This window comes from Thermobia domestica, chromosome 2, assembly GCF_964235325.1.
Source record: "Thermobia domestica chromosome 2, izTheDome1.hap1.1, whole genome shotgun sequence".
NCBI classification, from domain to species: domain Eukaryota; kingdom Metazoa; phylum Arthropoda; class Insecta; order Zygentoma; family Lepismatidae; genus Thermobia; species Thermobia domestica.
Window position 1 is genome coordinate 58,016,313 of NC_137455.1, and position 124,134 is coordinate 58,140,446.

Consider the following 124,134-nt stretch of genomic DNA (forward strand, 5'->3'; position numbering starts at 1 on the left):
TGGAAAAGGAAGAGAAATGTATTCCCGACTCAGAAGTTTTTTTTTTTTTTTTTTTTTTTGCTATCCTATTTGCTGTCTAGAAGTTTATTTCTTGATCTTAAAATATGAAATAAAAGGAATGGAAAGGAGAGGAGAGAAGAGGAGAGGAAAGGAAAGGAAAGAAAATGAAATGAAAGAAAAGAAAAGAAAAGGAAACGAAACGAAAGGAAAAAAGAAAAGGAAAGGAAAGGAAAGGAAAGGAAAGGAAAGGAAAGGAAAGGAAAGGAAAGGAAAGGAAAGAAAAGGAAAAGAAAGAAAGAAGTTGCCATAATGCGTTAATATAATTAAGGAATAGAAAATTAAAATATAAAAAAAGAGAAATGGCAGAAATAAAGAGATGTATTGGGTACAAAGACCTGAAATATTTTGATTAAGAAGAGTATATTGACGTAAATCAATAGGAAAATTGAAATAAAGATTCCTTTACAAATAGAGAGCCAGTTAAATCACAGTGAAAAATTAAAATATGAATATCAAAATAGTTTACCTCGTCGGCCGTCATTCATACTTCTGAGACAATTTTAGCTTCCTGGGTAACCAAAGGTTATCCTTTATTGTTGCATATCTTCTTCAATGTTGACATTAACGTCTGATTCTTTTTCCTTTTTGACAATATTTTTTAATGACTCCTAAAAATCTCACACTCCATATTTGTTACAGATAAAGTGAAAATAAATTTAATGAGTGGCATAATCACCCAAATTAGACCTGCAAGGCTCATCCACGGGGATTTATTGGGTCTGTACTCCCCCCAAAACTTCCTAATCAACATACATTTGTCCACTTTCTCAATAAAACTACATAATTGTTTAAGAGGGAAATGATTGATGTAGCATGAAAATTCGATTTTACACTTCATCTGTACTCCTTCTCTTATAAAAACAATCTAGTTCTATCATTTTCCCTCAAAATATAGTTGGAAGTATTTTAAATTAATTTATGTTTATGCATTTTTTAAATATTCTTTTTAATTTTCTTATATTTTAATATAAAATAAAATAATAATAATAATAATAATAATAATAATAATAATAATAATAATAATAATAATAATAATAATAATAATAATAATAATAATAATATGTTTTAAATAATCTTCCCTGTACTTGACACATTTATAAAAGAATGAAAAGATTAGATTATATAATGAAATTGTCCATAAGGAAATCATGTTTAAGAATGTGATCAACATTTAATTTAAAACATAAAAAAGACTTCTTTAAACTTTTGTATGAAATGTAGTATTACATTTAATAATTTCAGCACAGTAGTAGTTCAGCCAAAGAAATCAGAAAACTGAATTCTTATGTTTTTCCGACGAATTTTATTGCAGACGCAAGCCCGTCGATCGGGTTCGTTTTTCAATAGATTGAAAGAGAAAATTATTAATCGCTTTGGAGATTCTTATATATCATTGTGCTATAGAATGACAATTATTGATTAAATATAATTATTGTTCTATGTCAGAGGGGTTCTTTGAAGTCAAATAAGTTTCTATGGTCACGTAAGTTACTGAGACATTCGGTAACGATGTGACATTTTGTATCTTTTAAAGAAAAACTTATCAGATTACTAACTTTGAATACAATCTATTTTAATACTTTAGAAACGATAAATCAGCGCTGCAGAATATACTAAGTATATTTTTTTTAGCAACATAAACAGTCCTGAAACATTGCTAACTTACGTGATACATATTAAACCTACTTATGCATTCATCTACATGTTTTCTTCCTCAAGATCAAAAACGTATTACGACCATCGGCGCTACTGATTACATTGAAGCATGAAATATTCAGAGAACAAAACTAACCATATTAGTTGTATTTCGAATCATGCCATGTGTTGGAAATTAAAAGAACCAGAAAGTAACTTAAGTGACAGACAATTACAGGACAGGAGTTTCTATTTCTTAAAATTAACAAAAATACTGAAAAAGAAAGTTTATATTTTTTCATTTCTATGTAACCTTCTGATTACAATCGCAATGATTTTATTTTGCATCTCATACTTGTCAGTGTAGAATAACTACTTCAAACTGTGAAAATGCTATTGGGACAGGTAACTTATTAGACAAAATTAGTAATTTTTGTTATTATTTTCAAATAACTCTGAGATATATTTCCCTGCTAATTCTGTTCCAAGGATTAGCAGCAGCTATCCTATCTCACTTTAAAATAGAAACTGAATAAATTAAATTTTGAACATCCTATGCAGTTGGGCATAGCGTGCCGGAGTTGAGTGAGAATGACCCATATATAATTTATTAGATTTGAGTTTATCGTCTCTTTCAGCAACAAAGCTATATGGGACAGGGACCTATAGGTTAATGTAGGATCCAAACTACATGAGCTCCAACAGGAAATTGTATTTTTTTTTTTGTTGTTGTTGTTTTGTTTTGTTTTATGTGTTGCAATTTTATTCTTAATGAGACTTCCCCAATTTTCAATTATAATTTTTCTATGTTGTTATATGCAACAATATAATATTATCTATTTGTTATGTGTAACTACTAAATACAACTTATTTTCTTTTCCCCTCTGAAAAGCTTAAAATCATTCTTTCTTCCACTGAAAAATCTGGCAATTCCGATCCTCCATCTACTCAAAAGTGACTTTTCTCCATCCATTAAAATGTTTAATACATTTTGATACTGCGCAGTATATGTAAAAGAAAAAAATCATAGTCATTAAAGTATAAAATCTGTGAAATACTTGCTTGAAAATTATTTTTGAAATTCCTCATAAGAAAGTTTAATCTAAAGAAGAAAGCTGTTTCATTTGATTTACTTCTACTGGAATTTATTATTAGCTTATCTGAGTCAGGTAGCAAGAATGAAATGTTAAGGCACAGCTTCTGTTAAGGGAATTCATTTATTGGTATCCGTAAAAGTTATTAATAATAATTTTGGCGTTTTGAGTGTTTTTATGTCGTATTATTTTGATGTAACAAAGGGGGAAAAAGTATGCAGTAACGATTTTCACAAGGAGGGGGGGGAGTATAAAATGTTTGAAACTGGTCATTTATTAGCTTTGAATGGTTTAGACTCGAAGAGTTCGTTTTCACTTCCAATTCAGTGGAATGAATAGATAATATCAAGGTCTAGCTATAAACTAACGGGATATGTGACAGCCTACCTGGCAATTTTTTTACGTAGTGTTGCCAATATTAGCAGTTTCTCACTAAATGTGTCGGTTTCACTAACGCACCTGGCGGTGAAAATTGCTCCTTCCTTACTGCGTTAATGGGAATATGAGCTCCAGTTTTGAAACCAAGTAACTACGAAAAAATAGTGTGAAATAGATGGAAATCATGCAAAAATTATTTTCAGTTAAAGCAAATAACGTTATTCGACTGGAAAAGGAATGATAATTTGTATAATTTTTAAGCGAAACTCAAAATATAAGAGGAGTCGCTGTGGCTCAGTGGTAGAGCCTTCACCTCCGGTGCTTGGGGTGCGGGTTCGATCCCAGCCCCCGCCAAGTGAACTTTGTGGTGGACAAACGCCGTGTTCGTGGGTTTCCTCGGGGTTCTCCCGTTTCCTCCCACTTTCTTCATTCCACCATTTCTTTCATTTCTCATAATCACCGTCTCCTTTAGCTTAACCGGCATAACCGTGGGACGTAAAACTCAAAGATTTCATTTCATTTTTTCAAAATATGGCTTTTTTGCCAATTTTATTTTGGCTAGCTTATGTCCAGAGAGATGACGTGGGTCAATAAAAACTTGACTCATGACCCACTACCCACAATGACCCACTCTGACCCACCGCCCACCATGACCCTCTTCGCCTCACCACCTACCAAAACCCATCGTCATTAATTGATCCATAATCCACGCCCTTGTCTCCACTGACTAAAGAGTTTACACTTGTAATAAAACAAGAATGTGAAATTATCACTAATCGAAGTTTGAGTTTCTACTGTCAATCGCTCAAGCACCACTCTGCCACAACACCGGTGGATCTGACCATTACAATATAAAACTAAATTGTTTGTCATGGGCTGTATTACAATGAATTTCAATTTAATAATCATATATAGTTATTTCCTTGTTGAATTAAAGATACTTTTCAGTGGAAAATAAGATAAAATTTGAAAGTCTCAAATCAAGATGAAGTAGGTCAACGTAAAAAAAAAAAAAAAAAAAAAAAAAGTAAAATTCGACTGTCTCTCGAAAGCCAAGTAGTAATACCTATTGCTATTACGGAAATTGCAAAGTGTTTGAAGTTCTTTTTTCACTTAGATATACTCATCATATCAGGTAAGTAAATAGAAACAAATGAAAAAGGAAATGAAATCTTTGAGTTTTACGTCCCACGATTATACCGGTTAGACTAAAGGAGACGGTGATAATGAGAAATGAATGAAATGGTGGAATGAAGAAAGTGGTAGGAAACGGGAGAACCCCGAGAAAACCCACGAGCAAGGTGTTTGTCCACCACAAAGTCCACACAGATCGAACCAAGAACCCCAAGCACCGGAGGTGAACGCTCTACCAGTGAGTTACCGCGCCCCCAAATGAGAAAGGAAGAAAAGCGGAGACCTTGAAAGTAAAACGTAGCCAAATTCACGTCCTGTTAACCAGAGGTGGTGGGTAATAGTGGGTCACGTCCTGTTGACCCACGACCTACCCACAAATCTTGATCCACAACGCACTGACCCACTCCATCTCTGCCTATATCCACTCCATACTACAAAATATTTTTAGTGTGATAAGAGAAACCCACATTTGACAAGAATTACATATTTTTAAAAATTCTACAGCCCAAGGCCAATTTATAAGTATCATCTTGATGTTGATCTGGCGAAACTAAGGGACAACTGGATAAACAATGGAAGCAGTGTTGAATTCACACTTTCATACAAGGGGGGTAATAAACATTTAAGAGGTACATTTTAAAAAAAACGCTTCGGGATTTGGTCCGGCAAGGCCATTCAAACTATTTTTTTTTTTTCAAATAATTTCCTTAGTCCCACCAGGCGAATGCCAGAATCCATAAAAAGTACAAAACACAGAAACCTTTCTTTAAAAACCAGCGTGGAGAACCCTCATATTACACCCCCATGTGAGAGACTCTCTTTGTCGACTTTTTATCGTCTTTCCTTGCTCCTAACAGTACAAGAAAACTTCTAAACAGCACGTCTCGAAATCTACGCAATACATAGCAATGTGAAGAATGAGGACACTGAAGGCTAATTTGAACCTTGTTCGGGGCTGTTTTATTTTATTTACGAAGTCTTTACTATACAGGGTGGCCCAAAAGTAGGTATACAGTCACGTGCTCATTGCATTTTATATCATTTACTTATTGTTATCCATATAGGTATTGACTTAGTTTCTTCCTTATTTGTTCTTAATAAGGAAGAAACTAATTTGTTCTTCATTTCACTTATACCTGAAGCTTCGAACAAACCGAAGCAAATAAATGCATCATCTTAATAAATTAAAATGTCATATTTGATCGATGCTGGTCTGTATACTACTTTTGGGCCACTCTATAGTGCTTCACCTTCCAACCTTTTTATATCTGGTCGGTTGCAGTGACCAACATATTGCCATTTTACCCTAACTAACGTTGTAAAACGTTTGTGTGCGTCTGTATCTAATTTCCAAGTTTTTAAGTTTGACTTTATACGAGAACGCGGTTTGTTAATTAAAACAAATAGGTTGGACAAAAGAAGAAACTAATTTTCTTTTTTAAAAATCTTTGCTTTTAAGAGTATTATTTCCGAAACAATTAAACAGAAAAAAGCAAATATTTCAATGCATGTGTATAGATATTCTAGGGGAAGAGGGCATACATATTCTAAAGGGGGCTCAGCCCGCCCTTGAACATGCCTAAATCCAATACTGAATGGCCGACCAATGTGTTTGAATCCTGAACCTCTCAATTGCGAAACAGAGTAGTCTATATCCTCTGCATTAGTCTACCATATTGATTAATGGAATATAATTTTTACTTTTTATCGTATGTAAAACAAAACAATGTAGGCCTAATTACAAAGTAGTAGTCATTAATGAAAAACTTGATTGATGTATACTTGTATCCAGGGGTAAAAGTGGATCTAAAAAGGTAAGGGGATGTATGACGTCATGCCGTCCACCTTGCCTATCTTTGCCTATTGTAACTTTTTAAAGAAAATGGCGGGACTCCACAGATATTTTCTGGAAGTGGAGAGACGCAGTCATCCCGCGTTCCCCTTCACTTTTACCCCTACTTGTATCAGTTTCATCTTCATAAGAGGCGTGATTATTATGCACAATCATGTTTTTAAGATTACAAACAAATTAATTTATCTCGTAAACTACGCATGAGTATTTATGTTCAGCCTTATTACTTTGTTCAGCTTTATAAAATCTATCAATTGGTAGGTAGACATATGTCTATCGATTGAATTCTTTCTTAAATTCTAACAATATTTTTAATGTTATTGAGCAAAGCTTCATTATCTACATGGAATAAAACATATTTCTGCCACTTTACTTAAACTGCTTGATGAGACTTGACTAGTAACCTAACTCTCCGCAAAATATGTTAAAAGAGCTCCCACTTTCCATGTTCATGAAGGCACGTATAAAGTTTATGGAGAAAATGTCATTGACCTTGGATGTTCCATCTAGTCAGCCTCTACTTCATCATATTATGAAAAAGGGGAGCGCGGTGGCTCAGTGGTAGAGCGTTCACCTCCGGTGCTTGGGGTCCCTGGTTCGATCCCAGCTCGCGCCATGTGAATAAAATTATAACAAAAAGATAAATTTTCCTTTCAGAAGGCGTGAAGGGATCGCCTTTAGCCTAACCGGCATAACCGTGGGACGTTAAACAAAGATTTCATTTCATTTCATATTATGAAAAAAAAAAGCAAATAATATAATAATAGTAATTATTATTTGAAGCAGTTACATGGAACTGAAAAAGTTTCTTAAAAGAAATATCTTCCTAAACAAATTAACATATAAAATGTTTGCAACTAAAATACGAAAACTCACCAAAATTTCTGCTCACAACTTGCCAAAAGCGGTGAATCGTTTGGAAGAGGAATTCGTTGTCTACTTTGTCAGTATCAGAACAGGCTGGTTTTCTTGGCTTTCAATGCTCAACATTGAGAAAAGCTCGTTCATCTATGACATTATGCTACGAATATATAGTGACCAGCCAGAGCATTATGACTACCTACTAAATAGCTGGTATGTCCGTCCACCTTTGGCTTGCAGGACAAGAATAATCCGGTTTGGTATGGAAATAATGATACTTTGGTAGGTGGCTGAAACGTGACGCAATATATCTGCACACACAAGTCATTAAGGTACAGTAAATTCCGCGAAGAGGGTCAATCAGCTCGGATCTTACGTTCAATGACATCCCAAAGATGTTCAATTGGGTTAAGATCTGGTGAGTTTGGAGGCCATTGCAGCAATTGAATTTCATCACAGAGCTCCTCGAACCACTGCACAACGACGACTTTGTGACAATTGGCGATGTCCTGCTGAAGTATTCCATTCCTGACTTGAATCAGTGTACGTGATCAGCAATGGCCTGTCGATAGCTAGAAACCGTCATGGTGGCCTCTACACGCAGTACTGAGCCCATGAGTGACTATGTGGAGGTTCCTTGAATCATAAATGAGCCACCACCAGCCTGTCGTCACTCTGCTCTATATGTCTCGAGCAGCTGTTAACCGGGAAGACGACGGATTCTGGCACGGTCATCAATGTGAAGAAAGTAGTATTGTGATTCATAGGATCATGCAATGTTACGTGCTATTGCTCTGTAGTCCAATGACGATTGGCACGTTCCCATTGCAGTCATTATCGATTATGCCGTGCACGTTGAGAAGGGACATCAGGTGCAGAGGCCCATATCTAACACCATACAGTGAACTTCGTGCTCAAACACATTCGTTCTTTGTCCACTGCTACAGTCTCTTGAACTCTGCTATTAATTTTCCCACAGATTTTGTACCAACCTCGAAAGTCTATGACATCCGAGATTTTTAATAAGGTATTGCCTCCACTTCTTGCGGTTTGGTTATGTGCTTATCTCACCGTCCTTTTACCAACCTTGAAAGATAATAGGCACGGCAGATCGCGAACACCAGACAAGTCTCGCTGTTTCCGAAACACCATCCACAGCCATTTGCCTACCATATCAAACTCTGATATACCGCCGTCTTTCCCCATTCAATGTGCAAGCATTACACTGATTAACAGAGTGAGAACCCCTGCCACCGTCTGGCGAGAAGTTCTGCTGTGGTTCGCAGCTCTTTCAGGGTAGCCACAAAATCCCGTTACCCCTTTATGAGTGATAATGTAAGGTTTCCCATTGTTTCAGATTGTGTGAACGATGGCTGATACTTCCAGTTACAGCATTGAAGAAAGTGTTATTGCAAGTTATTGGCTGCATGAGAGAAACTACACAGGTAACACACTGGCAGAAGTGCATGCAGACTTTCGGACAAGGTTTCAACTAGATCCTCCCATGAAACAAACACTTTTTACGATGGGAACAGAAACTATTCGTCAGAGGAAGTGTGAAGGATAAGAAAGAAGTGGCAGACCGTCCACACAAGCAGAAACACGTCGTTTGGTCGTGGCGTTCGTGCAAAGATCGCCGCAGAAGTCGACGTGTAAGCGATCTGTGGAACTGGGTATACTCCGGTTGACTATACAAAAACACATGAAACAATCCTTAGGCCTGCACCCATAACGATCTATCCCCGTGAAAGAATTTATCAGACGCAGACATGGATCGGAGAGGGGAGGCATGTGCGGCACTTCTTCAGACGTTCGATACAATACCAAAACGTGGTAAAGTGATGAGTGTGCAATTTATAGGAATTCTCGCGCACGCACTGTGGTCTTTTGGTCTAAGGACAATCCACACTTTTATGAAGGGTTGGAACAGAATTTCCCACCTGTGATGATATGGACAGGCGTGGACAGAAGATGCATGTTTGGGCCGTCTCTTTTCGATGGTGTTGTGAATCACCAGCGATACCTGGACATGTTGCAGAACTGTTTTTTTCTCTCTCTTGGAGGAGTACGTAATCAAAGAAACATGTTGGTTTCAGCATGATGGGGCACCTGCTCATTATGCCTTCGTCGTACCGGAATATCTTACGCAAGTCTTTTCTGCGCGTTGGATTGGTCGTGGTAGTCCGGATTAGAGATGGGCACGAGAAAATTCGAGCGAGTTTTCATTGAAACTCGACTCGAGTCGAAACAGACATCTTTGAGCTTCACTCGAGAACTCGACTCGAAAAATTTCCTGAACTCGACTCGAATTTGACTCGAGTTTTGAGTCTAGTCGAGCCAAATCGAGCCAAATGCTGTGTGTAGTTTGAAGTACTTCCTTTAAGTTTCCTACATAAACAATATAACTATTATCAATTATACTTACTACTATTATAACTTTTATTATTATTATTATTATTATTATTATTATTATTATTATTATTATTATTATTATTATTATTACACCAATATAAATATGAATGATAGACGGTTTGTATCTAAATTCTAAAAACTAATTGACTGCTGACCTCCGTAGTTGTGAAGTCTAGGAGGCAAGGACATCGTTCACGAGGTTCTGGGTTTGAGTTCCGGAGGAGCAACTACCGGGCTCGAACCAAAGTCGTTAAAAGTTAGAGGGCGCCGGCCAAACATGTTCAAACCTGCTTGGTTCGCGTTGATGATTCTCAACTGCTCTAGCGGCTCAGGTCACAGCTCATTCACTATCGACCCGAACCAATAGCTCACCCAACCAAGCCGGCTCGAGCCGAAACAAACCGAGCTGATGGCTCACCACAACCAAGCCGGCTCAGCTGAGACGAGTCGGTGCCTCATCTCAACCAAACCAGACCGAGTTGCTTGCTCAGTTGAACCGAACTAAGCCAGTTACCATCACTACCCGGGTTGGGCTTCTGCTTCGGCTGAAAAGTTCGACCGTGCGAGTCTCAGCCTTGGTTGTAAGAACTACAGTATATTTCAGGCTGTCTCGTTATAAAAATCCACTGTCGTCTTGTTAATTAAGACGAGACGAGATGCAAGCAGTGTCCCATCTCGTAACACTAAAAATGTTCCATATTACTGCTTATATTTCTCATAGCTTTCGCTTTCCAGTCTAATCAGGTAATGATTTCAAAACGAGCTAAACGAGCGAGCTGTTTATCAAACTCGACTCTACTCGAAACAGTGACTCGGCTCGGAACTCGACTCGAGAAAATTACCTTTGACTCGACTCGAATTCGTTTCGAATTTCGAGTCGTGTCGACTTTTAGCTCGACTCATACCCATTCCTAGTCCAGATTTGCCCGCACCACTTCCCTGACCACCATGAGGCCCAGACCTGTGATAATGCCTATGGGGATTCATTGAGGGCATTGTTGCACAAAACTGTTACGCTACCATTGCCCAACTGACAGAAGCTGTGAAACAGGCTTTCACTCAACTTCCGCTTGCATCCTTTGTCATGAGATTAACGCTCGACAGACTGATCCTTTGGACACTTAATGTTTTCTATCTCAATAAAACTTGTCAAAAACATTGTTGTTTATGTCATTCATTTCTTTCTATGTAGTTATTTACGTACGTGTAGTGGTTTATGTTACCTATTTTCAGGGGTAACGTGACTTCGTAGCCATCCAGCCCAACGATTTCGTTTAAAATGTAGCAGGTGATAATAATACGTATATTGGCTGGCCAATGTATGTTTTGTTGGCTTTTTAGTTTACTGAATAATCACTTAGATCTTGCCGTCATTACACGCAAAAATGAGATACCGTATAATAGGAACCCCTCATTTCTAACACTACTTAATTTTAACATCCTAATATAAAGTTAACCTTCGAAACTTAAATGGGCCCCCTTTTGCTCTGGGCCTTTCTGCAATGCAGGTACGTTAGTTACACCACTTAGCTTGACCATATTTTACATGTTGATCAAGACCATTATTGACAAGGTTTATATAATAATAGTAATAATATTGGCCGCATTGCTTCGTCTCTGATGCATGAGGTCCCTGTTTTCGATCCCAGCTTGTGTTAAGTGCATTATGTGGTGAACAAATACCATGTGAGTGGATTTTCTTTTATAGACACTCTTTAAAAAGAAAGTTAGTCCCACTTTGATTTTTTGAACACCTTCTCTTTCTTAGCAATTGGCATTTTACTCTTGTCAAGTACTTGGTATATCGTTCACAAGTGTGCCCAACTTCTATAATCCCGTTGGTAACACTGTATCACGCCGTGGGCGCAGTATTGCCAGGTCTCCTGATATTCCAGGAGATTTCCTGGTTTTTCAAGTTATCTCCTGGTTTACTGATTTTTCTTTAAAAAATATTAAAAACTCCTGGTTTTGCGTGTCATCCAAAACCTCTTAGAAAAGTAGACTTCAGAAACCAAAACGAGTTCGTATCTAAAATGAAATGTACTTTGCAGCAAAAGTTTCTCTATCCATGGCACCAAGAAATCTTCCAAATTATGGACTGCAAGATTTTAAACTCAGGTGTCTTGAATTATTCATTGTAGCAGTACATCAAATTCAAGAGAGATATGAACTCCTCCGTGGTTAAGCGTTAGCGTACATGATCTTGGCGTGGAAGGACTGGGTTCAATTTCCAGTGGGACCTTATGTGGTTCGGATTCCACGTTAATCAGTAGGTTCACGTCTCATATAGCCTCGCTGTTGATCGGGACGTTAAACTCAACTCAACTCAACTCAAGAGAGAGAGATACGCTTCATGATCCCGTCATGAAACATTTAGAGATGATTAGCTTATCAAATGAGATAAAGAAATCGGCACAATCAATTGCTCCTCTCGTAGCTGACTTTCCTAATGATATAGAATAAAGTAAATTGCAACAAGTAGACACAGAATGGAGGTTATTGCGAAACACAGATTTGTAAACTGAAAATGATGTTTCTGTTCAAGATTTTTAGATGCTTGTCAGGAGCGTCATTTCAGATTTTGCTTAGGGGGATTAGACCCTTTGATATAAGTAAAATTTCGCACATTTCATTGATTCACTACTATTCTATTGATAAAATCAATATAAATCTCCAACTCAGGGAGGGTAATTGCCCCTAGCCGCCCTCCCTAAATGACGCCTCTGATGCTTGTTCGTAAAAAACGAAGTAGATAGTAGATAGTTTTTCCGAAGTTATCCACATTTGTTATGTCTCAAGTATCACTGTAGATAAAGTGTTTTCAATCGTAAATTTGATGAAGGCGAAACAGACAGACTTGATACCCAAACTTTGCAAGGATTGCTGCACACAAGAAGGCTCACTTTTAACAACTCATGCTAAAATCCCTCTCAATCGCTCTCTGACCAGCAGAGTCAATGTTGACATGTACGCAGATAAAGATGATTAGCCTTTTATTGGTAAGTATAATCATTGATGGGTTCACTGTTTGCCTTGTAAAAAAAATCATCCTAATTGATGATTCTAACATCTTTAGATATTAAGTTGTATCTCCTGGACTTTTCCTGGATTTTGGATAAGAATTTTCCTGATTTTTTGAAAAATTGGTTGGCAACACTGGTGGGCGTATAAAAAGAGATTGGGAAGCGAGAGGGTCGTTGGCAAAAGCAACTTCGGTAAGCATAGCAGCTGAAGGTAAGTATAATATACAATGTAAATTTTAACGGTCACAAAGCATTGAAAGTATTTGTAGTAATATAGTTATATGACAAGCTGATTTAAAGAAAAAAATACTTTAGTACAAATATCAAAATCGGGAAATTCCCTGTCCGCTGCGTTTAACCAATAGAAACAATTTTAATTTTATTATTTTATAGGTATTCAAGGTATTGTCATAAATTGAGAAATTAATTATATATTCAATGAAATAAGTTGTGATGTAATCTATGGTGTGGTATTATTTATAAACATTATAATGCTGAGATTTTTAGATGTATACGAGTTACGATCATTAAACAGGAGAAAAAGCGATGCTGGGTAAGTTTTACCACACCATATTTTTAAAAATTTACAGGTATCGTAATTTCTGCATGAAAAATTATAAGAAACAAATTTGTGTGGCATTACTCTAGCAAGCGGTTCTATCAAATTTTGACAATTCTTTGACACATGAAAGATAACTGAATATATACTGTGCCCCCCTGCTGCGCACCTCTTATGACTCGGTTTGATAGCAGGGGGCCTAGGTGGCTTAGTGGTAGAGCGTTCACCTCTGGTGCTTGGGGTCTCGGGTTCGATCCCAGCCCCCGCCAAGTGAACTTTGTGGTGGACAAACACCGTGTGCGTGGGTTTTTTCGGGGTTCTCCCTTTTCCTCCCACTTTCTTCATTCCACCATTTCATTCATTATTCATCATCACCATCTCCTTTAGCCTAATCGGCATAAACGTGGGACGTAAAACTCAAAGATTTCATTTTTTTTCGGTTTGATAGCATTCGTGCTTAGAGGCAACCTCGCACAAGTTGGTTCGAGTTTTATGCACTATAATTGTTATGCCATATATCTCCATTGTATTTATACTCATCACAATTACAAATATCGAACCGTAATCACTACTAAGTGATTTGGGGAAGAAACTAACTAATGCCCGAAAGTGATCGCCGTAAAGAGCAGACGCGTTAGAGATGATGGGTATACGCATGAACAAGGTCGTTTACAACTGCTCGGCAGCCTCGATAAATTTGGGAGAGATACTAAATGCCATCCCTATTTTTCCACCGACGGTGTATTTCTGGACAGTGTGCAGAAACTGTATTTTTTGTTTATAAGTGAAATGAAAATGAAATGAAGAGTTTTACTTCTCATGTTTGTGCCGCCTTGGCTAAGGTAGACTGTGATTATGAGCAAGGAACATAATGGTGAAGCTAAGAAAGTGGGAGGAAACGGGAGAACCCCGAGGAAACCCACGCATACAATGTTTGTCCAGCACAAAGTTTACTCTGCGGGAGCAAGATTCGAACCCGGGACCCCATGCACTAGAACTAAACGCACTACCACGGAGCCACCTTATATTTATAAGTAGAGGGTTACTAGTGTCAAACCATGACAAATGATACTGAAATTCGCAACATTGCCAAAGCCTATGCGTTTTCGCAACCTTTGCTTACGCGTATACTCATCGTCGCTCACACACCCGCTCCCTTCAGACGCGCTATGTGCCCATCCTGCCGTGAGCATTTGTGCTTTTTAGTGGCCACGTAGCTCAAGTTAGAATTTCTGCACTTCGGTTTTCTTACTTTAACTGAAGAAGGAATGTGTACATATTACGAATATGTGGGTGGCGAACATTTACTCATACATGGTATAGATATAGCATTAGACCATTTGTTTCATTACCGTCCATTTTTTCATTACCATGTCGTATGCAGACAAGCCATTGAGTGAACAAGTTTTGTTTACACGCGTACTCATTGGCGCTGACTCTTCTAATGATGCCGTGTGGAACTAAGTTTCACCCTATACTAAACCGGAATCGATTCATATCTACATTGTAATTACCACCTAGCACAAGCTGTTGTGTGTTTGTACGACCAATAGTTTCTATAGCATAACACTTTGCAAGTATGTTGTACATCGGTACGTAATTTGTGGACCTGAGCTATAAAGATAAGATTTTAGAAAGCATTAAGATGTATATACCAAGAAAAGCGATAAAAGGTGGTTTGTTAACGGGCCCCATATTGCAAATTTGCACGACTGTACAAATTGACAGATGGGAGTTACAAAGGTTAAACAATTATTTACAATCAATCACACCCTCCAAACATTGATTATTTAGTATATTCATAAAGTCTCAGTTTAAAGAGAAAATGTCCAGATTAAGAATATGGAATCATTTATTGTAACAGGTGTTTACGATAAGAAGTGTTAATGGACAAAGAGTAGTATTTAATGATTTTCTTTATAGGCAGTAGACATATAAATCATTTGTGAGCTCGGCTTTTCTTCCTTACTTTATGGCGCTGCTGGTTCAGTAATATGGAAATATAATGTAAATCTAGCTTGCAGTGACCATCTAGCACAAAGCGGTGCGTGTTTTTGCCATCTTCATTTGCACACTTGCCACCGTCGCTAGCGCGCGTGCTTACGGACACACTGTTACTTGGACCTTCCAGCTACTCCCAGTCCTAAAGCGGAATAGATTCAATGCTAGTATGTAGCACAGGTTGGTACGTGTTTTTTTCTCGAGTAATCGTTGGTGGACAGGCGCCAATAATATAAATGTCTAATAGACTCTAGAAAGTAATTAGCAAAGTCAGATTCTTTAACGGTTAGAAACCAGAGTACGGTAGTAAAAAGGGCAGGGTTTGAAAAGAAAAATCTGCCCAGCTGGTTTTATTAAATTTTGTAATTATATTTATATTGCTACTTAAATTACCATTTAATCATTCGTGTTCTAATGTACAAAAGAAACTAGAATTTCTTTATTAGGCCGCGGTGGCTCAACCCTGGTGCGGGCTCCTGGTTAGATTCCCAGTTTCAACTAAGTGGGCTTTGTGGTGATCAAACACCGTATGCATAGGTTTTCTCAAGGTTCTTCCGTTTCCTCTAAGTTGTGTCGTGTCACGATTATCATCCATATCATCATCGTCTCTCTGAGCCTTGGTGCATAATTGTGAGACATTGAACTAAATTTTAAAGTAACAACAACAATAGTAAAAGAATGAAAGAAAATGTCGCACAATCAATCCGCTTTTCGCGGGATCCATTAACACTTCACTTTCCACTATTGACACCTCAGTTAAATTTTGAGTTTTAGAAGGAGGAAAGTTACAGATAATTCTAGGATATACAATAGAATATTATATAGAATAGGAATACAATCCTTTATAACACTCAGGGTTCAAATCTGTAAGCCATCTCACCTGAGTGAAGAGTCCTTTAAGTGTCCCTCAAAACACTCCAGGCAAATACTGGAATAGTACCTTAAGTTCTGAAGCCAGGGCTAAATAACAATCGGATGTTAAACGAATGTTTTTTAGTTTTTAAGAACTGAAGTGTTCGATATGGATTTTTTTTTTAATTCTCATTTCCAGTTGCCAATTTCTTTTCTTACAATAAATTTTACAATTAAAGTCTCTGTGTAACATACGATAATTGTGCTATATATTACATACTCCATTAGATAACTAAAGAATAATTCAGGAGTTTCATGATTCTCGTTGAGAAGATGACGTTAGCTTTGAGAAGATAGAGATATATCTTTAGTAATTTCCTTTATTAAGTGAAGCGTTTTTTTTTTTTTTTTTTTTCGATTTGTAATTGACATGTGGATAAAGACATTTTCTTGTTTGTTTGTATTAATACTCGAGTAAGTACTACAAAAACAAAGGGAATGTAGTCATATTGCTTTTTATCCTAGAGTAGCTAAAATGCGCGTTCTTTGCACGGGGAGAATTAAGTTTATCGAAAATATTTTATACTCTTTTTCTCCTTAGGATACGCCTATCAGTGAAAGGGTAATAATAAAAGCTCCACAAGACATTTTATTTTTGGCGTAAATTTTGAACTTGCTCCTCCCTTATGATACGCCCTTTGAGCAAAGTTACATGATAAAATCTCAGGTTGAGGTAGGTATTGCATGAGTTCAAGAACTCATTTCAAACTGTTCAACCGTTTCCCCGTGACACGAGCCAATATTATTTTAAATAGGGAAAGAAATGAAAGAAAGTGCTCTCGTTCCCTCCTCAAAAAAGAAATTTTCAAATAGGGGATAGGAGTGTCCCTTTATGAATGGGGAATTTTTATATTGAGTTTTGTCTTCCTAATTTGAAGTACTCAAAATACTACATTTTCTCCCTGGTATTGTGAATCCTCTCTATTTTCATTAAAATATGCAGTAGTCAAAGTAACAAAGTAAAATCCCAACTCAAGGTAGGTACATACTAAGTTTCAAAATTCTTTTCAAATTATTGAAGCGTTTCCTCGTGATGCGATCACAAATAACACGACCATTGCTTCCAACATGAAGAATGGGATTATAGAAACTCTCTCTTTCCTTAGAACGAAAATTTTCAAAAACTCTGGAATACATGTCACTGATATTTAATGAGGCGTTTATACACCGAATTTCATATTCTTAACTTGGCAATCTCATAACATACTATTTTTTTGTTTTTCATGATTTTTAACTCTACCTACCTTCCTAGGACGCGCCCTTGCATCAAAGTAATGTGATAAAAAAAAAGTCCACCTCAAGGTATGTCCTATGTTCAGAAATTAATTTCTAACTGTTGAACCGGTTCTCCGTGATGCGATCAAAACAACAGGCATCTCTTTCAGTGTGAAGAAAGAGATTTTAAAAAATGTCCCCTCCTTCCTTAAAACCAAAATTGTCAAAAAAAAAAAAAAAAAAAAAAAAAAAAGTGACCGCTTACTTTTAATGAGGAGTTTAAATACCAAGTTTCATCACCTAACTTGACAGGATCGTGAGATATTCAATTTTTCGCATTGATTTTGATCCTCCGTTTTCCCTCCTCGCCTCCTTTTCTTTCCCGTAGAATACTCATTTGGATCAAAGTAACATGGTAAAGGTAGGCGTGTACTAAGAAACACGAGTGAACGAACTAATTACAGTCACATTAAGATATTATTTCGATCCAAGTTTTGAAGTAAATTTTTGGAGGTTTTTTTTTTTTTTTTTTAATTTATTGTGGTTATCTTGTGTAAGCTTTACCTTCCCCCACTCCCCAAAAAATGGGGAAATTCGAACAGTCCTGACAGATGTTTGAGTAATGTAAAGTGCATATAACGTGATTTAAAAAAAAACACAGATAGTGTTGCCAAACTAACTACAGACACGTAATCCATGTTGATCCTGAACACACGAAGCACACTGGTAAGAACAGGAAGAAAGAAATACAGAAGAGAGGGTATAGCCCTATTCGTTATTAGGACGGAAGGGTTAAAGAGAAAATCATAAGTTACATGTATTTCTTATCAGTTATTTCCCTGAAACTTCTATATTTGGATTGAAATTAAGATTTTTTCAGATAATTAGTCCGTTTTGAGTGTATTTAAATTAGAGGCGGTACACTAACTTACTTTATATATAGACATGATAATACCTAGTTATAACTCACATATTGTTAATATACGTATGCAAACTGAGGCCCGAATACGAGCCGGCCCGGCCTGGTTGGATATGTATTTTGTGCCCTGCTCGACTTAAGCCGAATCTCGAGCCGGACGGAGAACGGGCCGGGCGTAACCGGCCTGAGAACAACCAAGTCTGATAAGTCGAGTCAATCCTTCAATATGTAATGGAAAATGAGAAATGTGTCGTCATAACCTTGCAATGTCTATTTGTTCTTCTCGAATGGGAAAATCGTGTCAAAAGTTCCCTAAGGTTTGCTTTCTATATCCTTATTCTTTCTGTCTATTTGTTATCTGTGCTTGCTCTGTCCAGCTATGTTTATTATATAATACAGCTCATGAACCTAAAAGCCTTATACTACACTCATTAGTGCGTTACGAGTAACAGAGAAGGTATGTAAAACTGCTATACCGTATGTAATACTAATACTACAACTACTACTGCTAATACTACTATTACTATTACGATTACGAATACAAGTACTAGTGCTAATTCCACTATTGCTGTCACTGCTACTACTCATTACTATACTAATACGACAGCGAATACCACTACTTCTATTACTAGTAATACGAACACAAAAAAAAAATGAAAATGAAATCTTTGAGTTTTACGTCCCACAGTTATGCTGGCTAAGCTAAAGGAGACGGTGATGATGAGAGATAAATGACATGGTGGAATGAATAATGTGGGAGGAAACAGGACAACCCCGAGGAAACCCATGCACACGGTGTTTGTCCACCACAAAGTTCACTTGGCGCGAGCTGCGATCGAATCAGGAACCCCATGCACCAGAGGTGAACGCTCTACCAGTGAGCCACGTTCCAGGAACACCTCATTGACCCTAGCGTCTTGGTGATTTATTTGATCATTATATTTTGTTATCGTATTTGTAGCATCATACTATAAACAATACAGGAACATATAACACCATTTGGTAATATCTGCCTTGCTAATTGAACATTACTACAAATTGCGCTGCTCTTATGAACACGCCAGTTCACGGTTTCGTCCTCCTTGTCTAATGGTAGCATTCCAGATTCTACTTAGTAGGTCAAGAACTTGACTTTATCATACGTTCTTTAGGTAACTACGACTCAGGCCGTATTGATGATCATGGGATGAATTGGTGGAATAAAAACTTGGAGGAAATAGATCACCTCGAAAACTCCCACACACACGGTGTTTGTCCAACACAGAGTTCATATAGCGCGAGAAGGGATCGATCCGACGACCTCTAGCACAAGATGTGAGTGCTTTACCTACTGAGCCACCGTTGTCTCCCGTAGATCAAGTATCGGTTCACAGTCTACGCAGACCGGCCATAGTGACTAGCATTTCTCCGTTTTCTTCTGTACTTAGAAGATAAATTCTGTACCACAAGATATGTCAACTCTGATGTGAAATCGTAGCAGTTACAGTAGTATTAGCAGTGGTCGTAGTTGTAATAGTAGTGGTAGTACACAGTACTTTACAGTCTTGAATAAAGAGTCTGTTTCCCCAAACCGATTACGATTAATACAGGCTGACAACATTAGTTTCCGATCCGTCTTTCACAGTGTCCGGGTCGAGCCGGGCCGGCTTGGCCCGGAAATGCACGTGCCCGGTTCGATCCTATAGCTTTTTTTGTGTCCGACCCGAAATGTGCCCGGCACGGTTAGAGCCCGGTCCAGTTTGATATACTTGAAACGGGCAGGACCGGGTAGTCCGCCGGGCCAAACGGGCGCACGCGGCCCGTGCAGGGTTCTGATGCAAACTTCATTCGAAACTAGATAACACTATAAGGGAGATTAATGCTTTTGACCAGAAAACTGCGAAAACTATAACAGTAAAACTGTATACCCTTCGATAATGCCTAATTGATCAAACTACTTAACAGTTCTGTGTCATAGCAGGGAAACATCTGATAAGAGAAGGGAAAATTAAAACAAATCTTTCAGCAAGCAATTCAAGACAGCATGACAGAAAGAAAACTTAGTTTAGTGCTAAATACCGTACACAGGACTTTTGGAATTGATGTCACATCATCAACGTACAGCTTTTGTTAATGTGGAAATTAACCCAACTTGTACAGTTTAACGCTAGTTGTTATACCGATAAATGAGAAACTTTTACATTCATATGACAGAAAATTACGTTGCAATAGTTAGATTTTGCGTGTACAGCTATATAGTGGTAGTTACTATCCACATAGTGTTACAAAAATAATATGTAATTCTTGCAGGAGCAACTTCAGACCAAACAATGAAATGGTACTTCGTGCTTCTTATTCACCAGTATTTACAAAAGAAGAATGGTATGTTCCGAAGAAAATGTGTTGTATGATTACATCGGTATTTGTGATGATTTTGAGACTAAATCCTTACATTTCTAATTAAAGACGTATTGCGATGAAAATTACTCGAGATATACTAATACATAAACTTTTAAAAGCTCTCGATATAAGTGAAGGACACGCCTCTGTAAAAAGAAAGAAAAAAAATAATGTTAGTTCGCGAAACCGTTTCACATTGACATTTTAATAAAAACTTTTTTTTTTCTCAGAGGCATGTGTTATTTCGGTTTTTAATTATTCAAGCAAACCAACAATTAAGTTATAATTTGGTCATCGACTAATATATTGCTGAATAATTATCCTATCAAATTAAATAATTCAACACACACGAAAAGCAAAGGGGATTGAAACCTATGCTAATACACGAGTAACGTAAGTGTTAAAGGAAAGTATCCTAAATCATATAATATTTCAATATCATTTATATCCCTCATTACTCATTACTCTCAACATCAGATCATTACTCAAACAAGTGAAAGACGACCTTCGAAAAACAAGTGTAACTGTATACCATGAGAATGTGGCAGAGCATACATAGGACAGACTGGACATACAATAGAACAATGATGCAAAGAACACAACAGCTACACAAGACTTCAGCAACCCGAAAAGTCAGGAATAGCAGAATATAGCTTTAGAGCTTGGACACAGAATTGATTTTACAAATACCACCACAGTAGCCAAGTGCAGCAACTTTTGGGTCAGAACGATGAAGTAAGCCATAGCTATCTCATGGGAAAGAAGCAGTTTAAATAGAGACAATGGGTTTCAACTCATCCCTATTTGGTCGGCCCTTCTCAGGAACAAAACAGACATTCATCATAGCCATTTCTCGTAGCTATGACAACAGCCGATCACGAGCCCCAATTCATGGATCTGCCCATACGTAGTTTATATATAGGATTGGCAAAAACCATGGTTTATATTAAAAAAAAAACAAACAAACAACAAAAAACCCGTTTTTTTTTGTTTAAACCCGGGTTTTTGCTTTAAATAATTTGTTACATGTATTTATATCACATATGGACAGAATTAAGTTTTTTTCACCTTGGTATTATTGTGCAAAACCAGGTTATGCTGGAACGAGTTACATAAGCTTAAAGCTTACATCCGAGAGAAATTGTCCTCCATTATAACTCGAAACTGGGACTAATTAGCCACAAATGCGATATGTCTGCCGACTCACTCACGAAGGACTCCTGATAAAAATTCGTTGTACTAACCTTCACATATTTGTTATTATAATTGCCAACAGTAGTTTTAGAAGGACAAAAAAAAAATAGTTGCACAAGTGAAACTATTATGCAGAATTACATATTGTCAATTACAAAATACTGTGCAATAAATTTTGTTAGAATAATCTTAATTAGATACAGTTTGGAGTATGTTTTGTGGCTTCTTGATCTAAAGGGCAATATGGATTCGCCCTCCTTACAGATTAAGTACTTTTTTTTTTTTATGGTAATATGCTTTAAATAAATTTCAAAATTTTCTCATTTTATTACATGCTTGAAAAAAAGATGGTAGAAAACCCATTTATTTTTATTTCTTGATTGATTTATTTTCAGCAAGCCTTCACAATAGTAGTTCTGAATAATGTGTACTTAAATCCCAGGTAAAAATGACAAGTTCATATCATATAGAGGGAACAGGAAAGCGGGAAAGAGGCTATCATCTACGTAAAACTGGACTCTGGAGTGATTGTGAAGTTCACGTAGGATCAAAATCCAATGTAAAGGTAAATTTTTAAAATCTATCTTTAACTGTGTCTTGATGTATAATAAATGACTGCAGCTCATGCTAAAAACAGAAATATGAGTCCCCCAGTTTCAGTGAATGTCTCTTGTTCACTTCTTTGGAATGTGTTTTCTTCGTTGTTTATAATTTGTTAATACTAAACTTTAGCTAATTTATCTCATATGTACTAATGAAAGGGGGGAAACAACTTTTTTTTTTCACACACACCAGAATTCTCTATAGGTGCGTGATATATAAAACACAAACAGTAAAAAAGTGATTGGCTGAACATTCTGAGGGGTTGGAGTCCCGGTCCAGTCAATCACTTATTTACTTTTCGTGTATTATCTCATTTAATGTGTTCAAGTATTTATTTTACATTTTACATAATTTATTTTTCTTAGTTTCAAATGTAAAAATTGAGTGAGATATTAAAAAAAGAAATCCCAAAAGTTTCGTGAAATGGACAAGAGACGTTTTGGAATTGAGTAACTCATATGTATATTCAAGTTACTTTAAAAAAAAATAAATAAATAAAAAGTATAGAGCACATGTCTTGCTTTTAAAAGCTTTCCATACATATTTAATGGCATTGAGAATAACCTCATAGCGTATTGTTAAAATTCCCAAGAATGAAAGTTTGAATCCACTGCCCCCCTTCACTTAATACCAAAAATATGTTCCACGATCATGTTCATTTTAATAAAAAATGCTCGATTTTGGCGACATATGTCGTACATTTTCTTTGAGGCTTCCCTAGCATCCCTTCTGCAGGGGTTAAAATCAGTAGAGAATAAACTATAAGATGTACCCTTCTAGCACACTGCATTCACATATCATTACAGTTTGTCATGGCTTCCTCGTGTAGTGTTGCGTGCATATGCATTACGTATTTCCCCCTACGCATGTCATAAATAAGATCCCCATGTATTTTTATTACATATATATATATTTATATATATTACTCTTTTTAAATCATGATAAATGTTTTACAAATGTACGGTCTCAGATTCTTTACCTGCAGCTAGGTTTTTATAGAACATTTCGTGTGTGTGTTTTGTCCGACATTAGAGGCCTACTTCTGTAGTTTAAGGTTGAAAGTAGTGACTCGCTTCAACACTGCACACCTTTACTAGTATATTTTGATAAATATATTTGCAATTAAGATTTGACTGGTAGAAAAAATTACATTGAGATTATTTTTAATACAAAATTCGGTCTAAAAGCAACGCACTATAAGTAATGGTAACCACTAAAGTAGTGAAATTTTGTAGGTAGGTCCTTTAGAAATATCAGTCAATATATAGTCCATGTGCTTCACCGCACTGCAGCTATCTTTGTTTCCATGACACAAATGCACGCTCGAGCTCCTCCGTGGCTAAGCGGTTAGCGTACGCGCCTTTGGCGTGGGAGACCCGGGTTCGATTCCCGGCGGGAGCTCATGTGGTTCGGATTCCACGTTAATCAGTAGGTCCACGTCTCATATAGCCTCGCTGCTGAACGGGACGTTAAACCCAAAATCAACTCAACAAATGCACGCTCGTAAAACCCTTGAGGTAAATCATTACTCCATGTTACGTTACATGCAATGATTTCGTTGTCATCTTGAAACTGTTTTCCACACAAATGAGCCTCCAGTCGTCCAAATAGAAATCGAAATGACAGCCTGATTTCATCACACGTGATGGCTCCATGAAAGCATTCTGGATAATTGATAGAGAAACTTTGCAGAAGATTGTAATACACATTCTTCCTGATTTGCATCATCCTCCTTGTGAAGATTGCAACCTAGCGACCTTTGTGTGAGTGTGTGTGTCTGTTTATCTTTTGTGTCTCAATCACTGGGTTAACGTTAACACTGTGTGCCCTTTTGCCATATCTGTGTGCTTCATGGTCTGTCTCATGGTGATGCGTCTGCTTTTTACAAGTTCCTCAACAGTTAATGGGTTTTCGTTGTTTGTGGCAGTTGACGGTCTACCTGATAGTAGTTGATCCTGGATGCTGCAATGATCACTACTCGAAACTTCGGAAGCCGTCGACACGCATTGCTTCGATACATTGTTTTGTCCTCATAGTCAGACAACAGCTTATTGTAAATCGATGTTGCTGAGCTATTACCGCATTCGTAGGCAAATTCGATCACTGCGCATTGGCATATTAGTGTGTCACGTTGATCATCTATGTTTGCTTACATGCAACGACAGGAAATAAACTTTAAATATAGGTTAGGTAATAACGAACCAATGTTTCTACCTACAAAATTTCAGTTCTCTAATGTTTACTATAGCCAAGCTACGGTTGACTGCATTACTTTTTGACCAACCTTTGTATACCCCCTACTTAAGCTTTTAAGAAAGAGGTAGGTATTCTTGTATTAAGCACTACCTGGTATTTTACATTGTTAGTTCCAGTTTCTTGTAAGTACAGTAGCAATTTGCTGGAGAAAGACAGTAAAAGAGCATAATTCGACAATGTTCAACATAGTTCATGGCAATGAACATCTGCTAACCTATGTGTTCACTATTCCATTTAAAATTTAAAAATTTGGTTGCTTGCGCTGCAATCTTGTGTACAGCAAGCATAAGAACTAGAATTAAAGAACTTATTAGAGATTCTAAGAAAGAAATTTCAACCATATATGGTTTGTCCAAACATTGATTTTTGCAAAATCACAATATAAATTATACACATGTTTAACATAAGTCAGTGTAACACATTGAATAAAACATATTCAAATTGATCTTTATGCACATTAAAGATCCAGATATTAACACAAATAAATAGAATTAAACAGCTTTATTAACAAAAAATAACATTTTTAAGTTAATGTATCGAGTTGATGTTTCTTATTACTAACAGAGCTACATACAATTTGATAGTCTGCATCCTATTGTGTGACAGCACTGATAAAAATTGAGTTAAGACTATGTAATGGCGGAGGACAGAGATATATTTTAATTTTTAGGAAGATTGATAATTATAAGGTAGGGGCTATTATAAGGTAGATTTTTTTTTTTTTTTTTTTTTTTTTTTAAGGAGTTTGGACCGTCGAAACCATTTCACATATTTACATTGTCTGTTCGTGTTTGTGTGTCCATCCATTCGGGAGACCCCCCTCCCAAAAAGAAAATATATATATATATATATTTGATCGGCACCATCAATTCTAATTGGAAGTTGTAGTAAACAACCACTTCCGGTTTTAACATCGATCAGTTTGGAGCAAAAACGGTAATAGACAACAAGAAGTATTTTCCTGCAATCGATTAAACCTCCCAGAAATACCTTTTATCTTCATCTGTAACTCTCTATGAAAATCGGAATTAACAGAAATCCACTGCAGCACCCAGTTGGTTTCAATGTTGATCTATATTAGAGCAAGGAAAAGAGGTAATGGGATTATGTTATTTTAAAATTGATTTATCGGTCTAAGAATAGATGCCATATTTTTTTAATGCTTTATTCGAACCGGAAGTGGTAGCAATCAACCATTTCCGGTTTTAAAGTTGATTGCTATAGAGTAAAAACGGTTTAATTGCTAGTGAGAAGCGGTTTTCTGCAATCATTTAAGTGTCCGAAGAATAAACTCAGTCTCCACTCTAATTTGTCTACTAAAATCGAAAGTTGTAGAAATGACTTCAACTTCCGCTTTGTTATCATGCCATACGAACCAAACTCCTTACGTGGTGTGCCCATGGCTCTGCTACTTGTCATTTGTAGTATCTAAAATCTCCAACTCATCCTTAAATACTCCATAGAAGACTGCAGCGAAGGAAATTGGAATTCTAATATTATAGATATTCATTATGAATAATATGTGGCCTTCCTTGCTGGTCTAGTAGCTAGCGCGCATGCCTTTCGTACACGATGAGAGAGCATCGAACACACTACAGATCCAGATTCCACTATGGATTGTAGGTTTGGCAGCTGACAGAAGAACGTAAAGAAAAATCAATTAATCAATAATGTATGTTCTTTTCGTGCGATTAGTAGTATTTACTAGCTTAATTTTTTGGGGGGACGTGTTCTCTTTTACATTAAAGAACAAGAATGTTTGCCGTGTAATGTAGGTGTTGGGTGATAAAGAGCATTCTTTCTTTGCAGTGGTGAAGTTTCGAGTTTGAACTCAGTGATTAGATCTTCTGATTTGGAATTTTCGTTCTTTCTGTCAGCCAATTGGCGGGATGCAAATATAGGCTTAAGGTGACTTGCTCCCGTTTTTTTTTTTTTTTTTTTTCTTTCTTTCTTTCTTTTTCTTTCTTTCTTTCTTCTTGTCGCTTGTTAATGAGACCATTGGTCTCGGAGACTGCGTCTGAAAGTTTTGAGACAACCAAACCAAAGATGATACCGTGCTAAACAAACTGATATGGGTCCGTGTAAAAGCTCGTGCATATTTTCGGGAAAGTAGAGAAACAAGAATTTCTTTGTAAAACGTAAAAATCAATGCTGTAAAAAAAATCATGTCAGCATTAAACTAATACTGAAATATGCCTTCATTGAGATCTTCATGATGACACTAACAAGATGACAATACAAAATTCCCTCGTGACTAAGCGGTTAGCATTTGGCCTGGGAGACCCTGGTTCGATTGCCGGTGGGACCTTATGTGGTTCAGATCCCACGTTAAGCTGTAGGTACACGTCTCATATAGCCTCGGGTGCTAGCCTCGACGCTAAACTCAAAATCAAAATCAAACAAGATGAGAGTACATAAATAAAATAGACACTAGATAATTAATTTTCGGCCTCATGAATATGTTTTTTCCGATGACTATTCACACATCTAGTAATTTAGGTAATTCAGCTGCTTTCACCATACGAGGATTGTCACTAAATATGTGAGAAAAACAAAATTTATCACAATCATATTATTTTTATGCAAAATTTCTGCGAATATCCGCACCTTCCTTGCGCATTTTCCCAAGAATTTTACCATGAGTCTTTCAATTCACTTGCAACATGTCAAAATAATCTAGAACAGCTTTTACATTAATTACCCTTGATAGGGACGTTCTAGAGCCTTAGGCACTAAAGAGAACTATTAAAAAAGGAAATTGCAATATTGGAAGTAATGTGTTGAAATGGGACACGCTTTGCGTTATTTATAAGTAATGTGTAGGTATGGCACCATTAGAAAAAATACAGCAATTAATACCATTTGCTATTTAACATTGTATTTTACATAAGAAAAATGTTCCAGTAGAATAATAACAATGAATTATTACTGTTGTTATGATTGCCATTTATTTCATCATTTCGATATAAATTTAGTTCAGGTCTAGAAACATTCTTTGTTCTACTCGTCCTCCTCGGTTTTTGCATGCCAGAGACGCCCATGGTAAACAGCACTTTCTTTATACGTGTTTACGACGAATCTTAGGTTTTTGTAAGAATTCAACGTAAAGAACCCTGGAATAATCTTCTTATCGAGGAGGTTTGCCTTTGATCAACACACAAAATAAATATAATTAAAAAAAGAAAATTGGAACAATTGTTGAACCGAATTCAGAAGCTCCCAGCGTGCAAACTAAGCTACTTGCCCACCAAATTTGGTTTACATCCGGTCAGTAGTTTCCGACAAATAAAGTACCACAAATAAAGCAAGCAGACCTTGTCCCTGGTGGCCGAGCTCGGCCACCAAATATTCTGGACCTGGTGTGTGGTCTGGGCCTGCTACTTGCCCATCAAATTTAGTTTAGATCCAGCCAGTAGTTAATGAGAAATACAGTACCACATACATACATACACATACGCATATTTGAAATGAAATTATAAGTCCCCGTATGCTTACGACAGAATCTAAAAAAGACTACGTATTTACATAATTATCGGGACCTAAATATCAATACAAGGACTATTACAAGTTTTTAAATGATACAATTGTGTGGCTCTCACAAATTTTTATAGGCGTTCAACGTCGTCTGCCCCTTCCCAACACTTCAGAATTCCTTTTGTAGTCTTTGAAAATTTTACTTCTGAAACACCCATTCCAATATACTGGAGACGCTCAATTTTTGCACTAATAGTTTGTAACTCCTCTTTGTCACTATTAAACTTGAGCCCTGAATCCTGTATATTTTTTTGGAAAGCTACATGATGCTAAATCTGGTGAACTGTTGGAATGGTTGCCCTCTGTTCTTCAGTCAAGAAGTCAATATTCTGACAAGCCACGTGTGATCTAGCATTGTTCTAGCGAAACAAGAATCCTGAAACTACCATATTTGTTCAGTTACAAGAAAACTTAAATAAAGCAAACTATTGTGTACCAAACTTCAATCACTGTCATTTATATTGAAGCAGAACTCACTTTCACCGGAACCCACAGCTACATGATGCCAAATCTGGTGAACTGTTGGAATGGTTGCCCTGTGTTTTTCAGTCAAGAAGTCAATATTCTGACAAGCCACGTGTGAGCTAGCATTGTTCTAGCGAAACAAGAATCCTGAAACTACCATATTTGTTCAGTTACAAGAAAACTTAAATAAGGTAAACTATTGTGTACCAAACTTCAATCACTGTCATTTATATTGAAGCAGAACTCACTTTCACCAGAACTGAACTTAAACACACACACAAAAGAAAAAGAAAGAAATTAAAAAAAGAACTCCGTGGATATGGAACTTTTAGGGGTTTTGGATCCAGGATGTCGATTGGCGCTTTGTTTTCAAGACCAAGTAATACTCATATATCGTCTTTTCCGTAACTATTCAGATAACAATTTTGATTTTCCTCCGTCAAATTTGTCCATCATCAATCTTGCTAGTTTTGCATCATTGTCAACATCTAACAAGCAGGATTTGTATTTAAAAAAAAAAAAAAAAAAAAAAAAAAAAGTCCATGTTGATGCAGTGTTGTGTTCAATACTATCGATTCAACTTTCTGTTATTCCCCTTAATTATTGCTATCCTGGACTATTCCTTATTATTACTTCCATGATAGCATTGTCTTCAGGAGTCAGTGCTCTTGCAGGCCTTCCATATCTGGAATTATCAATCAGACGTTACTATTGTGGAATTGTCGAAGCCAGTTATTAATAGTTTCTTTCGAAATTGCAGCTTCATTTTCCAAATGTCTGTCGCGAATATTCAGAACATCCATTGACTTCTAGAAATAAACCATAATTAAAAATTTGTATTATTTTACGATATATATAAACTTTGGAATTATCCGTGCAATGACATAAATATATGCGAAACAGTAGTGTGTATATTATTGAATAGTGTAAAACATGTATTATAAAAATGCTAATTAAGCGGTGTACTAATCACTAAACACTGAAAATGCCGCCTTCGACCCGATGGAAGCAAAAACTTTTCACACTGCCATGCATGGCACCACTGTCAGTAGTAACTTAAAAAAAATTAACGCTAAACACGTGTGTATGGAGGCTGAGACAGACGGTGATGACAAAATGGATTATAATGGTGGAATGACAAAAATGGAATTAAACAGAAATTCTTGAGAAAAGCCAGGCGCTGGTGTTTGTCCATCACAGAGCTTACTTGGCGGGAGCTGGAATCAAACTATGGACCCTGCGCACCAGAGGTAAGCGCTCTATCAGAGCCACCGCGGTCCCAGTAACCGTAAATGGTCCAGTTCTGTCGCATGTTGTTATTACTGCCGTTAATAAACTTAAACCTAGAGTTACAGTTCACGTTTTATTTCAATAGAAGTGCTGTTCTATAGCCTACTTACGATGGATAATCATGTTCGTAGTGATTATTTGAAACACAATTTACTCAAAAGTTTTATTCTATAATTAACTTATAAGCATGGATGTATATGGATAGGTATACACTTTTGATGTTGACTACAAACTTAAAGTAAATATAAAATATTCTGTGTATGGTAATTTCAGAAAAGTGCAAGATCTTTAATACAGTTTTCTCAGTATTAGTTTCTTCTGAACGAGTTAATGTGATAGAGTACTATACTCTTAACCTTAAGGGGGCAGGTGGCTCAGGGGAGCGGTGGGTGGGATCCCTGGTTCGATCCCCGGTCAGGTAAGTTTGTAGTGGACAACATTGTGTCTGTGGGTTTCCTCGTTAACCTGGAAGATTTCTTTTCCATTTTCTTACCTTAAAAGTACATGTTCTCTTCCGTTACGAGCGTTTATAAGTTCACCACCTACTTTTCCAAATAAATCGTGTCGAAATAGACGTAAACTACTATATTAAACTTTCTTCCAGAGATCTTTAATACTTTTTACAGAATATCATTTTTGTACCTCACAACATTAAACTTCATTTCTACCAAAAAGACAAAACTACAGTATAACGTAAAGCGTCATAACGATTTCTGTCCAAATTATGACATCTCTATGGTTTCATCTCTTAACAATTTCCTTCCGCTATCTTTTGAAAGGAAACTCACTTCTCTGAAATGGTATTTGGTTGTCCCTATAGTCAGATCATTAATTCCAAGTTACTTATTCGCCGATCTCCTCGGTCATCGTCCTCCTGATGCGATCTCTCATCCGGGGATCGCGGTAGCTCAGTGGTAGAGCGTTCACCTCTGGTGCATTGAGTCCTTGGTTCGATCCCAGCTCGCGTCAAGTGAGCTTTAAGGTGGATCGTGTGCGTGGGTTTTCTTGGGATTCTCCCGTTTCCTCCCAATTTTTTATTCCACCATTTCATTCTATTTCTCATCATCACAGTCTCCTTTATCCTAGTCGGCATAACCGTGGGACGTAAAACTTAGATTTCATTTCATTTCATTTTCGATCTCTTACCCCTGTCCGCTGGTCTCTAGGGTCTAGCACACGCCTTTGGTTCACGTAGTCCCGGGTTCAATTCCCGACGGGAGAATATTGAACACAGTACTGTGATTCGGATTCCACCTTAAACTATACATCCATATCTTATATACTGTAGTTTAGGCGCTAAAAAGGACGCTAAATTTCAACAATCAATCAATCGATCGTGCTATCTTGGCCACTCGCTACCTCCCTATCGAGCTCTTTGGCCAGTGGCCACTATCGTCTTCTTCTCTGACACGCTTTAGACTCGACTCCTAAACCACCTATACTGACTTTTGTGCTGACTATTTCGTTTTTTAGGACCTTATAGACTTTGGACCTCATCGACCCCCCACCCCCTTGTCCTTTCCGGAGACGTCGACTACCTGTCAGTCTCTCTGCCCTCCTACATTCGAGCGTCTGCAAGCGGTGATACATTTTAGTGTCTCTGTGTCATTGGTAAGTAATTCTTTGAGATGCAAAATTAGTTGTTATTGTAACGAGAGTGCATTATTTATGACTGAAAAAAGTATTTGCATATTGGAAACAAAATAAAGGTATTGATAACTATTACTATTGTCGACCTTATTTAAAGTGTTATAAATTCGTTTGAGGTGATTCATGTTATCTGCCAGTTATTTCATTTAGTCTCCTAATTAAAAATGTGACAACATACAATATTGAAATGTATTTGAAATATTTAATGTAAACGAGAACGACTTTATCTTTCAGGTGTTTAAAGTCCACAAGTTGTTCCTAACATGGGCTAGTCCTGTATTTGGTCTAAGGTTATTAGGGGCTGATCAGAAAGGGCAAGTGTTCCTACATGACGTTGATCCCGAGATTTTTGAACTAGTATTACAGTAAGTACACTACCTTATGTATTCAATTTTGTAATGGATTACGAGCAGGGATGCAAATAACCACCCGCCGACTCACCCGGGGCGAGTGGTTCATCGATGCGGGCGAGTATTTAATATAATACCGAAGATAACTACATGATTTCTATTGTGGGATAAGGGCTAGTAAAATTTTGTTGCTTATTTGCATCCCTGGATTAGGAGTGTTAAATTGAAAATTATTTAGGTTAATTGGCGCATGATACCAGATGTGATTTGCCAGTTACGACATTACTTAGATACCATGAAACATTTGGGGAGCTATTTGTATTAAAAATTGGTGAATATCGGTATAAAATACCAGGAATCATGTAATTGGAAGGTTGATGAACTTATCACTCATCATCTTACTGAATATGCTTTTTCTTCTTTCTTTCTACCTAATCACTTAAAAATATTTCTCCATTCGAGGGAGTTAAAAGAGCTGTAAATAAACAAAGCAGCAAGAAAATTGATGGTTTATTTAAATTTTACAGTATGCCCATTCCAACGGATAAACGGACTCAAAGGGTGCAACATTTTTACATATAGAAGTTCTTGAATATTGTTGTTCAACGAAACACAGATATACAAAACATTTTTAGCAATGAAATGTAGATTACCGTCGTGTATCTGTTATTTTTCACCTAGAGACTTCTTTCTTTTCCTCAGTCTGGAAAACGAGTAGTCCAATGTCGAAAATTTTGCATACTTCTGATAACTTGTCATCATATCAGGATTTCTACAAACTGGAAAGTAAGAGAAAATCTGAGAAATTAAAAATTGTCAGGGCAACTGGTTGAAAGTCAGGAAGAGTTAAAAATGTAGTTTCTTCGGATGTTTTTGTTTTGATAATAGGAGAACAATTTAAAATGACAGAAATATCTCTAACGTAAATTTATGCGTCTGCTGGGTGGAAAATGTTATTTATTTTGAGAGGGCATTGAAAATTTGAAAGTATGTAATGAAATTTCTACACGAAGCCAAGCTGCCAAACACAAGACCTATAGAAACCCTAAAGAAGGTAGCAAGCGATTCAATTGTCAAGTGCAAATTGTCTTTCTGCAAGATGGTAGTCATTTAATGCCAATGTTTCTTGTGTAGTTTTCATACTTCAAAACCAATGCTTCATTCGTCTTCGATGCTTTACAAGATCTCATGATCCGTTAACAACACTATCCATGGCTTTGGATTGAATATTGTAACATAAGAAACACTGACCAAAGCTTAAGCACACACTGTATTTTAAACTATAATGTGTTACGGTTTCCGATATCTAACATATTCTTCATCAGACACATATAGATATCGGAAACTGTAACACATTATAGTTTAAAATACAGTGTGTGCTTAAGCTTTGGTCAGTGTTTCTTATGTTACTCATGATTCGATGTGTGAAACCAGAAATGCTGAAATACATATACAGGGGTATTAAGTGTTAAGGCGACGGAAACATAAAATTTTATTGTGATCAAAAGTGTCGACATTGGATTTTCTGCCTGACGTTTTCTCGCAAAAATACCGTAGAGATAGAGACCAGGGAAAAACTGAAACAGAAATTTTTACGACTGCAGTTGGATCTTCTGTGATCACCAAATTTCAACAGTTTTTTTTTTTTTTTTTCTCAAGTATAAAGCAATTAAGGATCTGTCTTCGTTAAATTCAAAAGTAATTCAACATTCATTCCATATCTAATATCGTAGATGATGTGCTTGCTGAAAACTCTGGGAAAGAAGTCATCTCTTCCTGCAGTCTTAACTGAACAGAACTTCAAGAAATTTTCTAGAGTTGTGATGAATTAGTTAGGACTTGACGCTGATTGCAGCAAAAGGTAGTAAAGATTGGGTTGTCGTTCTCGCTTGGAAATGCAACAGTGAAAGAGATTCCTGTCAATTAGTCACTTTTAATGAAAATATTCATGAAAATACTGTTGTAGCAAAGAGGTATACTCCATAACCAGTTATAATTGGCAAGAGGTATTAAACAGGTGAAAATAACCAGATGCTGCTGCTTTACGTGAAAGGCTCCAGAGACGCTACAAAGAGTAATTGCACCACGAGAAAGAAGAGATAAATGAGCAAAACAGAAAGTAATCTGTTGAATGCACAACTGAGAGACTTGAAACAGAGAATACGTCTGAAACGGAAATGTAATAAAAAGGAACTAGCTATTGATACCAAACTGAACGAGATCAAGAAGAAAAGGCCTTCCTTGACATACATTTCAATAACTTTCTGGCGCGAGGCTGATGTTTGGTCGTGAATTTGTGTTAATCTTGCTTTTAATTATAGTTTAATAGTTTTAATTAAAATAAACTGCTATTTTCCTTTCTATATTTGAAGGTTTTGGTTATATTCGTACGTATTTTATGTACATATATATAATCTTGTTTGTAGACAGTTGTGGAATCTTTTAGAAAACGAGAAAATAATTATAATACAAATGAAAATAAAACAAAGTCAGTCAGTCAGTAGTAGTAGTAGTTGTTGTTGTAGTAGTAGTAGTAGTAGTAGTAGTAGTAGTAGTAGTAGTAGTAATAATAATAATAATAATAATAATAATAATAATAATAATAATAATAATAATAATAATAATAATAATAATAATAATAAAGCGAAATTATCAAATTGGTGCAGTCTATGTAAATAGAAACGCGATCTTTTAGGCAACATACCCTCACTGTATTTCAACATTTAGATAGCTGGTATGTCGAGTTAAAATCGTAATAAAAACATTTCGCCTCTGCTTTTTTTTTTTCACTTCGAACACTACTGCAAATTATTCCATATAAAAAAAATTATGCCTTATGTACGAATATGCTTTATTTGTAGATTTGTATGACTTATAGGCAGTATAGGTTAACAATTTCAACTATATAATCTACACAAGAATCCTCTAGGTATTGTAGAAACCAGTGAATTGAAAACTGCTGATAAGGAAATTGAATCCTAGTCATTTAATAAATATTCAAATCTAGAGGAACGATTTTTCAGAAAAATTTAATTCAACTAGTTCGTCGTTTCGGATGTACCAGTTGCTGTTGCTGCTTCGTCACTAATATCCTCCTTAGGACGTCCAGACCATGGCCATTTATGGCTGTTTCAGTATTGGAAATATAATAGGGACATCGATAAAATTGCTGATATAAAAATTTATCAGAACATAAATGAAGATAGTTAAAGAAAATAAAAACGACTTCCATTTGAAATATAGAAATGCCGTAGACATAGTGCAGTTAATTATGAAAAAGGCACGAAATTTTCTCTAATCATTATCTTTGAATATTTTTGGCACTGTTAATATGGCGCTAATTAGCATCCAGCAGTTGAAACTTTTTGTATACTTTTCTTCTTGTTGTGTTACATAGAATGATGTTATAATGCAATGACTTATAAGAAAAGATGCGTTTTGCTATAATCACCCCTTTTGAAAACTTGAGGTGCCGCCCTCTGTTTTAGTAGACTAATTAATATATAGGTTCCTCAAGATAGTAACTATACCACGTAGATTCTTTGCTTACCTTGTATAGAATAGAAGTTATAATGCAATAAATCATGACAAAATGGAATTTTCTCTAGTCTCTTATTTTAAGTTTTCTGAGGATGTCTTTCTTTCGATGCACATTCTGACTTCTAAGAGCACTCACTCCTTTTATATAGCTAAGCAATTAGATACTAATTTCGTTGTTTTTCTTATGCACAGAACAGACATTATGAGAGGTCAAGGAAACAAGAAATAAAGATCCATGTGAAACACGTGTACACTTCGGTTATGCACACACAATGCTTTAATTTGGGGAGGTGGAGTGTCTAGAAAGATTGATATCCCCTAAAATATATATATATTATCTGGTTTCGAAAATAGGCAAATTGATATAGCTACAATTATATTAATGATGCGTTCCTGAAATGTTTTTGTAGACTTTTTGGGGGATACTTGAAGCAGATATGTTATACGTCAGACATTTATCTGCGTAAATAAATCAGTCATTTACCGCGTTCAATGCGATGTTATTCCTCATATATAGGCCAAACGAAACGCAATATTAACACTTGAATTAAGGAACATGTTAGACAATCAAAAAAGTCACAAGAAGAGGGCATGTCGGGTTTGGCGCTTCATTTAAAACAACATACACATGATATAAAATATAAAACAGGTTCAGGAAAAAAAAGAGAGAGAGAGATTAAAGAATCATTCTTTATTCATAAATACAAACCTGCATTGAACCTTGGTACTGGCAACATTGATATAACTTGGGTAACTACCTTTGATGCCTACTTTGAATCTGGCAATATTGACGTAACATAGACACCGCGCTTTCTTTAGTTCAGGCCACTCTTTTTGAATTTCGCTTTGCTCGTTCATCTCAGGATCGACTCTTTACATTACATTTATTTATTTAGTGGTATGTATCCCTTGTTTTACACCTTTTATCTCCTATTCGTTTTAATTCCTTTCACCTTGCCACTGAGGAAGAAACCAGCTGTAAGTTGCGAAACGTCTAAAAAGTTCTTAGGTTTTCCAAGGGAGGATTCATTGGTAAGTAGCCATTATTTTGTTAATCTGAAAGGATTAGTTCATTTATACATAAACGTGTCAGAAGGCGCGGGAGAACCCCGAGAAAACCCACCACAAGCTTACATGGACTTGCCAAACCAGAAACCTCTCGTACCAAATATGAGCGTTTTACTACTGAGGAAGATTTAATAAGCATCTCTTTTCATTTACAGGCACGTTTACGAGGGCACAGTTAACATTCCATCTTTCGAACTAGGAGTGAACTTAATTAAACTTGCACGGAAGTTCATGATGCCAGAGCTTATACAAGAGTCTATTGCGTATCTGAGTGAAAATATTAGTGTTGAGAGAGCGTGGCCTTTGCTCCAGTTGTCACTGCAGTTGAGATTAGCACTTCTGCAACAGGCTGTCCTCAAGGTACGTAGCTTAAAAATGTATATTTATAACATTGGAACTGGAAGGTTATTGAAAACTATTTTAACATCCATTCTCCGTACCGGGGAAATAGGTCTATGGGAAATAACTAAAAGGTGTATATCAATTCTCATACCTTGTAGGATGTGCTTTTTAGTTTCGCTGATGTCCTGTTTCTTTTCCTTTGCGTGCCCAATCTTGAATTACACTCCTCTGCAGTTTCTTCTCGCGTGATCGTTATCGTTCTTGTTTCTTTTTGTCTGTTTTTGTGTGATTTCCTCTTCCTATTCTGATGTAAGTCTGTTCTTGTACATGTTGTCAAATTTATGTTGAAATTCCGTGTTAGAAACACTATATGTATCAATGAAAAGTGAATAATATTTAAATGTAATGAATAATAATCCATTGTTGTGGCGTGAATTTTTGAATGCTTGCTACCCCGATTTAAATGAAAATAACATGATAAAATCTCAATTCGAGGTATTATGTGTAAAAATCGATGTCAATCCGTTCAATCATTTGGTCGTGACGCGATCACAAACGAGACTATATTCAATTTTAGTAATATAAACATAAGAAATGCACTAATCAGCCAAAAAAACAGATGAGGCAACGTCTCCACTACACTTCCACCGCATTTTCAGAATTAACTAAGTAACTGAACGCGAGTAAACAATATATATATATATATATATATATAATAGAAAGTATAAGTTGTTTCCTAAAACCCTTGTCTTACATCATACCAAGAAGATAGCCGAACCAGGGGCGCCGATTCCGGAGGCACTCCGGTGCTCGAATACTCCACAGAATTTTTGTGGGGTACTCAGCACTAATGTAAAATATTCGGAAATTTGAATCGCCTGAAAAAAAAAAGTTTTATCTGAATATAATTTCTTCGAATATACGATGCTCTTAATGAACTTTAAAATTTAATATTTCCTGCTTCAGATTTCACAACAATGATGAATGCAATGCTAATAATGGAAATAAATTAAGAATGAATGCCTCTTGATTTAACTTTTAGATCTGTAAGAGTAAATTTAATGACTCTCACTGATTACTAAATTTCCGCGATTTCATTGATTTCTAATAAAAGCAGAACCTTAAAATTGTGAAGAAATAATTTCCGTGAATCCAGATTGCATATAAGATGGGAATATGTAAGATTCGACTCTTAAAAGGGGAAGAAAAAGGGGCTTAATAATTTTCCTGGCATTCTCCAAATCTCCGAAACTATTAAAAGCAAAACTTTGAAGCAATAAGAAATAACATCCTTGTATCATAGGTTGCAGAGACGGGATTTTACGAGATGAAACTTCTAGAGGGAAAAACAGAGTCTTTATAGTTTTGTTGCTGTATTTCTAAAAAAGACGTACTTAAGCACTAAACTTCAAATAATTAAGCCCTCAGTTAATGAATGTGGGACTGAGAGTGAATTCCGTCATTGGTAATAGTAAGTGTAGGTATACAACTATATACATCAAGAAGAGCAGGTAAGTATACCAATTTGTTACTCAAATTTAATTTTGCAAGAACAGTATAACAAAGAAGTGCTAGAAAATTTAAAAACATATCTTTCTTGCATTATTTTCCATTTTCTCCTGGCCTTGAAAAAAAAATGTAAGAAACCTGTTTCTTCCTAAAATTTCCTGTTTTTTCTACCTTTTAAAACACAACTTAGCACCCATACAAAACAAGAAAAATATTAGAGAGAGAGAGAGAGAGAGAGAGAGAGAAAGAAAGAAAAAAGTTAAAACAGATAAAATCTAATCTTTCGTTGTTTCTTAAATGATAGCAGAGCCTGATTTTTTGGAGCGGAGAGAGAAGGGAGTATACAGATAAGCATTTCATGTCAATTCGCTGCATTATATACATTATCATTATAATAAAATATTCTTTTAAATTTTGTTCTATTTAATTACATTCTCCTTTTTTCTTTCTTTTAAAACCTAAATCCAAAGGGTAGCATTCAGAATGATATGTTGAATTCTAAGGATGGGCCAAACCGATTTTTAGGGAAAAAAAACTTCGGTTTCCTTTCAAAAACCGGTTTGATAGAAAAAACCGGTAACCGGTGTGAAAAACCAAAACCGAATTTTGATAGAGAACGAAACTGGTTTGAAAGCTGAAACCGGTTATGATATGAAACTGAATCAGATTTTGAAAGTTTTCAAAAACTGGTTTCGATTTTTCTAAAAATCGGAAAGTCGATTTTTGTGTCCACCATTAGTTCTACAATAAGGGACTAGAACCCTAGAAGCTCCGTGGTTACGCTGTCATACTCTCATTCAAGAATATTTTCCACTGTGAGAGAAAAGTTCAATTTTCATTCAAAAATGCCTAAAACTGCATTTTCAGGAAAGTTAACTTTCAAAATTATTCCGGGAGAAAAGCTCTTTCTAACTCTGTGCACCCTTCGCTAATTTTCGAAGCTCTGCTCTCCTGAGCCCAACCATTGTTAGAACAGTGATTGCTGGATGTTGCCACATCGTCAATTACATTAGGTAAGAGTGAAAAAAGTAAATGGAACACACAAATTACTTCTGCAAAGAAGAGGACATTTGGCAATCGTCTTTTTACCTGTCAGTTTAGGGCTGCCCCTTGTTTTCTCATATTTAAATAGTGATGAATGGAAATACAACAGATGGTATATTCCTGTATTTGCTAGAGTTTAATGTTTCCTCTCCTGAAATCGTCTACAAGCAAAACATTATCAAATAAACTAATAATTGTTTTCAGGATACAAATCTGTATGCGCAGATTATGGCGTCATCATTGCTGGGAATTCGTAAGTTCTACAAAATATAAAAGGTCTTGAAATTTAAAATAGTAATTGACGTATTTTTAATCTAATTGTTACAGGGATAACATTATTAGTGTATGCAGAAGAGTAATTAAATCTACGGCTCTTCCATACAGAAATCACTAGAAGGAATAACATCTACATTAAAGTATCCAGTTATGAAGAGCTCTTTTTCAATTTTAGATCTTTTACACCAAAAATGCAAACTGTGTTTATAAAATGATTCGGTCTTCATATGAGTGACTCAACCTGATGAACAATGTCACAGAATAATTGAATGAAATTGTATAGGAAACTTCTTACCCAAACAATCGACGATGGAAGCGTTCCACTGATCTCTTAGTTTCTTTAATAGCATTTTGTAAGAGTTAAATTATCTACGTTCTAAAGTTGTCAAGTTATTAAGTTAATTACCAAAAACAATCCTGTATCGATCCATTAGTACTGAGATAATGATAACCGGACTTGCGTTTTGATATCACATCCGAAGTACTTATATTTCCTTTTATGATAATTTGAAGATGTTAGTTCTCAATTTTGACTTTCGTTGAGGATTTTCCTGACTTACTTCTTCGTTTGAACAATAAAATTATATATCTGCTACTACTACAGGGTGGTCCGGAAGTGGGCGTACTCCTCCTCCCCCCCCTCCCTTTAGTTTCAACAGTACAGTCTTAGTTATGGTAGAATGTCTGTACACATTTACCTTGAAGTCTTAAAAAGAGTCATAAACATCGGTATGATCACCATCCATGTCGTAACACAGCTGAGTTCTGCGCCAAGTTCTCGCAGATGTTTTGCGGAGATACTCCGGAGTCACGAGGGTGAAGGCGTGTTCCACAGCTGCTCGTAATTCCTGCGTTGTGTGATATTGAGTGTTTCTTACTTGTTGCTTTATAGAACTCCAGACAGCATTGTCTGGTGTCGTCAGATCGGGACTTCTTGGAGACCAGGCAAAGGGAACTGTTGAATGTGCACAACCTCTTCCAATCCAGCGGCCAGGAAATGTCTGATTCAGGTAATTGCGCACGTGAATCGCGAAGTGCGCTGGTGCTCTATCCTGCTGTATCACAATAGTGTCTTTGGTACCATTTTCAATGTTACCAAATAAATGTGGGTAAAACCTAAAATCGTCAGAAAACATCAATTAGGGGTACGCGCACTTCCGGGCCACCCTGTACTGCTTTCAAATGCTGGCGAAAGTTAGAATGTTCCACGGTTTGAGATATGAAATTACTGTAAATGGGGGGCCGCGGTGGCTCAGTGATAGAGCGTTCACCTCTGGTGCTTGGGGTCCCGGGTTCGATCCCAGCCCCCGCCAAGTGAACTTTGTGGTGGACAAACACCGTGCTCGTGGGTTTTCTCGGGGTTCTCCCGTTCCCTCCCACTTTCTTCATTCCACCATTTCACTCATCTCTCATCATCACCGTCTCCTTTAGCCTAACCGGCATAACCGTGGGACGTAAAACTCAAAGATTTCATTTTTCTCCTCTTTTTCACAGAAAAATGGGCTTAGTCGCACTGCACAGTATCTTAGCTACGATCGTAATTACTTAAATGTCTTGGCTATATAATATTTTCATGGTTTAGGTTTTATGTTTTTGATTTTTGGAGCCGAATTCAAAATTAAAATAAACAATGTCATCTTATTCCTATAAGCAAGCTACACCAATGCGTAATTTATTTAATTTAGATATTAAGAAGTTCTCTAGTTACATTTCCAATACTTTGATATACATGAACAATTTTGGTTTTTACTGTTAATTTCTTGTTTATGATACTTTATTTCTCGTGGGGACACGGTGGCTCAGTGGTAGTGCGCTTTCCTCTGGTGCATGGGGACCCTGGTTCGATCCCCGGCCAAGTAAGTTTGTGGTGGACAACGTCGTGCTCGTGGTTTTTCTCAGTGTCCCCACTTCCTCATTCTTTCAATTTTTCCATCATCATTCATTTGCTTTAATCACCATCTCCGTTAGCCTAATAGGCATAGGACGTTAAACTCAAAGATTTCATTTCATTTGTTCACCATTATGCATACGGGTAGTTGACTTCCCATTTTAGATCTAAACACGAAAAGTACCTGCTAATTTACTACTTTCATACTGTTGAAAGATATATATTTTAATGTTAACTCGATTAAGACACTTGCCCCGTAAATATGGTGATATAATATTTTAATTGCTGTGCATATTTAGTGAAATGAAAGAATATATATATATATACTGATTTCGTTAATAGGGACAGACTATGGTAGGGTATCGATGATTATCTATGTGGGTTAGTAGATAAAATCATAGTTCAGTAGTAATGAGTACGTACGGGGTTTGATTCGTGGTTGTGCATGTGTAGATATAATTTAGCCATGTAAATATCACAACATATTGATCTAGTGTATGCGCAAATATTAATTTAATTTGTGAATGAATTGCATGGCCGAATGTCAGCTAATATATACAAATGTCAGCATTTCTTTTATGTGATCAGCAAGAAATGTTACGAACATCGAAGCAAAGATCTGAAAATGTGTCTGAAATATTGATATAATAAAATGAAAATACGTATTTTAGTTGAATGTTATTGACTAACAAGCTAAAGTAAACCGCACAAGCTCCTAGTATGTAAAGCTGTGGAACACAGCCCCTTTGTTCTCAGGCTTCTTGTGCACCAAATTTCGTTCAGATCCGGCCAATAGTTACCAAGAAATAAAGTACCATATGTACTGTCCCTGACCGAGCTCGGCCATCAAATATAGCGGTCTTTCTTTAGCATAGTACTTGTTCGTTAAATTTGGTTTAGATCCGGCCAGTAGTTACCGAAAAATAAAGTACCACATATACCTGGAATGAAATTATAAGCTTCCATATGCTTACGCTGGGAACTAATAATTAGTAGGAATTATAATATTTCCTAAAACTCAAGTATTTTAATAGATTAGTTAAGTATTTTACTTCATTTTGTGATTAATTGATGAAGGGTACGTGAAATTAAATAAAAATAACAATAATAAAAGGGAATCTCTGCGATTTTAGGAGCAAATCTATAATCTCATAATAATTGGTATTATTATTATTATTATTATTATATGAAATAATTAAAAATGTTATTAATATAAGTCGTTCCCAATGGCAATTTATATAACATATGTTTGTGGGCAGTTGAACTTGGAGGCAGTCGGATAAGCAATTATACTTTCAGCAAATGTAGCAGCTATTCTTTTTATTACATGAAGTGTCTCAACAATCAAGGATTTTCTGGTTGGTGAAGTATATTTGGAGTAAATGTTAAAAGAAGTGTGTTTTGTCCGCACATGAAAAAGTAGTTGATTGGACTCAAGAAATGCAAAAATCGTGGTATTGAGAATCGATGCCACGACTTATATTATTAAAGAATTTGAACATTTCGCTATTAATAATAGTTACTCGATTTCGATTCGACCTCCCTAATTTCTAAAGGCAGCGAAAAAGAAACGGAAGTTGGAGAATATATAATAATCCATTTTGAAATGAACTATTAACTGTTTAAAAGAAGAATGTGTTATCTGTTTGGCAAGTATTTGTCCACGTGTCCAAAATATAACTATTCGTCATTATTATTATTATTATTATTATTATTATTATTATTATTATTATTATTATTATTATTATTATTATTATTATTTGAATCTGTTATCAATAATAACTCTGTATACAACCAGTTATCACATAAGAAATCCGAAAATATTTAAACCCATTCAGTTTCTCAATGATGTTCCTTTGTATAAAATTTTATCAGTAGCCAATGATTTTGCCAGTGTTATTGACATTTTTGATCATAATTTTAGTAATATACAAAGGCAGTTATATAATCATTTCATTATCAGCTGAGAGTATTATATTCTTTTATATAACAGCATGTTTATTTTATGCACGATTTTTTCCCTTTTCTGTGCATGTATAATTTGTATTTTATAATGTATTATGTTTATTTTTGTTATTTACATGTTATTTGTATGAAAATTGTAAGTGGGCAGTTATGTCTGTAATTTCCAGTATGCAATAAAAATATTATTATTATTATTATTATTATTATTATTATTATTATTATTATTATTATTATTATTATTATTATTATTATTATTAAATTTTTATTGAATCAAGAATTTGACCATAAGTAGAAAAATTGAAACTTGACCAACATTTTGCACTTCAGAGTTCGCAGTTATTACTTTCTTTCACTTTCAAGTTTCTCGTATTCTTACATGTTTTAATGTTTATGAAAACGTGTTCTAATATTTAAAAAAAAAAAAAAAGTTTCAGACAAATTAAAATTTACTTTAACAAGAAAAGGAACAATAAAGAAATAAAGTATTTATTGAAGCTTTCCTGGCGACGTATTGTGAACAGGTCTTCTCGGGCTAGTAACCAGGTAAATACTGTTATATCTTGCGACGTTTCGAGGGCTGACATCGTCCTCATCTTCAGGCGAATATGATGGTGCAATGGAGTGTATGGAATATATATATATATTCCATATATATATATATATTCCATACACTCCATTGCACCATCATATTCGCCTGAAGATGGAGTGTATGGAATATATATATATATTCCATATATATATATATATTCCATACACTCCATTGCACCATCATATTCGCCTGAAGATGAGGACGATGGCAGCCCTCGAAACGTCGCATGATATAACAGTATTTACCTGGCTGCTAGCCCGAGAAGACTTGTTCACAATAAAGAAATAATTTGATCACTAGAACTTCATAGGACATAGTTACAGAATATGTTTTAATAGTTGAAATTTATATCAGTGCTTCATTACATGATCTTACATAAATATCACTTTGAGAACTGCACAAAATCTCTAACCTGGCGTGCCGCAATTAGAGCCTATGTATGTTATGACATCGAATCAAGCAAGCGTTTGAATGCGTTCCTGATGAATGGCCGACCACGACAGTTATATGCGAGTCCACAAAACATTGACACACTACTGGAAAATCTTGATGAAAAAGGTATTATATTTCTATCGAATGTTTGATGAGCGACGTCAGACTACCGTGAACATTAGTCTCCTGGCCTACGCGTTGAAGCCGCAACATGCGGAATATTAGATACTTGAAAGTGTGAACGTAAATTATCTTTTATCTAAATTGAGTAGGATGTAACTCTTAAAGATTCATATGTAACCCAGATTCTACCTGTTAGTATCTGAAACTAACAGTACCGTTTGACGCACCTATGATGTGCAAGCGAGAGGAATTGATGATTTGGGGATGTCCACCACTGTTTAACGGCCAAACAGAACAATGATAAAAATGAAAACAAGTCATTGAATTTGTAAATGTTTGTTCATAATAGATTTGAATTTAGTGTGTATCGTGTTGTTGTGTAGCTTGTCTGAAAGATATTAATTTGGATGTGTGTGTCAGTCTTAAGCTGATGTAGAGAGGTTTATAGTTGATAGGTACATACCTTCACGCTGTGTAGGGTCACCTGGTGATGAAAACAAGGTATTCAGGTTGAGTTTCTTCCAGAGAATTAATCTCACTCTTTAACACATTGATTCTACTAGTCAGTAAATGAAGTTCTCTGGTTGTATTACTGATGCGATCTCTGATCTTCTTTTTCTCACTACCAATGTCACTCTCTCTTCAGAAAACAATTCCGAGACTTTTGTACTACTGGAAACTGCTGACTTGCTGTAATTCAGCTTCCATAATCTGATTGAAATCTCACACATGCTTCCAAGATTCTTCGATGAAATCTTGATCAATCAAAAATCTCCCTGACATCATCCATTTTGACATCACACCAAAATGAAATGCTGTCCGGCGGTTGTGTAGTTGTTTACAAACAGACTACAATTTATTTATAATAACGTAACAGACATGTTTCTACATTGACATACATTACCAGATATACTCTTGTGACACACAAATACATAACAGAAAAGAGATTAAAACATTGTAAAATGTAGCTACACTTTGTTTCCCAAACTTCTGAAAATGATTAAATTTGAAGACTAGGATCTAGGCTTCACAATAGATTAGGACTTTTCTCATTTTTATTTTGCTGTGAAATTACGTTATGTCCAAAATTATTATTTTCTTTTTCATTCTTTGTTAGGCTGAAATAAAATATAGTATACACTTTTTCTTTCAGTTTATGATCCGGAATAGTACACAAGTTTTAAGTGCAAAAGAGCTTCGTGAAGTGGATAAAGCAACTTTAGAGGTAGTTTTGAGAGAAGATGGCTTGAAACTTGAGTCAGAATTAGAAATATTTGAAGCTGCACATCAGTGGGCAATAAAAGAATGTGAAAGACAAGGGTTGGAAGTTAGTGGAACAAATATGCGAGCAGTTCTTGGAGATCTTATGAAATATATAAGGTTTCTGACACTCATGCCTGAAGAATTCTCGAAAACACCTGTTCTGTCAGGCATCCTAACGCACGAAGAAATACGGTCTATGTATATGTGGTTCAATAGTGGCGGAGCTTTTCCACCACCAAGCACATTGTGTAATATTTATGATCACCGCTTGAAGTCCGGACAGACACTACAAATAGCATCCATTCTTTTGCCTCGTAGCTATTATGGAACAGTAAAAGTTCAACGCGTTTCTGATATATTTGCGTCTGTTCTTGTACGCGGTTACAGTGAAGTAGAAGAAATATTTGAGTGCCTAAATTCCATGTGTTTGATTGGTGTTGTATTGGGTGCCCAGGAAAGGAAGGAAAGTGCAGAGTGTGGTGCTTCTGTGTGCGAGAATGATGAATCTTCTGATGAAATGAAAATTCATTTAATAAGAAATTATGGCGTTGTGGAAGCATCTGCGACGTACAGCAACGTTATGCATGCTTCATACACAAGTAGTCAAAAGTGGGGCTGTGAAATCCATGTTAATTTTGATAAACAAGTCTATTTAGAATCAGGAGATAAGTTCAGTCTTGTAATTGAAACCAATAACGAAAGTTGGTATCCAAGATTTTGCGATTCATTGAATGCAGGACCCATTCAGTCAGAGAGACCAGAAAATTCAGGTTTAGTCGTAGGATTTCTTTATACAGAGTGACTAACACGGTCATAAATACTAGGAAACACATCTTAAAATGTAATGTAATATCCATGTTATACTCAATTTTATATCATGGACTGTCAGTTGTGATATATTTTTTTTCTAATCATAAATGTATATGAAGAAAGATTATGTTCGATTAGAAATCGTTTGTTAAAAAAGATTAAAAGTGAACAATTCTGTAAATGAGTGGGTTCTGATGCTTGATTTGTGAAGACACTTCGCTGGGTATTGATATAATGTCGATATGAGTTGGCCTGAAGTGTTCGTTAGATAAACATTCCTAGATAGGAAATATATAAAAGAAAAAGTGATAAATAGTTGTTGAGTAATGACTATATATTTTGGAAAAAGGTATTGTAGATTGTGTAAATATTAAATTAAAAAGTGAACTAGAAAAAATATATACTTAAAGTCAGCTAGTTCATTTACAACGAAGATATACAGAATAGATCGGTAATGTTTTATATCGTAATTAATGATGTGTTATTGGATTTAAGTATTATTTACACAAAACCCACGAAGTCCTACTGACTGAGCCATTCTTTTATATTTTAAACCGTATATATAGGTACATATGTCGTTAGAGTGTCTTACGCAAGGAGTACCCTTTTCCTAAGCAATGGTTATTCCAATGACGGATTAGCGATACACTAATAGAACGATATAGTATGTGGGGTATATAATGGGTAATGTCGTAACACATGACCCTCGTTACTAGTATAAATCAACTATATTCGTAGTAAACCTTTCTTTAATTATGTACTACCAATATATAGTAAACTACCTTATGCAGAACCTTCCTTACTATCTAACGACCACTGAATATTGTACAATTAGTACCAGAATGCCGCAAAAACTTGTTACCATTTAGGTAAACCATTACTACATAAATCTACTATGACCTGTCAACAACTCACAAAATCAATACAAGACAACTCTTTCTCAAATGATATATACTTCCACAAAACACTTTAACCTTCATGATATATTATCTTTTATATACAACCCTATGTTCGATTATTATCTAACTTCAGTTCAAACACTCTCCTCTCTCAACAAATGCAAAAGATTTGGCATGTACTGTACATTCATCCACGGTATTGATATTCATCTGTATAATGTATTCTAATCATTCTTTTAATTTCTCGCCTTTCTTTTTCTTTTTTCTTGTAGATTCTGTACTCGTTTGCTGTTATAAAATGCATAAAGAACGTACTTAAACATATTGTAAAACCGGAAAACTTCACAATGTTTTGCTCATTTCCATTAACCTTCATCAAGGGGACTAAAAAATAAATATTACGGTAAAATAGATTTATGTAGATAGTAACGTCTCTCTTTGGAAAATTAAAATTAAAATTATTTGTGCTTTCTCTGCAAGACCAATTAAATTCTTATGTTTATCTCCTTTCCTGTATTCTTAAAACAATCTCAGTGTAGGCTTACCTTCAGAATATATAGCTAACAGAATAAAAATGCAAAATAGAAAAGTCAAATTGTTTGGCAGACAAATGAGTAGCTCTCGTCTTTGACATGGGTTCGATTTGCGGTTGGGATACATATAGTTCAGATCGCCTGTCCATATCATGGTATTATTATTATTATTTAATGAGTGGAAATTTGACATTCTTATTTCATTAAAATGGTGGTGATTTATTTTTAAGTTTAGAGATTATTTTGTTGATATGTAACAGTTGCATTTATGAATGAGATTTTTGAGTTCCTTTTTATAGTAGTTAGAGTGTAGAGTTAATCTCTGAATATGAAATATGAAATAAACAAGCCATCCCGTATGAGCATATTGGGATTATAAGGCTTTCTATTATCATATTATTTACAGCTTTAGACAAAGATCTGTTACAATGTTTTGTATTTTTGTATTATTTTCTAAAGAAGTACAGTTTTATTTCTCAACCAGTACACATGTATTTTTAAGTTTTCTGATTATTTTAATGAAATATTGAAAGACAGTAGTTTTTAAGATCTGATCTTATAGTAGATCTGAAAATCCATCTTTAGATGTCTTAGCAGAGCACGACTGGTTATCTCCCATGCCATCAAATATCGTATTCAAATTCGTTAAGTTGACCATATTGAACAAATCTTCCTACTTTTGTTGTGCAGAATTATCTCTCTTCTCGTGCGTCTGTCCGTCTTGTACGACCAGTTCCTGTATTTTATTCTTCTGGGACTGGAAAGTTTCATAGCGGCATACTAAGGCAAAATGATTCAATCTGCCACACTTTAACATTGTTTTCCCCAGGCTGGACAAACTCCTTTCCTGTGATGTAAGTTACAGTAAAGACAACGAATGGGTGATGTAGATAGTGTTTGTGAAGGACATGAACTTCAACTTGCACTTGAAGCCTTCCTTTCTTTACCTGTAGAGAATTTGTTTCCTAGCCTGATGCACTGTGCTTACTACATTATATTGACCATGCTTGTATAATCTTAATTGATGTTCTGTTGATTCTATGTTGACTGCAATATCTGTTGCTTTTTTTGGTACTGCAAACTAAAGAGGTTTCTGGAACTAGTTTCAGATTCTCTTTCTGATACAAAAGCTTTCAGTGGAGATTCTTGTTCTTTTATGACATCATCAGCGCTGCTTACCCTTATTTCAGGAATCTATCTCTCTTTGCTTTATTTTGAGGCGTAAGTGACGGTACTTCTACAGTAGTCAACATATCTTGGAAATTCTACGGTAGTCGACTCCACAAGAAATTTAAACGAAGCAATTGCTGAGCTGGTACTAGCTATCGGAAGAGTAATTTCCAGTGGTAATACACCTCGAGGAGACCGGAAAGTTTCTGATTTAGGGAGTGTAACACTTTCTGCAGTCTCACTTCTTGGGCCAGAACGAACCTCAGGTTCATTGCGACTTTCAATTTCGTTGGTTGATCTGTCCCTTTATGGCTCTTTCGTTTGAGCTGAACTATTTTTCAATGATGTGGATCTAACGCAATTCACGTTTGATTCCTTCTTTGGATTATGAGTGAACTTCCACAAAACACTGTAGTGCATAATACCGCATTTAAACTGAGGCTTTTGCTGTATAATAATTTTGCATTTCCTCCTTATTCTGCGCATATGACTTTTCTGCGAGCGAGATCGGCCAACAGATGTTATCTAGTTGTCTATACGCTTCTGCCCCATAGCTGTAAATAATGTAGATATCTTCCTTTCGGGTTAAGTTCCAAAGCTGGGCGTCCGTTTCCAGCTTTTTTTTTTTTTTTTTTTTTTTTTTTTTTAATTTACAGGAAATATATGGATAATTTGATCGTTTGTGTGCTTGATAATATATATAAGTTTCTTGAAAAATCTGTTTATTTGTTATATATAAGAGGTTATAAACATGGGACTATACGACGAGCGGAGGGAACTACTTGGCGCAAGGTAACCGAACAGTTGCATTGTGGGGAAGAAACAAGCATTTATGTTATCAACATGGCGAATGTACAAGGGCAACGAACTAACAGTTTTAACATTTGTGAAGCAATACGTTGATAACGAGCAAAATCTTTTAAAAATTTGTGAAGAGCACGGATTAATGAACCTAATAACAAATTGCAGAAAGTGTGGAAAGGAGATAACAGCGAAAAACCGTGGCTAAAGCGGACGTCCAACATCGGAATAAATGCCTTCCTTTCGTCTGGAATTTGGGACGCTATGCTCAAATGTTCGAACCGGTTCAAATACGATTGTAGCCGATCTGTTTTCTGCATTAAATGGAGGGAAATTCGGAATCGTAGACATTATGAAAGCATAAAAAAGCAGACTGCGTCGAAATATTTTAGCTTTTTCTAAAGGATACTAAAATCAAAGGTAACCCAGTATTTCTTACAGCAGAAAACATGGATCTTATTTGGCTATTTTATTCTTAATCTGCACTGGTACAGTTGACTTCTCTCCTTAAAATATAACATCTGTTAATCGTTGCTTATTAAATCACAATAAAATGTCAATCTCTGTATCTGTAACTCATATCTAGATCACTCTAATACAAATCCCATTCATCTATCAACAACTAAATCTTACCTTCCATATTATTTGCATATATCATCACCCCCCTCCCCCCAAAAAAATCAAGAATATAGTGCCATATAATGACATTAATTAACGCAAGAAAATGCAATTAGCTCATAAATGCTCAGTGTCCGTATATTTGTAATATCCCTAACCTCGGTTCTAAATCCCTTTACTCCTGGTCCCGGGTTTTCAACATATTCTTTTGAGGGAGTAATTAAAACTTCTGACCAGAGTATATATACTTAACTATTAAAACTAAAATACAGTGTAACGCTTTCGACTTTTATATATATATATATATAGATAGATAGATATACTTTTATATTTCTATGCTCTGAAGATACCTCTTTCAGTTAGTGTCTGTTGAAGATAACGTTAAGTTTCGAAACCGTTACACTGTATTTCAGGTTTAAGAAATAAGTGTATATACCCTGGTCAGAAGTGCTAATTATTCCGTTAGTGAATTATTTTGAACTACATAGAAAAAGAATTGTCAGTCCTAGCTCTGTTCAGATGGTTTAATTAATCCGCTTAGCTGTTAAGTAAACAGACTATATTGTGCCTATAGCAAAACACTTTGTTAAGACAAAACATATTATATTAATAGTCAAGTGTAATTAATTATTATTTCGTGTTGCTAGTTTGGCTCTGAGGTTGCATGAGCTTCAGAAGTTTAGCGTATAATAAATACTGAATTTGTGATTCCCAAAGACTGAACACAGCCAAGGAAGTGAAAGATTTAAATACTAGAAACATTTAGAAAATAATCGAATGTGTTATTTGTAACTGATAGGACTAAAGTTAAAGGGAGGGGAGGATGTCCAAATATGGGACATATTACAATCGATAGTGCATAATATGGGTAATGAGATATAGCTGAAAATTATCATTGATTTTAATATCTGTTTAACTAAAGTAACGTTCAAAGTTAATACATATATGAGAATATAGATGACATCTCGAAAATTTCCGTGCATAGGTTTCGAGAAAACTTGTCTTTATGGCGCTAAAAGAGATGTCGCTCGTTGTCGTTGGGAGTTTTCATTTTGCTAGAAAACACTGTTCATTTGGTCATATGCACGGCTTTCGAGAAGCGCACAAACAAGGAGCTGTGTGTGTTCGTGGTATAACATATATACCACAAGCACTCAAAATCCATTGCGGTGATGTCACATTATATCAGACTGTTCTCGGCACTAGCTCTTTTTTTTTCTTCTTTCTTACAATAGGTTCATCCACTACTCTTAAAACATTATACTACATTATCACCCATGTACAGACTCTCGTTAAATTGCAAATAGAACGTAAATCGGAGATAAAAATTTAGTTCGTTTAAGGAAAGAGAATAAAACGGAAATAACACTAATATATTTGCCAAAGGGTGTTCCGTGTGTGTGCTCACTGAGCACAAATTCCGTGAATTTCGTACTGGAAGAGAAATATAATTTGGGAGATAGGTGAACATTGTGTGACCTTGCTTTCATACTGTTGAAATATATACTTTAATGTTAACTCGATTAAGACACATAGTAATTCTTTTTCAAGTTAACAGCAAGGATAATTGTGCATAAATGTAATTCAAGAAAATTATTTTATCTCAACTTGTAGAAATCTAGTACATACACGAATTTAAACATCTTTCCTTTGACAAAACAGTTTTAACAGCACTTATATTGTGGTGATATCGGTGGAGCTCACTTTTTTATCTTTATTTGTCACGTCAAAAATGTAGCTATACTAGATAGTTAAAGGCAATTAAAAATCTATTCTCTTAGCACAGGTATTAACAATATTAAGTAATAGTTTTGAGTGTCAACTGAGTGGCCGGACGAACACTCTTCCAGAGGAAAATGCATGGAAGAAACAGAGATACGAGTCGTTCAAGCGAAATTGACATACATTGTATTGATATGAAAATATTATAGTGTACTTTTATGCTTAAATATTGACAATCAATTAAACTATACAAAATAGGCAGTTAGTTATAACAGTTTTCAAGACTGCTCAGACATGAACTCACGTGGCATGTTATATTCTAGTCTTGTAAGGAAGCCTTGTGAGTGTTTAATTAAAGACATGTTTTTATAAGTTTTACAAAATATATTGCAGAATTATTTCAGAGTGCACCCATATTGTAAGTGCCATGATGTAAATCACATTCTATTGTGATTTTATATATATATATAAGAATAGACACCCTAAAAAAGCCATGCTTTTCTTTCTCATTTATAGATTCTTTTTTGTTGATAATAAATTAGTGAGTACCCATTGAAATTTATCTTGTTTATGCATTATTACACTAGGTTTATGGTATTTTGTTTACAGTACCGTGCCGTGAGGGGGGCGAGCGAGGCGACGGCACCGGGCGCCGAAGTAAGGGGGCACAAAATTCGGAAGAAAAAAGGGAAAAGGAAAAATTACTTTGAATATATGTATAGGGCGCTGTCGTATACTCTCGCCCCGGGCGCTGATTTTCCAAGGCACGGCACTGTTTGTTTATACAGTATTTTATGTATTAATTATGGTAAATAATTGTAATCTAATGTACCATTCAATATAATATAAACTACAAGGAAGGTTTCGGTGAAGAAACAGGAGGTGTGAAGAAGGATTGAACTGAACTGAATTGTAGAATAAGAGTGAAATGTACGTTTAAACAACAAGAACTGAACATTCATGTAATAAATTTATTATTGATAAAATATTTTTTGTCTTTTTTATTTAAAAAAAAATGGGGAAGAGTAAATTTCTTGTAAAGTTTACTTTACATTACACGATTTCGCAGGTATTAATCACATAGTCTTAGTTCAAAAAAGCTTTTCATGTTCTGTAGAAAGGGCACTGTTTTCGAAGGAAATTACAAGCATGAGAAATATCCATGTGTGTGGATAGTTGACATTCGTGTATGTACATGCTGTACTTTATTATTATGATAATTTTAAAACAATTTTAGTTAATTCGAGACATAATTAAAACTTCTTAAATAAACTCGGATACAAATGTGCAGGCAGTGTTCGAAGTGAAAAAAAAAAAAGAGCAGAGGCGTTATGTTTTATTACAATTTTAACTCTACATACCGGCTATCTAAATTTTGAAATTCAAAGAGGGTATGTTTTCTAAAAGCTTGGGCGGAGTTATGGGGGGCATGGAAGATCATTGCCCTCTCCCCAACTTTTTGACAAAAATTAAAAATGCTACCTATAAGATGGTCACCTACCGAGACCGACCAAATGGTCTGCCCCCCCCCCCCCAGCAGACAATTTCTAGCTGCGCCTATGCTTAAAAGATTGCATTTCTATTTACATATTGACCTAAAACCACTGGAAAGTTTCTCATTAGAGTTACGAAAGGGGGGGGGGGGGTGGCGTGGAGAGACTTTGATCCCTCGTCAACAACTTTCTGAAAAAAATGAAAAAAAAATATTCCCTTATGTTGTATTATACATGAAAATGCTGAAAATGCTCAAAAACAGTGACGTGACGTGACAATTTAACGATTGTTGCTGATACTACAAGTAACTCTTGTTTCTCAATAACAGAAAATCTAGTACTCACTTTTTCTTTCAGCGTATCAGCCATTTCAAACTATAGGCATTGACAAAGTGGTCAAATTCCACTTCATTTACTCTTGACCTTTTAGAACAATGTGGCTCTTCATGTTCTTTCATTTTTTACTAAATATAATTGAAACTATCTCTCAATGATCTTAGATATTCTTCAAAGTCATTTGTTTTCTTTCTGCAGTAACCTACATCATGAACTTTCTTTCGTAAGATATTGAACAAGATTTCTTATCTTGATGTTATAACAGAAAACAGTTCAAGTAAAAAATTGAAGTCAAAACTTTGAAAGGTTTGATAGAATTTTGCTACACAAACTCTGGTTTGAGAACCCTATTCGTCGGTTTTATCCATCATGGATTTAAAGAGTCCTAACAGTTCATCTTTAAAGCTATACAGCACATCATTTACCCTACTCCTATAGTTCCATACCTTATGTTTGAGACTATTGGCGTACTTTTGTTGACTACATAATCTACAGCATTTGTTCTTTTTGAAGACTTTGAGAAAGAAGAAGCAAGTCCCAACACAATTTAAAAAAAAAAAAAAAAACTTGTACCCTTTTCCAGTAGCGTAACTTGAAACTTCAGTGCCCCCGCAACCTTTAGTTATGCGCCCTAGTTTCTATATATTTTGCGCCCCTGGAGCTCGTGCGCTCCCCGCCGCGAGGGGTGCTATTTACGCCTATGCCCTTTTGTATAATCAACGGACTTTTCTAAAACTAAATTAAGTCTATGGGCATAAGAATGAAAATATAATTAACAAGAGGCTGCAGTTCCCTACCTCACCAACCATAACTGGAGTTTCATCGTATGTTTGAGCAACAAGTTTTCCGTATTGAAAATTAGTTAGACAGTGAAACTGCGGCACGATGAAGACGATTGTACAGTTCTTTTTCAACACATCAAACAGCATCGAAGTCCAAATTCAACTAGTAGGTTAGCGGCTAGAGTTGGAAATTTGTTGCATCAAAAGTTTTCTATACTAAATTAAAAGCAAAATATTTTCAACTTAATTAGCATAAATCCTAAATAATAATAATTACTCGAATTGGAAGGAGCGCGGGCAACACCTCTGCTTTGCTCTAATTATCATTACTATTCCCCCTTGCTCTTGAAACAGTTCCCATATAGCACAATGTGTTTCATCAATAGGCATTTCTGTATATTTAATGACACTTTAGGGACTGACAAGATCTTTGCTCCTTCAGGCATGAGACAACCATCTAAATTTATATGCTGTTTAAACAGAAATAAAATCTCAATTAAAAAAAATAAAATAAAATAATAATAATAATAATGCCCATAAGCTCAAATTAACATTCAATGAGAAACTTTATTTTGAATCAAAGTAAACCTATATTAAATTTTTGTTAGAACATCCTATGGAATATATTCTTCTTGTTCACTGTTGCTGTATTATTCAAATTTAAAGATAACGTATTAACATACAAAAGTTGTGTAAAAATGATAGATAAACATATAAATAATGCACTGGAACATGTTTCCAGTAGCATGCGTTAAATGCTATTAGTATCAAAAACCTGCTACTTATATTTGTCCGAAATTGTATGCTGTTAAGACAATGAAATAACCTTATGAATACTGAAATTACAGTAAAGTTTCTATCCTTTAGAATGGGGAAGCAAACGAAACAGTATAGTAGAATTACCGCCCGCTCGATCCTCTACAGCGAGAGGAGAGCGAATAGACTCCTAAGCGGGCGGTGAGTAGAATATATATGTTGATGATATTCTAGATTCTCCTTGTTTTGACAGGGAACGTTCCTATTTTTTCCTGTTCCACTCAGCCGAATGGTAACATAAGGACCATTCCGAAAGTCCAAATACGAGTTCATAGGATGCTTCTCGCTGGCACACTGAAAGGTGCTTCTGGAGTGAATGACCGCTATCGGGGTTCGCGTTACCTCTGAAATCCTGCGGTATTAACAGTATGCTCCTATTTGGTGTTGGCATGTTGCACTCGTTCACAATGTAAATGAAGCATAGGCCATCCAAACTTAAAAAAAAAAAGAAAAAGAAAAAGAAATGAAAAAGGAAAATGTAAACATCTTCCCATGTCGATAATGAAATTTGAAGATATATGAAAACAACGAAAAACTGTAATATTTTTACCGTTACCGCCGGTAACAGCGGTAATACGCACTACACGTCCCTGCTCAGAAAACAAATATTAACAATTTCCTGAGGGAAAGCTCCCGGATCCTTCACTCGACTGAGGAGTATTCCAAACTCTCGGAAGAATAGTTCCCGCAGACAATCACTAAATCTGCTCATGCTCAAAACACGACATTTATATGAATTAAGATAAGACACACACATACATACGAAAGTAACAATTCAATATGGCACATCAAAATATAAACTAGATGAACTTCTTTAAAGACACCAAATTTTAAAAGCAAAAGCTAGGAAACAAGTAACAAAAATGTCGGTGTTGTAAACTTAGAAATTATTTCTACATAAGAAATATAATCTTACGTGCAAAGCTATTCGTCAAGCACTGTGTATAAAAATGGATTTATTAAAGGTATTTAACATCTACTCTCCCGTGACTGTATGTTTTGATCACAAAAAAACCACAGGCGGTATGCCTTCATCACCGAAAAACCACACCGCATACCGTCCCACTTCGACCACTGTGTGCAGGCATTGCAATAAACAGATTTCTAATTACAGTGAAACCTGTCTTTAGCGGAATCGAGTGGGACTTGCAAAAATTTCCGTTAAAGTCAGATTTCCGTTTAGTGGAGATAGACCTTTCCTTTGAAAAAAAAATATACATGCTTATAAAGGAGCATACTGAGAAAATATATTGCTGTACGTACATTGTTCGATTACAGTACTTCTTTCATCTACGAATAAATACACACAATAAAATAAAATAAAATGAATACAAAATATACTATGCACACGTTTTCTTTATTTTTCTAATAGCCAAGCAGGGTTTTCTGTGTACATTGCTGCTTGGCTGCTTGCTTTCCGCATACACTTTAGCCTGAGAAATTATACTAAGTGAATCAGAATCATTTTTCCGTAAGGCAAATTTTTGCAGTAAAACTTCTGAGAGCATCTTGATATATATTTATTCTACACTCTTCTTCGAACTCGGTATCTTATTCCTCTTCTTCCTCTATCTCGTTTTCTTCTTTCCGACATTCCGAATGGTTCTTGATTAAGTTGCGGGGATTAAAGACAATTTCTGGGGGTGAATATGAGTAGTGGTTGGGGAAGGTAAACACTGTCCAGAAATATTTAACAAAAGAACGAACATTTTATCGCAGACAGTGTAATGTATATGTCTCACAAAATGTGTAAACATCTTCTAAACGCTGTAGTCCGGAACTCAGAATTTTCCGTTGAATGTTTATTTTTCTTTCCGTTGTCCGCGTAACACAGTTTCCGCTTAGTGAAGGGACTTTTACACGTTTTGTTCTCCAAAATTCATGGGACCATGAAATATTTCCGTTCAAGACAGTTTTCCGTTTAATAAAGGGTCCGTTGAAGACAGGTTTTACTATATATATATATATATATATATATATATATATATATATTAAATTGGTGATGTTAGAAAGCTTTGGTTTATAGCTTTTTAATTGAGTATAGCAAGTTTCATACTTCAATTTGACGAGCTTGTGAGCAGGCCCGCTACCAACCACAGAGGTTTGGGGGGGGGGGGCAAGTAATTAAAAATTCTCGTAGAAGTATCTAAATTGTGATTTTTGTATTAATAATTGCATTTTGTATTGAGATCTGGAGGAGCCATGAAAACTTTAGGGGGGCCAGCCCCCCCCCTCCTCTAGTTGCGGGCCTACTCGTGAGGTACTGAATTTTTCGCATAAATTATGTCCCCACTCCTTCCTTTATATTTTAATCAAAGTAATATGATTTTTAAAAAAATAAAGAAAAGAAAACAGTTCGAGGTTGGTGATAATTATATTCCAAGATGCATTTCAAATGGCTCTGCCTTTTTTCCGTGATTTCATCACAAGATCAGTTTCGTTTTTGTATATTAGATAACTTTATCTGCACTTAAAAAAAAAAAAAAAAACACTATTGTAAGTATAAATTCGGAGTGCTGGATTGACAGCAGAGCTGTAAGGACGTAATACTTAACTATAATCGTACAATTATGGTCATGAAATTTGAGGATGAAGGTTGTAGGTAATTTCATCGTCACTAAGGATATAGTTAATTTGACACATGCTGGTTATCGTCTAATCCAGGGCTACTCCGAATCGTGATGATGACAGTTGGAGAAACAGTATTACTACTATGCAAAGAATGGAAAGATGAAAGGTGGAACCATCTTGCTAGCTGTAGTTTGTACACCAATATTTGAGTTAGGCATTTCATTGGCTGTTTGCTCCAGGACTAACAATGTTTCCTCCGATGCACCCGAAAATACAAGTAAGCGGTAGTACGTTAATTTAAAAAGAAAGTTTCTTTAATAGAAATGGATATTTTTTAGTTCTCTGGTCACATCCAGTGATTCTTTGAGTCACGCAATGCAAAATTTGTGATAATCAGCATAGTTTGACTTTTTGCTTCTGTTTTTGCATTGTGTTGCTATATCAGAATTTTGAAGACAGATATTGTGTCTGCCTAGCATCCATTACAGGGTTATTTTTGAAAGCTGTTTTCTATTGGTCAGAGTCTTGCTACAGGATTTTGCTACAAGCGACGGTGGTAATAATGCACTGCGTCCTTTTTTTTTTAATCGTTACATCGGAGTAAAATTTACTTACCTGTATAGTGAAATATCAAAACAGACCTCATGGCTGAGGCCTCCGGTGGTATTCCAATACAAACATTATCTACGTCTACAATGCAAATAGTCCATAGTGACTCCTCAGTACACATGGATGATACCATTCCAGTTGCGAAGAAATCACCATTGATTCTACCCCGATCCCCAATCTGTATCTCCCACATCATACACCGGCATACGCGGTTCACCTTGAAGTTCTCTAACATTCTATTTAAATCCAAAGTGTTCCGCCTCCACGGAGAATAGTCTCATTAAAATAGAATTCTACACATAATACAACCGAACGCCTTTCTCATACATAAGCTCCAAGCTCAGCATTGATGGTCGGCTTTCGTTCCATACTATAACATACGATCAATGGGCACAATACATTGTGTTTACTCGGATTTTACAGATGAAGAAATTCAGGAAACCTTTGAATGTGGAGCTCAAGTTTTACATGTTCGGCATATCAAAAAACACATCGACTCTGAACCTTAACTCACTCATTCTGTGGTCCTAACGTCTCCCAGAATATTGTACGCTATACCGTTCCGTGCACACCATACACCTATGTTTCGGCGGTCAAACAATACCGCTAGGGATGTTACCTTCTAGGACACCTACAGAGAGCGTGCCGAACACGGCAAAATTTCTTGTTACAAATGTGGTGAATCGCAAGATTCTACCACTTTTACACAAGCTTTCAAGTGCACGAGACTATGTGGCCGGATCTCAAATGTCCTGAAAGGAAACGTCACTAATTAATCAACTCATGGTAACGGAAAAACTTAGAATGAGGCTCAAAAGAAAGTACCCTCTACTAAACTATCTTCCGATAAAGACTACTCCTTTCACCCGGAACCTTCCCATCACCTGTTCCTCATCAAATACCTTATATATATTTAAGGGTCTGCTCAACCCAATTCACCGTACCCCTAAAATACACAACTTTTGGCACCTTTTCGAATACCGTTGACTCCTGCTGAAACCACTAATAAACGCCAAGTACCCCGGCAAGATGATGAGATCTGGTCTCCTAATACGCCTGCCTCATACGCAACGCTAGGATTCACCATCGATAAGCAACAAACTCTCGTCGATCATTCCAACCGCTCTTTGGAATCTTCACCACGCCAGCATTGCAGGGTTCCGAGAAAATCCAGAGTCCGAGCTACATGACGATCCGTTACATTCTTTCCTTCGTAACTTAATTTCCAGCATCAAAAAATAGCTATGATCAATTACGGCCTCAAGTCCTCAAATTGTTCTGTAGAAGACAGCATTCTCTATCAAGTCTTGCAAAAGCATTTTCAAAATCTTTAACATGACAACTAAAGTTGTCACACATATTTTACAACGGAATTGCCACCAACTTAGATGGAAAGAGTCATAGTTATTATGCGTGTGCCGCATATTTACACCGACAATTAATTCTCCCACTGTAACAAACCCGATCAACAACCGAGGACTCCTATCAACTTTATACAGTCTCGACGTGACGGACACTGTGATGTGGCAGTCGGTTTCTACAAAACTACAAACCAAAAGGGTATTCAACCGCTGGACTTTCAACATCCGATGCTGCAATCTCCCATTCATATTCAAGGCTTTCAGTTCAAAAGGCGGGCCTTAGTAAATGTGTATTCTCCTCCTGACATTGCGATTCCTATGCCAGTCTGGTATCTTCCAACAGAGCCAGGCGTTATGCATAATGGCTGAGAATTTGAATATCAGAAGTTCCTTATGTGGTTTACAGCACATTTCTTGAGTAACTGCTCTATGCCCTGGAGTCTCAACCACTACTATTGACAAACGATGGTACAGCTATTCGTCTTCCCAGCCTCCAACCCATCAGTGCTGGATGTCACCTCTCTTGTACGTTGATCTCTTCTATCATTCTTGGAATGTATATGATTGCACTGGAGATAGGGATCATTTTCCATTCATACCAGGCCTGCAACTAGAGCGGGCTAGGGGGCCTGTCCCCCTAAACTTCGTGGCCCCTCCAGATCTCAATACAAAAAACACAATTTAGATATTTGTAAGAAATTTTGATGACTTGGCCCCCCTAACAAATTCATGGGCCCCCTCAAACCTCTGTGGCTGGTTTCGGGCGTGATTCATATCCTGGAAAACTTGGAAGGAGTACCTCAACACAGGTAGGATACTCTTCACTACCTCTTCCGTACGTCCCTCGCCACTACGACAGGGATCGCTACCGAATACACACAAAAAATGTAGCAGCCTAGCAAGAGGATGCCATCCACTCTACAGCAGTTGACAAGTCATATCCTTGAGGGCTGTCAACCCGCCGACCCAGGACATTCGTCACACCCATATCAACACAGGAAGTCCCATACTCTTGGTGGGATACACAATGCCAGAAACACCTGAATCGCAGAAAAGACGCTCGAAAAAGATACTTTCACGCAATGTCTCCCGAAATGTATATTTCTAGGTAAGCACAGCGTCAACTAAAAAAATATGTTGAACAATGTCGTTGCAGAGACTGGTAGCAATTCTGTCAGAGACTAAAACAGGATACCAGTTCCAACTCAATTGGAAGTTCATTAAAGGCAGTTTGTCCTCTAGTTCTTACCACGTCACAGTTGATCCTAACCCTCCCTAGGTGGATGACATTCATTATTCACGGCGGCTACGGTGTTACCTGTTCGAGATAATCTGTTTTCCATCTTTATCGCACTGCATACCTCTCTCACTTTGGAAAATATATAAAACGAGGAACTAGGAGAATCTCTCTTTGGACTGGTCCCGGATACGACCAGATTATCTTGCAACATTTTAAGGATCTCCTGTCACAGAGCCGCACTATCCTGTCTGGATCACAGATCATACTCCTTCGACATAGAAACACTGGATTGTCTTTATCTTAAAACCAATTGGTTATGCAAATAGTTACAGGACCATTAATTTGCTACCGTGTATCAACAAGCTCTTGGAAAAAAAATAATCTAGCTCAAAATTCAATGAAACGCAGAATGCTATAATATCTTTTCCCCTCCATCATTGACGCTAGAAAGAACATGCCGACTATAGTTGCCCTATCCACATTTCTATTGCACGTCTGCAAGCATAACAACACCAATAAATTGCATGGTTGCCTTAAAATTGGACTTTGACAAAGCTTATGACAAAATATTGCTGGATCACTTGGTCATCATTTACACACCACGCGCATGCCTTTCCAATTCAAAAGATATACTCACAATTAAATGATACAGTGACGACTAAGTTATATATATAATGAGAAAATCTCATATACTCGAACAACGTCGTACGGTTTACCTCAAGATTCCTGCCTTAGCTTACTCTTATTTAATCTTTACATGCGGGATTTTCATCTCACCCTTCGCTAATACATCAAGATCCTTAGTTTCTATAAGAGCACCTTTTGTATATACGAAGTATCTCTTTACTAGAATCACAAAGACTCGTGTAACACGCCTTGCTTGGTGCTGAACAGTTTAATAATCAAAGAATCAAAACGACATACATATTAAGTGCAGTAAAATGAAATACACAGTTTTCACAAGAAAACGGCAGATACGACTTCAGATTATAGAATATTGAATGCATGCCACAGATAATATAATTTGGTCTTCTATTGGATGCTCTGCTTACATGGTTGCCAGATCGGGCATCCCTTAAGATGAAAATACAACCAACCTTACATTCAAATAATTCATATTGTTAGCCACAAAACATTGGGCACGGACGTTGAACACCGTTTACGAATCTCCCAACAGACCTATATTATTTTAGGCTGTTCTCTTCTTGCTTCTAATTCTACTGTACTAGACTAAGCACGTTCCCATTACGTCTCCAAGCTCTTATTTTCAATCAACCTCAATCGGCACAAATCCACGCCCTCCTTGAAGCAGCTACTCACAATTCTCTTCCCAGTCCAAGTATCTCACCTTGCCAAACACGTCCTGCAAAGACTGATCACTACCTTTTCCATGGAGATCCCAAAACTGGACTTATTATACACTGAAAAATGAAACAGAGCTGTGCTTTATCTTAAGCAACTTCCCTAGATTTACCGAGCATATGTCGATGGATAAAGGTCAATATGCTATTTTTTACGTCTCTCCATATTTTGGAATACCTGGCAACAGTGTCGCAGACACTCGCCAAGGATGCAAGGATACAAGAAAGAATAATAAACATTCCTATCCTAGCTGCGACACTGCAAGGCGAATCTTCAAAAATAACAGCGACAACAAGTTTTATATATCTAGCAGGAGCAAACACTTCATAGCTAGGTCAAACACTATTGGTCTGTTTTTCTGCAACCTACAACTTGAAGATGGATCTCCCTACCAGGCTGGTGGCGAGGACATGTACTTTTACTTTTTTTTTTTATATCTCGGTACTGCACAAACATCGTATACACTGTATCAACAGGGTTGTCAACGTATACCTCTGTGCTACTGTTGTAAAGATGAAGACCGCATATTCGATCTACGAGAAAGTTTAAATAGGTCATGCAATCACCTAGAAGAAATCCACTCTTGAGAACTTTGACACCATGATGGTATTAGTCCTTCTCTACGTAGTCGTCGTGTTTAGCGATACATTTTTACCAGCGGTTCTTCACTTTCTGTAAGTTTGTTCTGTAAAAGTCTGCCGTTTAACTTTGAAACCACAGTTCAACCCCTAGAAACGACGTCATCCCTGCTGTCAAAAGGGCGTCCTTTGAGTGTGTGTTTCCTTTCTGGAAAGAAAGTCACTTGATGCTAGATCCGGTAAGTACGGGAGTGGAACAACATTTCGTATTCTAATTCCACTGACTTCATCATAGATGTGTGTGCGAAATGAGCTGGTACATTTCCTGCCAACAGCAGCACCCCTTTTGTGACCACTCCGCAACGTTTTTTCTTTAGTTCCTTTCGTAATTTAGTCAGGAGATGGGAATATTAAGTACTAGTAACAGTTTGCTCCTGTGGTAGATAATCTGTCATGATGATGACTCCACAGTCCGAAAACCGAAAGCATCATCTTAACGGCCGAATTCTGAACTTGTGCCTTTTATGGTTGGGGAGGAGAGGTGTTTTCATTATACATTTCATTTGTTTCTGGGTCATAAAAATAAAATCAACTTTCATCTATTGTCACTCGTCTGCCGGAAAAGCCCTCTTCGTCCACCTCACAATGATCGAGCATTTGTCTTGCAGCATCCTCGCGATTTCTCTTCTGGAAAAGTGTGAGCAGTCGTGACACAACCTGCTAACACTTTCTGAAGATACAGCTTATGATGTATGGTGTTCCCGACAGACACGTAACTCATGCCCATTGCACACATAACACTTTCAACCATTATCCTACTATCTTCCATTATGATCTCAACTTTTTCCATTAGTGAAAGATGGTCTTCCACATTTGGAGGCGTCCGCTGTGTCATGTGTCCAGTTTGAAATTGTGGTTTCCACTTGGATACCATCTCATAGGATGAGCTTTCATCCGCATTCTTTTATCTCTGCTAATTTCCCCTGAGATGGAGGAATTTAATGATGCTCCATACCTCAAGCTTGTCAGTGATCACACCTTAAGTGACTTACCTGCAATAAATAAATGAATAAATAGTCCTAACAAGTCTAGAATTTGCATGGCTAACATACAAGGGCCTACTTATAAAATGCATGTCCGATGAAGTTCGTAGTTCGTTATCATGTAGGTGATTCCACGAACTTTTTGATACCCATGGTATAATTTCAGTGTCAGTTGACTACCATATACCAACGGCGTCGCATTATGCAGTTCACAATAGCACGTGAACCACCTGATATTCTGCGTTCTTCATTGTTCCTTAATATATTCACAATATTATCGTGTCGTTTCTTTCTTTGATTTTCTTTTCTTAACATTGCACCTGCTTGCTTTCCCCCTTACGTATATGCATTCCAGCATAACACTACGTTCACAACAACGCTGCAAGCGCATGTTGTTTCTCTGTGTGTAGTACAGAAGGGCAGAAGGGTAAGCGAAGCGGAGGCACTGTCGTCTCCCGACGTTCAAAACAAGGTTTCAACGTGTAGTGTTAGCTGTTGTTGACTACTTCCGTGAATTAACATGACTCTGTAAGCAGAATCAAAGAATAAACTTTGGAATTGAAAAAAGAATAATATAATATAAAACTCTTTTTCTTAATAAGTTATCTGCGTTTCTTTTTGTCTCAGTTTCTTATAACAAATAATAAGCTAATGAAACAAACAAAATTACTGCTTTCCGAGGTCGTACGGAAGGGGTGGAAGGTTTAGAACTCTTCCTCAGCGACTCTTAAGAGTCTTCATCCCCGCGAAATTAAAATACCGCTAATTTTACAGTAATTATGTGATATCTTCAAATAGATAAAAGATAATTGAAATGTGGAACAAGAGCGCCCTAGACAATATTATTTTGCGTGAGGTACCGTTATCACAAGTCACCTAGTGGCTTTATGTTTTCAGCTGTTTAGGAACGCGAAAATAAATGCCGAATTTCAAAATGGCTCGAAATCGAAAGCAGATAAGTGAGTCGTGATAACGGTTTCTCATTAAAATGATATTGTCTAGGGCGCTCTTGTTCCACATTATCTTTTATCTATTTGAAGATATCACGTAATTACTGTAAAATTAGCGGTATTTTAATTTCGCCGGGACGAAGACTTAAGTTAACGTAAAATAAAATTACATTTCAACTTATTTTGAAGTCTTTTATTTAATATATCTTATCTCCGATTTTTCTTTCCGGTATGGTTTTCCTGCCTAAATTGAATATTTCTAAGAAAAACAAATAGCTTCTGAAATCACACTGTTATTTGCAACATTGATACAATGGTAAGATCTTACATTGCTGCCGGTAGCCAGCCCAAAAGTGTAGGGGGGGCGGCTGAACTTAAGGGAGAGGCCGATCCAATCATATTACCGCCCTTCCACATTATCCGGCGATTTGCCGGATCCGTTCCGGCAAATCGCCGGACAAGGTAGAAAGACATTGCCAGCAATGAAGCTCTTCACATATGTGCGGCGGTCGCCGGACATTTATCCGGCGAGCAAAAACAACCGGATCTCCCTGCTAGAATCCGACGCGGCAGATCGCCATGTATAGCCAAGCGGGACATTACAAGCATTGAAGCTTTTCACATATACGCGGCAAACTGCCGGATGAGTATTGGGGGAGGAAGCAAGTGTTGCTAGGAAAGAGTAGAGAGTGGCTACGATAATATGGATGCGTGTGTTTTACGTATATACAGTATATATATATATATATATATATATATATATATATATATATATATATATATATATATATATATATATATGTGTGTGTGTGTGTGTGTGTGTGTGTGTGTGTATGTGGTTATGTTCTAGATCAGTACACCTGGAGTAATTTTAACCAAACTTGTTAATACAATATATGGGAAAAGATTACATGCGAAAATAATCGAAAATGACCGATACTACCGGAGTGTTGAATCCATAAGTCGTTGATTAAAGAGTTCAAATCAATATAAATTATTTTTTTTATGTAATAGAAGATTGGGAAAAATAAATGTCCGGGTAGCACTGGACAAATGAGCTTGTAATTCTATAAATATGTGATGCCCCAAAATTGAAATGTACACTATCAAATATTTCAGCAATATTATATACAGTATTTACTAATAATAATAATACCTTTATGTTCTTTCGCAAAGCAAGAGAGAATTCATGATGTGATATTTGATAAATATACCGTACTTTATATATTTTATAATTATCTTTAACACTTGTATGGTTGTAATTTATTGAATAGGCCTTTAAGTACAGGGACTAGAGCAGTGCTGTAAAGAGACTTGAGTCAATAGTCGGAACGCTTAAAATAAAAGAATAAACCCGAAGTACTATAATAATAATAATAATAATAATAATAACTACAGATTAGCCTTGGGCTCAGTGGTTGTGTTGACTTGGGATTCTGGCAGTGGCGGATCTTGCCCAGGGCCGAGGGGGCCTAGATCCCCCCAGTTTTCAGGGTGACTAAAATAATTTAACCTATTATTTATATATTTTTGAAACTTTATAGTAAACTCATGATATGCTTCTCATAGTCTGGGGTCTGGGAGCCACCCAGTTTTTACCTTCTAGATCCGCCACTGGATTCTGGGATAGATCTCAACCATCGACTAAACTGAAAGGACTTTATCCTGGTTTTCCCTGTCGCAACAGGTGAATACCGGGATCGTATTTTAAATATCCAGAACCTGGCCGCTATTTTGCTCAAGTCTATCGATTGTGGAAACAGTATAGAAAAATCTCCTTCAGGTTACCACTTCTCTAAAAAAGGGTGAACCCATTTATGTCTCTGACTTTTTTTCTGTCTATCTTAACAAGGTGAGTAGAAGACACTTTTTGCATCTGTCAATTGCAACCACCACAATACGACAAGAGTCACAAGGTTTTGTTTCTTCAGTTGCACAGAACCCTGCTCGCATATTTTTCATCCACGGCAAAACGCCGGATAATATGAAAGGATACACTTTAAATCCGGCAAACTGCCGGAAACGGTTCCGGCAAATCGCCGGATAATGTGAAAGAAGCCTTATAGTTCATTTGCAAACCTACCGTGAAAATTTAAGGGGGCGGCCCCCATCCCCCCCTTGGATACACATCTGCTTCACTGGCTACAATGGTAAATGAACCAAAACAAAGGTTGTCTATACGTGAAACAACAGTTATAAAATTGACACAACCTTGTAAAGTAACAGTAGTTTTCAAGTGCTGGCAGTGCTGCCATCTAGAAATTGCATCTCTAGCATTTGTCAAAAGGTAGCAATTTGCATATTCACCGGTTTTTTCCTTTCCTTTTTCTTTTTTATTTTTTTTTTCTTACTAGGTGTGAACAGCAACAGCTACAGGGACGATCAATACTGCATACGTTTTATTTTCAGAACAGGTAGGAAATGGATGTTGCTAAGCTTTTAGAAAAATTACTTTTAGAAAAATGAATTACTAGAACATAGTTAATTATATATTTAACAGCGGATAATAATTTTATGTTTAGAAGCAAGATTATTTAAAAGATGCAACATGTATGTATGCTGTATCGTAAATTTTTTGAATCACATTCTACATTAGTTTCTAAATATGTTTGTATTTATAGTTATATAAATGTTTGTGTCTATATTTTATTATACGATACTTCTTCATCATTGTAAAAGCCGTGCAGATTTACGACAAAAAAATCTTAAAAGTATTGTACAAGATTTCGTAAAGATTGTTAATTCATGTAATAATAGGTCTTAAATTCGTAGTGTTTGTTTACTTTTCGCGCACCACAATTTGGAGGATTTACAGGTAAAATTCAATACTTTGCATGAGAAGTCATATTTATCAAGAACAAATTTCTGCAAGCGATAGAATTAAACACATAATAATATACCTGTGTTATGTTACTGGGTTACTAGTGAATTTTGGCGCATCACATTTTGGAAGATTTATAAGTAAAATTGAATAGCTTGTATGAAAAGACATATTTATAAGGAACACATTTCTGCAAGCGACAGAATTTTATTCAAAGTAATACAGCTGTATTTTAGGTTTACAAGTGTAGGGTTACTAGTGTAAAATCATTACAAATGCATTTATATGGATAAAATAAGTGAGTGCATATGAAAGATAACTCTGTTAGATGTTATTTTCCATCGGCGTTGTGTTTCTGCACAGTGTACAGAAGCTTTATTTTATGTTTACAAGTAGAGCGTTACTAGTATAAAACCATGACAAGTGCTATTGAAACTCGTATATTTTTCCAAAACTTTTTTTTCACTATCTTCGCTTACGTGTATACCCACCATTGCTGGCGCGCCTGCTCCTTCGGACCCACCTCCCGCTCTGCCGCACAGTTTGGTTTGCTTTTTCACTGTGATTCTTATGACATACATCCGGAAGCCGTATTTATAAGCAAACCGAAATAGAATTGTAATTTTTTAGCAATTACAGTGCTCCCCTTGAATTTTATCTTTTGTCAAGTGAAATATTTTCATGTCGCCCAGCGCAAATCTTTTAGGAGATAGTAAGAAGGAAAATAGTGAAAAGATCATAATTTTTCAAAAAGTATTTCGAGTGGTGCGCCAAAAGTAAACATTCATGCTATTTTTCACCGGCGGTGTATTTCTTCACAGTATACAAAAGCTGTATTTTATATTTACAACTGGAGCGCTGACTGTATTGAACCATGACAAGTGCTATTAAAACTAGTATCACTGCCAAAACCCACTCGTTTTTACTACTCTCGCTTATGCGTATACCACCTCCTCTGACGCGCCTGCTCCCTTCCGACGCACGCTTCGCTAACGCTCGGGTCCCCCACCTTCCCTGCTCGGTTGGATAGTATTCGTGCTTTTTAGTTGCCGCCAAGCACAGGTTGTTTCGTAGTTTTGTGCATACATTTGGACGCTGTATTTATAAGCAAATCATAAAAGAGTAGTAATGATGGATCTCTTGAATTTAACTATGCCATGTGAGATACTGTACTTTCATGTCGCACAGCACAAATCGTTTGGGAATCAATAAGAAGAATTCTAATTTTCCAACAATTATTTGAGGTGGTTCTAAATAAAACTGCACGATATTTGCATCCGTTTTGTTCCACAGATGTCAGCCAGAAATACTCAAGAACTGAAAATATAGAACACTAAATTGGTTTCGGATATTACGTTGTTCGGCTAATGTTCCAGTGATTATAGTTATGTGAATATATATTACTATTACTTGTTTCATTTCCCGACTTAAGTACATTTCGCAAATATGTGTTAATTTTGTGCTTTCTTTGTTCTTCACTAACTGCACATGTATCCGTATTATATTAGTGAGCAAAAATAGTGGATTTCAACTATTTATTGTTGCAAACCCATAACCAGAAATGCAGTCTTCCATAGTCCTCAACACTTTCGCCTTTTGGTGCGAGCGGTCATGGGTTAAATTCCTCTCGGTTGAAGAATTGTACCATTTTTCAGGCCAGCCATCTTAAATGGCATTCTCCTGGCCTTTCGTCGTTCACACCAGACGAATGCTGGAATAGTACCTGCCATATTTTCTGACTACTTCATTGCTTCCCCATTCCTTTCTTTTTCCCTAATTGCCTGGGCAGTTTGAACGCTGGACACTCATGAAGGGCTAACCCAGAAATCTAATTCCTAACCCTAAATTATTTTACGATTTGCATATAAATACCACTTCCGAGTGTGTGGCATGAAATCTACAGCACAAAAAACATATCAATCTAGCACAGGTGACCACTAAAAGCACGAATGCAAAACCGAGTCAGAGCAAAGCGAAGGTGATGGGCCCACGTGGCAGCACGAGAGTGTTTTGAAACTAGAAAAAGCATCAAGGATGGTTAGTATATACGTAAGCGAGGATAGTGAAAAGAAATGAGTCTTGGCAATGATACGAGTTTCAATAGCAATTGTCATGATTTTATACTAGTAACACTTCATTTGTAAACATAAAATGCATGTTCTGTTCACTGTGAGAAATATACCGCCGGTGGAAAATAGCATCTAATAGAGTCATCTTTCATATGCATTGACTTATGTAATTGATCGTGAAGCACTTGAAATGATAGTAACTCTACACTTACAAAGCTTAAATACAGCTGCACTACTTCATATTTAATCCTGTCGCCTGCAGAAATTTATTCCTTATAAAGATGTCTTTTTCTTGTAAAGTATTGAATTTTACCTGTAAATCTTCCAAAATGAGGTTCGCCAAAACTACACTAGCACTTTAAAAATAATGAAAACAATATTTCAGTGAAATTATAAACTTGTTTCCTGATCTTGTCGTTATGAGGGAGGATACGCCTTGGTATAAAAACTATAAAGTAAATAAAGCACAAATTCTATTTAATCGAGTTGGGCAGAAATGCAGCACGGGGGCCGATGCAGTGGTGCGTCTGTAGGAAGCAGGTGTGTCAGCGACACTAGGTATACGCATAAAATGGGATAGTGGAAAAACATTTCATGTGGCATCCAAAGAAAAAAGAAAAACATTCTTTGCTTGTACCACAATTTCGCACTTCACTTCACTCTTCCTTATGAAGTACTACTTGGTAAGGAACATATATTTTGATTACGTATACAGTCTTTCACGTATTTCTTCCGTAGGTTTTATAAATGTATCCTTCACCCGTAAATTAGAATAGCATCGAGTCCCGAAGAAGCGATACATTCTGGACACTATTGAGTGTTGCTAGAATCATTCGGCAGCTTTCTCCTCTCTGTTGCAGACACGTTTCCTAGACTATGTCCTAAGGCTTTAAACACTGAGACATTTGCTCTATTGTCAGTTTACTGTGAAATTGTCTCACCACGCAACTTCATAGTCCAAGGTCCAGCTTCATTGTTTTCCGTAATTAATCACCGTACAGCAATGACCTTTATTACCTTTTCCCTTCGTCTGATGCTTAAATTTCATATAATTCTGTCAATTCCCCCCTTAAATTGTGTAATTGGTGGTGGGGGGTACACGTGCGGAACATTTCATTCTCTTGTTTTGATTGTGGAGTGTTTAAATTCAATACTCACCTTGGGTGCGCGGTGGCTCAGTGGTAGAGCATTCACCTCCGGTGCTTGGGGTCCCTGGAGCGATCCCAGCTCGCGCCGTGTGGATTTTGTGTTGGACAAACACCGTGCTCGTGGGTTTTCTCGGGGTTCTCCCGTTTCCTCCCACTTTCTTAATTCCACCATCTCACTCTTTTCTCATTATCACCGTCTCCTTTAGCCTAACCGCCATAAACGTGGGACGTAAAACTTAAAGATTTCATTTTTCAATACTCACCTTCCATCCGGTGCTATTGTATCTCTGTTGTATTCTTCGATATTTCGGTTCGTGCTCGGGCTATGGGCCAGTTGTGTGATGCAATATCTAAACATTTTGAGAAACACGCTGTTTTAATGACCTACGTAATCTAGCGTTATTCTTGTACGTTTTACTTAACCCCTCTGTGAGTTATTCGTCTACTGCGTATTGATATATGATGTGTCTATAGCAAATTCTCGGTTGTCCGTACTTCTGCCTATGCTTATTTGTAGATATAACTTTGTGTTAATAATAAAGGTCAAATCTGAAACTCCTAATTTTTGGTATATAATAGTATGAGACGTGTTATAGGAAGAATTGTATACTTTTATTAGATCCTCCACCAAAGAGATATACCTGTGAAAACCTCACTTTTTTTCAGAATTTTTAATAATTTCTATAGGAAAATGGGGACACCTTTAAGGGGTTAAACTTGGTGAATGTGCACTTCTATATCAGACCTCTTATCCAGAGAAGCTCACCTTCCTGGTCATTTGCCTTCTTACGAAAGTCGTCTGGTCAACTTGGATTTTTTAAACTTCAATTACCTACTTTTCACCCTGATATACTTCATGGATGATAATGGCGAATACAGTTGTAGCTTACAATTCGCTGACCATTTTGGTTTTTGTTCCACATTGATAGAATAACAAGGGACCTTCTGATTCGGTAACGCTTTATAACACCATGAAATGGCAGATCGGAAACAAGTATGGCTGCCACTCGAAACCTAAAATCAATAAATTTAAAACAATGATTGTTTTGAACTATAATGACATGGTAAGGTAACTGAACATCAAATATCATATTCCGAACAAAAATTTCCAAAACTTCAAAAATTTCCGAACAACACGCGTTGGACTACTTGACATGGATTTACCCATGAGGAAAAAAAGTTTCAAAATAAAAAGGGAGTACATTTGGTGCTTCAATTTTTGTTTAAAAATATAAACTAATAAAGAAAGTGACTAATGAGCATATACCCAGCGAACGAGATCCTGAGTTCAATTCCCGGTGGTTGGATTGGAGTTTAGCGTTTCTTTCAGAAGCAAGGCTATAGTAGACATGGATCTACAGCTTCCGATGAGATCCGATTCACGAGTTTCCATCAGGAATTGAACCCGTGTCTCCCACACCAAAGGCGCGTATGCTAACCATAAAGTCACAATAAAGTTCAGTTCCCATCGGGAGAGCATCAAATGCACTATACTGTTTCAGATCAAGTCTTACAGTGGAGTTCTCATTCTATATAGACTCATGTCTCACTTGCTTGAGTTCAATATATATCAACCAATAAGCTAGAACGAGGATAAAGGGGGGTTACATTTACACTGGTATCTAATTCTATTGATCTCTCTCATGGCTATATCATTAGCGTACACGTCTTTGGCGCGGAAGGCCCGGATTCCATTTTCGGTATGACCTTTAGTGATTTGGATTCCACGTAAGCCTGTAGGATCACGTGTCAAATAGTCTCGCTGCTGCAAGGGACACTAAAGTTTCATCAACCAGCCAACTGTTGTCTACTTCTAAATTGGCTTTACCAACCATTGAAAAATTCGTATAAAATGAAAGGGGTTACAGGCTTCAGAGATTGGGGTACAAATAAATTAAGGCTCAATGACTATTATATAGACCACTTGTGATTTTTCATTATTTTTATTATTTACTTACTAGTAAAGTTCCAGATAGAACTGCTAAAGATTATTGAAAAAGGGACACAATACGTTCGAAAGGAACTGCAGTGGTTAGATAGTTTGACGGTAAGCTTCATCACCTGTGGCATGGTAATCATGGGTTTGATTCTCTATGAGAATACATGTTGTCTAGATTCTACATCAAACAATAGGTCCATGAAAACACCTTATCTGATCAGCGGCTAACGCGCCCGAACTTTCTGCGCGTGTAGGCCCACGTTTGATTCTTGATCGGAATATTTTTCGCGATACAAAAGTAGATAGTAGTTCCACACTAAACAACAAATTATTTGTTATTTTCTAGCTTATTTGCTTCTTTACAATTCATTAGTATTTGTTTGGTATTTGCTCAGTAGGTCTCTCTTTCCATTTCATACAGCCTTGGCGCTGAAAGAGGAAGTTAAACGCCAACCAGATCATTAATAAGTTCACGTTTGATAAGTTTCCATGATTTTTAATGTATGAAACTTGGAATCGTTAAGAACAAAATGAAAAGTATATTTAGGTAAGAAGTCGGGTGATGGCCTGGATATTGTTGGTATCACATCGTATCACTACTTGTGAAACTGAGGCAGAAGGTAGAAAATAGTAATCAGAGTATCTGTCCGCTGGATTTAAACAAAATAGCTTTCGTTAATAATGCGAGATTTAACTGTTCCCTTAAACATTTTTTCCAAGGTATAGTTTAAAATAATGACCTGTGTACTGTTGTGACCCAATGAATGTTTTTGACTCAGCTTATTGTAGTTGATTGGTTTATTGTCGCTCGTCAACGCCAATGAGTAGGGCTTGACTAATCTTATTATTATTTTACAATCTCGCAATTATGCTCTGAGCCTAAGGGAGAAGGTGATGAGAATGAACGAAATGGTGAAAGGAAGGAAGTGGACGAGAAGCTATAGAAAACCCATACACACGAGTTTGTCCGCCACAAAATATTATTATTAATACTGTGCTATGGACTCACTTGTTTCAGCTTAAGAGCAATTAAAACTAGAATACTCAAATTTGTTGGAGTCGCTAACGCTCTCGCCTTCGGTGCGAGCGGTCCCGGGTTCGATTCCCGGTGGGACACTCGGTCGAAAAAGTGTACAACGCTTTTTCAGGCCAACCACCCAGAATGAGGTTTTTCTGGATTTTCCTCTCACGCCAGGCAAATACCGGGGTGGTACCTAACTTATAGGTCCCAGGCCGCTTCCTTCCTTCCCTTTCCCCGGATAGTGTGCTCGCCGAGGGACGTCATCCCTCAAAACGTGACGAGCTAAATGGCCATAGATGCCGAAAGCCCAGAAATCTAAAATCCTATCAAATTTTTTGGTTCTTGATATAAGCGATTCTTTTGGCTTACGTCATTGTAATTTTTTTTTCTGACATACTATGAGACCTTAATATCCTCTTTATTTTCCATAGTTTTACTCAAAAAAAGTTCCGTATGATATAGAACGGATTCAGACCAGCGAATCTTGGGTTTATCATTTTCGTACTTTCCTCTCAGTTTGCCATTCGACTTTTCCACTATTCGATAGTTCACTCCGTAAGTATTCAAATACACATTTAGAAATAATTTGTATAGTGTAGATATCGTGTAAGATAATTTCATGAAATCAAAAATGTTGAAAAGTTCATGGAAGAATGTTAGATGATCTCAGGATGGAAATTATTAACGTCAAATCAGCGATACAGGAGAGTTAAGTTGTGCAATATTATATATATACAGGGTGTTAATGAACTATACCGACAAACTGTAAGAAGTGATTCCTCACATCAAAATAAGTCAAAAATGTCCTATGGACCTATGGGGGAAAATGCATAGTTTCAGAGCTAGGGCTGTCCAAAATCACGAAAAAGCCAAGTTTCAAGAGGCCGTATTTCGAATTCGAGAAACTGGATAGTGGTTCTTATCAGCGTAATGGATGTCATGCATACGCAGTCCAAAAATGTACATTTCATTAATGTTCAATGGGTGTGCAAGAGATTTCCGCAAGGTGAAATTTCCAAACTTGCCATGAACCGAATTTTGAGATATGCTCTAACTTTATGATTGTTCCAATGTAAGCAAACGATAAGTCTTGTTAGCAATGAACACGGAATTCTTTGGCGCGATGTCGGAAGTGTTAAGGATCGTCAGCAGCACGGTCTCTCGTACTCGGGAAAAAGCATACTGCAATGTTTTCTTTCACGCTTATAAGTGAAGAAGACGTGAAATGTACCGTGACGAAATACATCGCTTCACATGTTATTCCGAACACAAAAATACATGGAGCTGCCGGTTCCTAACACTTCCGACTTCCCTGCGAAGCACTGTATGTCGATTGTTGTTAAGGCTTATCTCCTGCCTACTTTGAACCCTCCTTGAAATCAGGGTATATCTGAAAACTCTATTGAGAGCATGTTTGAGAATTATACCCAGTACATAATACTCTGCACACCCATTGAAAATTGATGAAATATGCAATTTTAGATTGTGTATGCGTGACTTCCTTTTCGTGATAAAGACCACCATCCACGGTTGCTGGAATTCGAAATAGGGCCTGTTGAAATTTAGCTTTTTCGCGATTTTGGACAACCCTTGCTCTGAAACTCTGAACTTTTACCCATAAGTCCATATGAACTATATATATATATATATATATATATATATATATAGTTCATATGGACTTATGGATATATATCAGTTTTCGAAGAGCGAAGGTGCAAAGTTCCTTATTTATGTTGTTTTTAATCGTTATCAAGTGAGAAGTGACCTAAATATGCATAAATATCAGGTACTGAAAGTATTCTGAAATTCTGAATACTTTTAGAAGAATCGTATCCTTCAGTGATCTCGTACCATTAATTTAAATGGTGTAAAGATCACTTGAACATAATGAAACACTAGCATTATTCTTGCATTTTACAGATTCAAATTATTCTTCTTGGCAAAAGGAGAATTGCTTTAAAATTTAACGTTTATCTTCTGTGTATCTAAGCTCTGCCGTGTAGTGAATGGAGGGATGGCGCTCGAGAAACAGACATTTAGTGTCTGCACGACCGGTTGCTTGCCCGAACTTCTGCTTAAGGCACTCCAGTTGATTGTACATTTTCTTAAAATGTTTACTCTAAGTGTTTAGTATCCTCTATAGCTGACCCCTACTTTTTAACACATCTTAAACACAATGAAGAGTATAAAAAATTTAGAAAGTGGGCTGAATAATATCTGCAAAATGCTCTTACATGAACTAATAATTATTTTGAAGGCCTTTCATAATGTTTGAGGGTGATTCAGAAAGGAATGCCTTCAAGCTCACTACTTGGCCAATAGTACTGCAAACATTCCGAACTGTTTATCATTAATGCACTGATGTTTAACCTCCTGAGACCCTGCGTATTGCATACAATACGTTTTTTGAACGCCCGTTATGGCTACGAATATTTAAGAACATGCCTGAATCTCGGTTATTGTATTCGGGAAGTGTCGCAATTACTGCAGAAAAGGCAGCTGGTTTTTGTTTTTACCTACAGGTGGCTCTATTGTCTGCTGAAGGCGGGTAGAAGACAATTGGGGTTATGGACGCATCTGATCCAGGTACATTGATTGAATAATTTCTCAGAAAATAAAACATAATGCAGTAAATTTCAAGTTTAATGATTTACATATTTTATGCAATACATAGCAATTTGAGACCCAAAGTACTGCATACAATTCGACCTATTACCGATCAATAGGGAAGCAGTATGACAAAATAGTTTTTAAATGTGTACTATTGGACCTATTGTTACCTAATATACAAAATTTCATCAAAAGTTCTTGACAAATAAATGCTCGGGTCTCAGGAGGTTTAAGCTATAGAATGTTACTTATTTCGCCTTCCAATCTCTTCTTGTTCCAAAGTAATTGTGCAATCCATGACGTCCGGCTGAAACAGCGGGCTGTCATTGAATTTCTAACTGCGAAAGGTTTGCACCCAGGAACATTCGTCGCCGGCGACGAGTCTTGGATACACTATTACGACCCAGAACGAAGCGTTCAGTCGATGGAGTACCGCCACACGTCTTCTCATCCGCCAAAAAATATTCAAAGTTGTTCCATCTGCTGGCAAAGTGTTGTTAACGTTCTGTGTCGTCCTGCCAATAGTCCGGATCTTGCGCCCTGCGACTTTTGGTTCTTCCCCAAACTTAAGGATCACCTTAAGGGTCAACGCTACAGTTGTGACGCGAAGGTGGAAGCAGCAGTTCGGCGGCAATGGTGTCAACAGCAGCCATCACAGTTCTTCGCTGACGGCATGACAGACCTTGTTGCGCGTTGGCGTGTGTTGTCCATAATGGGGACTATGTTGAAAAAATAATGCCACTATTTGTAGCTGACATTGCAAGCTTTCCACTGGTACCTGTATCGATGCCATCTGTCAAACACAAATAAAGATACTAGCTTGCAGGCATTACTTTCTGAACCACCCTCGTATAATATTGGATACTCACCAATGACGACATGATAAGCTGCGCATACAAATTTCCATTGTATAAGAAATAGTTATTATCTAATAGCATTTTTGGATACTAAGATAATAGGATACTATCTGGCTCACTATCTACGTGTTTAGTATTCATCATCATCTTTAAGTGATTGACTCAAATTCAAAACACTTGGGGATGAGCTTAGCTAATAGCTGTAATTTGGGATCCGGAACCTACTTAGGATTGCATCTGAGGCGTGGTATAATTCCGTCATGACTCGAACCTTCAGTCACGTTGACACGAAGCGATAACTATAGCCATCAGGCTACAAACAGCCCTGAAGAAAGTGGATATGGAGTATAGTTATGGGAGTAACTGCAGTACTGAAAGAATCTCTGTTCATTTTGCGTTGTTGTTGTTTCGTCTGTCATCGAGATCATAGGATACCTTTGCTCAAACTTGTTCCCACCTGTTCAGTGTGATATATATTGTAAAAGTTTGTTTCATGTAGGATGTAGGTAGAGCAAGGTAATAAAATTAGTGTTTGGAATTGATTGGATGGCTTTTATTATTATAAAATTTACTAAATAATAGTATTTATAGAGCTATTTTTGTTTATAATTTGTTAGGTTAGAAATAGGTAGTCCTTGAGCGTGAGGTCGCAGACTGGATTTTTACAAAACCCTGTGGCAGGCTAAGCAGAGTCTTGAAAAGAATTTTTAAAGTTTTGTGGCAAGCAGTGAGGAGGTTAGTAGTTACAGAGCTCCGTAGCAGGCTAAGCCAGGAGGAAAAAAAAAAAGTCCCGTAGCAGACTAGAGGTTTGGGATTAAGTTATTCTTAATGTTCCGTGGCAAACAATAAAAGGAACACCAGAGAACTGGTACTGGTTTGCTGATTGCTGCCGAATTTATAGGCTTCCAGGCGGCGGTAGCACTGCTTTTTGATGTTATCGTCTGCTTCGTAGAAGGAGTTAAAAGTTTGTTGTTTGCTGGTTGTAGTAAATCTACGTGGTGCATAATATTTGAAGGTTGGTGTAAAGAGACAAGCTTTGCCGGTAGATGTTACTGCAGTCTTCATATCTCTCTCATGTATTTTTTACCTTTCACGAAAATTCACGATTTCTCTTACAAATTTCGACCTAGAGACTTCAAATATTTACAGAAGAAACTTCATAACCTATTGAAGACAACAATCCGTGCCGATTTTTTATTTAGAATTTTGTTCATTGTTGAAATAGTTATATAATTAAAGGTTTGAATATCCATTTCAGCAATGAAGAAAATTCTAAATAAAAAATCGGCACGGATTGTTGCCTTCGATAGGTTATGAAGTTCCTTCTCTGAAAATTTGAAGTCTCTTGTTTGAAATTTGTAGGAGAAATCGTGAATTTTTGTGAAAGGTAAAAAATACGAGAGAGATACGAAGAATGTAGTGACATCTATCGGCAAAACTTGTTCCTTTAAACCAACCTTAACGTAAAATTATGTGGTGGTGTTAGTAAACAGAAGTGTAAAGTATTGTTTGTGCACAATACCACGTGGAATATAATATTAACACGATTAATGCTAGATATGTGAAATTTACAGTGTATGTTTGACATTGGTTAATTTTAATTTTAGAATTACTACTATGCTCTTAAAATTCAAATACTTTATTCAATAGGCATTTCATCTAGATAATCATTCGACATGGCTGTTTGTAAGAAATTGGGGACTACAAAAGAAGAAAGAGGCTTGGCAATACTGGAAAACGGATTTTGGCATGACTGCGAATTTTTAGTGGAAACTGAAGCTGAGAAACGGGTAAGGTATCTTAATTGATTTTTAGTATAAGAAAATTAAATGTTGATGGTTCTGCTGTAGTATTTACAATTTTCCTTTAATGAAAAGAATTGGTTAAAAAGAAAGAAAAAAAAAACTTATTGCTTTTGGGATAATCTTGCTGAGAGTTGTTTGTTACACATATATTTGAATTTGTATAAGAATTAGTATGATAGTTCTCGTGATTTTTCCGTGAAATATTTCGGGAAACTCCTTTCATCTACTGAATACCTTTTTTATTTACTAAAACGTATTCCAGACTTACTCCTTTTTATTCCCATATATATATATATATATATATATATACAGGGTGATTATAATTAAAGTCCTACTTTCTAAAAGAAGACGGCCAATCCAAGAGTTCCAGGTGTGACAATCTGACACTAAAAAGCTAAATATTTAAAAAATTAAGGACTGTTAGGCTAGTTTTTGTTTTTTTTACAATGGCAAAATATTTGTATTCTACTATCTTTAAAATATCAGTTTTCAATTCAGATTTAATGCCCTATATATATAAACTGCGTTCCGAGTGTAACTCACACCGGCAGTCAAACCATGGTTACCATTCTTCAATCCCAAAAATCTGTGAATATTCACACTTTACAAATCAAACACTTTAGAGCGATGAGATTTCAGGCTTTCGTATGATGTATGTATTTTCAAGAAAGCATGCTTACATTTTTTGTTAAAAAAATAGAAAAAGGTTCCGGGTATGGCCTCTTGAGTAGATCTTACAAATTAACTCTGTTTAATACAAATACATTTACCTATGAGTTTGAGCAAACAGTTTAAAAGGAAGTTTAAAACAGTCTTCTTTTAACACCGAATTACACACGCACACGCACACACACACACACACACATATATATATATATATATATATATAAGATTGTTAAAAGTTACCTGGTATTAAAAAAACAACTCTTCAATAAACTGAAGCTACTTTTCAGTGAATTTGACATATGTTATTTTTAAAAAAATACATTTTAAATAGTAACTAATTAAACACCTTAAGTCTAGCTAGTTTATCAACTTATTCCTAGAAAAATGACTAAATATTAAACTTGTACACTGTAATGTTAGATCGTTATTGTGTCACACAGGTACACTAGGATCACAAAAATGGCAGTTTTTCTGCTGATTTTGTAACACAATATTTTACACAGAAATTTTCGTAAAAGTATACACCACTCCGTGTAAGCCTTGCATTTCAATATGCGGAGGAGAAATATTTTTTCTAAATTATTCAAAGAAATCACCCACTCTTTATTACCAGCTGTGTATTTCAAATGTGATCCTCCAAAATGTTCAAGAAATATCACTTTTATCATTTTCGTTTTAGAGACACTCAACTGGCAAATGCAAACATATTTTTTTCTTTGTGTTAGTTTTGACACTTTACAATTCCGCCATCACGAATTTCCCTGCCTGCAAATCCTCTTCACTTACTTCAGTACCTGAAGGAATGAAACAGGATTCAACTTCATCGCTTGATTTGTAGTTAGAATCTGAGTAGACATCTGCAAGATGCAAGAGCGAAACATATTTGATGGGAGAACGGGAGAAAACAAGGATTTTGGGTGGGGAACTAATAGTTCTTCTTACAGTAAGAGAAGTTTTCTCATTGCTGTAGAACACGTGGAGCGACTTCAAACCTTCGATTGGGTGCAGATTGTTCCAGCGTTCGTTGAGTATCGGCTTAAAGGGTTGAATTTCTGCCTTCGCAACTAGAATGCAGCAAACATCTTTCATTACTTCATTAGCACATGCCGTAAAAGAATTTGCGTCATCAACATTGTGCCTTTTTGAACGAACGGCATTCCAAATTGATTTTTTAACAGTCGCACCAACTCATCAACTGATCCTTTGCCGTGGGATGCTGCAAAGAAGGACCAAGTTGCTGTGATGCCTAGTCTTGTTCCGAGAAGCAGTGGTTATAGACAGCGAGTAACGATATTTGAATTGAGCTGCACAGTTATCAGAGAAAAATAAATTTGTTTTAAAGCTCCATTTTCTTCTTTCTTTGTCACCATTCCATGTTACCAGTGACCGCTTGAATTTCTTCTTGTTCACGAAGAGTGTAATTTTCCGCCGAATCAACTTGGACCACTGCATGTTCAGGAGATATTTTGCTTCATTTTTTCGAAATGGCCGTGTTGGACTCGTTTGGTGAAGCAGTGGTTTTTTGAAAGGTACGAGTACTTTCTCCAGTGTGCCTACAGCAGACCCAAGAGTTGTTTTCTTCCTAACTTGTTTTGGTGTTTTGTCAATTTTAGTCCACTTATAGTGTCAAATGATTTGGCTGTCATCATACCCGGGCAGTAGATCTTTTATATTTGTAGATTTGCATTACCACTCACCAAACATGCAAGCCTCGTGGTTTCTGTCGCAGATCAGTTTTTCAATTATGTCATTATGATTATAAGGACAGTTCAGAGATGATAAAACTGCTTCAGGAAAAGTTTGCGTGCTGAACACATACACATAAATAGTTGGGTATACATGCAAATGGTAAAATATTGGTAGACCGTAGCTCAAAGAAAGTTGATCTTGATAGATCAGTATATGGGTAATCAATCTTAAACTGCCCTCGTATTTCATCTATAGGAAGCATGAGGTGACGTATGTACTCTCTCCTCCTTTCCTGTTTTTTGTCCGTACATCTTGTTTCCCAGGTGCCGAACGACTATCATCATCTCGATTATAGCACTCAGTTACAAGTTTTTTGACATTTTCATGCAGTTTTCTCGTGCGTATGTGCAGCGCAGTAAAATTTAATCTTGTAGTTGCAGATTCCCCGAATGTTTCTTCTACTAAACCCGTACGATTGCAGCTTTCTTGTTTGGGCTAGCAGGCAATTAACGTTTAACTTTCTGTATTGCTTTCCCAAACGACTGCTTTCGCTTATACGTTCCATCTTTCGGCGAAATCTTCAAACTAGTTTTTTTTTACCCTCTACATTTGTGTTTCCTCAGTCTTGCTTTTTCTTATGTCTCTGTGAATTGCTCTTCCTTCTTGGCAGGTTCCTTTTGTTGTATTCGTCTAACCTTATCTTTGGCTCTTTCTTGTTCTAAATATTTATTCCGTTTTCCAGGATTGGTCTCTTTTAGTTTTTGACGCCATTTGGTCGCTTAAGGCAAGGTTTCTTTACGATGAGCAATCTGCGAAAAAAACAGAAAAGAATATGAATACTTGTGCATCCTGTAATTTGTACACAGTGCAAAGATAATTATTCCTCAATGAATGCGGAATTATTCCGCAAATGAATCTGTACTGGGTTCTATATTAAGATAACGTACTCTTCGTATTTCCTCATCAGTAAGAGAATAAATGGTATCAGGAAACGTTACTTAATGCATTTACATCCCCGGTACCATAGTTTTGGATTTAAACATGCCCTTGTAGCAGATTATTATTTGTTGAGATAAAGGGAACATCTGAGTTCACTCACCAAATTCGATATTCAAAATAAGAACTCCTTGGTCTTAAAAGAACTGTAAGGAGAACTAAATACTGGGTTTATAGACATGACTTATAAGAAAAGTGAATATTTAACATCCCCTTTTTTGTATATACTTCAGAAAATTTAAAAATGTACAACTTTTAATAAAAAACACTCAGTAAGCTTACCGTACAGAACTGAACCCGGCGTCTAACTTTTTTCACGTTAATTGTTCTAAAACTTATCAATAATATAATTCTGAAGGAGACCTGAAGTCTTCACCCATCCCTAGCTAATTCTTATGAAACACTTATAATGAATACCCTCAAAAATCGCGGTTGAGTTTACTTCAAGCGTTTATGTCGTTCAGACTTCAAATTATTTTCATATCTTATGAATTTTTATTTTTATTTTATTTATTTATTTATTTTTGATAACGCTGATCTTCTACTGATGTCAAACATGATTAAGTCTTGAGAAAATCAATCAAAGATTTTAGACTGGTTCATCAAACTAGAGATAAACCTTCTGTATTTTGCTACTTAAGTATTATTTGGACTAATTTGAATTTTTAGTGTAACAGGATTACTTTATTCTGGATTGGCCGAAGAACCACTTTTCAGAATGATTTCAAATTTGAACTGAATATACTTGAAGAAGGAGAAAACGGTATGGCATAAGAAAACAAAAGTTCCAAAGTGCATCAATAGATGGTGCTGTAAGCCACACTTCTGCTCTAGAATTTCTTGCTCGCATAGAAGTGAACAGTGAATGGCGATGGAACATTTTGTGAACAGACGAAACCCATTTCCATCTCCAGGATAATTAAAAACTAATTTTTCTCATCCAATGGTACGACCTTGTGGTGGATGGGCTTTCCACTAACAGTGCCACAACTGTTGAAAGACTTGGAAGTCATTTTATCCGTCACAAAACCGAAACAATCATGCACATTGAGCAATACAGTTAGTTTAATGTGCAAATCATGCCGAAGTTTCGATTCAAAATGTCACTTGTAGCCGAATCAACTTTCGTTATGCGGCTTACAGCGCCACCTAGTAATACATTTTGGAAGTTATAAAAATAAGCATACATTAGCTCGTTTCTTACTAATGGAGTAATTTTGTAGTTTGATGCAAGAAAGTAAGTCGAGCATATCTGTAAGGAAGTACGTAATATTGACAACTTCCCCAAAATAGAATTTTTAAAAAATCGCCCTGTAATATCAGCATCTTAAGGTTGGTTTAAAGAGACAAGTTTTGCCGATAGATGTCACTACAGTCTTTGTATCTCTCCCATGTATTTTTTTTTTTTTTAACTTTCACGAAAATTCACGATTTCTCTTACAAATTTCAACCTACAGACTTAAATTTTTTAGAAAAGAAAATGAAATCTTTGAGTTTTACGTCCCACGGTTATGCCGGTTAGGCTAAAGGAGACGGTGATTATGAGAAATGAATGAAATGGTGGAATGAAGAAAGTGGGAGGAAACGGGAGAACCCCGAGAAAACCCACGCACACGGTGTTTGTCCACCACAAAGTTCACTTGGCGGTTTTTAGAAAAGAAACTTCATAATCTATCGAAGGCAATAATCCGTGCCCATTCTTTATTTAGAATTTTCTTCATTGTTGAAATGGATATCCAAACCTTTAACAATGGAACTGTTTCAACAATGCAGAAAATTCTAAATAAAAAATCGGCACGGATTGTTCCCTTTAATAGGTTATGAAGTTCCTTCTCTAAAAATTTGAAGTCTCTAGGTTGAAATTTATAAAAGAAATTGTAAATTTTCGTGAAAGGTAAAAAATACATGGGAGAGATACGGAGACTCTAGTGACATCTATCGGCAAAACTTGTCCCTTTACACTAACCTTAATGTGGCTGCTGACTTCAGGGATAGGATGTTAGGCGTAATAATGTAAAATGAGTGAACGCAGTGAGAACAGTACAGGTATATATTAAATACGGTTTTTCTGAGTTGCGTTTTTTTTATCATTTTATTTACTTTTATACAAACCTCTAACTTAGTTCTTTAAAACCCACCCTAAAGATGGCAGTCATACTTAACTGTAGAAATTATTGGCTAATATTAGTCTTTTATTTGTGGATCTGTAAGTACGCAGAGAGTCTGGTTACCATTCTTGCTTTGTAATCCGGAGGTCTCGAGTTCTAATTTAGTGACTGATCATCCGGACCAAGGTTTTACCAATTTTTCCTCAATTCTACCAGGTAAACTCCTACTTCATACCTTTAAATATAGAGAGTGACTACTTTTCATTTGTTTTCCCATAGGTGTATACTTTTTTAATGATTCAAGTATAAATTGGCTTCGAAGGATGTATTAGAAAGGTGGTTAAATAAACAAGTATTACATTTTTTCCCCGTAATTTCAAAGTGTTTACATTTAATTGTAGAAATATTTAGGTTATGTGTAACACAAATTTAAAAACCTATATTTTTTTTTATTTCTTTTAATTTCAGCACATCTACAAAATTCGTAATCATGGTATCACCTGAACAATTGCTATGTCATAATTTTCTGGCACGTAGTACATGACCGCACAGTATCAGGAGAACTGGAAGAGCATATGCTGCACCGCTGAAAAATTGCTCAACTGCATTGTGTATGTTGATGTTTCTTGATGTTGTAGTACTTTCTTTTGTAAGGTACTTGTAGTGTAGTGAGCCCAATGTAGGTAATTCATTTATATCATCATCATCTACCCGTTATTGGCAGGTCACTTTCCGTGACATGAGAAGCTTTCAGGCACAATAATCTTCAGCTGATCCCTTCGCCATGATATACTGGTAGCACTTTTCTGTTTTAATACGGTTATTACCTTTAGACTTAGTCGCCTCTTCTCTTTTTTCCCTTCCACTATACTTTATATCACTCCCCCATAATAGAGTTTCCTTTCAGCTAGTTTCCCTTTCTCTTTTCAATTACATATAAAGTTGTTCAAGTTTCTTCCGTGAGCCATTGTTAATAAATCGATTTATTTTCAAGAATTTTTAATCATCACAGCAACCATCATCAGGAAGGCACGCAACACGTATTAATGTGTGAAATTGAATTAACAGCGGTGTTTTATTTACAGTAACTAAATACAACTGATATTATTAGATAATGGCATTTACGGGTTTCCGTGTATGTTACAAGTAATTGGATAATTGCGATTAGACTAATTTCAAGTTCACTGGAGGGATTACATATCGTCATTTGTGAAATACATAGTTAATCCTTATTATTTAGGTTTACCAAAGTAAAGTAAAACTACATCCCTTGAGTTTAAATCTGTGATGTGCTTCTTGTGCATTGAATGTGTTGGGAGATAGTTTCATCAGTATTTGTAAGTAATATTGTCAAGTCTCTTAGCTTCTTTTATTTTATTTCGTCACATAATGGAGGAAGCGACTTTGTGTCCACCCTGTATTTTCCTAAGATGAAGCATAAAGGTAATCTGGGCTGTATTTCAATAAAAAACTTAACTGGAATTCCTAAAATTAATAAAACGCTTATTACAGTTTAAATTCTAGAGGTTACACCAATTTCGTATTTTCTAGTGGGCTTAATATTAATACGTGCCTTCCGTCAGGAAAAGTTCTAAGTTACAAGTTAGAGCACTTCCTATGTTATTAGGTAAGGCGTAGTTCGTAACCTTACGCTTATATATTACAGTCTTGACGGGAAAAAAAAGGGGGGACTGAAACTTTGTAGATCAAAAAAAAAAAAAAAAAAATTATACGTATTAATGTTAAAATAAGGAAATTTTAAAGGCAGCGCCTGCATTACAGAACACCTATCGTTTCACAATTTGCGCAGTGTAACAGGAAATCCCTAGGAAAGTTGAGAGTCAAACCGTGATTTGCAGTCTTTCTGATTGCAATGCTACACTAAAGACGTAGATATTCCTTCTTGATTCCTGTAATGATACATAAGTTTTTGTATTTACTATACATCATTTGTATCATGATCTTGTCCATAACATCCGCCCTAACCCTTAAGCAACTCGCCTGCTTTTTGACCTTTCCAGCCCCCACACTTCTCAGTGAGTTAGTATATCTAGTATAAATGGAAAGTCGATAATAGAATAAGAGTCTTCAAGTCATTAAACTATTTTATATTAACCCAGTATATTTTTATTCATTATTTATTAATTTTGCTCAGGCCGTAGCTAATATGATTTCTTAGGAAGAATAGAGAAGAAACGGGAGGGGCCATAGACATCAAGTAAAACTACAAAGCTCTGTATTTATTAATGATTTATGAAACCTAAAACAGAGCACCAGCTCCTTGTAGAAAGTATATACAATACTGGGAAATATTACACTACACAAATCCAAGGTTACGATTTTTTTTTTTTTTTTTTTTTTTTTTTTTTTTTTTTGTATTGCTATTAATAGCAACGGACGTCGTCACGTTTATCCTTTTTTCTTTTAATTTTCTCAAATCAACAATTACGAATTCTGTTTAAAAAGTTGAAGGAAATATATCGGACAAGAAGCATGAGCTAACACCAGTATACAATGTGTTAGATCTGATAAAATCATTTTTAACTATGAGATACTAATAACCTTCACATGTTTTCAGTATTGGACCAATATGGCGGACTGCGCAACGCCTTTCATCCCAAAGTGCTTCACTTTCTTAGCAGGGGAAGGGCATCTGTGTTACTATGAGGTTGATTGCGCATCTGTTAAATCGGGCTTTACTGTGTATACATATTAGATTCAACAATTTCTCCATTTGTTTTGCGTAGTTGTTTCTTCGTGGAATTAGTTTCTCCGTACAATACATGCTTCAACCAAATATATGACTTTTTTTTCTCTCTCTCTCTCTCAGTTCATGTAATCATAAAAATACTTCTCTCTTCTTTTTAAATGCTTCTTTCGCCGTTCCTATCCGTTTTTACGTTTCCTGTTTCGCATTTAAAATCCCTGGCATGATGCTGAATGCATGGAATGCTCCCAAAATATATATAAACACCAAAACATATACAAATATAGCTGCTATTTTGTGCTCCTATTTGCTTAAAGCTTGACATATTTTATATGTTTAGTATGTTTTAGGAATAAAGTACCCAGTTATGAGAATCTGCTGACAGTCGACAAATTACCATCGATTTTCAGGTAATCAAAGGAAATAAAGGCAGTATAATTATATGAACGAAATTGGCTAGACAGAGAAAAGAGAAATCATACGATCTTGATTCGGTTTAAATACGTTCTTATTGCTATACACTTCATGTATGTAATGTGAACCTTTATGAAAAGGTTAGATAACGTAAATGATGTAAAATTTAAATTGGTCGCATAATGTAAACAACTAAAGTAATTGGTGCCGAAACTATTTACTCTAGCTTTCAAAAATTGCTCTTAATCAAATTTTCATTCATCATTGATAGATTTCCGTGCTTCACGAATACTTTTCCTTCTCGTTGGCAACTAATTATCCTGTCTTTGAATATAAAATTAATAATCTTATACTTTTTTTTTTTTTTTTTTTTTTTTTTTAATAAGAAAAATCAAGTCAATATCACAAACGTAATATTTCATCTGGTAGCGCCAGACATATTCCTAATTGGTTGAAAACAATATGATGATTTATGATACAAAGCATGTGTAAAGTAGATGGCATTTGTAATATTGTGAAGACTCAAGCTGCATTGGATCACACACTTAGCTGACAGTTGAAGGCAGGGTGGCGCTGAACTGCCAAGTTCTTCAAATCATGCTATGTTTTGTGCTTTAAACTGAAGTTACCGATTATAAAATCCCTACTTTTAGACGTGCATATTGCTATCATAAGTATAGGAAGTTACTAGAAGAATGATATTACCCGGCCGTCTGTCTACAGATACTGCTTGCTTGCTACGAAAAAATCTGTGACGTAGTTATATAACATGTTCCCAAGATGTCGATTTCACTGGTACGGGGGATGCCATTTTTCCTTCTCAAAACATCGTGTAATGAACATGCTTGTTATCAAAACAGATTCAGGGTTGCCACTTTATAAACAACTTTTAAGATTTAAAAAAATAAATAAAAAACTAATAACTAGCAAATAAAATTGCATTTAACAATACCAATAACAAAAATACGAATAGATAAAACACAAAATAGAATGACAGTATCAAAACCGATACAATCACCAAAATGTTGAGCAAACAACTTGAGCAAACTACAACAATAAACAACTAGTAAATTTTAGTAGCGTGATTCTCTTAAAACCTTTTTAATAGCCTGACCGTTCTCTTCAAGCTTGCCATTGTTCAAATCAGTAGTGTGAAATTTAGTGAGCTGAATTGTTTATCTTCTTAACAATTTATTTCAACTACTATGTTCGTTTACTTCAATCATGCCTAAATTCTGAGTTACGTTAATAGAGAACACTGTACACAAAAAGCAGTAGCTCATTATTTGAAATTGCGATTGATAAATTCCTCGTGCAAATTTTTGAGGTTAGTGTAAGGTAAATTTACTGTACTATACTGGCAACCCTTAACTCGTCATCCCTCCTACATGGAAATGCCAAACATATATCATTTATCATCCCCATATCCTTCACTGTTCATCTCATCTTCCCTCTGTGCAGAGTTTTCTCGCCGCATGCGAGCTATATCAAACTTTTTTTTTTTTTTTTTTTTTTTTGTAATATTTTATTCAGGGTCCCAAAAGTAGGTTTCATCTCTTTTCCCCTTTATTCAGGCAGGAAGTGAGAAAAATACCACTTTCGAACTCAGTATTGATTTTCGTAGAGTGAAAATGGTAAAAGATAGCAAGAAAAATGGTCTTTTGGTATAGATACAGCACCTCAAAAACAAATTCCATGTCCGTCTTTATCCCTCTCATTAAAGCAAAGGTGGCTGATGTGGTACTTTCGGTTTCAGTATCAAAATGTGCAGCTCACTCACACATTTATTTCGTGTGTGTTTTCTGGATTACGTGTACCATCAAGATGTGAATGTCTCTTTTGAAGAAAATGAAGCCATAGGCATTACTCAGAGCTTATATGTAATAATCCGTAGTATTTACAACATAATAGGCCTATAGCTGGATTATAGTAGATACTTAAGTTTTGCACATGAAACAAATGTTAATACAATAGATACAAATGAACTAATCTTTTAAATACACGCGTATCACTTCTATTAATTGTTCATGATGCCAATCATCACTGCACATTAAATTACGAAAAACTTTGATCATGTTACAAAATGCTACCTCATGGTGACAAATCAACTGAAGCGTGTTACGTAACTCCCACGCTGTTGCTAGCTATTAAAATGCAATATACAAATAATCCCAAACATTTATTTTAATAAAAACTGATTTTTGAACTTCTATTTTTTAAACTCAAGAACGGTAATCTAATTGACCTCGTAAGATTTTTACACGTATTTTGCAAAACTGGAAATCGGTGCATTGCATTTTGGCATTTTCAGTACGGTTTCTTCTCATCATGTGTATGTAAATTTCATTACAGCTGCATGTTGCCTTATAAATGTCCGATGGGAAATCTAAGTTTAAGAAGTAATTATTGCCGCTTTATATATATTACACACGTACTGATAATAATAATAATAAATATATAAAAAGAATAAGCACCAGGAGGAAATCGTCCAATTCAACTGCAATTCGGTAGATGTGTACCGATATGGAGGGTGTGTAAACTATTAGTTTCAAAGATCAGGAACATCGTTAATATCTAACAGATGGTAGTAATGTCATCAGTAAGGAATTCGGGCCTGGTCGTTTCGGTCAGTTGTGAAGCGTGCGAGGGAGAGTCAGAGCAGTGCAGGAAGGTTATCATAACGTTTTGTCGCCGCATTAGATAGCATTACTATAGTTTGATGACAGTACCGGGCTAAAATAAGAATTCCCATTTCCTCTAACACTTTCATTCTACCATTTATTTAGTAATCATTCAGTTTCAATAATCATCCGTCTCCTTTAGCTTAGAACACGGGTGCCCACAAAGGGGGGCTATGACGCAAACTGCGTCATTGAAATATTTGGGGGGGTTAAAATCTATATAAATATGTTTGATGGGGTGTAAAAATTAATCGAAAAGATTTTTTTTTTCATGGAAGAACACCTACGGATAGACAATTGAGGGGGGGTGCGTCATGGATATGAGGGGGGGTGGGCACCACTGGCTTAGAAGGACATAATCGTGGGACGTAAAACTAGAAATTTCATGTTATTATAGTGCGACATATTTAAGTTTCACTTTTGCTTTTACCTATAGTTTATTTTACCCCATTTTTTCACAATTAGTAACGGTCTGAAATACTAGCCGATTTGCCTGGATGTGTGTATGGACTGGTGAGTACACAAATCAATAATATATATCAATTTGTAATTTAATAAAACTGAATGTAAACGAGCATGTTAGTCATGTGTTTGCGAATGGAATGTCATGCTTCCATTATTAGCTTGTTAGACAATAGCAGTAGTAAAAGACATGCATGGTATTTATTATTTATATGTTGATAATGTATTTTTAGGTGAAAATAAAATAACTGTCCAAGTGTCCAGCTAATAAGGAAGTAAATGCTAATGACGTGATATTAACAACAGATTTGAAAATCATCTTACATTTTGCTAATATTATACTGGTAGTACCGTTATTAGCACTTTGTCCTAAAGATTTCTAGTTGATAAATAAAGTGAACTCACTGACACTACACAGCTCACGAAGTCGCCAAAATGGCACACATTTAGCTATATGATACGTGGTTCGGATCTCAATGCCTTTATATTTGGACTTCTAAAACGGGCTTTTACTACCTTTAATTTACTAGTTGCTCAAGTACGTTACAGTGCGAGAACAACACATAAATTCTGAATTCTCACTGGAAATCGTACGTGGCAACACACTTGTTAACTATTCGAGTACGCGTGGATAGACTGAATGTTCTGTTAAATAGAGCATGAAATTGCTTGCTATACTTTCGTTACGAAACTTGAAAAAATACAGTAAAGTAATTGTAATGATCATCCACATTACAAAAATTAATCTTAGAAGTAGGAGAAATTAGTTATCAACGATTTGAGAAAATCTGTAGTATTAGATTGTTACTGTATACTAGTAATTTGATTCTTAGTAAATCTTGTTTATCTTTTAAAAAATAGTTGTCAGAATGATTTTGTTACTGCTTTACTTATAGCTTTAACAGGCGTTTAGAACCTCTCCTATATTTTATCTGAAGTTCTCATGCCTCATTGGTAAGAATATAAAGTCTCAAAAAGATTGAAGGACGTTGTTTTCATTTTATTTATTTTTTTGGTATATGCAGATTTTGTATTTCGGAAGGGTGAAAGTGTAATAATTGCCTTTAAAAACAGTGGGTTCCAAATTCTATGGAATGTTTATTTGTAATATATTTAACTTTAAAAAAAAAATCTTGAACACTATAGATATGGTTGCATGGCTCTTCTTAGATGGAATGATCATGTATAACATCACTTTCACATACAGATAGCTTAACACAGAGTAATTATTTTAGTTTTTTATATTTAAAGAATTATATAATTACATTCTAATAAAAATAGATATGAAGGTGAATGGATTTTATTATTCGCCTGGTATCGTGGAGATTTTTTTTTTTTTTAAATTTACATTAAGATCGAAATATCGTCAATAATGGCTGTCTCATAAAAGAAGCACTTCATTGATTGACAAATTTTGTCTTTTACAGGTATTTAAAGCTCATCGAATGATTCTTGCTCGAGCAAGTCCAGTGTTCGAATCTATGTTTTATGGAAATTCTTCAGACGAACACATTACAATATCTGGGTTGCAGCCAGAAGTATTTAATTCCATGTTAATGTGAGTATTAATATGCATAAGAGTTCAAACATTGTTCGTTGTAAAATGTGTCTTCATGTATGAAATACCGAGGATGGGGTGGGGAAGATCAATGGCTGTAGTAGAGGTACCATAGTAACACAATATTCATTAAACAGAAAATATTCATGGGTCGCTTTATCATACAGTCACAGTCACGAGCTTTCCTAATTAATACAAAGGGATTTTTTTTTTTTTTTTTTTTTTTTTTTTTTTTTTTTAAATAAATAAATGATTATGGATGTTTATTCCTGATTATGAATGCATAACGATCGAGCCCAAATTTATCATTTTAATATCCATTCTGCAAATCTTATTGTTGTTTAGAGAGATTTGGCAATTGCATAAGTCACAATGCTTAATGTTATCTTCTGTTCACTTGTTCTGGCATGTCTCTTTCTAGCGTCCGCATCTACCTAATCCGAACTTTATGATGGAATAAAACTAAATCAACCTCAAGTCCTAAAAACAATTTTGACATTATGTTTTGTTATTGTTTAGTATGTAACCTCAAAATGAGATACCATACCTGTGGTGTTTAGTATTAAAAATAACAGACACTGGAAAATGCTTCGGCGTATATAAGTATGAGGTTGAGGGTAGCATCACTACTGGTTTAAAAATCGTGTCGCCTGGTGCTTTTTCTCCACTTCAGACTATTGTAGGTGTGATTTAATACATTTGATGTACCTGAGAATTTCTGTTGAAGACTAGAAATTCGAAATTTTTGTATGATAGTCCATCCGTTTATCTACATTCACTTTTATAAGTAAAGTTGAAATATTTTATGATACAGAAGGTTGTTCGCTGTATGTCTGACCATTTTCTATTCGCTGCCGCCATCTGGCGTATCATGCTGGAACTATGGGTCTGCTGGCGGAAGCAGTGTTGTGTCTGACTTTGCAGGTACGTGAATTTTATCAAATAGCGCCGAAAATCAACCGGTATTGGGAGAGTTACGTAATGGCCCTTTTCCATGCTGTTATCGTACTCCAACATTGTGAAACAGTGTTGGGAGAATGGGTTAACTCTTTGAAGCACGGTGGTACTTATATTATACTACCGTTTAGATAACGTTTTAGAAACACCGTGCTGCAAAGAGTTAACACTCGCTGTGACTACTGCGAAAGCTATTTTGGCCGTTACACTCAACAGGCGTCCGTCGCGAAACATTCGCCCATGAAAACCACCAGGAGAAGGGCTGTAAGCAAAGTGACACCTTAAGGAGGATTCATCGATTGGTGTGCCAAGAATATCTCCCGACGCATCGTGATATGGGCCACAAATTCCACCTCACCATCAACTGTGATCAAAACAATTCGCAAGCGCTTAAGATTGAAGTGCGTGCGGAAAGCCTGTGCACACCTTCAGCTACCGCGTGCCGAACATAAGACGAAATGCAGGAAACTATAAAAAGTACCTGGCGGATTCCAAGTGGAAGAAAGTTGTCACAGTGGATGCATCGTATGTCCATCTCACTGCTGGTGATCACATATGGGCTATTACATACCGTGACATTGACGGCAAGGGACGCAGCAGTTTTGTTCGCCAGTTCAGGGAAAGTTTACCTCGTGGCTTTATGGTTGTTACGGGATTCGGATATGAGGACAAGTTGCTGATACGCAAGGTAGACAAAAACGTGAAGATGAATGGAAGATACTTTTAAGAGTCCATTCTGACCCTATCTATCGAAGGGATATCCCACAATTGTGTGGAATGGACGCGAACCATGTGATGATCTATATGGACAAGGCTTCGAGTCATACCGTCAGAACATCACTACGTTTATATCAAGAAATGGCAGAGGAATTAGGAATTCATATCATTCCGTTTGAAGACATTCCTGTGAAAAGCCCAGATGCCAGTCCAGTGGATTTTTGGGCATTAGACTGCTGAAACGACGTCTTGAACATCGCCGCCGGCTCTATGGGTGATCTATGGAAAGCTTGCAGGAAGGAGTGGAACAGAATTCCCGTGCCTGTCCTGCGCCGGAACGTGCTGCAATGAAAACTGCGATGCCGTGTTGTAGTCAACAATGCTTGTTGTCTAATAGAACATGATCTGTGGTTGCGACGCGGTATCTCTTAAGGCGAGTACCCGTAAAAAATGGTCGAATATAAGGCGAACAACTTTCTGTATATGGATGAAACAACCGATTTTTATCACTCGAGGCATTTCCTCTACAAATGGAATTCAATGAAATTCAGTGTCAGAAATGTACGACTGGACCAGGAATTGAACGCGGTTGGCCCCATACTGTATAGGTGCGCTCATCCCATGCTACTTAGACTACTTCTAGATTAGGGGCGGCGGTGGCTCAGTGGTAGAGCGTTCACCTCAGGTGCTTGGGGTCCCGGGTTCGATCCCAGCCCCGCCAAGTGAACTTTGTGGTGGACAAGCACCGTGTGCGTGGGTTTTCTCGGGGTTCTCCCGTTTCCACCCACTTTCTTCATCCACCATTTCATTCATTACTCATCATCACCGTTTCCTTTAGCCTAACCGGCATAATCGTGGGACGTAAAACTCAAAGATTTCATTTCATTTTTACTTCTAGACTAGTTGTGCACCTAGTGGATGTGAAAGCGAAGAACGACGTTCGATTCCCGGTCTAGTTATTTTTCAGTCGTTGATTTTCACTCAAGTATTCATTTGATTTTTTGTTAGGAATAAGTTTTACTTCGTATACAACTTTATTTATTTTCTTTACAATAACTCTTTCTAACCTACTCTTATAAGGTAGAATCAGCCATAAGAATTCAAAAATTCGGAATTTCACATCTTCAACGGAACTTCTCAGATGTATAAAATGAAGTAAATAGTAGTTATAACGTGTATATAATTTATTAGTACATTAAATCATGTTCTGCTGTTGTACAAGTCAAGTTATCTGTTATGATATGTAGAATGCTATCGATAAATACACTTAATGAAAAAGTTTTCTGGTTTAATAATTTTGCAGTCGTTGGTGTGATCAATGGTGCGAGGGACGTTCCGAAAGTAAGTTTTGTCATTTGTTTTGAAAGAGAAGATGGTACACCAGGTGAAACAAACAATCGCCGTAAGATCATTACCACACCCATCCAACGACGGAAGAAGCGTTAGAGGCGGAAGAAGCGTTAGAGGAGGTGGACGCATGCGCAGAGCACCGAAGAAGAGAGAGTAGCAGCAGACTGGCGTGCCCGTTATTCGAGTACAAATCACGATGACAGACAGACGTGTGCTGACAACGTGGTCACCAATAGCAGTGCATGGTGTTATCTGGTATGAATTGGCACGTGGAACCAATGTGTCCGTCATCCATGAACGCCTACAGATCACGTATGATGAAGAGGTCAAATGGTTGGTCGCTTGTATTGAATGTTCAGTGAAGGAAGGCAAAGTGTGGAGGATGAATTTCAAAGTGGGCGTTCCTCCATATCCACGATTGAAAACAATATTGCTAGAGTACAGCACATGATGTTAGCGGACAGGCGCATAACGGTGTCAGACGTGGCCTTGATGTGTTAGGTTACCGAAAAGTGCCTGCAAAATTGGTGCCGAGAAACCTGAGCCCGGATCACAAGAGTACAAGAATGGGAATCAGCCTCAATCACTTGATGCGGTACGCACGTGAGGGAAATAAGTTCCTGTTCGGAATCATCACCTGCGATGCGCCATGGGTGCAATACTTTACTCCGGAAACCAAGGCCGCCTCAATGATATGGAAGAATCCCAGTTCACTAGTGAGAAAAATTTCGAAGTGTCACCCTCCGCAGGAATGGTTATGGCCACATTGTTCTAGGAAAGGTGTGATTCTCCTTGATTTCCCCCATGACGGTGGACACGCTCATCAAACTCAGGTCTGCCATTCGACGAAAGAGACCAGGGCTCTTGACTGAAGGTGCTGTGGTCTTGGACTACTACAACGCAAAATCACTCACAGCAAGGATCACACAAGGTCAGATTCGTCGCTTCAGGTGGTCGAGATTGGATCACTTTGCCTACAGCCCCGATCTTGCCCCATCGAACTTTCACTTATTCCCTGCATTGAAAGCCGTACTCTCGGGACGTCACTTCCAAAACGATGCTGAGGTGGAGCAGGCTGTGCGACAATTCCTTCCATCGCAGGACACCAAGTTTTACCAAAGTGTTTTCTTCAAACTGATTGCACGCTACGATAAATGTCTCAATGTCGGTGGCGACTATATCGAAAAATAGTGTAAGGTACATAGTTCATGATACCATGCTATATTTGTGTTTGGTAATAAGGTTTCCGTGTGAAAAAAAGACGAAACTTACTTTTGAAACGTGCCTCGTATCACCAATCAGGAAGCCTCAACTGGTTCAGAGTTGGTGTATATTTTATTACTATATTGTATCATTGAATTACAAAATCTAATTTTTTGATAATTGAATGCTTTTAAGATGCGTCTTGTTGTGTTAATAATTAATAATTATTACCATCATTATCTTTTATCATCATCATCAATAGCAATAACTTTTAAAGGATCATTTTTATTTAAAAAAAAAAAAAAATAGTGAATTTAGAGCAAGTCAAACATATCGTCCCTTTGTTTGCAAGGTGTCGTATCTCAGTTTTTCTCATTTTTCAGGAGAGGATTTGAAATTTTGCACCTATAGTTCTTAGGATATAGGAATAGTTCTTAGGATATAGGAATAATGCAAATTGAAGTGGGAAAACTGTAAATTTGTCCATTTGTGTACATCTAAGTTGCTGTATTCATCTTTGAATGAATAAGTTATAAAAGATATAAACAAACGATAGAACCAAAAGTCTTGTTTCTTTCATTAATTAATTAAGCATGTTTACGAAATTAATAGTAAAAGAACAAACTAATAAGGCTTATCAAGTTTCACCAAAAAAAGAAAAAGAAACAATGTGGTATAAAATTAATACTACAACAGGGTGTCTATCGGTCACGAAAGTCACGAAATCAGAAAACGGTCATGGAAGTCAAGAAAAAGTCACGAAATTTAGCTTTTGGGTCACGATTTTTTTATCTGTACAAATAGAAGTAGATACTGGAAAATATTGTTCTATAAAACGTTAAAATTCACCGCCAAAAATGTCTGTGGTCGACTTTAATCGCTACCAAATTGTAATCAAAGCACGCTTCTATCGCATTTCATGAAAATTCGGCCTAATTTGCACCCAAATTCGCTCTTGAGATTGTCCTTCAGCTAGCATCTGACCAGTTTATTCAGCTGTCCTGAAAAGTTAACTAATAGAAGTGAATAGCTACTTCTTCAGAGATTTTCCCTCTAGGCGAGGAGATTTTGTGCGTATCACAGGTTCTTCTGTATTCCCGTCAAAAATGTGTTCTATTATGTGGATCAAAAATTCAAAGGTAATTGGAAGAGCGATCGAGATGTTGCCTTTCTTGAAGAAATATGACAATCAAGTGTCTTCAAAACCTCCTTTCATACAAAATTTGCACGTTCTACAGAAGTTAGCGACGATCTGCTACAAGCGAAAGTTTCATTCCTGAAATCAGTAGCATTAGAACTAGAACACTATGTGACAGATTTTCAATCGAACAAAGGTTTTTTTACCATTCATGTTTGACGAACTGTATTCTGTGGTCCACAATATTGGTAACCACTTCTTCTTAAAGAAGTGTAATGTCTTCTGTTAAAAGAGCCAAGCAACTGATAGCTGTGGATGTGACAGACAGAATCTTCTGGATATTGGCTTTGGTGTCTTAGCAGCACGCAAAGGAGTACAAGAACTTGGATTCTTTTTATTTTATTTTATTTATATATTTATTTACTTTTTTTTTTTTTTTTTTTTTTTAAAGAAAAATTGGAGAAATTTTCTCGTTTCTTTGTTTACATCATTGGTTAATCAAAAATCACCATTGTGCGAGGTTATGGTAAGAGGATCAACATGCCTTTCTCCGTATTTGGCGACAAATAGTTCTTTGAGAGAATCTCGTATTACTAATACTTTACAAGAACTGACCTCGAAAAGCCATGTAGCATACGACGAAGCAGAAAAAATTGAGAAAAGTTATTTATCACCGTGTGAAAAACGACATATTTAAGAAGTATGTAGTTAGTTTAATTGGAAGAAAGACAGGTTAGATGTATTTCTTATGAAAAACTTGTAGAATTTTTTAAACACATACTTACAATATTCCATAGAAATAGTGCTGTAAAAAGAGGATGTTCTGTTAACAAAGAATGTTTAGTGGAGAACCTCTCTAAACATTTTTAATTTTCCGAGGTTCCGTATATTGTGCCGTACTATTCATTGGAGGTTTACATAAGGTATCGGTAACAGTATGATCAGAGTCTATGGTTTATGGCTGTGAGAAATGCATCGTTGAAACGAATGGAAACTTTGAAGTAAAAACGAGATGAGGAACACGAAGGATAAAAGAAAATCAAGATAGAAGCAGAATACTTTAAAGAATTGACGGAGAAGAAAAGGAGATTGTTATAAAAGATCGAAGATGTTGAAGCACTTCAGAAGGAGATCGTAAACAGGGTAAACCAATATTAGCCAACTTAAGAGAGATAGAATCCATCAGTACAACTCAGTGTGACATTTTTAAAGGACTGCTAAGGATTTGTCATTATACGTACATCATGTGTATTTAGATACGTAATTTTAAGATTAGTGAATTTGTGAGTGTTTGTTGTTGGTTAATTACCGAACAAAACATACTATATAGAGTGAATGCTCCAGGGAACAGCCTTTGAAAGTAGAGATAAGTGCTAAAGAATACAGGTACTCTTATTGGTTTTCGAATGTTACGAAATTTTATGGTTTGGTAAAGAAAAGGTCACGAAATTTCATTTTGGAATTTTAGTAGACACTCTGTACAAGCTAACACTATGAAGTGAATATGAAACTGTATGCAATAAAAATAAAATTCAAGACAGCGTCTAAATAATGAAATTAAAAATAAGTTATCGTAACTAAACTAGAGTATAATTTAAATGAAACTTCCATATAATACTAAAAATTACTGAACCATATCCATAAAGTAACTGGCAAAAAAACAGACCTGAACAAGACAAAATTACAAAAAGAAAGAAACTGGTTTTGGTTTGAAACCGTCCTAATGGTCGAGGTGCAAGTAAAATTGCTGGTGCTCAGACATTTGTATGATAGGGGTGGGTCCATTGATCAGAGATATTATGTCTCCGTATTTGTCTTGGGCGACTTTGAGCTTTCTTAAGTTAAACTTCCCGACCTTAAAATCTTTTAAGTTCTTCTTTTCTTCTTGAGGAACTTGAAGTTCCTTGTAGTTTAATTGTAGATTGCTGGTTTTGTAGAAAAAAAAAATGAAATCTTTGAGTTTTACGTCCCACGGTTATGCCGGTCAGGCTAAAGGAGACGGTGATGATGAGTAATGAATGAAATGGTGGAATGAAGAATGTGGGAGGAAACGGGAGAACCCCGAGAAAACCCACGCACACGGTGTTTATCCACCACAAAGTGCACATGGCGGGGGCTGGGATCGAACCCGGGACCCCAAACACCAGAGGTGAACGCTCTACCACTGAGCCACCGCGACCCCTTGTAGAAAATAGTTGTCAGCAGTGATGTACTAAGGGGGATGGGAAAACTGGACTTGTGCCACGGCCGCCGGATTGGGGGATCCAAAACTGGGCAAATATTTATTTTCGCTATAAGGCAAGGGAAGGAATTTAGCAAACTAAAGATCATTAAAAAAAAAATACCTCAGAAACTTAACAGAACAACAACGACTCTCCAAACTTACGATCATATCTATAGAGCGTAAATTAGCTTCAAAGCCATCTTTTGAGGACTTTGTAAAATCTTCTGCATCCCAAAGAGCCCGTAAAGTTAAATTTTAGTTCCAGCTTTTTGTGTTTTCATTTAACTTACATCGATTTAAGAAATTTGCAAAATGTCCGAGTATAATACTTGAGGCAACAGCTTGACTGTTTGTCATAATTAAATATTAGGTTCTAAATCAACAGACTGCTGATTCATTCTACACATATGCACATCCGGATATAATTCCCGAAACATTGTGGTTTGCAGTGACTATGATAAGACTATAAGAATGTGTCAAGCATGCTACTCTTTTGCCAATCAACTACTAATTAGTTTGGTGTTTTATCTTGTACTAAAAATAGAATTATGTACTGCAATTTTGAAATCAAGTTTTATCACTTGAAGAAAAAATGGAATGCGAGAATTACTGTGTGATGCCAATATCATGTGTAGTTGAGGAGGGTTTTGGTTTGGTTGGTCAGAGGGGGGTGGGGGAACTAAGGCGAGTTCTTATCCATGGCGATAATTAGCCTAGTTGCGTCGCTGGTTGTCGGTGACCTCTTCAAAACTCTTAATTGCATCATGTTCTTCCAGTTTACGTCTTTTGCATTACTTCCCTCTGATTCTCGAATTTGTAGAATTCTAAGTTCTTTGGAGAGCTGCTTGAAGTTTAGGAAGTCACTATGCTGTAGTTCCACTACGTCAGAAGACTGCTTTCTACGAACTAGCTTGATCACAAGGACCAATTGTGAAGGCACATAAATATTTCTGCTTGCTTAAACAACATATTAAAACAAATTACACATTAAAGTGAACACACACATACACAAATAGAAAGTCATTTGAGATACGACTCTGTGTGAAGAATAGAAACTTATCTTACTTCTTCTTACAAACTGTCGTATCTTGAGTTACGGCAGTTCGAGAAAAATTTAATTCTCTGCAATTGAGATACGATGAACTTCAAATTGCTTATTCCACAGTTACATTTAGGAATTTAGATACGGCTATTAAAGAGAATTATAGAGCTCCTAAAGGGGAATTCGGGGCTGGTCTTAATTCATTTATTATTATTATTATTATTATTATTATTATTATTATTATTATTATTATTATTATTATTATTATTATTATTATTATTATTATTATTATTATTATTATTATTATTATTTTTAGATACGACACTTTGTAAATAAAGGGACAATATATATGTGTTATTTTGAATATATAGTATATTAAGTATGTTTTGATCGATTTATTTTTATTATTTTTTTAATGTTTAATTTCAGATTTATTTATACTGATACAGTACAATTCGAAGATGTATATAGAGCAGTAGAGTTGTGTTACTGTGCGCACCATTATGAAATAATAGCATTGGAAGAACATTGCATTGCTTATCTTGCAGATAATGTGAAAGTGGAGAATGTATGGCCCATTTTGCAACTTTCTAGAATTATCAACCGTAATGTGTTGATGGATCGTTGTTTAAAGGTAAGCATAGAAGTGAATGGAAGGTTTAGTTTGAAAAACATCGTAGTTTTAAGTCGGATTAGTTGCTGTTGAAGATGATTTGAAATGACATAATTTTTCGAAAGTACAGGTAGTGCTTATATATTTTCTGAAATACTTATTCAGTTTTGAATTTTTGTGAGTAACTTAGAGACATTGAAGAGTGAGCCAGATAGATCTAATATATAATACATATTAAATGAATTAATGATTGTAATAATTGTTGTCAACACCTTTCATGTTATGTAGATCTTTAAAAAAGTTTAAGTTTAGCACCAATGTTATATAAAGTGTGTAACCACAGTTTAAGGTACACTGTGAAAAGTCTGAACCACCATATTCATTCAAATTTTAATGCTTTCCTACAAGAAATCGAACTCAGAACTACATGCACCGAAAGCCCCGCGCTAGCTACTAAACCAACTATGAAGGTGGTGAAATTTGAGGCCCAACAATTACGGTGTTATGGGTTGCATACTCAGATTACTGGTCTATAAGTAAAGGTCTGGAGAAAGTTACTAGTATATTGAGGAGCTTGGTTTACCGAAACTCCTTTATACAAGGTGTTTCAAAATGAATATCGGTTTTTTTTTTTTTTAGGCTTTTTAGTATTTATTACAATTAACTTACAATTATAAACAATACATCAAATGAAAGAGCAACTTAAACATTTTTTGCTACAAGTGCTACATTTTTTTAAATGTGAGCAACATTCGTCACACGACATACATCGAGTCGATAGGTGAGAAAGACCATAAACTTTCCGGTGGGTTATGGCACAAAATATTCAATTTAGGGGAATCTCGTTGCAATTGTACCATTTCGTGGGGATTTGCTGACTCACAGATACGAGCATTATGATTGTTCACATCTCTACTTAGGTGAAATGTCGATTCATTACTAAAGACAACACGATCCAGAAAATCTTCGTCATGCAACAACATTTCATTTGCAAAGTCGACACGTAAACCGTAGTCTGTAGGCTTTAGAACTTGTATCAGCTGTATAAATTATAAGGACGTATATGTGAGCGTCTCCTTAAAATTCTCCACACAGAAGGTTGCACTGAAACTACAGATTCAGTCTTTGTAAAATGTAAAACACAAAAAGCTTTCTGCTCAGTAGTCGCCATCTTTGCTATTATTTATAATAGCAAAGCAGTATTATTATATATTTTGTATTATTAATAATTGTTTTCAGACGACAAGCTATTCGATATGTGGACATATTCATATTCAGTGAACTTTCTGGACAGAGGATGTAGATAGACCAGATTACTTGTTTATGTATATGTTTCTTGTTTCTGTTTATGAATGGATTCAGAACGCCAAGATGTTAAAGATACTGTTAATCTACAACTATCGTTTGGTACTAGCATTTTATTATATTCTAATTACAGGAAGTTTGACTCATGATTATTTATAGTAAGTAAGCTTTATACTGTATTTTTTTAAAAATAAAAAGAACGTTGGATGGTTATGGGGGGTTGGTGGAGACCGATTTAGCTCTTCTTCTAAATCTGACCATAAATGATAGAGTTTGTGGTCTTATAGATCAAGGAAAATTTACTCACGCAGTCTGGAAAGTCAGAGAAATCAATACTAGAATTTCAATGTGAACAGAACGAAGATCAGAAGTGAGCGGGATATGTAGTGTATTGCTCTTAGGTCAAGTGTGGTTCGTGTATGGCGAAAAACCGCTAGATTTTCCAACTCAAGTTACATGTCTGCGGACACGCACACGAGCATCATTATTCCCGAGACAAACTACTTCGGTCGCTGAATATCACCGTTCTCCATTTGCATCACCGTCCCAATATCGCGGCAATAAGCAGGTGTCAGAATTAACCGTGCGCAAGGATGTAGACCTGCCTCATATGGTGGACCACTGTTGCTCCGATTTCACTATCGATCATTCTCCGAACAATCCTTCTCTGCAGACACTCTCCGATGTGTAGTAGAGGCATTTGGGGTGCACATGTACTCTAGATATTCTTCATCTCGTCTCTATGCCACCGAAAGACCTCGTGGCGGACACTCCCACTATACGGCCACGCTCGAAGTCATTTAATTTTAACCATTGACTCCGACCTGACATTAGTCCCGGGTTCGATTCCCGGCGGGAGCTCATGTGGTTCGGATTCCACGTTAATCAGTAGGTCCACGTCTCATATAGCCTCGCTGCTGAAAGGGACGCTAAACTAAAATCAACTCAACTCAACTCCGACCTGACATTGTAGTCAAATACTGATTCACACACAACTATATTCGTCTTGTCCGACGATTTTCAGACTACTAGCTCCATGCCCTTTACGGACACGACAATCAAACAGCCTTATATGGTGGCCCGTGTGCCTGGTACCTAAGATCAGCATCCCGTTTATAGCCAGTCTGTGACGCGAATTTCATTGGGATCGGACGAATGTACAAGGCGTTCTTAGATGCATATCTATCAATGTATATTCTCACGAGTAAAGAAAATTTAACGCCTCCTTGATCTTCCATTTATATTTTTGTAGGTTCTAAGAAGCTTCCACATCCTTTGGGATTGATTGGGATTAGAATAGTTCAGCATTTGTAGGATTTGTTGTGTTGTATTATTATTTCCATTAGAAAGTTCGTATTGGTACAAAATTAGCTAGAAACGAGAGAATAGATGGAAATAACTTTTTCTTGCGGTGTATATATAACATTTCATTGCACATCTTTGTTTTATTTCTTCTACTTTTACCTTAATTTAGATTATTATTTTACAGATCATAGTAGACCACACTAATGAGGCATTAAAATCTTCGGATTTGGAAGATCTGGATTTGAGAACTTTGGAGCTAGTACTTGATCAAGAACGTTTGAATATAAGGTCAGAATTGGAATTGTTTGAAGCATTGTTGCGTTGGTCCGCTAAAGAATGCCGAAGACGAAAGTTACTTGTAACTGGAGAAGCTCAGCGTATGATGATGCATAGAGCATTAAAGAAGATTCGTTTGCTGACTTTAACTCCCAACGAATTCGCTGGAAGCCCTGTTTGTTCAGGCGTTCTCACAAATGAAGAAATTTCTGCAATATTTAAATCTCATGTGGAAATTAAAGCTGAAAAGTTACCATGTACTTTAAACAGTTCTACCGTTTCCAGACACATTGCGTCGGAGCCTGTAGAGGATGTACAAAAGAAAATGGTGGGATTTAAAATAGAAAGAAAGAAATGCCCGGAGATATGTACTGGTAAAATTGTAAATTTACAATTAGCTGAAAAACCAACAAGATATTGTTTTAACAGCACACCACACAATCGAACTTATTCATTTAGATGTAACAAATCTTGCTGTTTATTACATGTATTAATATCAACTCAGAGCATGAATAAGGTTGAAGTAGTGCGGAAGTTTCCTTCCTTTGAAGATGCCACTTCATATGAAGAAGATATGGAGGTCTCTGTAAGGGTACTGAATGGCGTAACTGTAAGTGAATCATCAGGCTCAGTAACTCAGAGAGTGGTACGTTGGGATGATATGCTTCCTATTGAAGTAGGTCCTGTAAATATTTGTAGAGGATCTAATGTACGCATTGATGTGCGTCTGAATACGGTAGGATGGTATCCTATTACAGAGAAATTCGAGACTAACTTTCCTTTTAAAAGTACTATAAGTAATAGCGGGCCTATTCGAGGATTTCGATATTTGGATGACTAATCAGTTAAATGCTTTTATAGTCAATTAAAATGTAGAGTTGGTAGGAAATACTGTATAACTATTTTACTGACATAAATACATTTTTCTATTCTGAGATAAATGGTGTTCCTGTCCATGTGGGCTATTGTAAAGTTCAAACTTTAGATCCCTTTCAACAGGCCGAAAAAAGCAAACATTTTGTTTTGCAACATAAAGTATAAATCAGGATATTTATTCAGTTTTGATACATGAAACTTTCTTTTGGTTAACGCTCGTCCCCACCTGTTAAGAGTCTTCATCCCGGCGAAATTAAAATACCGCTAATTTTACAGTAATTATGTGATATCTTCAAATAGATAAAAGATAATTGAAATATGGAACAAGAGCGCCCTAGACAATATTATTTTGCGTGAGGTACCGTTATCACAAGTCACCTAGTGGCTTTCCGTTTTCAGCTGTTTAGAAACGCGAAAATAAATGCCGATTTTCAGAATGGCTCGAAATCGTAAGCAGATAAGTGAGTCGTGATAACGGTTTTTCATGTAAAATAATATTGTCTAGGGCGCTCTTGTTCCACATTTCGATTATCCTTTATCTATTTGAAGATATCACATAATTTCTGTAAAATTAGCGGTATTTTAATTTCGCCGGGATGAAGACTCTTAAGATTAAATATATCTGCAAAAGAAACAGATTAGAAACTAACAAAAATCTACAGGACTGAAGTGAATAGTACACAGGATAAGACTAACAGCAATTTATTACACTGCCATCTAGGAGTGACACTTACAAATGCCAGTCAGATCTCCTACCAGCGGGGGAGGGGGAAGTACTTTGTGCCCACCAACTTAAAATAGCAAATTTTATGACACACACAATCGTTCAATTTGAACCACCGTAAGGTATTCGCTTAATCTAAACATGTTGAGCAATTTTAAGGAAACGATTAGAAGAGTAGTTACAAAAAAATATACTGTGATGGGTACAAAGTACCCCCGCCCCCTTCCCGTTGGTAGTCCAAGGGTTAATTTCAATGTAGTGTAATACTTTAACCTAATATTAATTAAAATGGTAGGGTAGTTCAATTTCTATTCTTTTTAAATAATATTTTTACGACTAAGTTTATATTATAAGCAAATTTTATTTGCAGTGGTTTCCAACTTCCTTGTAGAACTAAGTGAAGTAATATTAGTGAAATTGACGATTGAAAGTATGTCGTCCAAATTGAAGCAGCTTCATATGATCAAATTCTTAATGGAAGGGGTAAAAATATTGTGTAATTTTCTGATGCAACGTTTTACTCAGTAAAATACTATTTTTGAGATACTGAGTAATTTTCTGATGCAGTGTTCTACTCAGTAAAAATAGGTAATACTTTTGAGATGTTCTACATTCGTGTCTAGTTTGCTGTCTAATCTCTCGACTTATCTTAAGACATGTTCTTTGACAACGGGGAATACATTAACAACACCAATTATCTCATTAAGTAGCATTTTGTAAATATTATATAATTGCACAGAGAATTCCTTAATACTCTTTGGTGTCAGCAATGTGAATAATGTGGAAAGATAGGGAGCAACGGATTAGCATTAGTGTTCAAAAGGGGTACGAGAATTCTCTTCGACTTGACCTGGGGTTCTCATCAAGCCATCTCCGTTAACCTCAGTGTGTGACGATATAATTTTAGAGACCTCCCAATATAATTTTAGGCTGCCTGAATAAGCGTGCTTCCTCGTCAATGGCACGACTTTTAATTTGTCAATGGAAAGTACTTATGAAAAAGGAACTATAATCGGTACTGCAAGTACTTGTTCATTTTGAATATACAGTAAAACCGAATAGAAAATGAACCATCCTCATATTTAAGATAAATTGACGGAAAGTGTAAGTAAAATATTCAGCTTTCTGCATTCAAATTATTGTGAAACAGGATAAAATATAAGTAATATATCTATATGGAGCGTCAAGAGAACTTAACAAGATATTTAATGTATAAATAATTTAGATAAAGGTACGCAAAATATAATAGTATAGTAACATTTGTTGTTCAAATAATCTCAGTTAAAAACTAACCGTTCGTGTTATTTCTAAACGTGTATTTGTTGGTAGTGAAGAGAAATTCAGTTCTAGATCAGGAAGTGTATAATAATAATAATAATAAATCCCAGATTTCGATTTAAAAAGTGCTCAATTTCTTACGTATTGTATGGAAATTTTGTAAGTAGTACATTTTAGGACAATTTGTAATTGTGGGCCAGTAAAAATAGAGAAATGCAAATGAATATTTTTAAAATGTGAGAACTTACTAATTGTCTACTTCAAACATTAAATAAGTTATACAATAAGAAAGCTCAATTTTCTGCAGAAAAGTATATTTTGAAACGAAATCTTCATTTTGTAGAAAGTACAAATGAATTTTTACCAAGTGTTTAATGTATATGTTTTTAATATTGTTGTATAGATTATAATAGACTCACTGTCATTGTACTTTTCATGGAATTTTACCATCTGTCCGCTTTTCAATTGGTTTCAGTTTATGGTTTTTATCATTAAAAGAAAGTAAAAGTTGTCTCCATTTTATTTTAAATAGCATAACGATCACTCTAATGCAATATAATCGTAGTTTTGGTCCGAAGACATATCGACATTTTGGTGAACAAACACTATGTCCAAGGCGTATTTATCTTACAAGTAGTCCTTAATAGTCAGTTCTAATCGCATTAAGTTAATAGTGCCATTTAGTTAAGTTTCTGACATTAAAAATCAAATCTGGATTTTGTGATGATTATTATCACCGTATTGGCCTGACGATATTTTTAGTACGAGGCGTGTCCGAAAAATAAGTACCGTTTTGAAAAGAAAAAAAAATCTAAAACAGGTTTGTTCAAGCCAAATTCATTTTTACATTTAAAAAAAAAAAAAAAAAAAAAACTTAAACTATTTTTCTACATACCTTTCACCAATGTTCAAACACTTGTCAGAGCTGTTGACTAACTTGTCCAAACCTTCCTCAACGAAACATCGCGCGAGTGTCCGGCAAGTACACACTATTTCTTTTGAGCGCCACCGCAGTGCTAATGTCGGTTGTTCGGTGAATGCCAGTACCACTTGTTTCTGCATCTGAAACGCGAGCTCGGCGGTAAGAGATTTGGAAGTGACGATGACGAGTTAAAAAAAAAAAAAAAAAAAATTGTGCAGTTATGGTTATCTTCATTGGCTGGATGTTTCTTTTATGGAAAGTGTGGACAAGTTGATCACTTGCTATGACAAGTGTTTGAACATTGGTGGAAAGTATGTCGAAAAATAGTTTAAGGTGTGCTCTTTCATGTAAAAATAAATTTAGCTACAACAAACCTTTTTTTAGTATTTTTTTTTTTAACGATACTTTCCGGACGCACGGCATATAAAAACATTTTCGTGAAAACCATACTCGTATTGTAATCACAACATAGCTCTTTACACTTGAAAAGGAACCCTGCCGTTCCGTTACGTGATTCGTCAGTGTCAGCTGTACATAGGAAATAGATAACGGTAATCCGCCATTTCATGCTTCGATTTAGTTGACGTTTAAAATTCGCTATTAATATATTTTAACGATGCTTCCACGGAATATTCAAATCAGTATCAGTAGGGGAAAGTGTCGTACCTATGGACATTTTTTGAATTTCATTTTTTATTTCTTAAACAAATAACACCAAGGGAGCCAGATTTCTTTACAAACCTTTAGACATTGTTCCTTTATTACACAAAAAATTGTCAGTTCCTGAACGCTTTTTAAAACCAAGTAATAACCGAATTTTGAAACCCTTATTTCGTGTCCTGAGGTACAACGGGGGCATGTACCTATGGACATGTGGTGATGTACCTGAGGACAAAAGGCATAGAAGGCAATAAATAATAGAAAACACATCTATGGCATCTTTCTGGTTTTTATTCATTGCAAAGTTTGATCCATTAGTAAGAAAAAACACGGTTGTGTAGAAATGTAAGAAGGTTGGTTCATATAATTGGCAAATACAAGCCTATAACAACAGTCTTAAAATATGACACAATGCTAATGGTAAACAAAGAGACACTGATTATCTAAATAAGAAAACATTGTTCTCAAAATACACTTTTAGGTCTACTTTTAGATTTCGTAATTTCTATAGAGTCTCAACCAAGGTTGTACTCCATAAATGAGATTGGAAAAGACAATTGCCTTGATTGCCTCTCCGAACCGCCTACGATATTAGGATTAGGTAGCTTCAATTTTATTTCATATCATAAATGTTGCAGCCTTTCTCAATTCTGAAGTGAATCGTCTCTTGAACACTTTTTAAGATACTCCACTGCACACAAACCATCTCCCAACTTTTCTCTTATTCTAGCCACAAAATGCTTCGAATGTTTTTTGCCTGTCACTTCAACTAGGATATAATCGCCAGATTTAAGTTCTTGTGAATTGAAACCATCCTCGAGGTCCTTGGCTAAGTCTTGATGTTTAGTTAATAGGTCAACAAGTTCTCCTTCACTACTTTCTTCATACAGTTGAAGTAAATCTTCAAGGTTTTCCTCTTCTCAAGAGCTGTTATCACTTTAGTACTTTAAGAATTGACTTCATTCTTTTCGGTATGGATTTACAACTTCTATATCCCTGTTGCTTACCTTTCCTCTTCCTCTTCATTTCTTCAATTTCCATTTTCTCGGGCGTATCTGTTAAAATCCTTGATCTTCCTTTGCTACGTTTAATGGCCCCTACAGTTTTACGTACTGCAGCCTTCGGGAAAGGACGTATCTGTTCCGGCGTGACAACAGGATGCTTTTTAATGCTTTCTGAAGGTACTGGATTTGTGACACTCTTCTTAGTTGAAGGTTCATTTATAGTAGAGAAATCTGCAAATTCAGTGGCTGAACCTGAAACAACCGAAAACTCAGCACCTTTAGTATACTCTGTGAGATTCGTTGATGGTTCTGGACGATCAGTCACTGACGAAGGTAAAATTTCGTGATCAAGAAAAATGTACCGATTAAGTGGAAGTCTCGTCACTCGAAAACCACTCGTTATATTTGATGGAGTAAACGCTAATGGGTATGCCTTTCCCGCGAACTCAGCTACTTCATATATGGATACTGGTCTACCTGATGTTTTATCATCTAGATTTGACCCACTGCTTGATGATATCCAATCTGCTACTGCTCTATTATAGTACGATTTAAAAGGATCTAAAACTGTTCTATCTAGAGGCTGGAGCTTGTGTGAACAATGAGGGTGGAAGGTAACCATAACCACTCCCGTCTCTTTAGGACGACATATTGTCTTGAAAGACATGTGACTTTCGTGATTGTCGAGTAGTACAAGTACAGGATCTTCTGGTGATGGTTTTGTATGGCTTATGAAGTGATTCAAAAAGTTAAAAAACATGTCTTCATTAGACCATCCTGAATGTGTTGCATCAATAGAACCAGGGGCAGGACCTTTCAGCATGTGGGATTTGAAATGCACTCTTGGAAATAAAACATAGGAGGCACACTATTTCCTATTGCACTTACAGCTGCAATCATTGTTACATCCCCCCCCCCTTTCTCCCGACGTCATTCCTCCGATAATCTTTACACCTTTTGGAGCGAGAACTTTTGGCGGAACATGAACAGTTGATATACCACATTCATCTATGTTCCAACATTTTGAGGGATTGAAATGATAGCGATCCATTACACTTATGTAATTTTCTAAGAATTTAGACACATTTTCTTTGTTAAAGGATGTAGCTCTTGAAAGACTGGTAGCTTCCGGTGTTTGAAGTGAGATATCAGCAGCATGACGAGCCCTGAACCACTTAATCCATCCTTCCCCAGCTATTTGTTCCCTGTTCCAAGTAGAAGGATAATTAATTTTGTTCTCCTTCGCAGATACGCAAGTTTCTTAATGCCTTCTAGTGTAAGTCCATACTGCATAAAGGCACACTCCTTTATGTAGTCAACTAGTATAGCTTCTTGTTCATCACTAAACACCCTCCGCTTTATGCAGAGTCGTTTCGACGTATGATTAGCGTCATACTAAATTACTGACCACTGCAGGAGACTTATGTTAGTCGAACTCTTTAGTATGACACTAATCGCGCTTCAAAACGACTCTGCATAAGGCCCCCTATGATTATCATAGCGTGGTGAGTAATATAGGTTTTCGCTGAGGATTTCTTACATTGAACAACATTGAAAGCTAAAAAACTTTTCGAAATATTACATTTCTTGGCTGATTCAAGAATACTAATCTTGTTCTTTATTAAGTCCATTACAGCACTAGATATAATTTCATTGGACGATTGTCTTCTTTTCTTCATTTCCTTGTTACGTGGCATCTGTAAAGAGATATAAAAACTTCTTAAAATCTAAGTATGTACCTACGGACGTCCATAGGTACATCATAAGATTTGTCCACAGGTACATTTCAAGCTACATTTTCCAGAAATGGCTACCCTTGGTTCTACAATAATTATTACTGAAAACAATCTTAGTGTATAAAGAGCCAAATAATTACTGATATAGATTAACAACCCAATACATTAAAATTGTATATAATAAAAGTAGTATTAATGAGAGAAATTACCACAAAATATTACTTTCAACTCCAAAAATTTTCTAATTGGTCCCACAGAGTAAAATAATCAAACACCAGTGTCGTCGTAAGCTTATATTGATACTGTGAAAGAAGCAATGTTGCAAGGCAATCAAACCCAATTTCGACACAAATCTTCCTATTTAAAACACCATTGTCCAGAGGTACAACTGTCCTTAGGTACGACACTTTCCCCTATACGAACAGAGTACTGAATACAGAGTAATCCGTCAATGCGTGATTCGTCAATGTCAGTTGTATATAAGAAATAGATAACGGTAATGCGTCATTTCATGCTTCGATTTAAAATTCGCTATTAATATATTTTAACGATGCTTCCACGGAATATTCAAATCAGTATCAGTATACGAACAGAGTACTGAATACAGAGTGTAAACAGAGAGTGAATGCAGAAGAAGAAGGTGCGATAGGGACAAGGATTTAAATTTTAGAGCTTTACAGTGGCGTAGCACACTTTTGCCCCCCCCCCCCCTGCAAACTATAGAGAAGGTGCCCTAGTTGTAAAGCCGATAGTTATGGCGACAATAATAAAAATGCCTTTCGGCCAAACCTACAAGGGGAGGTAGATTGTAAAATTTGTATAGGGTAAAGATGTTATTGATTTGAGTGTAACTCATGTTATGCAACCCGTTTGACAACTAAGGAGAGAGAGAGGTTGCCGAATGGAAAGGATAATTACTTGGGTAATTTTTCGAGGGATTTTCGCTCGTTATCCGGGCTTTTCACCAGGCCGGATTTCAAGTGATTTATAACAAATTTAGTGTGTAACAGTTTTAACTGACCATGCAATGGAAAACTGTGTTGAAACGACTGTAATATATAGGTTTAGATTTTTTTTTTTCGAAATATATATAATAATAATAATACATGCAGTTTCTACTTACAATTAAACTTGAACTTTGAAACGTCTTTTTCGTGCAGCATTCTTGTGAGCAAAATCTTCCACTAAAGAATGCAGATTTAGCTTTCGTGCTTTTTCAACTCCGATGCTTATCATACGAAGAGATGACAAACGTTTCTGCATCATCGAACTGCGCACATGGTTCTTAATTAATTTTAGTTTTGAAAAAGATTGTTCTGCTGAAAGCACTGTCACAGGAAGAATTAAAAACAATTTCATCGCTACAGAGATCTCAGGGATACTATAATAATCACATGATTTTTAAAAAGGACCAATTCCGCAAAATCTTTCACTGTTCCCACTTTTAAGCATTTGATATCATTTCGAAGTACACTACGGGTCATAAGTAACTGATGAGGGAATTCTGAAGAAATATCATTCGGATTGCTCACTACAAGTCTTTCCGCCTTTAAATGGAGTTCCTTGTCACTACTGTTTACGAGAACACTGGATTGCAAACACTCAAATTTTTCAGTGATGTTCATCATGCTTTCAAACCTGGTCTGTAATTGACTCAATACAGTATCCGAATAACCATAGAAAACATTAATTCTGAAATATTCTTGTGAATTACTTAGTCTTTCATCCTCACATAATTCGTCACATAAAAACTTTTTTGCTCTACTTGGACGTTTACTTGTGAAACGACATTCGACGTGTGTGCCATTTCTTCGGCCTCTTTCTTAACTTTGTCAAAAGAATTCCTTAATTCTTTAAGAGAAATAAGTGCCCCACCCAGTAATTTTGTTACAGCTTGTACATCTTCATTTGGTGACTGCATTTTTTCGATACGATGGTTGGCCTCTTTCTTAACTTTGTCAAAAGAATTCCTTAATTCTTTAAGAGAAATAAGTGCCTCACCCAGTAATTTTGTTACAGCTTGTACATCTTCACTTGGTGACTGCATTTTTTCGATACGATGGTCGTCGTTTCTAAAACTTTATGTTGTACTACCACTTGAACTACAAACTCGTAGGATTCCCTTTGTTTTCTTAAGGAAATTGCATCGTTGCGTTCCTCTGATTTGTTTGATGTCACAATTATGTTGCTTAAAGCCTTCAGAATTTCCCCATAACGAAAACGGACAGCTAATAACGCGTCGTAAGCTGAACCCCACCTTGATGGACATAGTCTTTTAAGAGTCGTGGCTTTATTATTAGTTTCTAGAAGTTGCCATCTTTTAATACTGGAACTAAAAAATACATAAAGTTTTTCAAGAATATTATAAAAGGATGTTATCTGCGGAATTTTAGCTGCGCCTCTCACCACTAGATTCAAGGTGTGAGCAGCACAATGTACATAACTGGCTGAAGGCTAAAGTCTCTTGATGCGCTCTTGCACTCCCGAATACACTCCGCTCATCACTTTCGCCCCGTCGTAGCCCTGTTCCCTGCACTGTCTTACTGAAATTCGCATTTCTTCAATGAATTGTAAAATTGTACTTACTAATCCTTGTGCACTTCCGTCCAATACCCTCAAAAATCCTAAGAAACTTTCATGTATAATGAGTTCTACGGGGCTGTCGTTTACATCCTTCTTTATTAGGACGTATCTAAAAATGAAGGTTAATTGGTCGTGTTTTGAAGTATCTAGAGTAGTATCCAAAATCAAAGAAAAGAAACAAGCGTCCTGTATTTCTGCGATTATTTGTTTCTCTACTTGAGTTGACAACATTTGAATAATTTCATTTTGTATTTCGGGACTTAAGTATGTATTTTTGCTCTTTGTTTTATCATTTTTTAATTGAGACAAAATGGGGTCGTACTTACTCAAAAGTTCAACTACTGCAAGTAAATTACCAGTTAGGTTCACCCAGTTTTTCTCGATGTCCCCTGAAGGCAATATTACTTATTGCCAAAATGAATGTAACGTCGATTATTCTCCTCAATATTTCTCGAAAATAATTTATCTCGTCTTCCATTTCAGATACTAAACTCTCTCTCACAGTACTATTATTTTTCCATGTCGTGTAAGTAATACAAGCTTGCAAATCTTACTTAGCTTGTTCGTGCTCTTTAATTTTTTTCGCTAGTCCCTGCCAGTCATTTATTCCTTCAATCCATGCTGAATGAAAGTGAGTTGCTTCCCTGTCAGCAAAGAGCGGCTCACAGTATGCGCGGTTCAGTTTTTCCGAATAACATAACCATTGTCATGGGATTTTGCCGTGTTGCATATTTTGAAAATAATAATCGGAAGAGAAACATCTGTTTTTCTCGTCTCTAATAAAAGGGCCGGATGGTTTGCAGGGCCCATAACTCAAAATCCATTAAGTTTGCTGGGATTTCGAAATTAAAATTACCTTGATCGGTTGGATATTTATGAGAGAAATTAATGCTTCAGCAGTATGCTCAACATTAGATTGAGAAGTGAAGGGGAAGGGGGAACTAGTGTTGATTTCGGTAAGTTTGTTATCCGAAGGGCAAGAAACACTAAGCTCACTTTCCACGGGTTCACATTCCATATTTGCAGACACCTCGAATTCATGAAAACACTCTCAGATTTTTCATCTTGTAAAGTTTCTGGTGAAATACGTTGTTCACTTTCTTTGATCACTGAAAAATGTGAAGAAATTTTCGGGATGCTTTTTCAAAAAAAAACATCCATTTGTTTCGTTTTTTTTTTTCTTCTTCCTTTTTGTCGCTCCGCTGTGATACACACGTTTACTGGACATAGTAATTGGGCGAGGGGAGGCACTACACAGGGGGAAATCACAGCCTATGATTCAAAAAAAGTCACACATCAGATATCACACTCACCACTAGAAGGAATGCTGTTAATCTATAATGCAATTCACTTCAATACAATATCACACACAACTACTACTTTGCTGCTTGTATTTGCTTGACGTCCTACCAATAAGCAAGGCTTCTCATTATGAAAAGCATGTCACATGGTCAACATGTTATTACCCCTTACCCCTTTTCATTCCATTTTCAAACCCTCTTGACTCATCCTAGGTATTGTTCGCTAGTTTTAGCTGAGGAGGCGGGACACGGAAGAATGATTTTAGTTTTCTTCTGCCTGTCGCTGGTGACCCTCCTCAAAATAACTTAGCGACCCGCAAATGACAACCATGCTGAAGGAGTGGGGACACTTACTGCTCATCTCTGAATTCCCAGCCTAGCAACCTTCTCAGATGCTAGCAATACATGTGTACATAAAGCGAACCGACAGTCAGTTGGGGGCCCCAAAGGCCAAAATCTCGGAGAGGGTGGAACAAAACATTCTTCGCTGCGAAACTGAACTAAAGTTCAACGTACTTGATGATGATTTTTTTTTTTTTTTTTTTTCGAAACCGAGAAGTCTTTGTGGCCTGGAAATCACGATGTACACACAAATACACACAAATGTTTGCAAGTGGAATTACTTAGTGGAATTAAGGTTGAAGTTCTACTTCTTTAAATCTTTATTATTCATCGTAAGACTTCGGCCCCCTTCTCCGCACTGCGGGGGTTGCGGGACCAGCTGCTACGCCACTGGAGCTTTAAATTGGTAAATTTTTCATTATATAACATTTCAAAGTGTATGTAAAATTATATGTCGAGTATTTTTATTTTTCCATTAAAACATCTCAAAAACTTGTAATCGTATTATTTTCGAGGTCGTACTGCATATATTCAAGCCAATACGGTATTGATCAATTATATTTTCTGCGGTATTCGCGTAGTAGTTCCAAAAGTATTTAAGTTGATTTAACTTTCGAACAACAGTAGGAACCATAAAAGTCAAAATCAGTTAAGTATGAATTCAACCGAATGACTCTTTTGACTTTACAAAATTTCCACCACCCGAATGAGAGAAGGCTCGATATATCTAAGACACTTCCATTATCACATCTAGATATGCATATTTTGAGTACATGTTATATATATTATTGTACTTGTTGTTTCTACCAAGGAATATTTTTAGATTTCCTTTCCATTGTTTCGTGCTTGTTAACGGGTCAATTCTCCAGTAAATTTGAAATTTAAGTGTAGTAGATTATTTTATGATTAACTTATCATAACATGTTATGATGAATGTTTGTTAAGATAAAATGTAACATTATTTTGTAGAAAATAATATTACGATTTTGATGTAATAAATAGTGTTACAAAGGAAAAAAACAGTGCCTTTCTATTTATAGCCTGTTATATTCCGAAATTATCAATGTTATTCTTATTTATTCTTCAGACTCTGATATCATTAGTGTCTATTGTCTTCTGCTGGTTGTATAACACTAAATTGTAGGTAGCTAAAGTCATGTTGAAATGATGATGAGTTAAAACAAAATCAAAATGCTATTTATATCATAGATGACTTATGCACAGTTCTGAAGGAAAAATAACAAATCGTGATTTTGATGGCATTCAGTAACGTAGCGTGAAGTTTCGAAATAAGTAGGCTGAAATACATAATTATCAAAAAGTAGTGATTTATGTAGTGTATTTTGCAGTTGACTATACAATACAAGAAAAAAATTTTCAATTTCTTGTGAAGCAGTAATATTTTCAAATAAACAACTATTCAAACACACACTCAAGTTATCCACCTTAGTCATAAGAACAAATATCAACGTGCTAATACAAAACATTACTATTGCAGAATAGTGTATAATAAATTATACTATTACTAGCAGAGGATTCCATTCTTTTCACTGGAAGAATATGGTTTAATAAATGTGAAACCAGAACTTTGAATATTGCAAAATTGACTTTTTTTTTTCCTTTATAAGTGGAATTTTCGAAAACACTTATTCGGTGCTTTTAATGAAAAGTTCAAATAGAGAATACAAACAAATGGAAATTTTAATATTAAAATGCCCCCTTTTCCTTTTTAACTACTGAAACCGTGTATTTTCTTATATTTAACTAAGAGTTAATAGACCAGATTTTACATTTCCAATTTAAGCATACCCTCAAATTGAAGCATTTTTGAATAAGGAAACTTAAATATTTAATTGAGAGTTTACCTACAAAATTTGATACTTCCACTGAAACTGAACCTTGTATTGATCACTTTGTCTAAAGAATCAGAAATTCAAATATCAGGTAGTCTAAAAAATAATGAGCCTTTTGTGCACGAAATGGCGCTAGTGTCTCAAATCTCAGGAAATATGACTCGCAGCGGGTCGGGTACAACGTCATTCGGCAGCTGACAGTTTAAGCTAGTAGATATGCAAATAATGTTGGAATTCTTATAATCAAACATAAGGTATTGAGCCTTGAAGATACAATTTTACATACAATTACACAGCATACAATTGTAAAATTGTAGATGTACATTTTACAAGTTTATTCCGATAAAGACTCAAATGCTGCCCAGGCTCGTGAGGAAATTTGTGCTGTTCATGGGCATTTCTCTTCTGTCAACATTCTATAAAATCCTCTCCAACACCCTACTAGCAAGAGGGCCATTCCACGGAAAGTGAATCCAATATTACCAAAATTAATTTTTAATTCAGACACTTGATGTTTGCTTATTTTGTTAGTACATGCGTTAGAATTTCGGTAACAAGCTTGATTATTGACTGGCAATATTGTTTGAAATGTAATCCCGCCTTTTAAAGCAAGATGGCGTCCGCATATTGGACTTGGTGAAAATTTTGTCCAAGAGAAGTCTGATTTAGTAAGATAAGGTTTGACTGCGTTTGTGTGAAAATTTGTTCTATATTCACTTTGTAATATACTTTACACGTAGGCACATATTTCTTATCTTGAGAAGACATACAATTAAGTCATGCGTCCATTTAAAATATCAATGTGTGATTTGTCCCGTTCCGTCACAAATTATTGAAAATTTCAAATAGTTTTGAAAGTACACCATGTTTCGAACACAATATAACAGATGGTAAGCAATCACGAATGGACAAGATTCACTAGGTGTTTCACTTGTGGTGCATGTCTTTGAAACAGCCACAATCATGAGCTGAAAATCTGTCACGAACATAACGGTCACGAACGAAAGTGATAGAAAAATGGTTAACACATTGCAATTTGCACTGGCGCAAATCCCGAGGGGGATGAGGGAGACATGTCCCCCCCAATCTTGGGACTGTCCCCCCTCAATAATCCGATTTGAAATGTGCTTTTTGGGGAGAAATGTGATGATTTGTGTCCAATTGCCACAAAGGAAAGTGAAATGAAATAGATGTCCCTCAGAATAAGCCTCAAATCTGTCCGCCTCCCAATGTTGAAGACAACTCTGCTCCCCTGATCCTTCACATCATTGTTTTACAACTCAAATATTTTGAACATCGCTTAAAACATTGGGGAAAGGTCTTACTCGTCTCCTCCCAATGTTGAAGATAGATTTCCGCCCTGGCAATTCGGATTGGCATTCACATGAGAAACACAATATCGGAAGATAAGGGCACTACAGCCTGGTCTTCTACATTTTAGTGCAAGAATATATTTTGCAATGCAATAGAAGACATTTCTCTTATTGCTATTGAAAAGATCAGTGAAATTTATATTTGATCTTCCAGCACAGAATGTGTTCTCTGATAAGAATGAAGTGCTGAGTCCGAGAGTGGTGGAGTTAGTAGTGGTTGATGTAGTATACTACGACCGGCGTATTATGGTATCTTGAAAGTTTTTGAATATCCCCTTCCGTTTTGCGTACCATACCCCTTTAAATTAAACTAAAGTTTGTGATATTTTGAGTAGCGTGCAAAACTAGATCATCATGTGTTTTCAAAGTGCAAGATTACATTAGTTTCCTCTACCTCACACAGAACTACCAGAGATCACCATACGCCAGCCGTATTAACACACTGACCTGTTGTGTAGGTTTTACTCATGAAATGAAAAATTGAATTCATTGTTCATCCATGCGTATTATATTGGCATTTTATTCTTTATTTCCTAGATGCATACTAAACAATAACATCTAATAAAAATGGCTAAAACAGCACAGAGACAACGTGAGAGAAGACAACGACTGAGAGAAAACTAAGAATTGCATGAAAAATATAAAGACAGACTGCGTAAACAAGGTAAACCAAGACAAACTCAAAAAACTCGCAGTATTCAAGACGCGAAACTAGTGAGGGAGAAGGAAAGAATTCGCAACAGAATTTACCGCCAAAAACTTAGAGCTTATCTCAAGTTTCTTCTTCTGAAACCAGTGCAACTAAAACTGGCTACACTACCCCTCAATCTAAAGGAAAAGCTTTGAAGAAAGTGCTGAAATCCCTCCCTTGTAGTCCTACTAAAGTACGTGTCGTTGTGAAAGAGCTTGTGAAGAAGTGTGGTGTATCGTTGTCACCGGAAAAACGTCGACACCGTGATGATCCAACTATGGGAACAATGGAAAACGAAATATAAACTTCTACTAACGAGATGATATTTCGCGGCAGTCACCTGGAAGGAAGGATGTGTTAACCGTTATAAAGAGTAATGAAGAGGTTGTTTCAGAAAAGGTACATGCATATGACTATAGCAACAGCTTACCAGATTTTCAGAAAGGAACACCCTAACATCAAAATAGGAAAGTTGAATTTTTTTTCACTTCGCCCCAAATTTGTTCTTCCCCTGAGCGAGATGCCTTATCACAGTTGCCTATGCCGTTACCACGAAAACGTTAACTTACTTCTAGGTGTACTTGCTCGCTATTCCACAGACTTTTCCACTAAATCGTCGGAATTAATAGTAAATATTGTCTGTAGTGGCGAGAACGAATCTTGTATGACTGGCAAATGTAAGGCGTGTGGAGTTCATACTTTTCAGTGCAAATACAAAAATCTTGTTAATGACATGTCGGAAACAACTTGGTTTGTGTGGGAAGTAACAGAAGGGAAAATGGCTAAAGTCATGAAAGAGGGAAGCGTAAGTGAAGCTTTCGGGAATTTAGTAAGCAAAATACCTCCATTGTTGAACTACTGTTTCCTAGTAAAGACACAGAACAGATACTTCTTGGAGAAAAAAAAAAGTAGAGTTAATGGGGAACAGATTGTTCTACAAATTGATTTCCCAGAAAACTACAGTGTTCGACATCAAGACGAAATTCAGGCTGCATACTGGGGAACCCAACAGGTTACCATATTTACTGCTGTAGCATGGATATCTCCAGAACTTATTCAGAGTTACGCCATTGTAAGTGACGAACTGGCCCATGATAAGTATGCTGTTAGTGCTTTCCTGAAGGTGTTACTAGGATTAATTAAAGAACGATGTTCATCAGTAAAGAGCATTAGTATTTTCTCTGATGGAGCAGTCAGCCAGTTTAAACAGCGCTTCACTTTGTGTAATATGACGCTTCTTCAGAAGAAGTTTCAAGTTGCTCTTACGTGGAATTTCTTGGCTACTAGTCATGGAAAGGGAAGTGTAGATGGAGTAGGTGATGAATTAAAACGTCTTGTGTGGCACGTAGTGTTAGGTAGCAGATTTAATGTCGATGACGCAAAAACATTTTATGCGTGTGCATCTGCAGTGTCAAAATTAACGACAGTTCTGTATTGTCCGAGGGAAAAAGTGCTTAAGGAGAAAGAAGAATTTGGCATCTGCTTGCAGGACATCCAGGCAATTCCAGACACACATTCAGTCCATTATGTTGAATCAGTATCACCATATGTAGTGTGTTATAAGACAAATTCGCTTTCTGAAGTTAAACATAACTTCCAGTTAAAGCTTTCTGAAACCCACTTCGATGCCGATGAACCCATTGATCATACAGAACCGCGGCTTCAAGTAGGGACATTTGTTGTTAAAGTCGCTGGTAAGAAGTCTGTTAAACAATTCATCGGACAAATTGTTTCAACGGACGCAGCAGAAAGTGAGGTGTCATTCATGAGAAAAATTACAGGTACTAGAGATTCAAAGTTCGTTTTTAAAGGGAACTATACTTTTTGGATACCGAACACCGATATTTTAAAATATCTTCCGACTCCTGATGGTCACGAAAGATACTTTTTCCGTGAAGTAGATGTAACATCCATAGAACAAATTGTTCAATTGTGCACATGAGTATTCGCCTTTGTATTAGTTGTCAGTCTTTCAGTTAATATATTAATAGTTTCATCGTAGTATATTATATACTACATATTTTATATCATATATTGTATTAGTATATTATAGTTTCATTTGATGTATTTTAGTAAAAAACATACGTTTGAAGCAGATTAATTGTCTCTATTTTATTACGTTCCCGGTGGTGTCCCTTTCCGTCACATTCTATATCCCGTTCCGTCACGAATATACAGACGGTGATCAGAAAAATGGAAACACCTGTAGTTGGCAACACATCAGATATATGGGTTGGCAGTGGTGTCGTGGCGCCCACAGCGCCGGACCGCTGGTGGTGGTTTGTTAGGTCGGTCTCCATACTACGTCAGGCGCAGTGGAACAGCAGTGTCCAGTGGCTGCAGCAGACGGAGGTAGTGTAAAATGGGAGACCTCTCAGATTTTCAAAGAGGGCAAATTGTTGGTGCGCGGTTATGTGGAGTGAGTGTGACGGCAGTGGCTACTGTGTTAGGTGTGTCGTGTGGAACAGTGTCGAAGGTTATGACGGCCTACACAACACACGGGAAAACCACATCGGGGAAGCGGAACAGTAGGCGGAAGAAAATCATGAGTGACAGGTCACGCCGGGTATTAAAGCGCATTGTCACGCAGAACCGTCGTGCCACTGTGGAGCAAGTGTCGGAGGAACTCAATCAGCACCTCCCCCACCCTGTTTCGACAATCACAGTGACATGAACTTACGGGGTCGTGTTGCACGGGCCAAACCGCTCATCAGGGACCATAACGCTTTCGCACGCCGCAAATGGTGCCGCGACCATGCAACTTGGACCATTGAGGACTGGAAACGTGTGATATGGTCGGATGAGTCATCCTTCACCCTATTCCCAACCACGGACCGTGTTTGTGTGGAGAACGCCCAATGAAGCTTATGATCTGCAGTGTCTCTGCCCAACTGTGAAACATGGCGGCGGCTCGATGGTGCTGTGGGCCGCCATATCATGGTTTTCATTGGGTCCTGTGGTCACACGTAGCGGACGAATCACTGCCAACGATTATGTCGCAATTTTAGGAGACCACTTGCAACCTATGGTCCGGATGTTGTTCCCGGACAATGACGCCATCTTCCAGGATGATAATGCACCCATTCACACAGCTGGCGTTGTTGCAGCGTGGTTTGAGGAACATCGGGATGAAGTTCAACACCTCCCCTGGCCCGCTCAATCCCCAGATCTCAACATAATTGAACATCTGTGGTCCGTCTTGGAAACACGACTCCAGCGACGATTTCCACCTCCATCCTCTCTCACAGAACTGGCCGATGCCCTGCACGAGGAATGATGTAAAATTCCACTTGCTACCATTCACGACCTCTATGCCTCCATCCCACGTCGCATCAAGGCTATTCTGAAGGCGAAAGGTGGCCCGACACCATATTAATCTGGTAAGTTCCAATTTCGTTCAGGTGTTTCCATTTTTCTGATTACCATCTGTAATTCACCATGTTACCCAAGCTAATCAATTGTCAGCACTGAAGCCACACTATTTTGAAGGAAGCAACTAGTACTGTAATTGATAAGACTGCTTCGATTACTTCACAGAAATGTCAACCCAAGTCCCCTTATCTGAAACTACTTTAATGTTCGGATACCCGTTCCGTCACAA

The 124,134-nt window shown here is 36.4% G+C and overlaps 2 protein-coding genes across 4 annotated transcripts; both read left to right on the forward strand.

Annotated features, from left to right (window-relative positions):
* Nucleotides 1-12,593: 12,593 nt before the first annotated feature.
* On the forward strand, nucleotides 12,594-51,230 carry LOC145672482 (BTB/POZ domain-containing protein 6-like). Its single transcript, XM_081741645.1, has 5 exons — nucleotides 12,594-12,660; nucleotides 22,024-22,193; nucleotides 31,661-31,791; nucleotides 36,540-36,744; nucleotides 45,706-51,230. Exons 2-5 carry the CDS (start codon nucleotides 22,077-22,079, stop codon nucleotides 46,615-46,617), a joined length of 1,365 nt encoding a protein of 454 aa, XP_081597771.1. The 5' UTR covers nucleotides 12,594-12,660; nucleotides 22,024-22,076; the 3' UTR covers nucleotides 46,618-51,230.
* A 16,445-nt stretch (nucleotides 51,231-67,675) lies between these two features.
* LOC145672486 (BTB/POZ domain-containing protein 6-B-like) lies at nucleotides 67,676-108,958 on the forward strand. 3 transcript variants are annotated; one of them, XM_081741659.1, is made up of 6 exons: nucleotides 67,676-67,796; nucleotides 79,625-79,764; nucleotides 85,707-85,849; nucleotides 92,930-93,060; nucleotides 102,121-102,325; nucleotides 105,099-108,958. In XM_081741659.1, exons 4-6 carry the CDS (start codon nucleotides 92,948-92,950, stop codon nucleotides 106,029-106,031), a joined length of 1,251 nt encoding a protein of 416 aa, XP_081597785.1. In that variant the 5' UTR covers nucleotides 67,676-67,796; nucleotides 79,625-79,764; nucleotides 85,707-85,849; nucleotides 92,930-92,947; the 3' UTR covers nucleotides 106,032-108,958. The 3 variants fall into 3 exon arrangements, with proteins under 3 accessions (XP_081597785.1, XP_081597775.1, XP_081597780.1); XM_081741649.1 differs by lacking the exon at nucleotides 67,676-67,796 and adding an exon at nucleotides 67,859-67,923; XM_081741654.1 differs by lacking the exon at nucleotides 67,676-67,796 and adding an exon at nucleotides 67,933-68,059.
* Nucleotides 108,959-124,134: the final 15,176 nt, after the last annotated feature.

What these genes read in the sequence shown, in the direction of transcription:
- LOC145672482 (XM_081741645.1), top strand. Translation starts at nt 22,077, where the DNA reads ATGACAAGTTCATATCATATAGAGGGAACAGGAAAGCGGGAAAGAGGC. An exon ending in GATCAAAATCCAATGTAAAG is followed by an intron (nt 22,194 to 31,660) that starts GTAAATTTTTAA and finishes TTTATCTTTCAG; the next exon opens with GTGTTTAAAGTCCACAAGTT. An exon ending in TGCAACAGGCTGTCCTCAAG is followed by an intron (nt 36,745 to 45,705) that starts GTACGTAGCTTA and finishes TTTTTCTTTCAG; the next exon opens with TTTATGATCCGGAATAGTAC.
- LOC145672486 (XM_081741659.1), top strand. Translation starts at nt 92,948, where the DNA reads ATGATTCTTGCTCGAGCAAGTCCAGTGTTCGAATCTATGTTTTATGGA. An exon ending in GTATTTAATTCCATGTTAAT is followed by an intron (nt 93,061 to 102,120) that starts GTGAGTATTAAT and finishes GTTTAATTTCAG; the next exon opens with ATTTATTTATACTGATACAG. An exon ending in TGATGGATCGTTGTTTAAAG is followed by an intron (nt 102,326 to 105,098) that starts GTAAGCATAGAA and finishes ATTATTTTACAG; the next exon opens with ATCATAGTAGACCACACTAA.